Raw genomic sequence first — 134,800 nt, 5'->3', positions numbered from 1 at the left:
AAGAAAAAAACCTATAGCTGCTACCCATGACTTTAAAAAATAAACAGATACTGATTATTTATGGTTTTTGAGCAGTGTTCTGCGTACAAAGGCAGAATAGCTGTGGCTAAATAAGGGTACGTGGTTGTGGCTTCCCACTTCTAGTTATTACATAAAATATAAATCTGACATAATCATTATCAAACAGCATAATTGAGTAACTGTTAAGTCAGACTAAGTAAAAGCTAAGACAACACACTATTTCATTTTAGGGAAAACATAAAGGTATTTTATTTTTGCCCTAGAAGATGCAAACTGTAAGATAAAGAGTTTTTGTTTTTTGTTTTGAGACAGGGTTTCACTCTGTTGCCAGTGGTTCAATCATGGCTCACTGCATTCTTGACCTTCCTGGGCTCAAGTGATCCTCCCACCTCAGTTTCCCGAGTAGTTGGGACCACAGGTGCACACCACCACATCCAGCTAATTTTTGTATTTTTTGTAGAGACGAGGTTTCACCATGTTGCCTGAGCTGGTCTTGAACTCCTGGGTTCAAGCAATCCTGCCGCTTCACCATCCCAGAGTGTTGGGATTACAGGCATGAGCCACCATGCCCAGCCTAGACAGTAATTTTGGATGGAAAAGGAATACTTTAGTCCAAATAGTTTTTGTTAGAATCAGAATATCAGTTAAAAAGAAATTAAAGCTTTTCTGAAGCATTAGAAGAGGAGTATTAAGTAATATGAGCTGTTGGATATTTTGTAGCAAAGCACACACAGGGTAAAGCTACCAATTAAAAAGTGTTAGAAACAGGCTGGGTGTGGTGGCTCACACATGTAATTTCAGCACTTTGGGAGGCCAAGGCAGGTGGATCACTTGAGGCCAGGAGTTTGAGACCAGCCTGGGCAACATGGCGAAACTCCATCTCCACTAAAAATATTAATATAAAAATTAGCTGGGCAAGGTGGTGCATGCCTGTAATCCCAGCTACTCTGGAGGCTGAGGTGGGAGGATCACTTGTGCCTGGGCAGTGGAGGTTGCAGTGAGCTGCGATGATACCACTGCACTCCAGCCTGGGGGACAGAGTGAGACCCACTTTCAAAAAAAAAAAGAGTATTGGAAACAAGTTCAGTTAGGCTGCAGAACACAAAATCAAGATGCAAAAATCGCTTGTACCTTTATACACTAGTGGTACACAATCTGAATGATATTAAGAAAACAATTTACAGTCGCTTCAGAAAGAATAAAATAGGGATAAATTTAACAAAATAAGTGCCAAACTTGTATACTGAAAAGCTACAAAACATCATTGGAAAAAATTTTAAACAACCCAAATAATGGAAAGACATCCCATGATAATGGAGTGGAAGACTTAATATTGTTAAGATGGCAGTATTCCCCGAATTGACTTATAGATTCAATGCAATTTTTATCAAAATCTCAGCTGGCTTCTTTGCAGAAATTGGCAAGATGATCCTAAAATTTATATGGAAATACAAGGAACTCAGCCAACAGAAATAAACTCTTACATTTATTATCAATTGACATTTATCAAGAGTGCCAGGACAATTCAATGGAGAAAGAATAGTCTTTTCAACAAATGGTACTGGGACAACAAGATATTCATATCCTGAAGAATGAAGTTGGATTCCTACCTCAACCTCAAAAAATAACTCAAAATGGATCATTGTTCTAAGAGCTAAAACTATAAAACACTTAGACACAGGAAGGTCTTCATCTTGGATCAGGCAAGGTTTCTTCAATATGACACCAAACGCTTTAGTGTCAAAAAAAACGTAGATCAATTGGATTTCAACAAAATGAAACTTTTGTGCTTCAAAGAACACCATGAAAAATGAAAAAAAACCACAGAATGGAAGAAAATACTTACATATTGTATACCTCGTAAGAGACTGATGCCGGAGTATATAGAACTTAAGACTCAACAATAAGAACAAAAAGCCCCATTAGAAACAGGCAAAAGATCTGAGTATGTGTGCTCCAAGGAAGATATGCAAATGGCCAATACACACAAGAAAAGATGCTCAACACTATTAATCACTAGGGATATGTAAATCAAGTTGCAATGAGATGCCACTTCACTAGGATGGCTAAAATGAAAAAGACGGTAACCAATGTTGAGGATGTGGAGAGAGTTGAAACCCTCAAACATTGCTGGTAGGAATATGAAGTGGCACACTTTGGAAAACGCATTGGCAGTTCCTTAACAAGTTAATCATAGAGTTATTATAGGACCCAGCAATTCTTCTCATGGGTACATACTCAAAAGAATTAAAAATACGTCTACACAAAAAGTTGTACTCAAATGCTTATAGGAACGTTATTTATAATAGTTAAAAAGTGGAAATAACCCAAATGTCCATCAATTGAATGAATAAACAAAATGCATATCCAAACAATGGAATATTATTCAGCCATTAAAAAGGAATGAAGTATTAATACGTACTACAACATGAATGAACCTTCAAATTTTATGGTAAGTAAAAGAAGCCAGACAAAAAGCCATGCATTGTATGATTCCATTTACATAAAAAGTCCAGAATAGTTAAAATACTATGTAGGCAATTTTAGAGAGTGCTGCTCAGTGCATGATTTACATAATGAAGGAACCAAATATAGGATGATATAATCACTTCTAAATTTATTATACATTCATACAATATATTTGTCAAGAGCTTGATGTGCCTGGCATTGTTATAATACAGCCAATGGCTTGGCAACTATTTGAAGAAAAATGACAAAAGAGCTGTTAATTACGAGAAAATCCCAAGCTTCACTGGGCAACTTGTTCCCCCATATAAACCTGTATTCAGAAAGGTGAATCAGGTTGGGTGTGGTGACTCATGCCTATAATCCCAGTGAGGCTGGGCTAGGAGGATTGCTTGAGGCCAGGAGTTTGAGATTATCCTGGACAACACAGTGAGACTCAATCTCTTAAAAAAAATTTTTAAAGCAGAATCATATAAAATGAGAAAAATATGTGCCAGTGAATCCGTGTCTCTATTAGATGAAGCCATCTATTAGATGTGGCCATCTCTTGGTTCTGATTCAGTCCTAATGCTCCGTAGAGATATGGTCTCAGTGCCTGTAATCATTGGTCCTAATGTTTAAGAAACATGCCTGCATTTTATCTGTAAATTAAAAAAGATATAAAATTGATGTGAAAGAAGAGAAATACGCTTGTAGCCTTAAAAAGCTGTGGTAGAATAAAATACATCTAAAGTAGAATATCTTAGTGCTTGTACTTACCAGTTGTATATTTTTCACAAATTGGGTTAAACCATGGTTTTGAAATACAGCTTTAAGGTAAACATTCATTGTCATTTCACAAACATTTTATAGACCAAATTGATGCAAATTTTTTTTACAAAAATAAAAATGCATTGAGGCATGAGAATGCTTAAGAACATTCTCGTTTAAGAATGTTTAACATAATAAAAATGAAATACAGGCTGGGAGCGGTGGCTCACGCCTATAATCCCAGCACTTTGTGAGGCTGAGGTGGACAGATCAATTGAGGCTACGAGTTCAAAACCAGCCTGGTCAACATAGCGAGGTCCCTGTCTCTACAAAAAAAAAGGAAAAAAAAAAAAAAAGAGCCAGACATGGTGGCACACACCTGTAGATCCATTTACTCTGGAGGCTGAAGTGGGAGGATCACTTGAGCCCAGGAGTTTGAGGTTGCAGTAGCGCATGATCGCGGCACTGCACTTCAGCCTGGGCAACAGAGAGAGACTGCCCCAAAAAAAAAAGGAGGAAGAGGAAGAAAGAGAAGAAATATAGTTATGCACCACATGGTGACATTTTATTCAGTGACAGACTGTACATATGACAGTGGTCCCATAAGATTCTGATACTGTACTTTTACTGTACTTTGTTGAGATACATAAATACCACTGTTAGAGTTCCCTACACTGTTCAGCACAGTCACAGGCGGTACAGCAGAGATGTCCAATCCTTTGGCTTCTTTGAGCCACATCGGAAGAATTGTCTTGGACCACACATAAAATACACTAATGAGGTCGGGCGCGGTGGTTTACGCTTGTAATCCCAGCACTTTGGGAGGCTGAGGCGGGCGGATCACGAGGTCAGGAGATCCAGACCACGGTGAAACCCCGTCTCTACTAAAAATACAAAAAAATTAGCCGGGCGTGGTGGTGGACGCCTGTAGTCCCAGCTACTCGGAGAGGCTGAGGCAGGAGAATGGCATGAGCCCGGGAGGCGGAGGTTGCAGTGAGCCGAGATCGTGCCACTGCACTCCCTCCAGCCTGGGTGACAGAGTAAGACTCCGTCTCAAAAAAAAAAAAAAAAAAAAAAATACACTAATGATAGCTGATGAGCTAAAAAAAAAAAAAAAAAAACTCATAGAGTTTTAAGAAAGTTTACAAATTTGTGTTGGGCCGCATTCAAAGCCGTCATTCAAAGCCCCGTGGGCCACGGGGGAGAAGCTTGCTGTACAGGTTTGCAGCCTAGGAGCAATACGCTGTACATAGAGTCTGGGTATGCAGTAGGCGATACCATCCAGGTTTGCGTCAGTGCTCCCTGTGATATTTGTACAACTACAGAATCACCTAATGACACATTTCTCAGAACCTGTCGTCATCATTGAGCAACGCACGACTAATGAAGAGTAGGCTGTGTGACTGAATAGAAGCAGGAGTACCAACAAATGTAACTGGAGATACAGGCTTTTTTTTAAACCCAGGGTTTGCTTCCAGACAAAATAAGGGCTTAAATAGTGACTTTTCACTCTCCACCAGATGCTGGGGAGAAACGCAGGCCCTGCCAAGAGATGAGGAAAGGGGTATAAACGTGTATTCTAGTTTTTTTTTTGTACCGGTGACAATGATTCTTTCTCCTTCCTAGCAACACAGAAGCATTTTCAATTCAATATAAAAATATAATAATTCTATTTGATTTGGCTTAAGTTGAGTTTTCTATTAATATTTTGTGCTAAATAATTACCCATTCACTCTCTGGTGTATATTTGGATAGACTTTGTGTGTTTATGTGTTTTGAGACAGGGTCTTGCTATATTGCTCAGGCTGGAGTGCAGTGACATGATCATAGCTCACTGCAGCCTTGAACTCCTGGGCTTAAGTGATCTTCTCACCTCAGCCCCGAAGAGCTGGGACTGTGTGCCATCATGCCTGGTTAATTTTTTTGCTTTTAATAGAGACAAGGTCTCACTGTGTTACCCAGGCTGGTTTCAACCTCCTGTCCTCAAGTGATCTTCCTGCCCTGGCCTCCTGAAGTACTGGGATTACAGGTATGAGCCACTACACCCAGTGGATGGACCTTTTTTTGCAGAAGTATGTCTATGATAGCTTTAAAATAGGTAAAGATTGGGGCTTTTCCTGATCCTTTCACATTTCTCTTTAAGGATACATAATGAGGAAAATCCTCATGAATCTATGGGGAACTACAAACATTTGTTTAATGAAGAATTTTTAATACTGGTGAAAAGTATAAAGGATGCCATTTCTTTCAAGTATCAGTAATTGAGAAGTTATCAGTGTTTATCAAGTTTGATTATGATCTGCCTTGGTGTGGTTTTATCTAAATTTCTTCTACTGGGGCTTGTTGAACTCTTGGATCTGTGAGTTTATATTTTTCATCATATTTGGGAAATTTTTCAGTCACTATTTCTTCAGATATAATTTCTGTCTTCCTTCTTCCTCTTTTTCTGGCACTCAAATTACATGTTGTGGAAGGCAGAATAATGACTCACCAAAGATGTCCACACATGTTAATCCCCAGAATTTGTGAGTATGTTAGATTGCAGGGCAGGAAGGATCTTACAGGAAGATTATCTTGGATCATCTGGGAGGGCCCAAAGTAATCACAAGGGTCTTAAAAAGAGTAGGTTTGAGTGATGCAGTGTGAGGACCCCATGCTGGGTTTGAAGATGGAGGAAGGAAGCCACAAGCCACAGAATACTGGAGTCTCTAAAAGCTGGAGAAGACAAGGAAGTTGGTTCTTTCTTAGAGCCTCCTGCAATAAATGCAGCCCTGTTGACACCAGTGAGGCCCTAGTTGGACTTCTCACCTACAGAAGTATAAAATAAATTTGTGTTATTTTAAGGGGCTAAATTTGTTGTAATTTTTTACAGTGGCCATAGCGAACTAGTACGCACACATATTAGACTGATTGATGTTTTCCCATAGATCACATGGACTCTTTCTTTCTTTTCTGTCTTTGCTTTATTTTGGATAATGTGTATTTGCTTCAAGTTCACTGATCTTGTCTTTTGCTGTGCCTAATCTGCTAGTAATTCTATCCAGTGTATGACAGAGAGAGTGTCACATCTGTCCTTATTATATCTTCATTTACATTCTTGAGCAAATTTATATTTATATGGCTTTGTTAAGGTCATCGTGTATTCTATCAGAAAAAAGTTTTCTCATCTTCAATAGTTGTTTCGTTGGTGTTATAAATTATGTCTCTTCATAAGATGAGCAAGAGCTCTGCTCCTCAGATTTTAACCTGCTTATAAATCACCTGCAAATCTTGTTAAATGCAGATTTTCTGATTCAATAGGTGTGGAGTGGAGTCTGAGATCCTATGTTTCTGGCAAATTCACTGAGTGTTAAGAACTAAGATTATTTTCAAATGTGTGGATATCCAGCCTGCTGGCTCAAGAAAAGCTCATCTTTTATAATAGATGCATCTCTAAAGATGTAGGGATAGTTATTGTGGTTGTAAAATGGAAACAACTTTTTAAAGAAAGATCACTATGAATTATCTTGTAAAAGAATACATTCTTACCTACTTTATTTTTTGGGTAAATCTGTAATTGTATCCAAAGTATGATCATAAAATAACATCAGTAGTATTTTTAACAAACATTGAAGAGCAACTAAGTATTCCTTTAAAAATAATCTCTTACGAGACTATCATCTTTTTCTAACAATATCATCATCTTTAGGATATGTTTGAAATACTGCTTGCGAGTTACCTGAGGTATGTGGGACCAATTTTTAAAATAGGCTTGATGGAATAATGGATATCTTTATCTTTTGAAGATAAATTTGATTTTTTGGAAGCAGTTAAAACTAGTTGGATTGACAACTGATGAATACGGTAGATTGATAAACTGGCTATTATTATTTTGGGTTAAAAATAAGGAACACTGTAATAAAATTTATTTTTTGTTTGTGACTCACCAGTACATTTTGTAGAAGCCCTAACCATTCTATGAACATTTTTAAGATAATGTTCTTACTTCATGTTCTTCAAAATATACTATAAAGCTACTATAGTAGCCAAAACAGCACGGTACTTGCATAAAAACAAAGTACAGAAATAAATCCACATATCTACAGCCAATTGATTTTCAGCAAAGGTGCCAAGAACACACCTTGGGGAAAGGATAGTTTCTTCGATAAATGGTGCTGGGAAAATTAGATACCCACATGCAGAAGGATGAAACTAGACCCCTATCTCTCACCATATAACATAGTCCCCCCCCTTATCCCAGTTTTCCTTCCTTTTTTTTGAGACAGTCTCACTCTGTCGCCCAGGCTGGAGTACAGTGGTGTGATCTTGGCTCACTGCAACCTCCGCCTCTCGGGTTCAAGCAATTATCTGCCTCAGCCTCCCGAGTAGCTGAGATTACAGGCGCCACCACCATGCCCAGCTAATTTTTGTATTTTTAGTAGAGATGGGGTTTTACCATGTTGGCCAGGCTGGTCTTGAACTCCTGGCCTCATGATCCACCCGCGTTGGCCTTCCAAAGTGCTGGAACTACAGGCAGGAGCCACCACGCCCAGCCTCCAGTTTTCCTTTCTGAGCTTTCAGTTACTCACGGTCAACCACAGTCTGAAAATATTACATGGAAAATTTCAGAAATAAGTAATTCATAAATTTTAAATTGCACACCCTTTTTTAAAATTATACTTTAAGTTCTGGGATACATGTGCAGAACGTGTGGGTTTGTTACATAAGTATACATGTGCCATGGTGGTTTGCTGCACCCATCAACCTGTCATCTAGGCTTTAAGCCCCGCACACATTAGGTATTTATCCTAATGCTATCCCTCCCCTTGCCCCCCACCCCCCGATAGGCTTTGTGTGATGTTCCCCTCCCTGTGTCCATGTGTTCTCACTGTTCAACTCCCACTTATGAGTGAGAATATGCGGTGTTTGGTTTTCTGTTCCTTTGTTAGTTTGCTGAGAATGATGCTTTCCAGCTTCATCCATGTCCCTGAAGGACGTGAAATCATTGTTTTTTATGGCTGCATAGTATTCCATGGTGTATATATATGTGCCACATTTTCTTCATCTAGTCTATCATTGATGGGCATTTGGGTTGGTTCCAAGTCTTTGCTATGGTAAACAGTGCTGCAATAAAAATAGTATGCATGCATCTTTATAGTAGAATGATTTATAATCCTTTGGGTATATACTCAGTAATGGGATTGCTGGATGAAATGGTATTTCCGGTTCTAGATCCTTGAGGAATCGCCACACTGTCTTCCACAATGGTTGAACTAATTTACACTCCCACCAACAGTGTAAAAGCATTCCTGTTTTTCCATATCCTCTCCAGCATCTTGTTTCCTGACTCTGTAATGATTGCCATTCTAACTGGTGTGAGATGGTATCTCATTGTGGTTTTGATTTAATTGCTCACCCTTCTGAGTAGTGTGATGAAATCTCATGCCATCCATCAGGAACATGAATCATCCCTTTGTCCAGTGTATCTGTATGGTATATGCTACCTGCCTATTTGTCATCAAAATCATCGTGGCTCAATGATCCAGGATCAGTGAAGCAGATGATCTTCCTTCTGACCTATCATCGAGAGTCGGTAGTAGCCTAATACTACGGCACAATGCCTATGTCATTTACTTCACTTCATCTCATCATGTAGGCCCTTTATCATTGCACATCGTCTCAAGAAGGGTGAGTACAGCACAGTAAGATATTTTGAAGGAGTCCACATTCACATAACTTTTATTACAGTATATTTTCATAATTGGTTGATTTTATTATAGTTAATCTCTTACTGTGCCTCATTTATAAATTAAATGTTAATTATAGGCATGTAAATATAGGAAAAAGCTTAGTATAAATAGGATTTAGTACTATCCATGGTTTAAGCATCCACTGGGAGTCTTGGAATGTATCCCGTATGGAAAAGGGGATTACTGTGTAAAAACTAACTCGAAATGGATTAAAGACTTAACTGTAAGACCTGAAACTATGAAACTAATAGAAGAAAACAGGAGAAATGTTTCATGACATTGGTCTGGGCAAGGAGTTTTTTTTTGCCTCAAAAGTACAGGCAACAAAAGCAAACTAAAAAGCTTCTGCATAGCAAAGGAAACAATCAACAGAGTGAAGAGACAACCTACAGAATGGAAGAAAACATTTGTAAACATTTGTGACAAGAGGTTAATATCTAGAATATATAAGGAACTCAAACTATTGAGTTCGATAGCAAAAAAAAAAAAAAAAAATCCAATTAAAAATGGGCAAAAAACCTGAATAGACATTTCTTGAAACAAGACTTACAAATAGCCAACAAGTATATGAAAAAATACTCAACATCACTAGTCATCAGGGAACTGCAAGTCAAAATCACAATATCACCTAACTCCAGTAAGAATGGCTATTATCAAAAAGACAAAAAATAACAAGTGTTCGTGAGGATGTGGAGAATAAAAAAACCCTTACACACTGTTGGTGGGAATGTAAATTATTATAGTAATTATGGAAAACAGTTTGGAGGTTTATCAAAAAAATAGAAATATAACTACCACCTGACCCAGCAATCCCAACACTAGCTGTTTATCCAAAGGAATTGGAATCGGTATGTGAAACAGACATCTGCATGCTTCTGTTTATTGCACCACTATTTACAATAGCCAAGGTAAGGAATCAGCTTAAGTACTCATCATCAGATTAATAGATAAAATGTCGTATATATGCACAATAGAGTACTATTTCACCATAACAAAACAGGAAATGCTGTCATTTGCAACAACATGGATGAAACTAGAGGACATTATGTTAAGCGTAATAAGCCAGATAGAGAAAGACAAATACCACATGATGTCATTCATATGTGGAATCTAAAAAAGTTGATTTCATAGCAGTAGAGAGTAGAACCATGGTTATCAGAGGCTGGGGGGAGAAGGGCGGAAGGTAGAGGAGAGGAGGAGATGGGGAGAAATTGGCCAACAGATGCAAAGTTACAGTTAGATAGGAGGAATAAGTTCTGGTGTCCTATTGCAAGTAGGGTAACTATAGTTAGCTATGTATATTTCAAAATCGCTAGAAGAGGATTTTGAATGTTCTCACCACCAAGAAACAATAAATGTTTGAGGTGATGGGTAAGGTAATTACCCTGATTTGATCATTACACAATGTATACATGTATTGAAACATCATATAGTACCCCATAAATGTGTACAATTATGAGTTGATTAAAAATAAAAATTTAAAAAATAGTGAAGCTTATTTTATTAAGGAAAAATTAATTCCGGAATTAAGTGTTTAGGAATGTAAATCTTCAAAAATATTGTAGCTAAGTTTATTTGGATTGGAGATAGGTATCAAGAAATTAAGTAAAGAAAATTGAACTCTAATCTGAAAACACTGCCAAGCCTCGATAGGAGGTCCTGTTGCAACATTGGGCCTGTCTTCTGTACACAGAAAGTCCTCAGAGGAGTGGAGGTAGCTGGAGATCCCTGGAGGAATCTTGCAGGGCTGGGGCCGTAAGAGAGTCCCATGGAACAAATAAGATGGAAACAGCTGCAACATATATTTTTTCCTTTTAGAGATCCAACCTTTTCCCACTTTATAATAAACTGAGAAGTTCTATATCAAATATAACTGCCTGTAAAATTTTAAATTGCTTCAGTCTGAGTTTAACATCCACCTTTCCTTTCATCTCTTACCAAATAATCTTAAAGCTGTATCTAAAATTCAGTAAGAAAAATTACAATAAAAATGGGTTTTGGAGTTTTCTCAGATTTATTTAATATTTCTACAGAGAATGGATAAATCACAATTTACAATTCCAGCATGAAACAATATGTTGAAGTCACACTTATGAGGAAACAAGTTAAATATACTGAACCCCCAGAGAGTCTATACCATTTTGAAATAGGCATGAGACTCATCCATTGTGATTCTTCAGATTTGGCAGGAATGTAGCAAAAGGGAATTTATTTCATATCGATGGCTAGAGATAATTTGTTTCAACACCAGGGAAAGGGTCCTCAGGAATGAATGCACTCTGATACTCTTACTAGAATAAGATGGTATTCACCTAATTAGACATAGTTATCAACTGAAAATCAGTAGCCATCTATTTGTACATGTCCTCTACCTACTACCTAGCACACTCTTTACCCTCCTTTTTCTCTGTGCCTGGCCTTACAAAGGGTACTTCCCCAAGGAGGATTCCCTACCCCGACTGCCTAGGTTGTTACGAGATAGTACAGTGCCCAGTGACACAGACACTCAAAAAGTATTTGTCATGTGAATGCAATAATGGAAGTCTGTTTTTAAATTTTTTCAGTTTTCCAATTTAATAGGACAATTGTCCTACTCTTCTCTGACAAATAGGTTGTTTTTATGATGCTCCACAGTGAGATTTAAGATCATTTCAGATTATATCAACAAAAAGTTACGCAAACGACCACGTTGAGTTCCAACAGCATATGCCATATTACTAGGGTTGGAAATTTAGAGTCTAGTGGTATTAAACCCAAGTTCTATAATTCAAAGAAACATGCTCATCTTCAGTCTTTTCCCTTTAAAACTTTTGGTTCTTACCTCCTCTTGAAAGTAGGTATTAAAATTAAAATTCTAATTCAAAAATTCTCACACCTTAGTTTTATGACACTCCAATCAATGTCTTCAGTTATCCCAAGATTGAAGAATTGCTTGTCTTTTTTTTTTCTTTTCTTTTCTTTTGATATAGAGTCTCGCTGTGTCGTCCAGGCTGGAGTGCAGTGGTGTGAGCTCACTGCAATCTCCACCTCCTGGGTTCAAGTGATTCTCCTGCCTCAGCCTCCTGAGTAGTTGGGATTACGGGTGTCCACCACCATGCCCGGCTAATTTTTGTATTTTTAGTAGAGACGGGGTTTCACCGTGTTGGCCAGGCTGGTCTTGAACTCCTCACCACAGGTGATCCACCCACCTCAGCTTCCCAAAGGTCTGGGATTACAGGTGTGTGCCACTGTGCCCAGCCTGAATTGCTTGTCCTTTTAAATTAACTTTTTATTATAAAAGACAAACTCATTGTAGAAAATCTGTAAATGACAGAAAAAGAGAGAAGATAAAAATTATCCACGTATGAAATTAATATTTAGTGTATTTGCTTTCAATCCTTTTTCTATGTACACAACATTGAAATTATTCTGAATATAGTTATGTATCCTGTTTTTTCACTAGAAAATGAATCTTAAGCACTTTTTAAAATTTAAAAAACTAATACCTGTTCATAAAAATGTTTTTTATGTCCCACTCCAATTTCAAACCTTAGCAGTAACAACTTGAACTGCAAGATGTACATTCTTTTCTTTTCTTTTTTCTTTTTTCAGACAGGGTCTTCCTCTGTCGTTCAGGATGGAGTGCAATGGTGTCATCTTGGCTCACTGCAACCTCCACCTCCTCCCACCTCAAGCGATCCTCCCACCCCAGCCTCCCAAATAGCTGGGGGACTACAGGTGTGTGCCACCATGCCCGGCTGATTTTTGTATTTCTTTGTCTTAGAGGCCGGGTTTCACCATGTTGGCCAGGCTGGTCTCGAAGTCCCAGGCTCAAGCAATCCTCCTGCCTTGGCCTCCCAAACTTCTGGGATGACAGGTGTGAGCCACCACGCCCAGCACCAAGATGTATATTTTTACATTTTTCTCTATCATAAGCATTTTACCGTATTAAATATCCTGCAAAAAATGCCTCCAAAGACTGTATTATTAGGCTGTATTTCTAGAAGTGGAATAAATAGGTCAAAGGACATGGCTATTTTCCAGACTCTTTTTTTTGAGAAAAAGCATTGCTATATTGACCAGGCTGGTAACTTCTGGCCTCAAGCAAACAATCCACCCACCTCCACCTCCCAAAGTGCTAGAACTGCCGGCATGGGTCACCACTCCCAGACATATTTTTCCAGACTCTTAGTATCTTCAGCTATAGTACCCCCTACATAGCTGGGCCTACTTCACACTCCCATCAGCAGCATATTGGAATGCCTATCTCACAAACCTGGAGATGTCAAGTAGGCAACTAGACATTTGAGTCTGGGATTCAAAGTAGAGAATCAAGGTTTCAATAAATTTTTTTTTTTTTTTGAAAGCCATGGGACTGAATCACTCAGTGAATGAATATAGACAAAGAAAAGACATAGTCCTGGGATATGCCAATGTTTGGAGGTAATGGAAATGAGGAGAAGCCTACAAAAAGAGACTGAAGGCCAGGCATGGTGGCTCACACCTGTAATCTGAGCACTTTGGGAGGCCGAGGCAGATAGATCACTTGAGGCCAGGAGTTCAAGACCAGTCTGGTCAACATGGTGAAACCCCGTCTCTACTAAAAATACAAAAATTAAGTGATGCACACCTGTAGTCCCAGCTACCAGGGAGGCTAAGGTGGAAGAATCGCTTGAACTCGGGAGGTGGAGGTTGCAGTGAGCCAAGATTATGCCACTGCATTGTAGCCAGCCTGGCAACAGAGCGAGATTCTCTCTCTCAAAAAAAAAAAAAAAAAAGACTGAAAAGGAGTGGCTACAGAGGTTGGTGGAGAACCCAGAAAGTAGAATTCTGGAAGCCAGATTCACTGTGTCAAATGCTGCTGACAGATCAAGTAAGATGACAACCTAAGATTGACAATTGTATTTAGTGGTGTGGAAGTCAAGGGCAGGGTTAGTGGAGAGAGTGACAAAAGCCTGATTGGAATGGGTTTCAGAGAAAAGGAAAGAGAGGCAGCAAATACAGACAACTCCTTTGAGTTTTGCTGTGAAGGGAAGTAAAGAAATAAGGAAGTAAGTGAAGGATTTTTTTGTTTTTACGCATTTTATGTGTGGGGGTGTGGTTGTGATGTTTTAGTCTGTTTTTCTAAGATGGGAGAAATAACAACATGTTTACAAAAATTTAGGAATTCCGTAAATATCTTATACATTATGAAACTTAGGAAGCTTAAGGAAACCTGGAAAAGTAAACACAAATTAATTATGGACATTTCCCAGGATACCTCCCATTAAGTGGACTCAGATTAGGGTCCCAGCATCTTCTATACTTGAAATCACTGGCCCATGATGGGTAAACAATTGCTTGGTTCTGATCAAGGCAGGCCTTATTGACCCCAAGAAGGACAAGATGCCACAACCATGAGTAATTCTGTCCTGGTTATTGGATGAGGGGATTATCCGGATGGGACATCCCCCACCTTGATCATCAGGAATGATTATCTGGTTGACAACACTGCCATCATCTTCCTTCTTCTAAGAAGGGCCTCACGGGCATCTAGTATATCATAGCTTGTATATAGTAAGTATTCAATAATTGACATGGGCTGTCAATCCATATAGAAAATGTCATAAGGAAATTGGATCAATTTGAGTAATTCCTTGGAACTTCAAGCAGTGATGATATTAGACCATCTATCACCCAATCCCTTAATGCTCTTTTAACCTCAACATGATCTGCCATAGTTCCAGGAGTAATCTAGAAGTCATTTTATAAAATCTCTTTTGAATAGGATTTAACATAATTTAAATAATCATACATTACGGGAGGAGTTCTTTAAATTGTGAACTCTTCTAGTGCATCTAAAAATAGATTTAGAAATATTTAATTTATAGATTTAGAAATATTTAATTTACACAATGTCCAGGAACTTATTTTTCTTTCTTTTTTTTTTTTTTTGAGACGGAGCCTTGCCTTGTCACCCAGGCTGGAGTGCAGTGGCGCAATCTCGGCTCACTGCAACCTCCGCCTCCTAGGTTCAAGCGATTCTCCTGCCTCAGCCTCCTGAGTAGCTGGGACTGCAGGCACGTGCCACCACGCCCGGCTAATTTTTTGTGTTTTTACCAGAGATGGGGTTTCACCATGTTAGCCAGGACGGTCTTCATCTCCTGACCTCGTGATTCACCCTCCTCGGCCTCTCAAAGTGCTGGGATTACAGGTGTGAACCACCGCGCCTGGCCCAGGAACTTATTTCTTGTATAAAGTGTGACAAACCCGCAACTCCTTCCTTTCTCACCACCTGGGCCCACCGAATCCCATATTTTGATCTCTGAGACCTTTATGTGATGAATGGTATCATACTTATTTAGCCCTTTGCTGGGCCACAAGATAAACTGACATGAACATTCAGAAACATAATTTATCAACTTAGGTAAGAATTTTTGATGGCTCAAGAACACTTTTGTATGGTTCAATTGTTCCCTAATGTTCAGAATGTATATTATGCATTTGAATGACAGGAAGTCAAATTCAAACTCTTCATTTTGAACATGAGAAATTTATCTGCTGAAAGTAACACTTACCAGTTGGTAGCCTTAAGTTATAGCCCAAGAGCTATTTGTATTGATACATTTCTAAGAGCTAAGCCAGAATTTTATCCTCCTGCCTCCAACAACAGAAACCAGGCACTCTTATGCTGTACACTGTAAAGACACTCTCAAATATTAAAGAGAGACTAGGATTACTTTAATCCACCACATTAGGACTGTCCAAAACAACTTTCTGTGATAATGAAAATGTTCTATATCTGAATTGTACAACACAGTCACTGGCAACATGTGGCTACTGAGCACATGAAAATGTGGCGAATGCAACTGAGGAACTGAATTTATTTTATGTAATTAATTCAAATTTAAATATCCCCATGTCCCTAGTGGCTACCATATGGTAAAGCACATTATGTGTTATGTCCTGTTGATGTAGTAATTTTCAGTAAACACAACTCTGGAAAATGGCTGTGTACTTACATTATCAGAAGGTTCATTAATATATATACTATTTTATCATCTTTGTAGAACAGGGGAAATACATATAATAAACGTGTGTATATGTGAATATATACATCAAATATCTCTATAAGGATATATCACAAGCTTATAACATTAGTTGCCTCTGGGAAAAGAAAATGGATAGCTGGGAGCAAGGTTGAGAGAGAGAATGTTTCCTATAAATCTGTTTGAACATTCTGAATTTAGAATCATGTGAATGTTTTATCTATTCAAGCACAATTTTAAAATATAGTCAGCTTTTCGTATCCATGGGTTCGCATCTCTGATTCAACCAACGTATCGAAAATAATAAATAAAAAATTGTGTCTGTACTAAACGTGAACAGGCTTTTTTCCTTGTCATTGTTTCCTAAACAATACAGTATGACAACTACTTACATAACATTTACATTGTGTTAGGTATTATAATAGAGATTATTTAAAGTATATTTGAGGATGTGTGTAGGTTATATGCAAATATGCCATTTTATATAGGACACTTCAACATCCTTGAATTTTGGTATCCCAGGGATATCCCCACAGGGTATTCCCACAGATACCAAGAGATGACTATATATATAAATTTTCTTTTCTTTTTTTTTTTTTTTTTTTTTGAGACAGAGTCTTGCCCTGTCGCCCAGGCTGGAGTGCAGTGGCAGGATCTCGGCTCACTGCAACCTCCGCCTCCCAGGTTCAAGCAATTCTCCTGCCTCAGTCTCCCGAGTAGCTGGGATTACAGGTGCCCGCCAACATGCCCAGCTAATTTTTGTATTTTCAATAGAGACAGGGTTTCACCATGTTGGCCAGGCTGGTCTTGAACTCCTGACCGCATCATCCACCTGCCTCAGCCTCCCAAAGTGCTGGGATTACAAGTGTGAGCCACCGCGCCTGGCTGGGATAACTATATTTTTAAAACTTCTGACTAATTCTAATTTTCACACCGCTCCCTGAATTTCTTTCCTGCGTGGTTCAAATCAATGACTGACATTTGAACAAAATATTGTCTTCTGGATATGTTTATCCAGTGGTAGTAATAGTTAAAAATAAATATCATTTAAAAAATAGGCCGGCTCGGTGGCTCACGTCTGTAATCCCAGCACTTTGGGAGGCCGGGGTGGGCAGATCACAAGGTCAGGAGTTCGTGACCAGCCTGGCCAATAAGTTGAAACCCCGTCTCCCCGTCTCTACTAAAAATACAAAAATTACCTGGTCAAGGTGGCAGGTGCCTGTTAGTCTCAGCTACTTGGGGAGCTGAGGCAAGAGAATCGCTTGAACCTGGGAGGCGAAGGTTGCAGTGAGCCAAGATCACGCCATTGCAATCCAGCCTGGGAGACAGCGAGACTCTATCTCAAAAAAAAAAAAAAAAAAGAAAAATAGCCTAATGTAACAGACAAGACCTCAGCGTCCATAAAAACCTTAATGAGGGCCAGGCATGGTGGCTCACGCCTGTAATCCCAACACTTTGGGAGGCCGAGGGGGCGGATCATGAAGTCAAGAGATCGAGATCATCCTGGCCAACATGGTGAAACGCTGTTTCTACTAAAAATACAAAAATTAGCTGGGTGTGGTGGCGCACACCTGTAGTCTCAGCTACTCAGGAGGCTGAGGCAGGAGAATGGCTTGAACCCAGGAGGCGGAGGTTGCAGTGAGCCGAGATCGTGCCACTGCACTCCAGCCTGGCAACAGAGTGAGACTCCGTCTCAAAAGAAAACAAACAAACAAAAAAAACCCAAACACCACCCCCCCCTCAAAAAAAAACTCATTGATCCATGCCCTACCCTATCCGTCATCCCCCTGTCCCAAGCAGTCTGAGTTAGATTTAGCTAATTGTTCTGACTACTGAATATAAATTAGGTTACTGTATAACAATATAATGAATATTTCCTTTCTACTTTTTATACAGTGTTACTTCTCTTGGGCTTTTCTGTTCAGCAGAATGCTTCCTTGAGAGTTCAAATCCTGACTCTGCCTTTTATTGGATGAGTAGTCTCAGACACTAATATTAACTACTGTATCTGTTTCCTTATCTGCAAAAATGTGAATTACAGACCACATTTCACTGGCTGTTTGTGGGGATTAAATGTGTACATGTAGGCCGGGCATGGTGGCTCATGCCTGTAATCCCAGCACTTTGGGAGGCCGAGGCTGGCAGATGACGAGGTCAGGAGATGGACACCATCCTGGCTAATACGGTGAAACCCCGTCTCTACTAAAAATACAAAAAAAAAAAGCAGCCGGGCGTGGTGGCGGGCGCCTGTAGTCATAGGTAGGAGGCTGAGGCAGGAGAATGGCGTGAACCCGGGAGGCGGAGCTTGCACTGAGCCGAGATCGCGCCACTGCACTCCAGCCTGGGCGACAGAGCAAGACTCCATCTCAAAAACAACAACAAAAAAGTGTACTTGTAAAACAGTACCTGGCAAACAGACCTCAAAATATTCTGTTAATAGCTATTATAATACTAACAAGTATATATTTCAGTCTATTTAAAAACTTTTTTTTTTTTTTTTTTGAGACGGAGTCTTGCTGTCTCCCAGGCTGGAGTTCAGTGGCACAATCTCGGCTCACTGCAAGCTCTGCCTCCCAGGTTCTCGCCATTCTCCTGCCTCAGCCTCCCCAGTAGCTGGGAATACAGGCGCCCGCCACCACGCCCGGCTAATTTTTTTTATTTTTAGTGGAGACGGGGTTTCACTGTGTTAGCCAGGATGGTCTCGATCTCCTGACCTCGTGATCTGCCCACCTCGGCCTCCCAAAATGTTGGGATTACAGGCGTGAGCCACCGCGCCCGGCCGTTTAAAAACCTTTTAAAAGGGTTTTATTTTGGGCCCTAATGACACATACAATTCTTTATTTTCCTGTGCAAATCATGAACTGTAGTGGTTCTACTTTCAATAGGTTTTGAATTTTGGGAGGGAATTTTACCCTCTCAAAATACCAAATTACTTTGGTTTAGTTTCTCATGAAAAAGAAAATACAGTTGGAATTCCTACAGGATTAGTATAGAGTTCAATTTAGATCACAGTGCAGGCTGGCCTTAGGTTGAGGGTTTTGATGTTTCCATGCTTTGTATTTTTTTCTCTAAATATACTCTTGTAGACACATCTGAAACAAAACAGCCTAATTAAAATGTTTAATAATCTAGTTATGTCAAAATGTACTGATAATATATATCACTAAGGAATATAACTTTCCAGATTTTGTTTTACCAAACATATTAATAATAGTTAATGTTAATAAACAGTATATTAATAGTTCTTTTTAAACTGAAACCGATTATAAAATGATTAAGTTATTATAGGTTGGTTTTATGAAACCAAAAAATTAATATTTCTCTTTAAAGTGAAACAGATTATAAAATGATTAAGAGTTATTATAGTTAGGTTTTGTACGACCAAAAAAAAACTAACAGGCGGCCGGGTGCGGTGGCTCACACCTGTAATCCCAACACTTTGGGAGGCAGAGGTGGGTGGATCACGAGGTCAGGAGTTGAGACCATCCTGGCTAACATGGTGAAACCCCGTCTCTACTAAAAATACAAAAAATTAGCCGGGTATGGTGGCGGGAGCCTGTAGTCCCAGCTACTTGGGAGGCTGAGGCAGGAGAATGGCGTGAACCTGGGAGGCGGAGCTTGCAGTGAGCCGATCTCCAGCCTGGGCGACAGATCGAGACTCCGTCTCAAAAAAAAAAAAAAAAAAAAAAAAACTTAACAGGCACACTGAATGAGTAACAAATTCTGTTCAAAAACATAGGCATAAAAAATATATCAGATTATACAGTTTAGTTCTTAGCACATGAGGTAAAGAAGAATTTATGTTCAACGAACATTTATTTCTCAAGGGAAAAAAAATCCCAAACTAATAAATGAGTTGCCTTTATTTACATATGACACTTATTAAGAGAAAAAGTATCCTGAGGGACCAGGACCATCTTAATGTGCCAGGGAAATCAGACAGATGAAATACAATATAACGAATAAAAATTTTCTTTTTGCATAAAGCCAAGTCTAAGGATGCAAGTAAACTTACATGCAAACATAAAGGCTGTCAGACTAATCTTCTATACAAATGCCTTCCAAAATTCCATTTCAGAGACAGGAATGAAGGATTTAGGGGAGACAATCTTTGAATCAACATTTTACCTTCGATTCTTTGCTTCACTGACTTCTGACAGTTTGGCAAATTGGGGGTCATCACATTTAAAAGAAATGCTGCCAAAGCTTGACAAATGCAATCTAAGAAGATAATACAAATTCTAAATGCCTGTGCAGTTTTCTGTAGTTCCCAGCATTCTTCCTCAAAAAGTTATGAGATTTAAAACGTAGGCACTCTTTAGATGGTATCATTTTAGCAAAAATCATTACCTAAATTATGAGATAAGGTAACACTGAAAGCCATATACCAAAAACTCAAGCCTTATGACATTTTATTATTCACTTTGCAGTATGTGTGTGTGTGTAGGAGGATGTATGCAGGGATTACCTTTGCTTTTGAAAAAATTTGAAAATTTTTCCATCTGATCTTCTCTCACAGGTTCTTTAGTATATGTTCAGGAACCTACCTCTTTGGAGTTGGATACTCCAGGCCCCCAGGATACTCCACTTAAAAACAGATCACCGGAGCAGTGGCTCACACCTGTAATCCCAGCACTTTGGGAAGCCAAGGAGGGCGGATCACCTGAGGTCGGCAGTTCAAGACCAGCCTGACCAACATGGAGAAACCCTGTCTAAACTAAAAATACAAAATTAGCCAGGTGTGGTGGCGCATGCCTGTAATCCCAGCTATTCAGGAGGCAGGAGAATCACTTGAATCGGGAGGCGAAGGTTGCGGTGAGCTGCGATTGTGCCAGTGCACTCCAGCCTAGGCAACAAGAACGAAACTCCGTCTCAAAAAAAAAAAAAAAATCTCCACCCCTCATCCTCCCACTGCCATGATGAAAACTGTGCCCCCTTATATAGTTTGGGGCCTGCTACTCACAGTGAATTAGAGATCCAGTCTCACCCAAAGCTAAAAGTAGGTACAGATGCTTTTTACTTATTGTGGGGTTATGTGCCAATAAACATATCATAAAAATTCTTAAGTGCAACCATTGTAAGTCAGGCACCACTGTATACCTCACCTTTGATAAATCCTAGATTTTAGTTTTGGTCAAGAAGGAATCAATCATAGACCCTTGACTGCCCCTCCTCTGTCCAGTATTATTTTTGTGATTATTCTCCTGCAGAGAATATTTTCCTTAAAAATGATTTATATGCTTTAATACTCAAGTGCTATATGCCAAAGTAGATAAAAGTAAGAAACATTAATTTGGTAAAATAACAAGATACCTGAAAAACTAAATATAGCCTTATTTTTGGAGAAAGAGATCCAAATTCTGACTTTTTGAGACAGGATCTCACTCTGTCATTCAGGCTGGAGTGGCATGATCATAGCTCATTGCAGCCTCCACCTCTGGGGCTCAAGTGATCCTCCCACCTCAGCCTCCCAAGTAGCTGGGACTACAGGTGCTGATATGCTTTGGATCTGTGTCCCCACCAAATCTCATGTCAAATTGTAATCCCATGTTGGAGGTAGGGCCTGGTGGGGGGTGACTGGATCACAGGTGCGGAGTTCTCATGAATACTTTAGCACCTTTCCCTCTTGGTACTGTATAGTCAGTTCTCATGAGATCTGGTTGTTTACAAGAGTGTGGCACCTACCCCCCACCCCACCCCACCCCCCGCCTCTTGCTCTTCCTCTGGCTATGACCGCTTCCCCTTTGTATTCTGCCATGAATGAAGTTTCCCGAGGCCTCCCCAGAAGCAGAAGCTGCTATGTTTCCTGTTCAGTCTGCAGAACCATGAGCCAATTAAAGCTCTTCTTGATTACTCAGTCTCAGGTATTTCTTTATAGCAGTGTGAGAATGGACTAACACAAGCGAGCACCACCACACATGGCTAACTTTTTTTTACTAGAGATGAGGTCTCGCTGTGTTGCCCAGGCTGGTCCTGACCTCCTGAGCTCAAGCAATCCTCCTGCCTCGGCCTCCCAAAGTGCCGGGATTACAGGCATAAGCCACCACATCCAGCCCAAATTCTCTGATTTTAAAATTCAATGACTCTAGAAAAATTTCCTGATTCCACATAAATACTCAAATTCCTTGATATGTTGTACTCCTTTATGTCTTATTTTACATAAACAAACTTTATGTAAGTTTATCAGTGCAAGACAGAATTAGAAAAGATGCCAACATAAACCTTCAATTATTATTTAAGAATGGTATGACCTCAACCAAAATCAGATTTAAAAAGAAATATCAGAAATTGGCTTTTTTTAGGGAATCCTAAAAAAAAAATTACCATTTGGAATACCCGCTGCACATTAACTTTGAGGGTCGTCTTGGGAAAAAAAAATGAGTTAATTATTCTTGTCTGGCTTTGTGAAATTTTTCAGAGTAATATCACTAGGAGGAAACTGGATATAATTTGGTACTTTCTCATATGGCAATGACATGAAGTAACAAATGGCAAGTGGGAAAGGGGAAGGAAGAAGAAAAAAGTATAGAGTGAATCATAACAGGTAAAAAAACAAAGTTTTTTTTGTAAAGAAGGGGTAAGGAATTTGAAACTGTAAGAATAGAGTATCAAATTATATATATATAAAACAATTTTCTATCTTAAAAATAAAACTGGAATGTTACTTCACTTAAAATGTACAGCATGCAAAATACTCTGTAATAGTAAAAAAAAAAAAAAAAAAAAAAACAGAAAAAAGAAAAATACACCAACGTAAAGTCTCACAATTTTCCAGTAAATGAGATTTCTGGATCAGAAATCACCATTACAAACCCTTTAACCAAGGATTTATTTTTTGTTTCCAGCATTACAATTTGCAATAATTCATAAATTTCCATTTCAGTAAGTTTTAAGACAGATCTCACGCACGCAGTTGGGTCCACATGTTAACAACTCATTTATTCAGCAAAGAGATCACCCAGCCGCCATTCTCATATGAACAATGCTCACTGCTACCTGAACATTTTAAAGTACGTTATGAGTTGTTTTGATGATGACAGCTGCAGCTTTTCACCACATTTTCAATTACTGAATTGCATGTTTTTTTCACCTTGATAACTTAGGGTCAGTAGAAAGCTATTTACTTACATGTTATAGTCAATATAACTATGCTAAATGCCCATTTGTAACTGGAAGAAACTCACAGACACAGTATGAACTATATTATACAAAATCACGACCATGAGTTTCAGTAAGAGATTCTGTCTCTCTCTTAAAGCCAGAAATATCCCACAGCTCAGATTTACATAAGTAGTGCCGCCTTTTAAATAAAAGTCAAATGCTGTCCTGCCTGTAAAATTATAAATATTTCTAACCCATTTTACAGAATTTTAAAATGCTTATAAATGCATTATCTCCCAGTAAATAAACATTATGGTACTGAACCTCATTTAAAAAAAAGTCATCACACTGGCCCATGGAAATATCTAGGACTATATCTCCTAACATTAGAAAAATTAAACCAAATAAGGGGAAAAGAGCAAAGAAGAAAAAATAAATTTTACAAAATGGCAACTACTATGACCTAAAAGAGTATACTGAGATGTCTTCATTCAATTCAGTAACTAAACATTTCTGGAATGAACATTTGTAGATAACTAGGTAAGGAGAGTGATTCTCTTAGCACTCAGGTCAAAATCACAAGGTATGGAGAAATAATTTCCACACTGTATAAGGAAAGACAGACTTTGAAACGGAGTGACTTTAAAAACCACATACCAAGATTTAGCCAGAATATTCAAGATTGGCAGATCTTGATGGAGTGAAATCTTCAGAGGCAACAAATTAAAAATCATGATCCTATGGATGCCACTTATTTTTACCAATGTGAAAAAAGGAAAGATGATTGCAAAGTACAGTATACACTGAACAGGTGAAATATGGGATATTATGAACAATTTAAATAACCAAAATGTTCCCTATGGAAGCATAAAAACATGATTTTCAAATTGATTCAACTTGTAGTGTGTCTCTTAGATGTAAGTAGTAGTTTTAGTTCTGTGTCCTACTGAGTTGCTCTTTACATAAAATATTTCCTTCATCTTAAAAAAAAGGCTTCTGCACGGCACTGAGTCCTTCAGTGTAGGAGAGGAGGAAACTTTGTAGAGTGGACGGACAAACTTGTTTCCAAGGTCCCCACCCAGGTGATTCATTCCATCAAACTCACAGTATCTCCAAATCTACATGTCGAACTTCAGGATTTCGTTTCTGGAAAGAAAAATCACCACCACATTATTTGTAGCAAAATAAAATCTTGTTTCTTTTTATTCCTTTTGATCATTAGAGCCAATGAAAACATGTGCAAACTATTTCACTATAGCATACTAATGAGAGAAATAGTTGCATAAGAAAAAAAATAAGATCAATAGGTAAATAGACATACTATAAACAGTACAATAAGTAGTCCCACATTCCTAAGTTTGTTCATGTGTTTGTTAATACAAAAGTGCATTAAGGATCTAGTACATGCCAAGCATTGCAAAGCACTGGAAATACACATTTTTGTGTGGTGAAAAGAAAATCACTGCAAAACAATAATAATCAAAAAGAGTAAATTGACAACCACTCATTTTATATACTTTAGCAACAATCCATATATTCGTGGGCTGGGCCCTATGCTAGAAAACAGAGCTATGATTATTAAATAAGACTCTGTTCCTGACCCTGAGTGACTCAGTTTAGCTAGGGAGACAAGCATAGCAGTAACCATCTACAAGTTAAAGTATTAGAGCTAATAATAAAAAGTTAACATTTATTGCTTACTCACTCATTTATCAAGTACTGTGTTACATGTGCACATGTATGTGCGTTTTAAAAGCCTCATAACCTAATTACTATTTCCATCTTATACATGGGAAAACTGAAGTATGAAGAAATTAACTAACCTGTCTGAAGTCACACTGCTAGTAAGTGATGGAGCCAGGATTGATTCCAGGCCTGACTCCAGGCCTGATTCCAGACCCCAAGCTCCTATTACACTGTACTAAATAATAACACTGGGAGCAAAAATGAGACAGCCATTTTGCTCATGAGATCTAGAAAATTTCACTGAGGATATAATATCTAAGCTAAGTCTGCATATGGTGAGCCTTCCAGGTAGATAATGAAGAGTGTCTAGACAGAAAACACAACATCAGCAAAGTCAGACAGCCTGCAAAGTGTGCACTGGCACTATGGTATAGCTAGCACAGAAGCTGCAAAAAGGGTAGGGTTGGTAATGAGGCTGGAAAGACAGGCAGAAATCAGGTTGTTAAAAATCTTATATGCTAGCTTAGGGAACTTCAATTCAATAACAACCAATACTGTCTACTATTACATGCCTACTCTGTGCCAGGCATTGAAGTGTATATGACAATGAGCTGGGAACAAACAGTATTTGCCTTCAGTGGACTTACATTTGGTAGTGAGGTGATATAGGTAAATTAAGTAGGCAATTACAACACTCGGCTACCACAGAGCAAAGTAAAGATTTTGGATTTCTTTTTCCTGTGAGTGCACAAAGGAAGGGCACCTAAATCAACTTGAGGGGAATTACAAATATAATAAAATGTAATATATTAATACTGTGAGAAGGGAGGACAGAAAGTAGTGTATAAAAGAACTAAATCTACACCTATCATAGAGGAAATACTGTTAAATCAAGAGAAGTAGTATAAGACTTTTATGCAGAAATATGGCAGTAAATAAAGACATACTAAAAGTATTAAAAATGGTTATCTCTTAAAATATAAGTACTGAGGCAGGTGAGGCAGTGATAGTTATTTCTGTTACAATCTTTTCAGTTCTATTTGACTTTATAAACTTTGTGCATTATTGATAAAAATTGCAAAAATAAATCAAAAGGGGAGAAAAGTTCCTGTAAATGATTCAGTTAGGATTCCTAGCTTAAAAATATCCTAGGACCATATGCATATTACTCGTATTAAAGGCATCCAGTTATAAAAACAAAATCTGGCAGAATATTGGAGTTTTGCTCCAGCAAGAACACTCTACTGAGTGCACACAGGGATTTTTCTTATAACTAGTGTCGCTCAGGTGTGCCTGGGGGTACTTTCCTCTTAGATCCTAATGTGGGAATGACCAGGGACCTTTTAACAAGGAGGGCACACTTTTGTTCCCAACTTTTTCCTTATTTAAAACTATCCCGTCTCTAGAACTCCTTAAACTCAATATGGAATTAAAAAAAAATTCTCCAAACAGAAATGAAACTAAATTGTATCTTCCTACTCCAATCAACCCTTACCTATCCTAATATGACTTGAAAAATTTACCTGTTCATTAAAAGTTTGACATTATTCTGTCTAAAAAGCATGATATAAACAAATGTGTACTAATAAAAGCTTTATCTAAAAAAAAAGCCTAAAAATTTGCTCTGCTTTTTAAAATCAAGTTTTGAGAGTGAACTAATCAAATTTGTAAAAGTATATGTGCACAATACAAAGCACACAATATATGCTGAATGAATGAGTATATATGATTAATATCCTTAAAATTCAATGTTTACCGCCTAACAAGATATCATGTGTATAGTAGAAACTAATATTTATTGAACAGAACTGAAAATCAGTAGTTGGTATGCAACTTAAAATTTTCATCCACTTATTCAACAAGTACTTTAAAATCTATATTCCTTGCATTGCTCAATACCGATTAGGCTATTTTACACACCATGAGGATTTTATTCCAATACGTGCAGAGAGTTAAAGCCCAAATTACATAATTTATTTTACAATGCTGCAGATTCATTAAAAACAATGCTTTAAGAGAAACTGGAGAAACCAAGGCAAAGTAAAGAACAGAGCATTTAATTCAGATATTATTTATAAGGAATTTATGAATGCTACAGCAGCCTCCCAATGAACTAATTCTATTGATCATCATAAACAAAAAACTTAATGAAGGGATGGGAGAAAGGTTTATCTATACTCTGAAATACAGAGATAAGACAAAAAAATGTTTAACAGGTCAAAGATATATTTTATATTAATTTTGTAGTTCCTATCTTGTAATATGGGAATCTATGAATTAGTCTCTATTATTTTTAACACCTTTACAAATAACTATACAAAAGTTCTAGATTTTTTTTTTTGAGATGGAGTCTTGCTCTGTCGCCCAGGCTGAAGTGCAGTGGCACAATCTCGGCTCACTGCAACCTCCACCTCCCAGGTTCAAGCAATTCTCCTGTCTCAGCCTCCTAAGTAGCTGGGACTAGAAGGACCCGCCACCACGCCCAGCTAATTTTTCTATTTTTAGTAGAGATAGGGTTTCACCATATTGGTCAGGCTGGTCTTGAACTCCTGACCTCAGGTGATCCACCCGCCTTGGCCTCCCAAAGTGCTGGGATTACAGGCGTGAGCCACTGCGCCCAGCCACAAGTTCTGGAATTTTAAGCCAAAAATATAATCTATTTCAACACTCAATGGCATTACTCATCAGAGATGACTCCACTGGTACAGAATTATATAAATGAGTGTGACCTTCCAAAATAATCCAATAATAATTACAATTTAAACTGAGATACTAAAAATGAAGGAATATGCCAGTGAACAAAGTTTTAGTTTTCAAAAGAAAATCAGCTTATTTTCATGACTAAGAAAAACAATTACATTCATGCATTCCCTTTTGGTTTGGCACCTCAACTATGAACATGTCCTTTGACTTAAGATTAATTATGCTTTATTATCTTTATTTTATTTTTTTATTTTTATTTTTATTTTTTTTTGAGACGGAGTCTCACTTTGTTGCCCAGGCTGGAGTGCAGTGGCTTGATCTCGGCTCACTGTAAGCTCCGCCTCCTGGGTTCATGCCATTCTCCTGCCTCAGCTTCTGGAGTAGCTGAGACTACAGGCGCCCGCCACCACGCCTGGCTAATATTTTGTATTTTTAGTAGAGACGGGGTTTCGCCATTTTAGCCAGGATGGTCTCGATCTCCTGACCTCATGATCCACCCGCCTCGGCCTCCCAAAGTGCTGGGATTACAGGCGTGAGCCACCGCGTGCGCCCGGCCATGCTTTATTATCTTAGCCAAAGATGTTTCCACCTGAATGTATGGATTATACTTAGCTTCCTGGTTTGAAAGACTTACATAATTCAAAAACATTATTAATGATTTAATAGCCTCTAGTTAAAATTCAAAGTTAGCTAAACAAAAACAATAAGGTCTGATTGTTGTAAGAGTAAATGTAGGTGACAATGACCAATTTGTTGATTATTCTTAAATCTGGCTTCTGATTTCTTGTATCTACTAAAATGTAAAGCAAATATTTAGTCCATTATTTTCCTTGCCAGCAAAATAAAAACAAATAGAATAAAGAGCAAAGTTTATTCACTCTTGTGCTACCTTGCACAAAAATAACCATCATCTCACATTTTATATAGATTAGTTGTTTGCAAAGTGCGGTTCAAGGACTGCTGGGGTCCTGAGACCTTTTTAGGGGGACTCTAAGGTCAGAACTATTTTCATAGTAACTGTAAGACACATTCTTTGTTTTTTTCACTATGCTGACATTTCCTGATGGCATAAAAACAATGGTGGGTAAAACTGCTTGCACCTTTGCACAATTCAACGCAAATGGCATCAAACAATACCAGTAGTCGTTGTCTCTACTGTCCCACACTTGACATAAAAAAAAAAAGCCAGTTTCATTTTAAAAAGTCTTTCATGAAATAGCAAATGTATCCATTTTATTAAACCTCAACCCTTGAGTTCACTTTTAAAAATACTGTGACAAAATGGAAAGTATGTAAAAGTACTTCTTTGATTGCTTAAGTTGTGAGCTGAATAAACTGCTTTTTAATCTAGAGTACATTTTTATTTGAAAGATTAACAAACTCGGTTTATTCAAATTTGGGTATTTGGCAGGCATCTCCTAAAAAATGAACAAAATGAGTCTTATTTCAAGGAAAACAACAGTATTTGTTGCTAATGATAAAATGCAAGCTTTTAAGTGGAAATTTAAGTTGAAAAACATATCCACCCCATCAGCCTGAGAGTGTACCCATATTTAGAAATGTATCAACATCTGAAAGATCTATATACTTCTGTGAACCAGTATTTTCCAAAATACTAATTCATAATGTTATAGAATCATGCATGGGTAAAAGATTCATTCAGAGTATAAAGACAGACCAACAGATTTTAAATATAACAGTGTATAGTAGAGAATTAATCTTACCCAAAGGGAGGTTTGGCTTTTGTTCTCCATAACTGGGAGGGAATTTCTAGGCCCTTGACATGTCCTGCCTAAGAGTGTCTTTGTTTATCTGGGGGCATTAACTTTAGAATGTGATATATGATGGGGGCCTTTGGCCACACAGTATCTGCTCTACCTCTAGAAGGGCTAGAGACAAAAGGTCAGCCACTTAGGCAGTCAACTATGGAGCCTCAATAAAATCTCTGGTCACCAAGTCTCAGATGAGCTTCCTGGTTGGCAACATGTCATGCTACTGTCACACTTCATTGCCAGGAGAGTAATACTGTACATAGACTCCCTTGAACCTGGAAGGCAGAGGCTGCGGTGAGCTGAGATCACGCCACTGCACTCCAGCACGGGCGACAGTGCGAGACTCTGTCTCAATTAAAAAAAAAAATGTGACTGGGTGGGGTGGCTCACTCCTGTAATCCCAGCACTTTGGAAGGCCAAGGCAGGCAGATCACTTGAGGTCAGGAGTTTGAGACCAGCCTGGCCAACATGGTGAAACCTCATCTCTGCTAAAAATACAAGAATTAGCCAGGCATGGTGGCAGGCGCCTGTAGTCCCAGCTACTCAGGAGGCTGAAGCAGGAGAATTGCTTGAATCCAGGAGACGGAGGTTACAGTGAGTCCAGATCGTGCCACTGCACTCCAGCCTAGGCAACAGAGTGAGACTCTATCTTAGTTAAAAAAAAAAAAAAAAAGTTATTTATATTAAATAGGTGTATGTTTTTGAAAGTAAATGATAAATATTTTAAAATTTACCTACTTTCATGCATGATTTGGTAAATATCAATAACTATAACTCAAATAAATAAAATCTCTTTGGGGTCTGCAATAATTTTTAAGAATGAAAGAGTCTTAAGACCAAAATATTTGAGAAATGCTCATCTAGAAAATTCAAAAATTACGTCAGATAAAGCTCATGAACTATAATATTAACAAAATCTTATTTGAAGTACTTGCATTAATCTAATCAGATATCCAGATTCTCAAAGGAAAACTTGTAAAGTAGAGATGGACCTTTTTTCTTCAATTTTTTACAAAATTAAAGAATGGTCAATATCAACTGAAGAAAAAGCACTGCCTTCAACAAATTATATACATTAAAGAACATTTACAAGTTTTTATTCATTGCAAACAGAATTCAAATGCCAATAAATGGCAATTTGAGAACACTGAGACATTTTAAAAGACAACCTGATCAGGATCAGGTAATATTTCAGTAACATAATCAATAAATTACAGTAACCTCCAACTGAATAGAAACAAACAAAAACAGAAAATAATTTCAAATAGACTAAAAGCAAGATACACATTCTATTTTTTCTAACTTTTGACCAGAGTCTAAAGTTTCCTTTTCATCTTTCTCTAGGAACTTTGAAAATGCTTATTTATTAACAAACAAAAAAACCCCCTTTGACTATTTTAGAAACTAAGCAGGCTGCATAAAGTAGTGTTTAAAAGTAAAGAATCTGGTTCAAATCACAATTTCCCTATTTCCTTGGGTAAATTATTCAACTTATCTAACCCAGTCATTTTCTTGCTTATAAATACCTACACATTGTGGAGTTATGAGTGGGTTAAAGCATGCATGTGATGGATGCACTTAGTGTCTGCTGTAGAGTAAGTACTCAAAAAAATAGCTGCCATTATCATTATGTTATTTTTATGAATACATCTTACTTTCAGTTCCTTCTCAAGTCTATCTACTTCAGCTCCTAAAGTATCAATAATATTTTCTCCATGTTTAAGCATAAAGGTCTCTAGTTCTTCAGGAGTTTTCACTTCTTGAATTTCCTATAAAGAAAATGAAAACAGGAAAATAAATTTTTAAAAAACCATAGTGGTACACTTATGACTCCTTAAAAAAAAAAAACCTATAACAGACACCATTAAGTTTAATGAACATTTTTAAAACTTTAAGCCACAGGCAATGGATTACCTATTTCCAAAATAATTCAGATCAAGAAAACTGAGTATAATACTACACAGAGGTAGCACTACAAAATTACTGGGGAAATAATATAGTCAATAAATAGTGTTAGAATATTTTCCCTTAAGAAAAAAAATTGAATCCCTATGTCAGACCATTAAAATAATTCGAAGTAGATGAAAGACATAAGGGTAAAAAACAAAACACAAAACTAGTAGACGAGAAGAGAATATTTTTATGATAATGGGATATGGAAGGATTTTTCATGCAAAAGAATAAAAAGCACAGAGGAAAAGATTACAAATCTGACATTAAAATTAAAAATCATATTAAATATTTTGTATAACAACAAAAAGAAAAGGAAGTTATAAACTAGAAAAAAATAATTGCATATATGCAAGTAAGAATTAGCATCCAAGATATTAAAAATAAAGACCTTTCCAGGAGTTCAAGACCAGCCTGGCCAAGATGGTGAAACCCCATCACTACTAAAAATAGAAAAATTAACCGGGTGTGGTCACAGGCACCTGTAATCCCAGCTACTTGGGAGGCTGAGGTAGATAATTGCTTGAACCTGAGAGGCGGAGGTTGCAGTGAGCCAAGATCACGCCACTGCACTCCAGCCTGGGTAACAGAGCGAGACTCTGTCTCAAAAAATAACAATACAATACAATAAAATAAAGACCTTTCAAATCTGTAAGTGTAATACAAATGAACTTAAAACATGAAAAATCAGGGAGCAATGTAGAGGAAATCCCACTGGTCAATGAACTTCAATGTTTATTAACCTCAATACTCCAAGAAATAAAATTACAACAAGATACTATTTCACACCTATCAAACTGGCAAAAATTTAATAACTCTATTAATACAATCATGTAAGAATATGAAGCAAGAACCTTGATATACAATGATGGAAGTTAAATTGACACACTTTGGAAAATAACTTGGTAAGACCTAGGCAAGCTGAAGGTAAGTACACCCAATGGCCCACCTATTTAAAATCTAGCTATCTATATATACACCATACTAAAGAAATTTTCATATATGTGAACAAGGAAACATGTAAGAATGCAATCATGGTATTGTTTCTTTCAATTTTTTTTTTTTTTTTTTGAGATGGAGTCTCGCTCTGTTGCCCAGACTGGAGTGCAGTGGCACGATCTAGGCTCACTGCAACCTCCACCTCCCAGGTTCAAGCGATTCTACTGCCTCAGCCTGCCGAGTAGCTGGGACTACAGGCGCGCGCCACCACGCCCAGCTAATTTTTGTATTTTTAGTAGATACGGGGTTTCACCATGTGGGCCAGGATGGTATCGATCTCTTGACCTCGTGATCCGCCCACCTCAGCCTCCCAAAGTGCTGGGATTACAGATGTGAGCCACTGCGCCCGGCCATGGCATTGTTTCTAACAGTAATATAAATGTCCATCAACTGGAGACAAAATAAATAAATTACAGCATATTCATAGGATGAAATGCTCTAAAACAATGAAAGTAAACTGACTAGAGATATATAAATTAACATGGAAGAATCTAAAAAATATGTTGTTATGTCAGTTGTAGAGATGCACACAGTAGGATACCATTTATACCAATTTTTAAACATTCAAAATGTTACATATTATACTAAAAAATGCTGAAAAGTATAAAAATCTGAATGGAAAAGACAGGTACCAAATTCAGCATAATGTTTAATTCTAGGGATGGAAGAAGAAGAATGAAATATAGAAAGAGAAAATGGGGGCTTGAACTGTTTTTGTAATTATTTCTTTTATTAAGATCTTAAGCAAACACACTACAGCAAAATGTTAAGATTTGACAGGGGCAAGTGGTAACATCTGTGCTGTTCATTATATTCTGTTTTATAAATTATCTTTTAAACTATTCTTAATAAAAAAATGGATTCTGGAGTCAGGCAGATCTCGATTCATATATGACTCCATCTCTATGGCACTACAACTTAAGGCAAGTTACTTAATCTCTCTGTGTTTCAATTTCTATATATGTTAAAATAAAAATGTTATTTCATTGTTGAAATAACAGGGTTGTTGAGGGTAAATTAGATAAAAAAAGATTAAATGCACATAGCAAGCATGTAATAGCAGAAGTTTGTTCTTCCGCTGTCTCCTCTGAACCCTTCCATAGTAAATATAAAGGTCTCTGTTAAATTTTGGAACCTAAGAAGTTGGAGAGCTAAAGTGCCTTTAAGATCTATAAAAAAAAAATTCATTTTGTTTACCTTAAAAGCATTTTTCTAACCCTCAGTTATGTAAGAAAACAATAAATAAACTTACTTGTAACATTTGGTCAAAATCTTGTTTTTCCAAATATGATCTTGTAACAACTCGCCCATCAAAATCTACTTCTGCCTTAAATCTTACTTTACCTAATCCCAGATCTGTGGCTTTAACATCATGAATTGCCCTGCAATCAATAACAATGCATACAAATTTATTTATACATACATACACATATATATACTTTAATAGCACAAAGGCTTGAATTATTGTTTATTCCCCACTAGTTACGAGAATGGACTAAGATGGCTTCAGAGTATTCACCATTAAGTACCACCTATCATTTTCCAAGGCCCGTCCATTTAGCTTTTTTTTGGCATGATATCATACAAAGGTGCAAACTTAACGAATATTATTTTATGGTAATTTATATATATGAATTATAAAGCTCGTGTATTAAAAATTCATTAACTCTGCTGGGCGCAGTGGCTCATGCCTGTAATCCCAGCACTTTGGGAGGCCGAGGGGGGAGGATCACCTGAGGTCAGGAGTTTGAGACCAGCCTGGCCAATATGGTGAAACCCTGTCTCTACTAAAACTACAAAAATTAGCCAGGCATGGTGGTGCGTGCCTGTAATCCCAGCTACTCGGGAGGCTGAGGCAGGAGAATCGCTTGAACCTGGGAGGCAGAGGTTGTAGTGAACCCAGATTGTGCCACTGCACTCCAGCCTGGGCAACAGAGTAAGACTCTGTCTCAAAAAAAAAAAAAATATATATATATATATATTTTTTTTTTCATTAACTCTAAATCAATTTTCTAAAATGTCATGTTATCTCATAAGCCTTTGTCCCCATATATCCACTTATCAATTTCCTAAATGCCATATAAAAATTTGTTTTAATTTATAATGGTGTTTTAGAGTATATTAACCAATTGTATGTTCACTAGCTTCTTTAAAAGTTTTCATACAATGCTGTGAAGTTCTCTATTAGAATGAGGTTAATAATAACTGCCACATGGGACTTGATGTGAGGAATAATGAGCTAATACATATATAAAATGTTTAATATAGTAAGAACTATAAGGCAGGCATTTAATGGATGGCTTTCATAAGTGGATAGGGTGACATCTTTATTTTACACATGATAAAACCATCCTAGAGGGGCATAAGTGACTTGCTCAAGGTAATTCAGCTAGTAAACAGCAGACTAGGACTCCCCAGCCCAGCTCTTCAGATATCCAAGCCCAGTGGTCTTTGCATCATACCCTTTTGCCTCCCAGACAGGAAAGCAGATACTCAAGCATAACTACTTTTCACCCCTCCTGCTCTAACCCTCAGTAATCAATCTTCCCTAGAAACTGTTGAGAAATTCTCTTCTTTCTACAGTGATCAGTGTAAGATCTTTTCTGTACAGCATATATAAGAAATAACAAAACACTCTGAATTCTGAGGACATGGAGATTTACTAGAAAAACAAGCCTACATAAAGACTCCAAGTATTCTTAAAACATTAGACCCTAATTTCTGAGGGATCCTGAGCAGGTTACTAAACACTGAGTCCAAAATTTTTTATCCATGTAAGGAAGCTATATTTTAATCAACCATCAAGGGTGAAATAAGAATTAATGTTTTAATATTTATAGTTACATGTGCTCAAGTTAAAACTTTTTCAGATTGGCAAGAGGCTATATCATTTATTCTTTTTTTTTCCTCTCCTGGTAACTCACAGAACATATTTATTCATTTTTAAAAATCATTTCTACTTTAGTCTTCACAGAGTATTAACACATTTCATTATTTGGCTGGTATGTAAGTAGCAACTAATAAATATATTCAGATATACTTTTTCTTTATGTTCTTACATATAACTAACTACAGACAGAAAACTGTTTGGAGGGCTCCCAATGATCAATCCCTGCCACCTATACGCAAGCCCTTGTGTGATCTCCTCTCCCTGAATGTGGGCTATACCTACCAAATATGGCAAAGTGATGAGATGTCATTTCCAAGACCAGGTGACTAATCTGTGACTTTTGTCTTGTTCACACTACTGCCCTATCAACTTGCATGCTTTGATTAAGCAAGCTGCCATGTTGAAGAGGCCCATTTGGCAAGGAGCTAAATCTTGCCAACAATCCTGTGAGTAAGGTTAGAAGCAGCTCCTTCCCCAGGAGATGACTATAATCCCAGTCAACACCTTGATTACAGTCTATGAGAAACCCTGAAGTCAAAGACCCAGATAAGCTGTGCCCTGATTCCTGACTCAAAGAAACTGTAAGATGGTAATATGTTGTTTAAACCACTAAGTTTTGGGCCAATTTGTCACACAGCAGTAGGTAACTAATATACTGTTTAAAAAATTGTATGAATTTTCTGGATTACTAACGTATTTTTTCCAATAATTGAATCCACAGATTTTCACTCTTCCAGAAAATTTCGAATTTGCCAGTCTTTCAGTTTATAGCTCTTTTTTAGACATTACTTATTAAACAATATATACAAAATTATAAACACGTATGTACCAACAGAGCACCAAAATATATGATGCCAAAACCGAGAAGAAATGAAGGGAGAAACAGATAATACAACAACAATAACTAGAGACTTCGATACTTTCAATAACAGATACAGAGGCCGGGTGCAGTGCTCACACCTAGCACTTTGGGAGGCCGAGGCGGGTGGATCACCTGAGGTCAGGAGTTTGAGACCAGCCTGGCCAACATGGCCAGTGATGAAACCTCGTCTCTTAGGAGTTTGAGACTAGCCTGGCCAACGTGGCCAGTGGTGAAACCTTGTCTCTACTAAAAATACAAAAATTAGCTGGTCATGGTGGTGAGCACCTGTAATCCCAGCTACTTGGGAGGGTAAGGCAGGAGAATCACTTGAATCTGGGAGGCGGAGGTTGCAGTGAGCCAAGATTGTGCCACTGCACTCCAGCTTGGGCAACAAGAACAAAACTCCATCTAAAAAAAAAAAAAAAAAAAAAGGATAGAACAATAGAGCAAGAAGATAATTAGGGAAATTGAAGTCACTATAAACCAATTAAACCTAACAAACATCTACAGAACACTCTACAACAACAGCAGAATATATATTCTCCTCAAGTGCACATGAATATTATCCAAGACTATATGTAAGGCCATAAAACAAACCTTGGTAAATTTAAAAGGACAGAACTAATATAAAATATATTCTTTGACCACAATAGAACAAAACAATAAATCAATAATGGAAAGAAATCTGTGCAACTCACAAATACGTAAAAATTAAGTAACATACTCCCCTAAATAACTGAAAAGAATAAAAAAAGAAATTAGAAAATACTATAAGATGAATGAAAATGGCACAGTATATGGAAATGTGTGGAATGCAGAGAAAGCAATACTTAAAGAAAAATTTGTAGCTGTAATTGTCTATTTTAAAAAAGAAGAAACATCAAATTAAAAGCTTAACCTTAAGACAGTGGAAAAAGAGCAAACTAAACTGAAAGCAAGCAGAAGGAAAAAAATAATGAAGATTAAAGCAGAAATTCATGAAAAAGAAAATAGAAAAACAACAGAAAGTCAATTAAACCAAAAGCCGGTTCTTTAGAAAGACCAAGAAAATGAACAAACCTTTAGCTACACTGACCAAGAAAAGAGAAGATTCAAATTACAGAAATGAAAGATGAGACATTTGTACCAACACTAAAGAAATAAAATGGATTACAAAGGAATATTATAAAGAGCTGTATACCAACAAATTAGGTAAATTAGAAGTAAAAGACAAATTCCTAGAATACAAGCTACTTAAACTAAGTCAAGAAAAAACAGACAATCTGAACAGATCCATAACAAGAGATATAATTACTAATCAAAAAACTACCCACACAGCAAAGCTCGTATCCAGATACTTGAATTCTACCATTTAAAGAAGCTAACATCAATTATTCACAAACTCTTCCAAAAAAATAGGAGAGAACATTTCCCAACTCATTCTCTGAAGCCAGTATTATCTTAATAGCAAAACCAGACAAGAACATCACAAGGAAAGGATATTAATTTGGATTATCTCACATTATGTTAATAACTCTAATACCGATTTTCATAATGCTCAACTTCTAATCTTTTTTTTTTTTTTTTTTTGAGACAGGGTTTTGCTATGCTGCCCAGACTATAGTGCAGTGAATGGCTATTCACAGACATGATCATTGCACACTAGCCTCAAACTCCTGGCCTCAAGTGATCCTCCTGCTTCAGCCTCCCAAGTAGCTGGAACTATAGGCATGTGCCACTGTGCCCATCTCTCAATTTCTAATCTTGTTCCAATGAGATAGTTACTTTTCAAGATTAAACATATAGGGCATAGAATATAAATCTAGTAATCATTAATATATTTTACTAATTCAGATATACAGGTCATTTTAAAAAGATTTAACTTAAAGACTTCAAGTACAATACACAAAAAAATCTTATTTTAAAGTTTGAAAAAATACAGAGCGAGTTAGTAAAAAACTGGGTTTTTAAAGGTTTGTTCTTTTATTTCATTATAAAACCACAATGCTGCTGGAATTTCACTGAAAAGCACTATTAGAATTCTGTATCTCTTCTGCTTATTATCTCCTAAGTCTCCAGTTCTTTAGTTTTACATAATTTAAAAGATAAAGATTATAAGAAAAATACTTAAAATGAGCTAAAACAAAGTCTATTTTCAAAATAAATATAAATTATATTTAATTTGGTAATCATTGCCCAATGAACAAAAATCTTTTTAAATTTAATATATTCAATTTGTAATTGCAATGCGAATATAAGGCAACTCTACAGGTTCCATATTAAGTATTTTCACTAAGAAGACAACTACTTTGCAAACTTCTATTCTCATTATATCAACTGACTGTTCCTTACTCTAAAAATTAGAAGTATCGAAAATTTAAAAGGAAACTTAGAAGGAGTTTCCTAAGTGTATTCTTTCTTCCTTCCAGGATTATAATTCTGAAAAGTTACAGACTAAAACGTTCTGAAGACCAGGAATCCAAAACTTCCTCTGGAAGTATTTACAAACCAGGCATTTCTGTTTTTTAATATGTTTTTGTAAGCCTTAACAGGATTACTGGAATAAGGCTGACCTTACTGATGGGTCATTCTCCAGGAGTTCAGTGAGCCGTTGTACTTGTTCTGGCTGGATGGACCGCCCTAAGAGTGCTTCTGTGTTAGTGTAGATGAGGAATGCTGAGACCATGCCTAATAAGGTGCCCACACCCAAAGAACCTAGGCTGTCATACAGTGGATTGCCTAAATAAAGCACATAAAAAAATCAATAAATTAACAGTTTATATTATTTCAGTGAACTTTATAGAGAGCAAAGAACCAGAACCAGTAAATCAAGGCACTTGAAATTTATTCCTAATTTCTTTAATTACTTCCTTTAATGACTCCTAATAGTTTTAATATACTACAAAATGAGGATGCTACAACTTGCTTTCATAAGAGTATTATGTGACATAATTAACATCTCTTACTTGTACCTGTCATTACATACGTGAAGTTTCTGAGCACATTTAGGTTAGAGACACCAATACAAAAAAATGACATAATGAAGAGTCCGTTTCTTTTAGATATATCCATAGCAATTTTCCTACACCAGACAGACAAAATAACAGTGAAATCAAAAGCTGAAAGAAACCTTTTCCTGTATCTTCTTCCCACTAATGTTCTGTAAGAGAATTAAGCCCTACAGAAAATAATATGGGTGACTCTCTTCTCATCCAACCAAGGATGATATATAGCTAGTATCATTCTAGATAAAAAGGAGAGAACTTAATTCATTACATGCCATAGGTGCCTCAAGGTGGTGCTTCTCAAAGTGTGGTTCCTGGACCAGCAGCCATCACTTGAAAACTTGGTAGAAAAGCAAATTCTCAGACCTCATTTCAGACCCCTGAATAAAAAATTCTGGATGTGGGTTTCAGCATTCTGTGTTTCCCCAAGCCCTTCAGGTGATTCTGATTCTAATATTTGCCTTAGGTTGTCAGGGCTTCTCTCCCAGAACCAATGAGAAAGGCTGATTTATCATCCATGAATGTATAGGTAATATTTATATAATAGACAACAATAAATACATTTTAAATCTTTATAATAAATTTTACACATGGCTTTTATGACTACAAGTCTTTTTATCCCAAAGATGAAATGTCATCAATATATTTAACTCTTTTAATGCTTGATAAAACATATATTTTGCTAAGCTATAACACTAAAAAGCAAACTCATTTATCTATACTAAGTGTTAAAAATGATCTGCTTGTAAAACATTATCCATTAGAAGTTTTGTAATTATAGAGCTCAAAATCAAATACTGCTCTTTAGAAATCCAAATGTAAAGAGTTATTTTTATTTAAATATATACATTCATGTACTCTTAAAGAAATCACAGGAATATTAGCTGAAAGAAAATACCTTTTTTAAGAAAACTTTTATTTCTTGGCATGTTATTTAATTTAATTTGAATAAATTAGCTAATTAAGAAAAATTTAATTCATGTAAAATACATTACATATTTTTGTAAGTTTGATTTGATTGGTTTCTATTATTATGTAAAAGAAAATAAATTATTCAAAGTTGACGTCTGCATCAAGTCACACTTTTCTTAAGCCTAAAATTTTGCTAGTAATTTATGTTCAAAAACAGTCTAAAACTATATGGTCAACCAGAAAAACAATCAACACTTTTACAAATATTTTGGATCACAATAAACATCAGAGAATGCTGGTTTGGTATTAAAATGCACACTCAGAATGAGAAGTATTCATATTTCAGACTATTTGAAGAAACACTGCAGAACTGTGGAAGCTTGTCACCTAAAATTATTTTAAATATGTAAGGACAAATAGAGAAGAATGGAAGAAGTTCCTTTCCAAGAGAATTCCAACTTCATAAATTGAGTCTTTTCATGCTAAATGGTTCTTTTGTTTTCGAAAATAAAAATAAAATAGAATTTCTGTCTTTTCATTTACCTGTATTTTATTAGCCCTCAAAACACTTAATTAGCTACCAAAATGAGGACAGAAACAACTTAGAATTAAAGAAATAGGAAGGCAACAGTAGTTATTATTGGCATTAAGGGTGGAAAAAGACAAATGAACAAGAGTCACAATATATGGTTAAGTCCTCATTCATGTTGTCAATAGGTTCTTAGAAACTGCGACTTTATAGGGAACAACATATAAGAAAACCAATTTTACCATAAGCTAACTGATATAAACAAGAGTTAAGTTCCGGCCGGGCGTGGTGGCTCACGCCTGTAATCCCAGCACTTTGGGAGGCCAAGGTGGGAGGATCACCCCTGAGGTCGGGAGTTTGAGATCAGCCTGACCAATATGGAGAAACCCCGTCTCTACTGAAAATACAAAACTAGCCGGGCGTGGTGGCACATGCCTGTAATCCCAGCTACTCGGGAGGCTGAGGCAGGAGAATCGCTTGAGCCCGGGAGGTGGAGGTTGCAGTGAGCCGAGATGGCACCATTGCATTCCAGCCTGGGCAACAAGAGCGAAACTCTGTCTCAAAAAAAAAAAAAAGAGTTAAGTTCCTATGGCATATTTCTGGTCACAAAAACATCACTGAACTTCTAAGACCCAAAACATGTCTAATATTGAACACTGAAATAAATGTGGGCTACATATACATTTTTAAAAACTAATAAAACCTATGTAAAATAATTATTTACCCAATTTTTGGTGAATCAGTGAGTATCAGCAATAGTAGGGTGGTGGGTTAAATCAAAGAATAAATGTTTGCAAAGTGAAAACTGTAAGGAACACCTATTATCACCACATAATTCAAAAATAAACAACCACAAATATGTAGGCTTGCTGAGCGCTTTCATACATCAGTTATTGTCCTGCATTTGTCTGGATTATCACCTACTTGAGCCTATCCTAGCAGCTCAGGGCACAAGAAGGAACCAGACCTGGCCAGGATGCCATCCCATGGCAGGGCACACTTACACACACCCCCACACTCACTCAGATTGGGACTATTTATAGACACCCCAATTCACTGACCATGCACGGCATTGTGATGTGGGAGGAAGTTGGAGTGCCCAAAGAAAACCTACGCAAATAAAGGGAGAATGAGCAAACTCCACAGAGATGGTAGCTCCAGTTAGGAATTGATATTTTTCGCAACAATATTATAACAAAATCAAGTTGAACACAACAATGTTATTTGAGGACCTATGTATATATGTTTGGAACTTTAGAGTTTATTAAAACTCTCATATTTTCTTAATAAACCTAACAGGTTACCAAGGTAAATATTATCCACACTTTTATAGGTAAATAAAAAGTTCAGAGTGATTGCACAATTTTTTAAGTCACAGCTAGAAAGACTTACAGCATTACAGAAATCCTCTACAAATAGCCTTCCTTATTTCTAATTTAGAGACATTTTTAATTCAAATAAACCTGAATACTTCTGCTGACCAAATGTCTTACATAAGTCAATGATTAGGATGGAATTAATATTTAACAATTTGTTGGTTTAATATTATTCAATGATATGAGAGAAAATTACCACATATTAGAGAATTATTTAAGTAGGACAAATAAATCATCTGTAATTTAAGAAATATTTACCTGTTATAGAAGTAAGGCCCATGCAAGTGGCTGCTATTATAACTCCCAAGACTGCAGCAGTATCCTCCAATAATATCACATTTGTACTAGGATCACGACTTTCCATTACTAGTCATTGGGGAAGAGACAAGAAAAGAAAATTTCTAAAATCTTAACTTGATACTATCAGGTAACATTTTAATAAGTATCCATTTAAAATCAAGATATAAATTAAGATAAAAAAGTATATGAGAGATTATGATTTTAAAAACCTTGTTCAATGCAAACATAATTTCTTGGCTTAAATGTCAACAATAACTGATAAAGTCAAATTACTTTCTCAAGTTATATAACCATATAAAGAAATACCTTAGTTCACTTAAGTCAAATCCAAATATAAAGTATCCATGTTCAAATTTCTATACTACATTTCTTTTTAATAAGGGCTGAAGGATATGTAAGAGCCACACAGGGATGATATTCAGATATATTTTGTACATTTCTATTAGGAACAAAGCAACAACAGTACTAAGTAATTTTAAGCAAATAAGGGAGGTGAAACAAACACTTGGTTTCTAAAATACATACCATACTTGTAAAATGACATTCCTTTAGCCCGAGCATTCCTGCGAAGTTCATTTACAGCAACAAGAAGTGTTGCTAAAAGAAAAGCATTCATATCAGCAAGACAGAAACTTCATGCCTCCAAACTTTAAAGATGGCATCTCAAAAGATAAACGAATAAGCACAACATTTTAAAACTAGGGTTGGCAATAAGGACAAGTTCTATGTTAATTAGTTATTATCAATTAATCATTATAATAAAATGAACCCCATAATTCTAAACCATAATAATTAAATATAATTACTAATAACAACAGCTTTAGCTTATTGAGGAGCTGCTATTTGGCAGCACCACACTAACCACATTCATTTCTGAGCCTCCCAATCTTTTGAAGCAGGTTGTGTTATAACCATTTCATAGACTTTCAAAGATGAGGGGCCCCATAAACATATATAATTAGGATCTGTCAATAAAAAATGTTAATTTTAAAAATAGATGAAGGGAACATTATACATAGAAAGTTACAATGTTTCAGAAGTAAACATGAGCACAGCAGTGAATCAGGCAGTTTTATACTGATATTAGCAGTTCTCTGTCATCATACTGCTATAGCTATGTATTTCAAAAACTTCGAAATATTTGTATCACAAGAGCCAGGCTTCTTCTGGTGAATATTATTAAACTCTAATTTTAAAAGTTCAGTTTAATTATGTTTTTTATACTCCATTTCAAATGTTTTGAGTATTGTGATATGATACTCAAAAACGAAACATACTTTCCCTTTTAAATAAGTAAAATAATTATTTATCCAATTTTTAGTGAATCAGCAAGTAACAGCGATAGTAGTGGTAGTGGGTTCAAAAAAGGAATAACGTTTGCAAAGTGAAAATTGTAAGGAACACCTCTTACCACCACATAGTTTAAAAATAACCACAAATATGGTGGGCTTGCTAAGCGCTTTCATGCCACATCAGTTATTGTCCTGCATCTATCTGATAGTCACCTACTTGAGCCTATCCTAGCAGCTCAGGACACAAAGAGAAATGAGGCCTAGCCAGGATGCCATCCCATGGCAGGGCACACTTACACAACCCCCCACAGCTATCCATTACAGGAACAACCACAGTACATTATACAAAGACTTTACTCCCTAAAAGTAGAGAAAGCTTAGATGCCTATTCCCACACTTGCTTTTCTTTAATCAACAGAACTTAGCAAACTATAATAATGGACAGCTGAATATATATTACTAAATTAAGAATAGAGACATACTTTGTGACAGTACATACCTCCTTCAGATACTAATGATCCTGCTAAAATACAATATGCCTAAAAAAGAAATATTAAAATAAAGCATAAATTAAGTACTTCCAATCACAATTGTTCATATATAAAGTCCGTAATGTCTAAAACAAAAACACGAATTCAAATTTAAGCCAGACAGTAAGGTTACTAATGGGAAACAACTCAAATGAGGAGGACAATGAGATATGAATACAATATTTGATATCAGGAGTTGTAGACACCAGATACAGTAAGATCCACACCCAAACTCAAGTAACTTCTGGATTTTGCTTCCATGCCTAATACCAAGAAAATCCTGATTCAGAAAGATAAGTAGTTATAAACAGTAACCAATTTTTGTTTTTCGGTAATACCACATTCCCTGCAATCCCAGGACACTCTTCAATTAAAGATGGTAAGAAAAGCTTTAGACAGGGGTGTACAAAAAAAAAGAGTTAACCTAGCAACACATTTTTTTATTTTAATGAAATTCAAACCAAACATCTACAGAATTTTCAACAATGTTTAGAACCCTAGGCTTTCCTAAAATAGAGGTCTGAAAACTTTGAACCTAGTCCAACACTATTTTAAAAAGGGCCATAGTCTCATGGAAACCCATTTAGTTACTGAAAGACACAAGAGCTTTTAGAAGTTTTAAAACTTATACTCAACTGAAAATTTAACTAATTACCTAATCTCTAACTCCAGAGAGTGCTTTGCCTCTATAAAGTGATGCTATACAAATTAGAAGAATGCTAGAACAATGAAGTACCCATAAAGTGGCCAAATCTTTTCAGAATGGAGGAAATACATTTGTTTGTTTTAATTATATGAGACGTATTATGGTAAGAAACTAGTCAATCAAAACTATAGAAAACTAGAGAATAACAAATAAGCCTAGTTTAATGCACTTGTTATTAAGTAGATTTGCATGATATAACAGGATATTAAAAAAGTAGACAGATTGATTCTGTCTAGTTCTGACTACAATCCAAAATAGAGAAGAAAATAGGTACAAGTATCCCCACATTCCAAAAGGAGGTGTTATACCATCTATTCAGGCCTTGCACAGAAGGTAGCCCAAACCTGGGGCCTCTACCCACTAGACTACATGCTAGCTCCACATCCTCTAGACCACATAAGAAGACCTGAAATTGAGGAGGCCAAAAATGAAGATTTCTTTGGTGAAAGCTGTTGAGCTACCAAGATTGTTCAGTAGCCTTGATGTGTGTCCCCCCGGGATATATGCATCACAGCAAACTGTCTGATGCATACCTGAGTGATACATCCATATGCAAGCCTACTAACTGATATTGGCTGTATCAGCAGAGTAGATCATTGGGCTTGAGAAAAAAACCTGCACTCCCACAGAAAGTGTGTTAAAGATGTCTGTTTTAACACACAGGTCCCTAGGAGTCTTTTATAAGGAGATCAACTGCTCAAAGGGCATTCTTTCCAAATGCAAGACAACTTCAGCACTGTCTGGAAACCACACCATGAGATGCAGAAGCTGAGAGGGTAGGCTACGTGATCAATTTGGGCAGCCATAGCCAGAGCAGCCAAGCAGGGTAATCTCCAAGAAGTGCCCATGAGAAAAAAAAAGACAGCTTTAAACATCTACAAAGGCCAGAGGAAACCAATGCAAAATAACACTGTAGTCAGTAAAGTGGTATGTTTTTATCCCCTATCCAAACCTTCAACACTTCCCAGGGAATAGGAGAGAGGGGCAGAAGCCCTAGAGGGGATCATACGGGTGATCATCCTGCTATCCTCCCATTCCCCCAGTGCAGGCTTCCTACCTGAAGGAAGCCCAGGATGCGGGAAAAGAGAAGCTTTAACTTCAAATATAGATCCAACTTATGACTATTACATGGGTCTGAATATTTTAATTACTGAAATGAGACTATTCTTGGGACCAAAAGTGAACAGAGGTTTTCTTGTTCTTCAACAGTAACTGGAGAAATTAGTGGAACTGCCCAAGATTTTAACCAAGGAGCAGGGCTTGATAATTGGTACCTACAGAGATCTTGTTCAACATCATTGAATCTTATGGATTTAGAGGTTATGTCCAGTCACGTTCTAAAAATTAAACTATAGATATATAACCCTACAATACACAGTCAAGAAGGTGTATGTCATTCCCCTTCTTTAACACCAATATGACAAAGGCCTTCTAGTGTACACAATCACTATGTCATAAGACATCAAAACTGAGGAGAAAAAAAGATTACCCATAGAAGGGATTCTATTGGTTGAGGATGAAGCAATCCCATGACTCCATGGTACCAAGATAGTCCTGCACCCATCATGAAAATACCAACACCACTAATTAGCGAAGAAATATAGCGCATATTTGAAAATCCGTACCTGAAAAATAGAAAAGAATATAGTTTGCAAGAAATACAAATGGTTTCTTTTAAAATATATGTGCTTAATAGGTCAATGAAAAAGACTAAGAATATCAAGATGTTATAATTTTATATTTAAGTAAGATGTTAAGTGCCAAACTTGAAAAGCAATATGTAAAGTGGAAGAAACTGTAAGAAGTTTGAAAATACATAAAAATAAAGTGAATACCATTTAATTCAGGTATTTTCTGATCTCTTTTCCAAACAGCCTATTTTGATTTAGAGAGCTACTTTACTATTATGTACCACAGATCCTGGTAAAATTAATCTTTTAAAAAATGCATTCAGATGTTTAATGAACAGGATAACATTTAAATTTCTTTGTAATGCAGCTTCTAATTGAATATTTTCATCTTTGTGTGCAGCCAGTCTATTATTTATAATACCTATAATTTGATGCTGCATACAGAAGTTTACAACACATAATTTATTGCTGGTTCTGAATAGGTTAGCACACAGCCACTTTCAACTATTACTAGAACTAACACCTTCAGTTTTCTGGGTGTTTTCATGGTGCTAAAATCTCAATTATTTTTCAAGCATGCTTTGTCAATATGTACATTATTTTGTATTATTGTAAGTACTGACACAATACTTAGTATTAAAGGTGCTCAAAAATATATTAATAACATACTAGAGGAGGAAAAGAATCACTCATTAATAAAAATATTTCCTGGAAAATTTAGTCCCAAACCCAAACTCAGTGGCACTCTTCTGAGAAATACAAATTTAAACAAGAATTCTTTTTTTTTTTTTTGAGATGGAGTTTTGCTCTTGTTGCCCAGGCTAGAGTGCAATGGCAGGATCTTGGCTCACTGCAACCTCCACCTCCCGAATTCAAGCGATGCTCCTGCCTCAGCCTCCCAAGTAGCTAGGATTATAGGCATGCAACCACCACACCCAGCTAATTTTGTATTTTCAGTAGAGACGGGGCTTCTCCACGTTCGTCAGGCTGGTCTCGAACTCCCAACCTCAGGTGATCTGTCTGCCTTGGCCTCCCAAAATGCTGGATTACAGGCGTGGGCCACCGCGCCCGACTTTTTTTTTTTTAAACCGAGTTTCGCTCTTGTTGAACAGGCTGGAGTGCAATGGCGCGATCTTGGCTCACCACAACCTCCGCCTCCTGAGTTCAAGCGACTCTCCTGCCTCAGCCTCCTGAGTAGCTGGGATTACAGGCATGCGCCACCACACCTGACTAATTTTTTTGTTTTGTCAGTAGAGACGGGGTTTCTCCATGTTGGTCAGGCTGGGCTCAAACTCCCGACCTTAGGTGATCCACCTGCCTCAGCCTCCCAAAGTGCTGGGATTACAGGCATGAGTCACTGCACCCGGCTTTCAACAAGAATTCTTAATCAAACTGCTCTTGGAATTCCTTTTTGCAAAGAGTAATCCTGCCATGGGGAATTCCCACCAGTTTATAGATGTGACAATGTGACAATCAGCTCACTCAGAAAAATTTACTTTCTTCTAAAGTAACATGAATATATATTCACGTTAAAGTAAATTAAGATCTAAAATAAATGGTATTACTTACACTTCAGGTGATTTCAAGGAATTATTAACTTCTTATTGAAAATTTTGATCATGTAGGTCTAAACTGTCCAATATGATGAGCCACTAGCCACATGTGGCAATTTAAATTTAAATAAATTAAAACTAAATATAGTTTAAAATCTAGTTCTTCAGTTGCACTGGCCACATTTCAAGTGCTCAATAGCTACATGCAGTTAGCTACTACCATACTGGACAGATATAAAATATTTCCATCACTGCAGAAAATTCTGTTGGGCAGCACTAAAGTAGACTATAAAAATACCTTGAAAAGAAATCTTCACAACCTAAAATTTAAAATTTGTACCTTCTGTTTTAAAATCTTTTGTACATAAAACTGGCCAAGAAAAAAATTTTTTTTCTTAAGATGGTAAAACACTGTAATGATGTGTAATTAACACACTAGAGAGCTATTCTCTATACTAGCTTGACAGTTATACAACATTCAAATATGTTATTTTTGGGAAAACAGTAGTATTGCTTTCAAGTAAAGAAAGGCATTTCTAAAGAATAGAGGTAGACTCCTTCACAGAAATAAAAGTGCAATTTTTCTGGTCTTAAGATTTATCAAATTATATTACTGAAGCTAGTCTTAAAATGATGCTTGTGGAATTCAAAAGTGTTAGATGGTTATGTTAATAGAAGCAATAGAAAAAATCTCTATCAAATAATGGCTATGATTCAAAATAATACATTCTAAAAAGTATACTCATTTTACAAATAAATAATTCTGAAATATTAACAAAATACTATTTCCAAATCACAACAGGAGGATTAAAATAAGTGTGTATCTAATACAAGTTATCATCAGAATTTTAGATTGGGCAGCCTATGAGTCTAAATCTAGAATATATGTTTCCTTGGACCAAAATAAAACAGACCTCTAAGATCAAAATATGTGCTTTATTATTATCAAATATGGAGAAAACAAGATCTCCGTGCTGTGCTACAAAGCATAAAAATAACTTGAACTCCATTTTCAAATTATACCTCGAATTTACTTTGACACAGTGGGAAGTTCTGCATTTTAGATACTACAGTGGAAGAAATGACCAAATCTTTAACGAACTGCAGGTACATAAATTGCAGGAGATTTCTGAAATTTAGTTATTTCAATGACTTATTGCCAAAACAAACAAAAACAAAATAAGGGAATGTCCTTACGGATGAGAAGGATCTGGTGTTTGAACAGACTTACTGATGCCCAATGCTAGTAAACCCTATGAAGAAGAAGAAAAAAAGGTGAATAATCATTAGCAAGATGGAGAGTATAATACGGTAAAGCCAATGTGGAGGGTGCAGGCTAACAATGACAAAGAAACATTCAACATATGCATGTCCAATGACCCAGCAATTCTGGTTTCTAGTACTTACCTTAAAAAATAAAGATGAACTCAAAGGGGTTCAAAACACCATTGTTTATAAAGATGAGAAACATGAAAGCAACCTAAAAAAAATCCAGCAATTGGGAATGACAAAATAAATGATAAACCATAAATTACTTCTACAGTAGGTTAAAAAAATAGAGTTAGAGTAGAGCTTTCTATACTGACATGGATAAAGCTCCTAGACATACCATTAAGTGGAAGAAGAGAAAAAAGCAAGTTAGGAACAGTATGTACAGTACAGAACTTACGCTTTGTAGTTTTTATAAACTACATATAATGTAAAGCACAGAAAAGGTTAAAAAGAACATGCATGTAACTACGTTTATATCTCTGAAGAGAGGCAGAATTAAGGTAGTCTGTAATATTTGACTTTTTACAGGAAGAATAACTTGTATAGCTGTACAAGTAAAAGATAATAAAAACTTTAAACAATATATATATTGTGTATGGGCACATACATTTCTATTAAAACTGCAAAACCATGCACAGGAATTATATATCACATTCTTTTTTTTCCTTTCTTTCTTACTCCCTCTCCTCTGTCTCACTTGCCTTCACCATTTCTTCCTTTTTTCTTTCATTTCCACTTAGGTGGTTTTTAAAGTTTTGTCCTTTGTTAAAGAGTTATCCACTGGAACTTCTCAATAGTAGTATGCTTGTCCCTAGTAAGTCCTTTCCATCCTAATTTGATGTGAATCTAGAAATCATATCATAAGACTACCTTATTAGAACTATTTCATAAAAATATAAAGCCTCTGAGTGAATTCCCTATGTAATTTTAGTTGATTAATCTGAGGCTTTTCCTTTTTTCAGCATCACACAAATAATCAGATAAGTAAAGTTTCTAGATAATGACTTCTTCATAGATGAGGTTTCCCTTAGGTTACAAGAAATTTAATAGACACATTTTTTTTCTAATAAAAAATAGAGATTAAACAAACTTGAAAATATTTAATACAAATATATTTTTAGGTCTTAATATTGGAAACCCTACCCTAAATACACAGAATATTACAAGCTTTTACCACTGGATTCCATGGGAAAAGGGAGCAAACCACCTAAAATATACATGATTTTTCAGGGAATTAAACTAAGAGAATGAGAAGAAATTCAAAGGAAGATATAACTCTCTTACACCCTGATATGGTTTGGCTGTGTCCCCACCCAAATCTCATCTTGAATTCCCAAGTGTTGTGGGATCTGGTGGGAGGTAACTGAATCAGAGGGGCAGGTCTTTCCCATGCTGTTCTTCTGCTAGTGAATACGTCTTATGAGATCTGATTGTTTTAAAAAGGCGAGTTTCCCTGCACAAGCTCTCTTCTCTTGTCTTGCCACCATGTGAGACGTGCCTTTCACCTTCTGCCATGATTGTGAGGCTTCCCTAGCCATGTGAAATTGTAAGTCCATTAAACCTCCTTCTTCTGTAAATTGCCCAGTCTTGGGTATGTCTTTATCAGCAGCATGAAAACAGAATAATACAGTAAATTGGTACCAGTAGAGTGGGGTGCTGCTCTAGATACCCGAAAATGTGGAAGCAACTTTGGAACTGGGTAACAGGCAGGGGTTGGAACAGTTTGGAGGGCTCAGAAAAAGATAGGAAAATGTAAGAAAGTTTGGAATTTCCTAGAGACTTGTTGAATGGCTTTGCCCAAAATGCTGACAGTGATACGGACAATAAAGTCCAGGCTGAGGTGGTCTCAGATGGAAATAAGGAACTTGTTGGAAACTGGGGCAAAGGTGACTCTTGTTATGTTTTAATCAAAAAGACTGGTAGCATTTTGCCCCTGCCCTAGAGATTTGTGAACTTTGAACTTGACAGAGATGATTTAGAGTGTCTGGCAGGAGAAATTTCTAAGCAGCAAAGCATTCAAGAGGTGATTTGGGTGCTATTAAAGGAATTCAGTTTTTTTTTTTTTTTGAGACAAAGTCTCACTCTGTCGCCAGGCTGGAATGCAGTGGCATGATCTCGGCTTACTGTAACCTCTGCCTCCCAGGTTCAAGCGATTATCCTGCCTCAGCCTCCCGAGTAGCTGCGACTACAGGCAAGCACCACCACACCCATCTAATTTTTGTATTTTTAGTAGAGATGGGGTTTCACCATGTTGGCCAGGATGATCTCGATTTCTTCACCTCGTGATCTGCCCGCCTCAGCCTCCCAAAGTGCTGGGATTACAGGCATGAGCCACTGTGCCCAGCCCCGGCATTCAGTTTTAAAAGGGAAACAGAGCATAAAATTTTAAAAAATTTGCAGCCTTACAATGCAATAGAAAAGAAAATTCCATTTTCTGAGGAGAAACTCAAGCCAGCTGCAGAAATTTGCATAAGTAATGAGGAACTGAATGTTAATCACCAAGAAAAGGGGGGAAATATCTCTAGGGCATGTCAGAGAACTTTGTGGCAGCCCCTTGAATCACAGGCCTGGAGGTTTAGGAAGAAAAGTGGTTTTGTGTGCTGGGCCTAGGGTCCCTCTGCTGTGTGCAGTCTGGGAGCTTAGTGCCTTGCATCCCAGCTGCTCCAGCTGTGACTAAAAGGAGCCAAGGTACAGCTCCAGCTACTGCTTCAGCAGGTGGAAGCTCCAAGCCTTGGCAGCTTCCACGTGGTGTTGGGCCTGTGGGTGCACAGAAGTCAAGAACTGAGGTTTGGAAATCTCTGCCTAGATTTCAGAGGATGTATGGGAAACACCTGGATGCCCAAGTAGAAGTTTGCTGCAGGGGAGGGGCTCTCATGGACAACCTCTGCTATGGCAGTGCTTAAGGGAAATGTGGGGTGGGAGCCCCCACACAGAAAACCTACTGGGGCATCACCTAGTGGAGCTGTGAGCAGAGGGCCATTGCCTTCCATACCCCAGAATGATAGATCCACTGACAGCTTGCACAGTGCACCTGGAGAAGCCACAGACACTCAATGCCAGCCCCTGAAAGCAGCCAAAAGTGGGCTATAGCCTGCAGAGCTAAAGAGGTGGAGCTGCCCATTGCTGTGGGAGCCCACTTTTTGCATCAGCATGACCTGAAGGTGAGACATGGAGTGAAAGGAGATCATTTTGGAGCTTTAAGAATTGACTGCCCCACTGGATTCTGGACTTGCATGGGGCCTGTAGCCCCTTTGTTTTGGCCAATGTCTCCCTTTTGGAATGGCTGTATTTACCCAATGCCTGTACCCTCATTGTATCCAGGAAATAACTAACCTGCTTTTGATTTTACAGGTTCATAGGCAGAAGGGACTTGCCTTGTCTTGGATGACACCTTGGATGGACTTTTGAGTTAATGCTGAAATGAGTTAAGACTTTGGGGGACTGTTGGGAAGGCATGACTGGTTTTGAAAGGTGAGGACATGAGATTCGGGAGGGGCTAGGGGCGGAAAGATATGGTTTGGCTGTGTCCCCACCCAAAGCTCATCTTGAATTCCCACATGTTGTGGGAGGGACCTAGTGGGAGGTAACTGAATCATGGGGGCAAGTCTTTCCTGTGCTGTTCTTGTGATAGTGAATAAGTCTCACAAGATCTGATGGTTTTAAAAAGGGGAGTTTCCCTGCACAAGCACTCTTCTCTTGTCTGCTGCCATGTGAGACATGCCTTTCACCTTCCACCATGATTGTGAGCCTGCCCTAGTCACAATTAAACCTCTTTTTTTTGTAAATTGCCCAGTCTTGGGTATGTTTTTATCAGCAGCATGAAAATGGACTAATACACACCTGTACATTAAAAGTGACAGTCATTATTACTTCATATTATGTGTATATATGTATACATAGATATGTATTTATATTATTTTAAAAATATTCAATAAACATTCAACTATTTAAAAAATCCTTAATATTCAGTTGGCTGTGCAATTAAGTGCAAGATACCATCAACTATTTTATAAACTGAATATGGACCACATTTATTAATTCTAACAAAAATGAGACCACCCCAACCAGTTCTCCTCAGAGGTAAGACAGAATCACAGTTGTATTTGATATGTATCCTTCCAGACCTTTTTCTACACATTTACAACATAAATCTCTATCAGTTACGTATATATAACCTACAGAGCATTTGTTTAGTTTGCAGCATAACGAACATTAACATCTAGTGGCTAAGAAGTACTGTAAATGCTCTCTACTCCATGATCACCCTTCACGTTTCTGGTGTTCCTTAAGTATCATACTATCTAGCACCTGCATAAATGGTACCTTAGAAGATCTTTCTAGTTGTTTTATGTGCATATAACCTGTTTAAAGAAGACAGAGAAAGAACCATGTCTTCTTCTAAACACTTGCTACATTGCAAACTCAGGTGCTCAACAAATTCATCTGAGTTGATATTAAATGATATGAAGTGCATTATTTAACAGAAAAGTTTTCCAAAATGAACTGTAACAGAAATTGTAAGGCTAACACGGTGAAACCCTGTCTCTACTGCAAATACAAAAAACTAGCCGGGCGTGGTGGCGAGCGCCTGTAGTCCCAGCTATTCGGGAAGCTGAGGCAGGAGAATGGCGTGAACCTGGGAGGTGGAGCTTGCAGTAAGCCGAGATCGTGCCACTGCATTCCAGCCTGGGCAATACAGTGAGACTCTGTCTCAAAAAATAAGTAAATAAATAAATAAAAAACTACATTATAATTAGAGACACAGGTCTAATTTAAAAGTTGGAGGTACTTAAGTCTCTCAAGAAGTGAGGGAAAACATATGGCACAAAAATATTACAATGAATTAAAATTTTTAAAATATTATAGGTCTCGAAAGAAACAACTTTCTGAAATACAATTTCCATCTATTCAGAAAGGTCCAGTTGAAATATTTTTCATTGAAGCCTTTTTGAAAACTCTAAGAGACGGGGTTTTGCCATGTTGGTCAGGCTGGTCTTGAACTCCTGACCTCAGGTGATCTGCCTGCTTCGGCCTCCCAAAGTGCTGGGATTACAGGCATGAGCCACCATGCCCGGCACTGATAGAACATTTTGAAAAACTCAAATCATCCATCATTAAGCTTTAACAATTATAAATAGGTAACCAAATATGTTTTATTTCATCCATATCTACTCCCTCATGAATATTTTGAAGTAAATTCCAAGCATTGTACCATTTCATCTTTAAATATTTTGGATGAATCTCTTTAAAAACTAGGCTTTTTAGAAAACACAGCCACAAGACTATTATCAGACTTTTAAAAATCAATACTAATTCCTGGCTGGGTGCGGTGGCTCATGTCTGTAATCCCAGCCCTTTGGGAGGCCGAGGCAGGCGGATCACAAGGTCAGGAGATCAAGACCATATCAAGACCATCCTGGCTAACACAGTGAAACCCCGTCTCTACTAAAAATACAAAAAATTAGCTGGGCGTGATGGCGGGCACCTGTAGTCCCAGCTACTCAGGAGACAGAGACAGGAGAATCACTTGAACCGGGGAGGCGGAGCTTGCAGTGAGCTGAGATCATGCCATTGCACTCCAGCCTGGGCGACAGAGTGAGACTCCATCTCAAAAAAAAAAAAAAAAAATCAATACTAATTCCTTACTATTATCAAATATCTACTAAGTAATCATATTTCCACATAGGGAGAATTTTTTTGAGGTAAAATTCACATACAATGAAATGCACAAATCCTGAATGTAGTTTTGTTTTTGTTTTTGTTTTGAGATGTCTAGTTCTGTCGCCCAGGCTGGAGTACAGTGGTGCCATCTTGACTCACTGCAACCTCTGCCTCCCCGGTTCAAGTGATTCTCCTGTCTCTGTCTCCTGAGTAGCTGGGATTACAGGCATGTGCCACCATGCTCAGCTAATTTTTTTGTATTTGTAGTAGAGACGGGGGTTTCACCGTATTGGCCGGGCTGGCCTCGAACTCCTGACCTCCAGTGATCTGCCCGCCTCGGCCTCCCAATGTGCTGGAATTACAGGCATAAGCCACCGTACCTGGCCCAGAATGTACAGTTCTGGTTGTTAACAAATACACATACCCTTGAAACATATACTCCTATGAAGACACAGAACCTTTCCATCATTCCCAAAAAGCTCCCTGTGCCTCTTTCCTCCCCGACATCAGACGCAACCATTTTTCCCAGTTTTTTAAACTATTAAAAATTAAAGTTCCTTGCTGGAGATACATCTATGTTGCCAGTCAGAAAAGCAGTTCATTCCATTTTATTGCCAGATAATATTCCATTGTATGAGTATACTACAATTTGTTTATCTGCTGTACTGCTGATAAACATTTGGGTTGATTCCAATTTTTTCAGCCATTATAAGTAAAGCTGCTATAAACATTCCTTTTTTTTTTTTTGGAGACCGAGTCACTCTTGTCGTCCAGGCTGGAGTGCAGTGGTGCAACCTCGGCTCACTGCAACCCCCGCCTCCCGGGTTCAAGCGATTCTCCTGCCTTAGCCTCCCGAGTAGCTGGGATTACAGGGACCCATCACCACGCCCAGCTATTTTGTACTTTTAGCAGAGATGGGGTTTCACCATCTCGGCCAGGGTGGTCTCGAATTCCTGACCTCAGATGATCTGCCCGCCTTGGCCTCCCAAAGTGCTGGGATTACAGACGTGAGACACCGCACCCAGCCAACATTCTTATACAAATCTTTTGGGACCATTCATTCCCACTTCCCTTGGGTAAATACTTAGAAGTGGAATTGGTGGGTCACAGGGTAAGTATATGTTTATAGGAAGCTGCCAAATATTTTCCAGAGTGGTTGTACCATTTTATTAATACACAAGCAATGACTGGGAGATCTGGCTGCTCTACATCTTCACCAACATTTGGCTGTCAGGTTTTTACTTGTAGCCATTATAGTGGATATACAGAGATGTCTTGTGGTATTAATATACATTTCCTGATCATTAATGGTGTTAGCACTTTTTCAGGTGTCCACTGGCCACCATTCATGTTTCCTTATTTGTGAAGTACCTGCCCAAATCTTTATCCTTGGGGGGAAAAAAACTGGGTTCTCATTTTATTACTGAATCGTGGAAGTTCTTAATCCTGGATACCAGTCCCTTGTCAGAATGCTTGTGACTATTTTCTCCCAATCTATGCCTATTTATTTCCTTAAGGATGTCTTTCAATGAGCTAAAGTTTTTAATTTTGATGAAGTTGAATTTGTAAATCTTCTTATTTTATGATATTGTTTCTATGTCCTATTTACGAAATCTTTGCCTACCAGGTCTAAAAGATATTCACCTAGGTTTTCTTCCAGAATCTTCATAGTTTTAACTTTTATATTTGGACTATGATCCATTTCAAACTTGTATACAGTGTGTGAAGTAGGAGTCAAGGTCCTTTTTCTCCCCATATGGATCCAATTTTTCCAACATTATTTGTTTTAAAGTTTCATTTCTTCACTCAATTGCTTTGATGCCTTTGCCAAAAGTCACGGGCCATGTAAATGTGGCTCTGTTGTTGGACCCTCAACTCTGTTCCATTGATTTGTCAATCCTTATGCCAGTAACTCACTGTCGTAATTTCTATAGGTTTATAATGTCTTGAAGTTCTCCAAATTTCTTGTTTCAAGATTGCTTTGAATATTCCAGGTTCTTTGCATGTCCATATAAATTTTGGAATTTATTCCGTTCGTCAATAGTACAGAAAAGTCTGTTCATATTATGAATGGGATTCCATTATATCTGTAAATCAATTTAGGGAGATTTGACAGATCTATGACATCCAATCTATGAATGCGGTATTGTATCTCTCCATTTCTTTAGGTCTTCTTTGATTTCTCTCAGCAACATTTTATGATTTTCAGTGTAAAGGTCTTGTGTGTCTTTTGCTAGATTTATCTCTAAGTATTTAATATTTTGTGATAATACTTTATATGGAATTTATTAAAATTTCCTTCTCCATTTATTTGCTGATAGTAGAAATGCAATTAATTTCTTCATATTAACCTTTTATACTTACTGATTTTGAATGTTAAACCAACTTTACACTCCTGAAATCTTACTCACTTAATTATGATATAATATCATTTTTATATATCATATTCATATATTTATAATTCAATCTGATTATATTTTAAGGAGTTTTATATCTGTGTTCATGAGGAATAACTGGTCTGTAGGGTTTTTTCCCTCTCATAATGACTTTGTAAAATTTTGGGATCAGGGTTATACTCGTCTCATTAAAGCAGTAGAAAACACTTCATTCTCTATTTCTGAAAGTCTGTGTACTCAGTATTGTTTCTTCCCTAAATGCTTGACAGAATACTCTTGATATTGTTCCATAGGTTACTGAGGCTTCCTCCATTTTTTTCAATCTTTTTTGTCTGTGGCTTTAGTAAGGATATGTTCTGCTGTTACATATTCAAGTTCACTGACTGTTTTACCTGCAGTGTCTAATCTGCTGTTAATTCTATATAGTGAATTTTTCACATCAGATATATTTTTTTAGCTCTAAAAGTTTCATTTGGTTTATTTTTTATACCTTTGATTTCTCTTATGTTCATATTTTCCTTTCAATACATGACTGTACTTGAAATAGCTGTTTAATATCCTTGTCAGCTAATTCTATCATCTGTTTAGTCTGCTTCCAACTGATTTTTCTCCTGGTTATGAGTCAAATTTTCCTGCTTCTTACACTGGCGATTAGTCTTTTTTATTGGATGCTAAACACTGTGAATGTTATACTGAGTATTTGGATTTTGCTGCCTTTATTAAAGAATGTGAGGCTTTGTTCTGGCAAGTGATTAAATTATTTGAAGATCAGCTTGATCCCTTAGAATTTTTAGGAAGACTTGTTAGGGAGGGTTTTAGAACAGCCTTTACGTTAAGAATAATTTATCCCTACTCCTAAGGCGAGCCTTCTATTGGCCTCGATAATCAATGAGAACTCTCTTACCTCAGCTAGTCAGAACCTGAATGTATCCTAGCTTTGTGTGAGCAGTGGGAATTAGTCAGTTATTGCTCCTTGCCGGTTCTCTGCCCAGATTGATGCTCACATCTTACACATGTGTAACTTAACATTCAGCAAACATTCAATTCAAGGAAATCCCCATGTAGACTTCTATAGCTTTTTGTCTTTGTAGCTCCTTCCTCTGTGGAACTCTGCCTTGTAAGTTCTAGCCACCTCAGATGCCCTGAACACTGATTTCTGTCTTCTCAACTTTATGAGACTGTTATTTCCCATCCTGCTCCACTATCCCAAATATGCGTTCAAGCAAAAAGCCAGAGAGATCATAGAGTTCAAATGATTTGTTTCTTATCTGTCAGAGATCATGGTCTTATGCCGCTATTGTCCAATATACTGTCTAGTTTTTTAGTTGTTTATGGCAAAAGATTAAATTCAATCCCTGTTAGTCTGTCATGGGTGAAAGCAGAAGTTCTGAACATAATATTTTGCAACTTGATTTTTTACTCAATTTATCCTGGTTATCATTCCAGGTCAGTACACAGGTATCTACTACATTCTTTTTAAATGCCTGAATAGCATAGAGTATGAACACTTAAACATTGTCTTCAATGATTGAAATAAAAATATTGAAACTAATAACATCATACATATCTCCTTGCCATATGGACAAATATTTCTGTATTTCAACTTTCCTTGATAAGCTTACAAGAAAATAGAGATTGTAAGTTACATATCTCTCCCTATCCCCTCTCCTCCCACTGCATGCCACAGTTGAATGGTAAAATTTTATAGAGACAGTATTTATTAAGTATATATTGAGTATAAAGAGTAAGCTCAAGGTAAATACTTAGTACTAATGGCAAACGCTTGTCTTCTTTCCTTACTTTTATGAAGGGTTTTAATCCATCTGATTTGACAGTGAGTGAGACAAGTTCTCAGGCTTAATTTTTAATTAATATTGCTCTCCTTGCTCCTTATCTTCATGTTATTTCTATCCTTGTCTTAAATATTCTTATTTTACCTATGTCTTTCACTGAAGTTCTCCCAAATCAGTTTTTACATAACAGGACTAAAAATAAGTATATATTGAAAAGGTATCCTCTTAATATACCACACTCTTTAAAATGTAATAGGATGCACACACAGAAATTCTTATTATATTCTTACAAAAGGTTTGGGTTTCTAGTTTTCACAATTTGGGCCACAGGGGGTTTAAAAGGTATTTTAATTTTATTAATACAAAAATTTTTCTCCATTTGCAAAGCCAAGGAAAGTAATTCAAATTATGAATCTAATGTGAAAGCATTTTAACCAATTACATATGATTTTACATATTCCAAAAGTTTAAATTCATTGACTATTACAGTCATTAAGAATTCATATTCAGAGACCAGATTTCTGCTCAGTGACTGACAATGTTATACTTCACATTCCATTGTCAGAGGTTCTTAAAGCATAACAATCTGCTTTAAAATACTATGATTAAATTTCTATGCACTTCATTGCTGAAAAGCAAACTTTTATTTTCTCCCACAAGCCAACTACTGGAATCATTCAGTTTTAAAATAGATCAACTTTTAGATTAAAGCCTACAACTATTACTTTAAAATTGATTTATAAAAAAGCTTTAGTCCTCACCTGATTACAAGTATCAGATAATGAGTGTATAGCTTCTGAGAACATACTTGCTGAACCGGTATAAATCCAGGCAAGAAATTTAAAGAAGCAGTTTAATCCATTGCTAGAAGAGAAAGAGAAAACAATTTAGCATAGGTTTGGATAAAAATTTAAGCCAAAAGCATACTCAATCAGCTGTTTACCTCTATACTAGATTCTGTTGAAAGTAAAATTAGGCTAAGCACAGTGGCTCACACCTACAATGCCAACATTTTGGGAGGCTGAGGTGGGAGGATGGCTTGAGGACAGGAGTTGAAGACCAGGCTGGGCAACAAAGTAAGACCCCATCTCTACAAAAAATTTTTTAAAAACTTAGTCTGGTGTGGCAGTACACGCCTGTAGTCCCAGCTACTGGGAGGCTGAGGTGGGAAGATCATCTGAGCCCAGGAGTTTGAGGCTGAAGTGAGCTATGATTGTGCCACTGCACTCCAGCCTAGGCAAGAGAGTGAGACCCCATCGCTAAAACAACAACAACAACAACAACAAAAAACAAGTACAATTAAAAGAATTCCCAGCCTTAAAAAACTTTGTTTAGGTAACAAGAGTAAAAATCTGAAAAAATATAGATTATGTACTGTTAAGAGGCATGCTATGTGTAAGCAAATTACTTAAATATATTTTGAAAACTGGTGAGAAAAGAGGGTCTTCTATATGTGGACAAGATAAAATTTAAAAGAAAATTATGTGTTTTAGGCAGATAAAAGCAGATCTGCACATGATACTGTCCATTGGGCCAATGTCAAAGGCAAGACTTCAGTGAAAGTCTGTTTACTTAAGGAGGCAGATGCCAGAGGTGACTCTAAGCAGTCTCAGAGTCATACTAGAAGCAGCTAGATGCCCAAATAAACACAGTTAACTCTGAGGAAACTAGCTGCTCAGATACCAACAGTAATGACTAACATGATTTATCTCAGACGTTATGCTGGTGAGTTACCATGTTGTATTACAAGTCTGTTATACAAATATTAACACCCCCATTTTATAAATGAGAGAACTGTATGTCCCCTTTTAGCTACCCTTTTCCCATCTCCTCCACCTCAGATAACTTCTTAAAAACATCACATTTATTCTGGCTGTCACCGTTTTCATCTTATCAATACCACCTACCATTCCATACTACTAAATTCCTAGAAATATTTTAGTATTTCTCTTAACCTCCTGGGAGCATCTGACATTATTTTCTTCTTTTTTTAAACAATGTTTATTTATTTTTTAAATTTATAATTTAAGTTTTGGGATACATGTGCAGAATGTGCAGGTTTGTTACATAGGTATACATGTTCCATGGTGGTTTGCTGCACCCATCAACCTGTCATCTACATTAGGTATTTCTCCTAATGCTATTCCTCCCCTAGCCACCCACCCCACAATAGGCCCCAGTGTGTGATATTCCCCGCTCTGTGTCCATGTGTTCTCATTGTTCAACTCTCACTTACGAGTGAGAACATGTGGTATTTGATTTTCTGTTCTTGTGCTAGTCTGCTGAGAATGATGGTATCCAGCTTTATCCATGTCCCTGCAAAGGACATGAACTCATCCTTTTTTTTGGCTGCATATTATCCCATGGTGTATATGTGCCACATTTTCTTTATCCAGTCTATCACTGATGGGCATCTGGGTTGGCTCCAAGTCTGCTAATGTGAATAGTGCTACAATAAACATACATGTGCATGTGTCTTTATAGTAGAATGATTTATAATCTGTTGGGTATATACCCAGTAATGGGACTGCTGGATCAAATGGCAAATCCAGTTCTAGATCCTGGAGGAATCGCCACACTGTCTTCCACAATGGTTGAACTAATTTACACTCTCACCAACAGTGTAAAAGTGTTCCTATTTCTCCACATCCTCTCCAGCATCTGCTGTTTCCTGACTTTTTAATGATCACCAATCTAACTGGTGTGAGATAGAATCTCATTGTGGTTTCGATTTGCATTTCTCTAATGACCAGTGATGATGACCTTTTTTCCGTACGTTTGTTGGCTGCATAAATATCTTCTTTTGAGAAATGTCTGTTCATATCCTTCACCCACTTTTTGATGCAGTTGTTTGTTTTTCTTGTAAATTTGTTTAAGTTCCTTGTAGATTCTGGATATTAGCCCTTTGTCAGATGGATAGATTGCAAAAATTTTCTCCCATTCTATAGGTTACCTGATAATAGTTTATTTTGTTGTGCAGAAACTCTTTAGTTTAATTAGATCCCATTTGTCAATTCTGGCTTTTGTTCCCATTGCTTTTGGTGTGAAAGTCATGAAGTCTTTACCCATGCCTATGTCCTGAATGGTATTGCCTAGGTTTTCTTCTAGGGTTTTTATGGTTTTAGGTCTTATGTTTAAGTCTTTAATCCATCTTGAGTTAATTTTTGTATAAGGTATAAGGACAGGGTCCAGTTTCAGTTTTCTGCATATGGCTTGCCAGTTTTCCCAGCACCATTTATTAAATAGGGAATCCTTTCCCCATTGCTTTTGTCAGGTTTGTCAAAGATCAGATGGTTGTAATGTTTGGTGTTATTTCTGAGGCCTCAGTTCTGTTATATTGGTCTATATATCTGTTTTGGTACCAGTACCATGCTGTTTTGGTTACTGCAGCCTTGTAGTATAGTTTGAAGTCAGGCAGCATGATGCCTCCAGCTTTGTTCTTTTTGCTTAGGATTATCTTGGCTATACAGGCTCTTTTTTGGTTCCATATGAAATTTAAAGAAGTTTCTTTCTAATTCTGTGAAGAAAGTCAATGGTAGCTTGATGGGGATAGCACTGATTCCATTAATTACTTTGGGCAGTATGGCCATTTTCGTGATATTGATTATTCCTATCCATGAGCATGGAATGTTTTTCCATTTCTTTGTGTCCTCTCTTATTTCCTTGAGCAGTGGTTTGTAGTTCTCCTTGAAGAGGTCCTTCACATCCCTTGTAAGTTGTATTCCTAGGTATTTTATTCTCTTTGCAGCAACTGTGAATGGGAGTTCACTCATGATTTGGCTATATATTTGTCTATTATTGGTATATAAGAATGCTTGTGATTTTTGCACATTGATTTTGTATCCAGAGACTTTGCTCAAGTTGCTTATCAGCTTAAGGAGATTTTGGGCTGAGATGATGGGGTTTTCTAAATATACAATCATGTCATCTGCAAACAGAGACAACTTGACTTCCTCTCTTGCTATTTGAATACCTTTCTTTCTTTCTCTTGCCTGATTGCCCTGGCCAGAGCTTCCAATACTATGTTGAATAGGAGTGGTGAGAGACGGCATCCTTGTCTTGTGCCGGTTTTCAAAGGGAATGCTTCCAGCTACTGTCCATTCAGTATGATATTGGCTGTGGGTTTGTCATAAATAGCTCTTATTATTTTGAGATACATTCCACCAATACCTAGTTTAAGGTGAAAGTTTTTAGCATGAGGCGGTGTTGAATTTTACTGAAGGCCTTTTCTGCATCTACTGAGATAATCGTGTGGTTTTTGTAATTGGTTCTGTTTATGTAATGGATTACATTTATTATTTTGCATATGTTGATGCATATGTTGAACCAGCCTTGCATCCCAGGGATGAAACCAACTTGATGGTAGTGATAAGCTTTTTGACATGCTGCTGGATTTGCTTTGCCAGTATTTTATTGAGGATTTTTGCATCGATGTTCATCAAGGATTTTGGTCTGAAATTCTTTTTTTTGTGTGTCTCTGCCAGGTTTTGGTATCAGGATGATGCTGGCCTCATAAAACGAGTTGAGGAGGAGTCCTTCTTTTCCTATTGTCTGAATAGTTTCAGAAGAAATGGTACCAGCTCCTCTTTGTACCTCTGGTAGAATTTGGCTGTGAATCCGTCTAGTCCTGGGCTTTTTTTTTTTCAGTTGATAGGCTATTAATTACTGCCTCAATTTCAGAACTTGTTATTGGTCTACTCAGGGATTCAACTTCTTCCTGGTTTAGTCTTGGGAGGGTGTGTGTGTCCAGGAATTTATCCATGTCTTCTAGATCTTCTAGTTTATTTGCATAGAGGTGTTTATATTATTCTCTATGGTCGTTTGTATTTCTGTGGGATCAGTGGTGACATCCCCTTTATCATTTTTCATTGTTGTCTATTTGATTCTCCTCTCTTTTCTTTTTTGTTAGTCTGGCTAGTGGTCTATGTATTTTGTGAATCTTTTCAAAAAATCAGCTCCTGGATTCACTGGTTTTTTGAAGGGTTTTTTGTGTCTCTGTCTCCTTCAGTTCTGCTCTGATCTTAAGTTATTTCTTGTCTTCTGCTAGCTTTTGAATTTGTTTACTCTTGTTTCTCTAGTTCTTTTCATTGTGATGTTAGGGTGTCAATTTTAGATCTTTCCCACTTTCTCCTGTGGGTATTTAGTGCTATAAATTTCCCTCTAAACACTGCTTTAGCTATGTTCCAGAGATTCTGGTACACTGTGTCTTTGTTCTCATTGGTGTCAAGGAACTTATTTATTTCTGCCTTAATTTATTTACCCAGTAGTCACTCAGGAGCAGGTTGTTCAGTTTCCATGTAGTTGTGCAGTTTTGAGTGAGTTTCTTAATCCTGAGTTCTCATTTGATTGCACTGTGGTCTGAGAGACTGTTTGTTTTGATTTCTGTTCTTCTGCATTTGCTGAGGAGTGTTTTACATCCAATTATGTGGTCAGTATTAGAATAAGAGTGACATGGTGCTGAGAAGAATGTAAACTCTGTTGACTTGGGGTGGAGAGTTCTGTAGATGTCTATTAGTCCACTTGGTCCAGAGGTGGAGTTCAAGTCCTGAATATCCTTAGTAATTTTCTGTCTTATTGATCCATCTAATATTGACAATGGGGGGGTTAAAGTCTCCCACTATTACTGTGTGGGAGTCTATGTCTCTTTGTAGGTCTCTAAGAACTTGCTTTATGAATCTGGGTGCTCCTCTATTGGGTGCATATATATTTAGGATAGTTAGCTCTTCTTGTTGCATTGATCCCTTTACCACTATGTAATGACCTTGGTCTTTTTTGATCTTTGTCTGTTTAAAATCTTTTTTATTAGAGACTAGGATTGCAACCCTGCTTTTTTTTTTTTTTTCCCTTTCCATTTACTTGGTAAATATTCCTCCATCCCTTTACTTTGAGCCTATGTGTGTCTTTGCACATGAGATGGGTCTCCTGCATACAGCACACCAATGGGTCTTGACTCTTTATTCAATTTGCCAGTCTGTGTCTTTTAACAGGGGCATTTAGCCCGTTTCTATTTAAGGTTAATATTGTTATGTGTGAATCTGATCCTGTCATTATGATGCTAGTTGGTTATTTTGCTCATTAGTTGATGCAGTTTCTTTATAGTGTCAATGGTCTTTACAATTTGATATGTTTTTGCAGTGGCTGGTACCAGTTTTTCCTTTCCATATTTAGTACTTCCTTCAGGCGCTCTTGTAAGGCAGGACTGGTGGTTATAAAATCTCTCAACATTTGCTTGTCTTTTCTTCTCCTTCGCTTATGAAGCTTAGTTTGGCTGGATATGAAATTCTGGGTTAAAAATTCTTTTCTTTAAGAATGTTGAATATTGGCCCCCACTCTCTTCTGGGTTGTAGGGTTTCTGCAGAAAGATCCACTGTTAGTCTGGTGGGCTTCCCTTTGTGGGTAAACTGACCTTTCTCTCTGGCTGCCCTTAACATTATTTTTTTATTTTTTATTTTTTTTGGAGATGGAGTCTTGCTCTGTCGCCCAGGCTGGAGTGCAGTGGCGCGATTTCAGCTCACTGCAAGCTCTGCCTCCTGGGTTCACGCCATTCTCCTGACTCAGCCTCCTGAGTAGCTGGGACTACAGGCGTCCACCACCACACCCAGCTAATCTTTTTGTATTTTTAGTAAAGACGGGGTTTCACCATGTTAGCCAGGCTGGTCTCGATCTCCTGACCTTGTGATCTGCCCACCTCGGCCTCCCAAAGTGCTGAGATTACAGGCGTGAGCCACTGTGCCCAGCCGGCTGCCCTTAACATTTTTTCCTTCATTTCAACCTTGGTGAATCTGATGATTATGTGACTTGAGATTGCTCTTCTTGAGGCCTGTCTTTGTGGTGTTCTCTGTATTTCCTGAATTTGAATGTTGGCCTGTCTTGCTAGGTTGGGGAAGTTCTCCTGGATAATCTCCTGAAGAGTGTTTTCCAACCTGGTTCCATTCTCCCAGTCACTTTCAGGTACACCAAACCAAATGTGGGTTTGGTCTTTTCACATAGTCCCATATTTCTTGCAGGCTTTGTTTATTCTTTTTCATTTTTTTCTCTAATCTTATCTTCATGCTTTATTTCATTAAGCTGATCTTCAATCTCTTATATCCTTTCTTCAGCTTGATTGATTTGGCTACTGATACTTGTGTATGCTTCACAAAGTTCTCATGCTGTGTTTTTCGGCTCCATCAGGTCATTTATGTTTTTCTCTAAACTGGTTATTCTAGTTAGCAATTTCTCTTACCTTTTTTCAAGGTTCTTAGCTTTCTTGTTTTGGGTTGGAACATGCTCCTTTAGCTTGAAGGAGTTTGTTATTACCCACTTTCTGAAGCCTACTTCGTCAAACTCATTCTCCGCCCAGTTTTGTTCCCTTGCTGGCGAGGAGTTGTGATCCTTTGGAGGAGAAGAGGTGTTCTGGTTTTTGGAATTTTCAGCCTTTTTGCACTGGTTTTTCCTCATCTTCATGGATTTATCTACCTTTGGTCTTTGATGTTGGTGACCTTTGGATGGCGTTTTTGTGTGGACATCCTTTTTGTTGATGTTGATGCTATTCCTTTCTGTTTGTTAGTTTTCTTTCTAACAGTCAGGCCCCTCTGCTGCAGGTCTGCTGGAGTTTGCTGGAGGTCCACTCCAGACTCTGTTTGCCTGGATATTAACAGCAGGGGCTGCAGAACAGCAAAGACTGCTGTCTGTCCCTTCCTCTGGAAACTTCATCCCAGAGGAGCACCTGCCAGATGTCAGCTGGAGCTCTCCTGTATGAGGTGTCTGTTGATCCCTGCTGGGAGGTATCTCTCCATCAGGAGGCATGGGGTCAAGGACCCACTTGAGGAGGCAGTCTGTCCCTTAGCAGACCTCGAGCGCTGTGTTGGGAGATCCGCTGCTCTCTTCAGAGCCAGCAGGCAGGAACATTTAAGTCTGCTGAAGCTGCGCCCACAGCCGCCCCTACCCCCAAGTTTTCTGTCCCAGAGAGATGGGAATTTTATCTATAAACCCCTGACCGAGCCTGCTGGGCCTTTCTTCCAGAGATGCCCTTCCCAGAGAGAAGGAATCTAGAGAGGCAGTCTGGCTACAGTGGCTTTGCTGAGCTATGGTGGGCTCTGTCCAGTTCGAATTTCCTGATGGCTTTGTTTACACTGTGAGGGGAAAACTGCCTACTCAAGCCTCAGTAATGGTGGCCCCCAACCCCCACCCCACACACACACCGAACTCAAGCATCCCGTGTCAACTTCAGACTGCTGTGCTGGCAGCCAGAATTTCAAGCCAGTGGATCTTAGCTTTCTGGGCTCCCTGGAGGTGGGATCTGCTGAGCTAGACCACTTAGCTGCCTGGTTTCAGCCCCCTTTCCAAGGGAGTAAAAGGTTCTGTTGCACTGGCATTCCAGGCACCACTGGAAAAAGACTAGTCTAGCTAGCTTGGTGTCTGCCCAAATGGCCGCACAGTTTTGTGCTTGAAACCCAAGGCCCTGGTGGTGTAGGCACCTGAGGGAATCTCCTGGTCTGCGGGTTGTGAAGACCATGGGAAAAGTGTACTACCTGGGCTGGAATGCACCGTTCCTCACGGCACAGTCCCTCATGGCTTCCCTTGGCTAGGGGAGGGAGTTCCCCAACCCCTTGCACTTCCCCGGTGAGGCAATGCCCCACCCTGCTTCGGGTCACCCTCCGTGGGCTGCACCCACTGTCTGACCAGTCCCAATGAGATAAGCCGGGTACCTCAGTTGGAAATGCAGAAGTTACCCACCTTCTGCATGGATTTCGCTGGGAGCTGCAGACAGGATCTGTTCCAATCCAGCCATCTTGCCCACCACCCCCCCAGCTGGCTATTTAGTTTTTAAAGACAGGGTCTTGTTCTTGCCCACGTTGGAGTGCAGTGATGTAATCACAGCTTACTGCAGCCTTAAACTCCTGGGCCCAAATGATTCTCCTGCCTCAGCTTCTTGAGTAGGTCTACAGGCGCACATCACCCACCATGCCCAGCTAATTAAAAAAAATTTTTTGTAGGTACAAGGTCTCATTATGTTACCCAAGGTGGTCTGAAATTCCTGAGCTCAAGTAATCCTCCTGCCTCAGCCTCCCAAAGTGCTGGGATTCCAGGTGTGAGCCTGTAGCAGGCCTGCTATTTTCTTAAAACATGTGTGCCTGTAGTCTCAGCTACTCAGGAGGCTGAGGCAGGAGAATCGCTTGAACCTGGGAGGCAGAAGTTGCAGTGAGCCGAGATTGCGCCACTGCACTCCAGCCTGGTGACAGAGCAAGATTCCGTCTCACAAAAAAAACAAACGCTTCTTCCCTTGGCTTTCTTGACACTCCTTGATATGGTTTGGCTCTGTGTCCCCCACAAAATCTCATCTTGTACCTCCTATAATTCCCACATGTTTTGGGAGGGACCCAGTGGGAGATGACTGAAGCATGAGGGTGGGTCTTTCCCATGCTGTTCTCGTGATAGTGAATGAGCTCACGAGATCTGATGGTTTTTAAAAATGGGAGTTACCCTGCACAAGCTCTATTTGCCTGCTGCCATCCGTGTAAGACATGACTTGCTCCTCCTTGCCTTCCACCATGATTGTGAGGCTTCCCCAGCCATGGGAACTGTACATCCAATTAAATCTCTTTCTTTTGTAAATTGCCCAGTCTCGGGTATGTCTTTATCAGCAGTGTGAAAATGGACTAATACACCCCTGGTTTTCTTTCTACTTTTCTCCTTACTCCTCCTCAATCTCCTCTGCAGGCACTTTTTTTTTTTTTTGAGACGGAGTCTGGCTCTGTTGCCCAGACTGGAGTGCAGTGGCGCAATCTTGGCTCACTGCAAGCTCCGCCTCCCGGGTTCACACCATTCTCCTGCCTCAGCCTCCTGAGTAGCTGGGACTACAGGCACCCACCACTACACCCAGCTAATTTTTTGTATTTTTAGTAGAGACAGGGTTTCACCATGTTAGCCGGAATGGTCTCGATCTCCTGACCTCGTGATCTGCCCACCTCGGCCTCCCAAAGCCTCCACCTTTTTCTTAATGTTAACATTCTTCAAGGAATTTTTCCTGAGGACTTTTTATTCCTGATACTATATATACATACATTCCTCAGGTGATCTTTACTTTTATGGCTTTAGTTATCATCTATATACTAAAAACTATCAACTCCAAACCTCTAACTCAGATTTCTCTCCTGAGCTTCAGACCAATATATATTAACAATAATACTTCTTAAGTACATATCTTAGAGCAGGTACTATGTTAAGCACTTTTCACATATACATCCCTCCAATAAGAAAAGCTATAATCACTATCCCTGTATTATTGGTGAAAAGAACCCTGTTGACTATCTCCACCTGGGTGCCCTAAACATACCACCAGCTCAAAAATGAACTCATCATTTTCTCTGCTCCCACCCTGCTCCTCCTTCCAGTGCTCTCCTCAGTGAATGGTACATTATTTACACAACTGTACAAGCCAGAAACCTGGTCACTATCCTTGAACATACCTTCTAAGAAGTTGAAACTATGTCTATCTGTACCACCACTATGATAGTTATGACATCATTATTCCTTGTCTGTATTATAAATGCCTTCCTCTAGTTTAGTGTCCCTCCAGTCCTTAAAGAATTATGTATTATATCTTTATATTTTCAGATCATATCACACTATCTGATACATATTTTACATATATATTTAAGAATAAAAGAACTAATGAATTATTGAATGATTTCATACATCCTAAAATAGACTAGTCAGAAAAACAGATAAAAGGTGAACAAAACAATAGGAATCAAGAAGATAGAGGGAAAAAGGGGGAGGCAAGGCTGGGCTCAGTGGCTCACACCTGTAATCCCAGCACTTTGGGAGGCCGAGGCGGGCAGATCACGAGGTCAGGAGATTGAGACCATCCTGGCCAACATAGTGAAACCCCATCTCTATTAAAAATACAAAAATTAGCTGGGCGTGATGGCGTGCGCCTGTAATCCTAGCTACTTGGGAGGATGATGCAGTTAATTGCTTGAACCCGGCAGGCAGAGATTGCAGTGAGTTGAGATTGCGCCACTGCACTCCAGCCTGGCAACAGAGCAAGACTCTGCCTCAAAAAAAAAAAAAAAAAAAAGAGGCGGCAAAAATAACAATTATGTTCTTCCAAGATAAGTGGAATAAAGATAATAAGCACAAAGATATTCTTCAGTAGCTGTAACCCAGGTTGGTTTAGCTAACTTCTTTAAAAAAGACTTCTATCAACTCCAATAAAAATAAGAAAGGATTTTCAGATAGCAACTATTCTTAGATCTAACTACATCAAAAATATACAGAGAATGAGCATGGGTGTCTATATGAATTCATGCTCTTTCCCCACCACTTTACTGACAATAATAAAGACTTCTTCAATTTCCTCCTAAAACAAAATAAACCTCAAACTCTATAGCTAGCTACCATGTAATAAATTTATATATTTAAGGATATACATATTTAAAAGAATATATTCTATTTCGCAAAGCTTATTTTTCAGTACTCACATGCAAATTGCAACCATCACCACTTTTCCTGGTCCCTTAAAAAACACTGATGCCGTTCTGGAGCGTGGCTGTAAAAAAACAAAAACTTTTTTTAATACCTCCAAAATTTTGCAGAGAAGCACTATAACTGGTGGCTTTGACAGACCAGAACATTTTCCTCTATCAAAACTTCTGAATTAGGTTTACTTATTTTTCTCTAGAAGTTCTTGTTTAGAAAGTGGAAAGATTAAAACCGAAAGCATATCTGGCTCTCTTTCCAGAAACTTGTTTGTTTTGTTTCCTTGTAATTCATGTCCTGCCTACTTCCAGAAAGGATCTGAGTTGGCTATATAAAAACTAGTAATAAAGTAGAAAAGTGCACTGAGCTGAAATTCATATGCTCTAAGAATGTGTGAAATCAGACACCCCAAATTCTGTATTGACCTGCCTTCAGAGCTAAGAGAAGGAACTACACAGGGATAAACCTTGTCCATGTGATCTCAACTTTTACTTCAATTTGTAAGCCATAAACTCTGACTATGGGTCTAGATTTCTGAATTATACTGTTTATTGATAACAAACAGAATGTATGTTTTATTAAAATAAGAATATATTGTATTATTTGGTTGAATAGAGAAAAAATTCAATGAAATTATTATGGGAACAATAGAATGCTGCTTACGGTGAAAAATAAGATTTCTTTAGAAGAAAGGTTTGGGAACTCATGGGAGGGGCAAAACAGGGAAAGGAAATGAGATCTTTAAGATCAGAATAAGAAATAATAAGAAAAATAAGGAAAAAGATTCACTGGGCTCAAACCACTCTAATAAAGAAGGCTGTAGAAAATGGGAAGATGTGTTGGTAGAAACTAGAAATAATGATAAGGCCCAAGGAACTCTAACAAGAGAATAAAAATCTGGAAAAATAAGAGATCACAAGGAGCCAGGATTCACAACCCACTTGGGAAGCTTCCTGTAAAAGCTACTCAAAAATTCCATAATCAGGCTGGGCGCAGTGGCTCACGCTTGTAATCCTAGCACTTTGGGAGGCCAAGATGGGCAGACTGCTTGAGCTCAGGAGTTTGAGACCAGTGTGGGCAACATGGTAAAACCCCGTCTCTACTAAAATACAAAAAAATCAGCCAGGTGTGGTAGTGGGTGCCCGTAATCCCAGCTACTCAGGAGGCTGAGGCATGAGAATCTCTTGAACCCACGAGGCAGAGGTTGCAGTGAGCTGAGATCGTGGGCAACACAGCAAGACTCTGTCTCAAACATAAAATAAAATAACATAAAATAACATCACATCACATCACATCACATAAAATAACATAAAATAAAAATAACATAACATAACATAAAATAAAATATAAAAAAATTCCATAATCAGAGCAATCGGAGAACTGCCCCTTTTTGAAGACCAGGACAGCAAAATGTTAGAAATTAATGAAACTAGATAGCCAATATCTATTTTTTCTATTTTTATATATCTTTGAGAACATTCACAATAAACAAGGTTCTTTAATATTGGGACAAGTACAGAAAATTTGGATAGATTTCAGAGACAACTACCAGGAAAAGGAGCATAAATTGTTCAAAGCATTATTGGTGCATTTCAAGGTGATACTATTGTGGAGTTAAATATATTAAGCAGAGATAAAGGTACTTCCAATTCTCTGAAGTACTATATCAAGAAACCCATGAATTAGAAATAGAAGGGAAGGCATGGGAAAGTAGAAATGTATTAAAGGGGAAATTATTATATAAGAAATTAAATACCAGAGGAGCAGACCCAGAACACTGTGATTTCATATATCTCATTACTGGAGTTCTCATGAGATAAGAATATATTGGAAAAACAAGTGTCTGGGTCAGAAATAACAACAACAACAAAAAAAGGCATTAATTTTTGCAAACAGGATTAGTCCTATGTTTTAGAGAAAGAAAGCAACCATTTTCAGTGGGAGAACAACCATTCCTAAAGGGAATAGGGGTACAGTAGAGGGAAATGAAATACTAGTTTTATCCTAATGTCCCAGCAAAAAAAGGTTGTAATAGCAAAAAAAATCAATTCAAAACATGGAATATTCAAAAGCTGACCAGTATTAATCTTCTAAAGTAACAAAGATTTCATTAGTCAACAGCTACTATTAGAAAATCTGGTGAGGATGATTCTCAATGTGAAACAGTTGTGAAGGCGAGGAGTGAATCTTCCCAGGAGGCAGGTCTCACCAGCCTAAGTTATCCCAGCACAAGAGGCAATGGCAATAGCCCTTGAGGCATGAGAGTGAAAATGCTGGCTCAGAAGACATATGAAGGCTCTACCTGAGGAGAGTCCACATCTTCAGGGCAGTACTGGGGTGCCAGAAATGCAGGGATCAAAGGTGAAATGGAAATTAAGAGGTCTTGAAGAATATAAATGGAAAAGGAAAGCATATCAAATAAGATTTGGCTAAAATTATCATCATTGCCAATGTCTAAACTTTGCAAAACGGGTGCAATGTCTCAAATGCCACCAGAGAGAAGAAAATGTGCATAGGTAGCCTTTTATCCAAATATGACATTAACTTCTTGACAGGAGATTCCTCCCAGCCAAGTTTAAATGGAAAGTCAACTTGGCCATAGACTGCTTGGCATCTTAAAGGTGCTGGGGACTTTGGTAAGTCATTTCAGTGGGGTGGTGGGGTTGAAAGCCCAATTGGATTAGGTTCAGGAGAAAATAAGAGGTAGAACAGTAGAGGCCAACTTTCTATATGTGTCCCAATATTAATTTCCTTCTAGTAGGAAGGAAAGCAGAGTATTTTGTCACATGTGTAGATGAGTTAGTAAATTTGGTGATGAAAAGATGAGGTGATGAAAAAGATGAGGTACTTTTATGAAATTACACCTATTTTTTCAATAAAATATGAAGTAAAGTCAACAGCTGAAGGGTAAAGAGTGAGGCTGTTGGGAAGAAAGAAAAAGATACGCAATAGCTATTTCAAAGAGTGGGAAGATGAACATACTCTGGAAGTTTAGTAAGACTGTCAAATAATATTGAGTATCCATTGATTTTGTATAGTCATATAATGAAGAAAGAACAATCACACTGGCTCTGTAATTTTGTTCTCCAAGGGCTAAGCTTCTTGGATACAAGCACAGAGTTGGCAGTCTGAATGCTGAACCAGAGTTAGGAGCAGAAAGAGAGAGGCTAAAGAAAATTACGAATGTGTATGACAGATATAAATCTCACTAAAACCTAAGAAAATAAAGTCTTCCTCATCTATATCTACATGCTTAAGGTTCATAACATGGTTATGACTTTAAAGAAAACTTATGTACAAATGTTTTAAATTTCAAGAAAATCAGGCCACGCACGGTGGCTCACGCCTGTAATCCCGACACTTTGGGAGGCCGAGGCAGGCGGATCACCCGAGGTCAGGAGTTCAAGACCAGCCTAGCCAACATGGTGAAACTCTGTCTCTACTAAAAACACAAAAATTAACTGGGCATGGTGGCGTGCCTGTGGTCCCAGCTGCTCGGGAGGCTGAGGCAGGAGAATCGCTCAAACCCGGGAGGCAGAGATTGCAGTGAGCCGAGATCACACTACTGCACTCCAGCCTGGGCAAGAAGAGTGAAACTCTGTCTCAAAAAAAAAAAAGGAAAATCAGACGGAAATGAATGAATAGACTATAATTCAGTGAACTACAATGTATTCAAGAAAATCTTAGATTGAGATCACAGACATGCTAGAATTTTACAGTGGACTGATATTAGAATTTTGCTGTGCAACGCAAACATACACATTATTACAAAGATATCCTTACCTTGGTATTTCCCAAGAAATCTCTGTATTCTCTTAATATTTTTTGGTTTCTAAATAGCCCTGTAAGAATGACAAAATAAATTTAGGTCATAGATATTCTTATCAGTCACAGTCTAGATTAACATGATATTCTCTTTAGGACTGTGTTAAATATGCGCTACTAGCTAACAGCAAAAATATTAAGTTATAAAAAATTTGGATTTGTAACCTGATTGAAAAATGGGGAGAGGATTTCAATAGACATTTCTCCAAAGATTATATAGAAACCACCAACAAGCATATGGAAAGATGCTCAACATCACTTATCATCAGAGAAATACATATGAAAACCACAATGAGATAGCACCTCACATCCATTAGGATGGCTACTATTAAAAAAACTATAAACAGAAAATAACAAGGATTGGCAATGTGTCAAAACTGGAACCTTTTTGCACTGATGGTAGGAATATAAAATGGTGCAATTGCTATGGAAAAAAATATGAAGGTTCCTAAAAAAAATTTTAACATAGAATTACCAGATAATCCAGCAATCCTACTTCTGAACATACGTCCAAAAGAATATCAAGTGGGGCCTCAAAAAGCTATTTACATGCCCATGTTCATAGCAGCAGTAGTCACAACAGTCAAGAGGTGAAGCAACCCAAATGTCCATGGATGGATGAATGAATGGATAAACAAAATGTGGTATATACATATGATGATAGAGATTATTTCACCTTGAAAAAGGAAATCCTGTCACATGCAACAACATGGATAAACCTTGAGGACACTATGCTAAGTGAAATAAGCCCATCTCAAAAGGACATACACTGTATGACTCCACTTATATGGGGTATCTAAAGTATTCAAATTAATGGAAACAAAAAGCAGAATGGTGGTTGTCAGGGACCGGGGGGGTGGCAGGGAAATGGGGGGTAGTTATTTAATGGGTATAGTGTTTCAGTTTTGCAATACGAAAAACCTCTGAAGATCTGTTTCACAACAATGTGAATATACTTACACACTTATGAACCGTATCTTTAAAAATGGTTAAGATGGTAAATTTTGGGCTATGTGTTTTTTACCACAATAAAAAAGGAGGCAGGAAAATCTGGATTTGCAATGAGATAAAGACAGTTTGGTAAGATTCTTTTCTCAATATTACCTTTATAAAAGTTAACTAAGCCTGATATAAAAACAAGTCCTTCATTTTTGCCTCAAAGTTGAAAAATATGAGAGAGTATTTTTCTATTACTGTGTTTTCTCAAATTTTTGCATTATAAAAAATTCCTTTAACTTTTATTTACAAGGCTTCTCATGGTATCATTTTAATAGCAAAAGCCTAGAAACGTCCTATGGGGGAATGATTGAATAAATTACGGTATATCAAAAAACAGAGTATTATAAAATAAATGAAGAAATGTCTTTATTTACTGCTATGGCATAATCCTCATGACAGAGTTAAGTAAAAAAAGCAAGAGCAGCCGGGCGTGGTGGCTCATGCCTGTAATCCCAGCACTTTGGGAGGCCAAGGCGGGTGGATCACAAGGTCAGATCATCCAGACCATCCTGGCTAACATGGTGAAACCCCGTCTCTACTAAAAATACAAAAAATTAGCCAGGCATGGTGGCATGCGCCTGTAGTCCCAGCTACTTGGGAGGCTGAGGCAGGAGAATTGCTTGAACCCGGGAGACAGAGGTTGCAGTGAGCCAAGATCGTGCCACTGCACTCCAGCCTGGGCCACAGAGTGAGACTCCGCCTCAAAAAAAAGCAAGAGCAGAAAGTATGTATAGTATGCCTTATTTATAAAGGGTATGGTGTTTAATACAAATATGTATGCTTTTTTAAAAATATTATTTTTATTTTTAAATTTTTGGTAAGGAAAAGGGTCTCGCTAATGTTGCCCAGGCTGGTCTCAAACTCCTGGTCTCAAGTGATCCTCCCACCTCAGCCTCCCAAAGTCCTGGGATTATAGGCATGAGCCACGGAGCCTGGCTTTATCTTCTTATATTTTAAGTATTAAAAAAAAACCCCAAAACTTTAAAACAGTTACTTATATAGGAGAGAGGACTTAGAGTGGAAAGGACAGAGATGGAAGCTAGAGTTCTCTGAAATATCTGTTCTGTAGGTTTGACTAAGAAATCATGTAAATTTTTAGGCAATTATAAAATAAAAACAAAATTATTTTTAAAAATCAGAAGCAAAATGAAACAAATGAGCCTAACTGTATATCTACTGATGATATTTCTACATAGAAAAATTTTAAGTGACTTTAACACACAGAAATTGAACTATACATCTCTAGTGGGATATATATACTAAAGATACAAAGAAAAGCAAAGAAATCTTAAATTACATTGTTAGTATTAATACTGTTATTTGAAACTACACGTTATTCTCTATGTGTGTAGAGACATAGAATAAATCAAGTATGTAATTACTTTAACTTGATTTCATTTTCCAGTAAAAGGAAAAGTGGCTCCTTTTAGAAATAGTTGATTACCAACCCAGGACAGGAAATGTATAAGATGAGTCTGAAACATATTATTCCTGAAAGTGAGGACGCCATGATACTACAGTTATGACAAAGGGACTTAGGAGCCAACTGAGGTGCTTCCATTGACCAACATTAGGACAGTTTGAGCACTGCTACTCTGTTCTTTCCTTGCATATCTTCTTCTCCCTCTTCCATCTTCCCTGATCTTCCTATCCCACTGCTCCCCTCCTGGTAATGAACTCCTGTACTCTCAAGAAACTCTCTCCATCCCTTTTCTTCCTGGGTTATTGACCATAACTGTCTCACAGTTTCCACTTTGAAATTTTGCCAACTCACCTGGAGAAGGAAATATTGTCATTTCTAAGCCTTGGTCCTGTGCAGAACTGAGATAGTCAAATAATTTAGAATCCTCCTAAATATTTATACTCCAAGGCTTCTAGTTACATCCTTCCAGTTTCATAACTTCTTTCCAGGTTACTACTAACAAAAATAAATAAAATGGGGTGGAATCCTAACGAAACCATTGAAATAGGGTTGGCAAACTTTTTTCGAAGAGGGCTGGTGACATGGTTTGGAACTGTGTCCCCATCCAAATCTCATGTCAAATTGAAATCCAACTGTTGGAGATGGGGCCTGGTGGGGGGTAACTGGGTCATGGGGGTGAATTCTCATGAATGATTTAGCAATATCCCTCTTGGTACTGTCCTCACGACTGGTGAGTTCGTTCTCATGAGATCTGGTCATTTAAAAGTGTGAGGCGCCTCCCCCATCTCTCTCTTGCTCCTGCTATGTAAGACACCTGTTCCATCTTTGCCTTCCGCCAAGACTGGAAGCTTCTTGAGGCTCCCCAGAAGCTTCTATGCTTTCCGTACAGCCTGCAGAACTGTGAACTAATTAAACCTCTTTTCTTTATAAATCACCCAGTCTCAGGTATTTCTTTATAGCAATGCGAGAACTGACTAAACAGCTAGATAGCAAATATTTTATGCTTTGGAGGCCAAGAGGTAATATAAAGGATATGATGAAAGTATAATAAGAAATAACTACAAATTTCCATGAAATTTTTTGACAAAATTTAAAATATAATAAAAATATGTGAGTGCAACTCTTTGTAATACAGGTCTACTAATGAGAAGAACAGAATTCTTTTTGGGGGAATAGGATAAAATATTTCACTTAATTGGGATTCAGTTAGTATTCCTTATCATCAAAATTAATTGCAAATGTTCATCTATTGATGATGATCTGATATTTTACTATTTCATATTCGAAATCTTATACATAGGTACTGCCAAATGCTGATATAAATCTATAAACGTGATTTTAAATAACTATATTCATTGCTTTGGAAGCATTTATAGAATTCTATGAAATTCTTGTTGATATTTGCCTTTTAGCATCTTCTTACATTGAGGACTAATCACTTCCAATTGAAGTCGGCAGAAAACTGCTCAACTGCACTATTTAACGGATTTTGAAGTATGTAAATTTCCTCTGCACTTGCATGGAAATCTGAAAAACACTTCTGGAACTATAGGTTGGGCTTGGAAAATTATCTGCTGCAGATGTCTTCTGTTTTTTTTTTCATGTATTCATTCTTTTATTGTCCATTGTTTTAACTTGACTGAATACATGATCAACAAGAGCACTGTACTCCTGGCAATTATTAGAACATGGACTTTGCATGGTAGAAAACATTTTACACTAGTCTATGGGGTACTGCATTGCTTTTTATAAAGTTCAAAATAAAGATTTATTTTCAAACAAGTGACTGTGGTTTATTTCATACACTACATTTTTTCTTGCAGAAAAAAATAAAACTGTACAACTGCATAAATAAAAAATTCTTTCACCATGAAAATGGTTAAAACATTCATAAAGACACACCATCAGCATGTGATGCCTCCAGAAAGGAAAAAAGGAAAGTAAAAGAAAATGTACAAAGCAAATTTATTAGGCCTGTCACTAGCTAAAGTGATGGGCAAATCTAGATCTCAGACACAGCTTTAGAACATACTAGAGGACAAGGGAAGAGATGTCAAGACAGCATTGAAAACAAGCACAACACAACCCATCACCTTTTCGTGTTTTTCTGTAGTGTCACTTAAAATTTAAAGGGCAGTTCCCCCATGACAAAACCTCATCCCAGTCCCAGGAGAAAAAATAATAATAACGTAAGACCTAACACCACAGGAAAAGACTATGGAATATGTTAAAGATGCTCATTGATGGGCCATTATCTTTGAAAGAGCCAAAAAAAAAGACCATGCCAGTTTTATTCCCATTGAATATTACACCTTGGACAGCAAAACCTGCTCACATAAAGTACAAAACAGATACGATAAAACATGGCTTGAAAAACGACCAGAGTATGCACCTATAGTACTATACATTAAATAAAATACAGGAGGCAATACTTAGGGGCCAGAAACATTGCTTACAAGTCACTTATAGAATCATAATTTACAGTAAAAATGAACACATCCCAAGGCTCAATTTTTCTTTTGTCACTTACAGTAAAATATTTTGTTGCTATTGCTACACTTTAGTTTACATTAATTACATTCTAACCGATTAAATGCAGAAAGCAAGTGTAAAGCATATAGATTATGCTTTAAGTGTAGGTCCCATACATATGACAGTTTGTTCAAGACTAACAGGCTTTTGTATCTTTCTTAAAATTTATTTAATGGCTAGTGGGAAAGATTTGTGCCTGTGATCAGCTCTTAACTTCAATTTTTACATCAAAGGATCCCTGAAAACCATCTTTCTCACTGTGCCCAATGTTCTCACCATACGCTTTACACTAGGCGAATTTCAGTGTCCATGGTAAGGTTGGTGAACTGTACAGCAAGCAGGGGCTGCAGGTATTTGGGCTGCAGGAGTTTGTCATAGTAGGGATAATTCTACAGAGGAAAACCAAGGTAGGTGTCCAGTCCAAAATACTCCACATTTCCATCTTTATCCTTATCTTCATCTCGCTAGCCAGTGCACTGAACAGGAAAGACAGATGCGTTATGCTTCATCACTGGGTAAGTCTCCAAGGACTCATTCTCGGGAGACTTAGGTTTGAAGCCTAGAACTCACTTGAGCCCTCTTTGTAGCCGTAAGTTTCATCATTTAATCCAGAGCAATTTCCCAGCCACTCAAGCTTGAATCTGCAGATCTTTCGCTCACCTCATTCTTGATTAAAGTCTCCTTGTTTTTTGGGTTCACTAGGCACATTGTCACAATTTTCAAAAATCATGTCATCCTTCTGGGCTGAATCTTTGTACTTTTCCAGGAAGCTAACTACGTTCAGCACATACGCCTCACAGTGCTTGGGATCATTAGGATGAAAGGCAATTTCAGTCTGCTGGATCTGAGAAATCTGTGTTAATCCTGGTGGGGTCCTGATATGTGGGTTTAAATTCACTGATGGTGAGCAGTATCACTTGGATGATTCCAATGAAGATGCCAGTCAGGCAGCCATAAAATATTATGTAGAATAGAAGGATCTTAAACCAACTGCCACCAGTCCTGCCTAAAAACTCCTTCTTCTCTGAGTTCCAGAAGAATTTCTTCCAACTGCCCTCCTCATTGGCTTTCCTGCAGGCCATGGCAACAGCGGGTCAGCAGCTGCCGCAGTCGGAAGGGTGGGCGGTTTCGGGGCACGCCCTGGTGTTCTCTGAGGTGTTGCTCATTGTCTCTGGCCTGGCTCTCCTCAGACAGGACACGCCACTGCCACTGTGGATCTGAGTGCTTCTGTTAAACTTTTAACAGCATGGGAAGTACATAAAGCTGACTGACATTACTTTGATTCAAACAATGAATCTACTGTTGAAATGACTTTACAGCAGAGTAAGTTTTGTATTTAAGCACTGTTTTCCCCTGTAATTTTACACTGAATGCATTAAGAAAAATAATGTCTGCAGCAAAAGCTAATTTTCTAAGCCATTCAGCGTTTGATACTAGTGGTTGACAGGTGGGTCTTCTTGTTCAGAAAAATTTCCATTTTGAATTTTTCAATCCTGAGCTCAAAAAATGGCAGTAAAACTGCTAAACCACTGAAATGCAGTGTAGAAGGACAAGTCAGGATAATCAGCTTCTATTTCTTTCAGCGGTTAAGTCCACAAGTTCAAAGGTGATACTACTGGTTCAATAGCAAATGAGATTTAAGTATTTTCCACAAAGTTCCTACTCATGACAAATATTTTCTGGGAAGTATCTACTGATGAAAAGGCTTTAAACATATTATGTTTTCACAACCTTTATAAATTTGTCCAACTAAGGCTTTTTCTGCTCCACACGTATTTTTACCACCATCATCTATATAAGACATCTTAGCAGATTCCACATCAGGTTTACTGAATTAGTATTTTCACATCTTCTTTGAAAATATTCTCACGTGGCTGGGCGCACTGGCTCATGCCTATAATCCCAGCACTTTGAGAGGACAAGGAGGGAGGATCAGAAGGTCAGGAGATGGAGACCATCCTGGCTAACATGGTGAAACCCCGTCTCTACTAAAAATACAAAAAAAATTAGCCGGGCGTGGTAGCACGCACCTGCAATCCCAGCTACTGGGGAGGCTGAGGCAGGAGAATCACTTGAACCTGGGAGGAGGAGGTTGCAGTGAGCTGAGATCATGCCACTGCACTCCAGCCTGGTGAGAGAGTGAGACTCCGTCTCAAAAAAAAAAAAAAAAAAAAAAAATTCTTGCTTGTGGTTGTTCCACACAGAATATTCACAAAGGGTAATTCTTCAGTCTCTTCAAACTCAGCACTCACGCCTCAAATAGTATTGGTACATAGGTCAACTTAGCAAGAGCCAAGGAATATCATTCAAAATCATTTGCCTTGCTTTTTAATTGACTACTGATGTCTGTCCCCAGTGTCCTCAACTCTTGAAGCAACTAGTCGTGCCTAAAGACTACTAGTCCTGGATACGTTTCTTCAGCTGCTCAAATTAAACAGGACTTAATTTACTCACCATTAGAAAACCACTTTCTTTGCTTGACTAATAAGCCACTCAGAAACCAAACTTTGGTTGCAGCCTCATTTTCATTTTCTATTTTTGTGAACAAATTCCGCTGTAATAGATTCCATCTTAAATTTTCTAGTTTTTCTGATTGTTACACTCCTGTGAGTTGGGAATACTGTGATGATTGATTAATCTAGTAATGTCAACATATATTGTATTCTTTTAACTCAGCTATGGTGTCACTGCATAGTAGACACAGTACTTTGCCATCTAATTCAATAAAAAATAATCCATGCTCAACTGTGACTTAAAAGCACAACACTAGATGTCTACTTTTCTTACTCACCAGATAGGTATGCACTCATACTAAAAAAAAAAGGTCATGTACAAGGATACCTATGACATTTGAAATACTGTTGAATTATAACTGTTACTGAATTGTAACTGAGTAGCAGTGCAAAGTGACAGGAGCACCACACGCGGTCTCTGTCAGAGCTACTCAACTCTGCTGTTGGTAGTGCAAAGGCAGCCACAGACAATATGTAAATAAAAGATCATGGCTATGTCCCAATAAAATTTTATTTGTGGACTCTGAAATTTAAATTTCATTTAATTTTCATCTGTCACAAAATACTGTTACTCTTTTGCTTTTTTGTCAGTCATTAAAAATATGAAAACCACTCTTGGCTTATAAACTATACAAAAACAGGCGGCGGACCAATTTGTTCCACGGGCCATAGTTAGCCAACTCTGGCTACTGAAGATGGATTCCACAACACCGGCAAAAGTTATTTATTAAGAGCCAGGGACACGGGTTGTTGTAAGCTATCCAGGAAGCCATCCTCTATTAAAACTGATTACACTAAGATCCAAAACTATAAACAAAAAAAACCCCACATAATTAATAGGTAATTTTAGAATTAGACTTCTAGAAATAAACAATATGTGGACACTGACCCTGATGTAGAATGCCAAGGGACCCTTTATGCTCTCTTTGGTTAAAGGGCCTTAAATTAAAAATAGGGTGGTAAGAAAGATTAAAATGAACTGGCAGTTAGTTCATGTTGGAAAAACTAAATTGCAATGCATTGTCAAGAAATCAAAAGAGAAGATGAAAAAAAAAAAAAGGAACAAACTTAGGGCTTTTAAAACAGCCATACAAGGCAAAATTTATTAACTTCTCAAACCCTAAGCAAGTGCAGTCCCTTTCTAATACTAATAAAAATTAGTGTCATTGATAAGAAGTATGAACACTAAAAAATAAATTGTTCTATCAAACCAGAAAGGGAATAGCAGCAATGATATTCTTCTGAGAAACCTCACAATGCTCAATAAAATCTGTTAGTTGTTTAACAGATAATAAAGTCAGCCTGATTATCAAAGAAAAATATGTATCCATTTTTCATAAATACTAGCACATCGATCTCTACTTTAATCCTGATACATTACCATATATAAGTGCCCAAGAGTAAAAGAACTATATAACTGCACTGGCAATATCTAATTCCCCAGTGGAATATGCCCTATCTGATTGTATCCTGTATTAGTACCTGTATTACCTATAAAGAAACTCAATGGAAACCATTAACTGAATAGTACACCAGAATTTCCAGGACTATCTGTCCCCAGTATGTAATTTCTTCCATTGAAAGTAAATACTTCACTTCTGTTAATTTAAGTGCAGCCCTTTTTATAATATCTGTGGATAGTCAGCTAGGCACGGTGGCACACACCTGTAGTCCTGGCTACTCAGGAAGCTGAGGCAGGAGGATCACTTGAGCCCAGGAGTTCAAGGCTATAATTCACTATGATTGCACCTGAGAATAGCCACTGTATTCCAGCCTGGGCAACATAGTGAGACCTCATCTCTTAAAAAAAAAAAAGATAATCGCCAGGCGCGGTGGCTCACGCCTGTAATCCCAGCACTTCGGGAGGCTGAGGCGGGCGGATCACGAGGTCAGGAGATCGAGACCATAGTGAAACCGTCTCTACTAAAAATACAAAAAATTAGTTGGCCATGGTGGCGGGCGCCTGTAGTCCTAACTACTTGGGAGGCTGAGGCAAGAGAATGGCATGAACCTGGAAGGCGGAGCTTGCAATGGGCTGAGATTGCGCCGCTGCACTCCAGCCTGGGTGACAGAGTGAGACTCTGTCTCGAAAAAAAAAAATAAAATAAAATAAAAATAAGCAACAACTTTTTCTGAAGCCAAAAATCCTTTGATACTAGGATTCACTGTCTCCTTCAAACTTTTGAAAATGCCAAACCAATGATTTAAAGAACTTGGATTTTACAAGGAAAACTATACTTATTCAACATCTAGATGATTTAATATTATATATTCCAGGTCACAAGAATCTCAAATATACTCCTTATTCCTCCTGACTAGGTTGGCTGAAAAGAGACATACTATTTTCAATTTTGTCAAGAAAAGGAATCATCAACAGGTCAATCACTTTCTTTGTCAGAATTAAAGCTATTTGAGAACATCCTAGACCTTCAACCGAAGGGCAAATGAGAGGATTATTAAGACTGACAGCTTACTACAGGCAATGGATAGTTAACTTTTCTAAAACAGTTCAACCATCACCATCACATGAACTGACTAAAACAAACATCCTGACCTTTTAATATATACTGGAATATTTATAAATAAAATGATACAATGTCTGGACCTGGTTTCAAAGTAATCCAGTAGAGTGAAGGTTAGTGAGAGGGATATACATTAAACAAGGCTGGCCATGTGTTGGTAGCTGTAAAGCCAGATGATGGGCATTAAAAGGTTATTATACTTTTCTCTGCACTTCTGAATATGTTTGAAATTTCCCTACTAAAAAGAGGGGAAACCAAATTTCAAGATAGACTGTTAGAAAATATTTAGAACATATGAAACTGACTTGGTTAGATTTTGGTTAAAATCCACCAAAAACTTATTTAAATCAATTTTAAGAGACACACAATCTAATAGAAAAGTGAACAAAACATATAAAAATTATTACAGAAGAACTAAGAAAAACCAATATACATAGAAGATAACCTCAGTAGTAGTCAGAGATATTCAAAATTAAACAAGGTACCATCTGTTGCCCATCAAATACACAAAAAAGTTAAAATCTTGTTAATATCCAGCATGGGCAAGGGTATGAAAAAATAGTCACCCTCATACACTGTGATTGTAAATGTAAATTGGTATCATATTTCCTTCAGAGAGTAATTCTTTAGGATCTATCAAATTTTTAAATGCCTATGCCATTTGATCCTAAAATTATATTATTAACACTCAATCCTATGTAAATATTCACAATTATCTCACATTAAAAAAAAGTATTTATTGATGTATTCTTTCTAACAGTGAAAAATTGAAGAACATAAATCTTGCTACATCCATACAATGGGGTACTATACAACTGTTAAAAAGAATGAGGTAGATTTGTATATGTAGATATGGAAAACGGTTATGATTATACCACTATCTATAAAGAGCAAGATGTACAACAATATGTATGCTATCATCCCATTTATGTCTATGTTGCCCGGGGTGGTCTCAAACTCCTGGGCTCAAGTGATCCTCCCACCTCAGCCTCCTGAGTAGCTGGGATTACAGGCAAGTAGCTGGGACTATAGACATGTGCCACCACACCTGGCTCCTAAGAGTCTTACTTGCATATACATTTCAAACACCAAGCCCAGCTTCTTGTTCATAGCGGGTATTGGATAAATATCTGCTGAATTAATTAATGTAGCTGAGTTAATAGACCTTTCTGTAAAAAAGCAATTGATATGATTTGGCTCTGTGTCCCGACCCAAATCTCATCTCGAATTATAATAGCCATAATCCCCATGTGCCGAGGACAGGCCATGGTGGGAGGTGACTGGATCATGGGGACGGTTTCCCCCATACTGTTCTCATGATACTGAGTTCTCGAGATCTGATGGTTTTTATAAATGTTTGACAGTTCCTCCTATGCACACGCTGTCTCCCGCCTGACACCATGTTAAGACGCGCCTGCTTCCCCTTGCGCCATGATTGGACGCTTCCTGAGGCCTCTCCAGCCATGCGGAACTGTGAGTCAGTTAAATCTCCTTTGTTTATGAACTACCTAGTCTTGGGTAGTATCTTTATAGCAGTGTGAAAACAGACTAATACAGCAATTACTTCCTATTCTATCACTTTTATAACAAGTATAATCTTTAAATCAGATAAGTTTCGATAGTTATATGTCTTATAAAAATTATAAACTGTAGCTTCTCTTCCTCTCACCATCTTCAAAAAGCTATACAGGAGAAAACAAAAACACAGTTCCTGTTTTTGTGAAATAATTGAATCCCAAAACGGAAACTAGCATTTGTTGGAAGCAACAGAGCCTAGGCCAACAGGTATGCTAGCACTAGAGAGTTCTTACAGATACAGTTCTCACCTACAAGTTATTTTTCAATTAACTTGACTTTAAATTGAATATACTTACTTTCTCTGTATTCTATTTCTGCTTCCTTACGCAATTTTTTCTCTCTGGCAAGAGCTTCAGGGCTTCCCCAAACTTCCAAAGATCTGTGCATACACACATGGTCACCACAATGAACAATTTTAATGACTTTATTGACATCATATTTAAATCTAAATTCTCTAATGAGAATCTTACAACAAAGCCTAAGGTGCTTTCAGAGAAACATAAAGGACTTAAGGAACTTTTCCAAATGAAATCTAAACAATTAGAGTAAATTCAACAGCAAATTTTCTTACACATTATGACATGTATTTAGTTAAGGAGTACATATTAGTAACTCACAAATAAACAAATTTGCAAATACAAAAATAACGTTTTTAAAAAGTCATTTAAAAAATTCTGACTCTGTCTAAAATGTATTTTTATTAATCCAAAATTTGGCTAGAACTTTTATTCTGAAAGAACTATGTTCTTACTTTGCCTCCACATCTGATCTCAAGTATACAGTAAAAGACTCAGTATCTTCATGGGGACTTCGTCGTCTGATTTTTCGAAGTTGTTCTAGATCACTAGAGAAAGAAACATGTTGAATTTATTCAGACAAAGTGCATATAGTTTATATACTTAAAGAGGATTACTAAGGGCAGATAAAAGCAACAACACTGATCCCCATCTTAGAGGAATATAGATGTGAATGGCTTTTAAAGATCAGTTTAAAGATGACATTTTGTATACAAAAAATAGAGACAGTGAAAAAAAATTACTCTTGATGCTCAGTGTAGACACCACAATATAATATGTACAGATTCAATTCCCTCACCAGTGCTTGTATTTTTATCTGCTATGGGCGCACCACTGCCATCTCTAATATATGGGGAAAAAAAGTGAAAAGTTAGGTAATGCGTGGTGGCTCACTCCCAGCACTTTGGGAGGCCGAGGCAGGTGGATCACCTGAGGTCAGGAGTTCGAGACCAGCCTGGTCAACATGGTGAAACCCCATCTCTACTAAAAAAAAATACAAAAATTAGCTGGGTGTGGTGGTGCCTGCCTGTAGTCCCAGCTACTCAGGAGGCTGAGGCAGAAGAATCACTTGAACCTGGGAGGCAGAGGTTACAGTGAGCCAAGATCACGCCACTGTACTTCGGCCTGGGAGATAAAGAAAAAAAAAAAAAAAGTGAAAAATAGACAAGGTGCGGTAGCTCACACCTGTAATCCCAGCACTTTGGGAGGCTGAGGTGGGTGGATCACTTGATGTCAGGAGTTCAAGACTAGCCTGTGCAACCTGCAAAACCCCGTCTCTACAAAAAATACAAAAAATTAGCCAGGCGTGGTGGCGCACAGCCGTAGTCCCAGTTACTCAGGAGGCTTAGGTGGAAGAATCACTGGAGCCTAGGGAGGTAGAGGCTGCAGTAAGCCATGATTGTGCCACTGCACTCCAGCCTGGGCAGCAGAGTGAGACCCTGTCTCAAAAAAAAACAAACAAAAAAAAAATGAAAAGAAGAAAGAACATGGATTAGAATATCATCCCTCTACTTAAGAATTTAAGTTAAAAATTTACAGTCATTATTTGTTTATATGTAGGTTAATACTAAGTGGTAATATCCATTCAAAGGTATGATGTCATAAAGAGCATATGTCAATTACATGTTATTTATTTTCCTTTCTCTTAAATTCTGAAAGGCTTACATATTCATCAAGTCACTGCTAAATAGTCATTCTATATTTAATCATGGATCTTCCTATGGAAATTTTGTTAAAGCAATGAAACAACCTATAAATAAAAAGTCTGTGACTATGTAATGTTATCAAGTTCTAGAAATTAAACCTAGATTTAAAAAACATCAATAGCCATCACATGTTAGTAAAAATGTATGGATCAGCTTTCAAAAGACATATATTCTAGTTCTCCCTGTCACTGACTCACTTAAATTAGCTGGGTCAATCACTAACATCTTATATTATGTTCATCCTGGCCTATTAAAGTGGAGACAGCAATGCCTAATCCACTTAATTCACAAAATTTGTGTGAGAACTAAATCAATATTATAATTGGTTGTTGATGTAATAGTTACAAATGTTAAAAATTATAAGAATACCTATTTCTTGATATATACCAAAGTGGCTGTGACAGTGAGGAAGACTGAAAAATAGATAGATCATCTGATTTCTCTAATTGGTACACAAAGGAGGGAGAAAAGTTTAAATCTGTGACTAACATAATTTCAATAAATATAAATCTGAGAAAAATAATAACAGATATTGGAAAGTAGTAAAAATAATTTATACTCAACAGAAATCACAGTTGAGAGCATGAACATAAATTTAACCCACTAAATTGAGTACTCAACTCTGCTGGCCAAAAAACCAAAAAAGTCAAACATACAAATACGCAAATAATCTTATTGAGAATTCTGTCACATACCAATGACTTAACAATTTAACTCCTAAGATTCTTGTGTGATGGAAAGGTTTTGAAGAATTTACCATTGTGGGTTTAAGAAACTAAGAAAGACTAGAATTGCTAATGCTGGGGCAGGATTCAGTTTAGTTTGCTAACAATTTTTAACATTTTTGACTGAATAAAAATATTTCTTCATTTTAAGGATCCAGTAGCAAATTTTCCATATATGGATGGTAGCAGGTAACACACTCTAAGAAAGGAATAGTTATTTAGATTATTTAGATATGACACACGGCTACATTTTTAAAAAAAATTACCTGGATTTGAGGCAGAACTCATTTATTGCCCTGACTCCAGTGATGAAATTATTCTGAGTGTACTTTGATCCATACTCCCTTTTCTTAAGGACTGCTTTAACTAAACAAAAAACAGGAAAACATAATAAATATGCACATTGAAAGTCACATGAGAAGATGAATATAGGCTGATACTTAAGAGGCTTCACTAATGAATTTCACAGAAAACTGATCTTTTTCACTGAATGACATCAGAGAAAAAATTATCCAAGTGCAGAATAGGATGAAATTGCATTTGTAGCCATCTAGCTTTTGTCTCTATATGTCATCTATAACTGATCCCAAAATGTCAACCTTTGTCTAATGAACACCTTGAATAGGTATTACTGGTCTGTCTAAATCATATTGGTATAATTTAAATTGCTTAGGGTCTAAATGAAAATGAACTGAAGTTTCGATAAAAAATTACAGAGTATTGGGAGGCCAAGGCAGGTGGATCACTTGAGGTCAGGAGTTTGAGACCAGCCTGGCCAACATGGTGAAACCCTGTCTCTACTAAAAAAAAATACAAAAAATTGGCCAGGTGTGGTGGTGGGTGCCTGTAATCCCAGCTTCTCAGGAGGCTGAGGCATGAGAATCACTTGAACTTGGGAGGCAGAGGTTGCAGTGAGCCAGATTATGCCGCTGCACTGGCCTGGGCTACAAAGTCAGACTCTGTCCAAAAAAAAAAAAAAAAAAAAATTACAGAGTAGTTGAGTGCTTTTCAAACTGTGAAGGTGAAATCAGCATTTCATACAAAGTAGAAATATAAAGTAATCAAAGACTACTACATACAATTAAGTATTTTTTTGTGAAAACCTTTGTTTCATTTACATATACTAATCTATATGTATATTAGTTGCTAATTAGTATTTCTTATGTGGGTTACAGTCAAAAAAGTTTAAAGCTACTAGACCATTTCACATAATGTAATAAAACTGAAAAAAAGTACGGAATAATTTCATCAGTTAAAAATTACAAAAAAAATTATTACAGATTATAGGTTAAATATTGCCTTCTAATAAATTGTTTTTCTATTGTCAAGTATCAAACTGCTCATAAAAAGGCCAGCGACACCAATACCAATACTAATTTGGCATCAATTATAGTCTGTGAGTTAAAAATTACAGAACATTGGTCTATGTTAATAAATCATTATAAGGTGAGACTTTTGGTCATATGATAGAGGTAAATAAGCAAATACCTGAAGTGCAAGAGCAAAATAACAAACTCATGTGTTCTATTTCAAATTGTCACCTATTCACTTCATGTTCTATTCTCATATTTATTATTTCACAATTTTCTGTTCTACTTCCAAGTTGAAAGAGCAAATTCAGCCTAAGATTACCTATCACTACAGTGGGTAAAAAGACTTCTAAAATAATACATACTTACATTAAATGCACAAATATTATGTAATAAGAATATTTGAAAAATAAAGTTCAATTAAAAAATCAAAACCTTATCTGAAAAAAACATATAGGGAAATACAGATTTTTTTTTTTTTGCATGAGTTTCAGGTCTCTAAACTGCCTTTTAAATTTTTAAAAAATTTTTAAAAAAATTTCTTCCAAATAGCTAAAAAACCCTGATCCAGCTTATTAATGATGAAGATGAGGATGATAATGATAATGATGGCTGCTATAACATTAATTATTATTAATTGACTGTCTACCATGTGTTAATCAAAGTTACCCTAGAAAAGAAGTCTCATTTTCAGCACCACATTATAGGGAAGAAAACTAAGCCTCAGAGACGTCAAGTAAATTGCCCAAGGTCAGCCAGCTGGTAAGCACTGGGGCCACAAATTTAATCCAGTTTTGTCTGATGCCAAAGCCACAGTGCTGTTAATCATAGAGTTGCTGCCTCCATGAAACAGCTGCTTTGGAGATGGGAACCACAGCCTATTACACAGAAGACAGCTACAAACAGGAATTCCTTCAATTTCTCCTAGAAAAGAAAAGTCAGACAAGAACGGCCAAACTCTACCTGGATTTGAATAAGCAGTAGCTGAAAAGTGTGGGCCTCTTGTTCTTTAATTGCCTTACTCTTCTGAAAATGATAATGCAATTGATGATTCTTATTTGCCATTATTCCTTTCTTTGGGCTTTTGAAAAAATTTGTGACAAAAATGTAAAATAAATTTAACAGAAAATTAGTTTATATGTAAGAGAATAAATCCTTATGGTCAATCTATTTAAATAAAAGCAAAAATAAACCATACTCTTAGAATAATATAACTATAAAGAGCTCTACATAAACCAATGTTATATATTTAATTCAAAACATCTTTATAATAAAAAAAGGATAAAATATATTTACCTCTTACTTGGAGAGGTTCTTGCTTAAGGGGAGCTTTGAGTTCTGCGCCTATACCTTCTGCTGTAAAGTTTATTAAAACAAGTTTACATTAAACAACTGCTTTCATACAAATCTATAAACTTAATTAATATTAGCCAATGTAATATAGCAATGCATAAAATCGACAATGTATCATAGACCACGTTGGATTCATCTTAAGAATGTAAGAGTAGTTAAACATTACAAAAGCTATTTATCTCATTAACAGATTAAAGAAGAGAAACTATACAATCATTTCAGAAGCTAAAGAAAAAGCATTTAATACAATTCAACATCCATGCAAATCTCAAACCGTTTTAGAAAATTAGGACAAATAGGAATTTCTTTAAAGGGTAAAACAAACCTACAACAAACATTGTCTTTAATGGTGAATGCTTAAATGCATTTTTAAATTAAGGAACAAAAGAATGCACAGTTCTTCCATTTAAAACTGTACCAGAGATACCATTCAATGAATAAAGAATGATTATTAAGTGGGACTGGGACAACTGTACAACCCTACACCTACCAAAAAACACATTAAATTAAAAAAATGTGAATCTACCTCCCACCATAAAGAAAAAACAATTACAAGTAGATTAATTAATTGTTTAAATGTTAAGGTATTTGCATGCCTCATGGTAGACAATACAGAATACTTTCATGATACAGAAAGATTTCTTAAACAAGATATAAACAACACAAGAAAAACTGGATAAATTTCTGCCAAATTAAAACTCAGAAAAACTGTTCAAGTAATCCCATAAAAAAAAAAAAAACAGAGAAAAAAGGCCGCAAACTGAGAGAAGATATTTCCAACAAATAGAATCAACAAAAGTAATCAAGAATATTTAAATAAGTCCTCTAGATCAAAAAAATGACAATCCATTAGAAAAAAATAGGAAGGACAATCTTGCAGAGAAAAGGATATACAAATAACCAATAAACATTTGAAAAAATGTCTGCCCCATTATTAATAGAATCCAAATGAAATCACAAGATGCTATTTTATAACCATCAGATCAAGACAAAGGAAAATATGACAATACCTAATGTTGGCAAGGGTATGGAACAATGAAAACGCATACACTGCTGGTGGAAATATAAACGGGCACAATACCTTGGTAAACAAGTTGGCATTATCTACTATAGTTGAACACAAGCATAATTTATGACCCAGCAATTCTTCTAGGTCAATATATTTGGCTTCAAGAAACTCTTGCACGAGGGCACAAGGACAGAGGTACATGAGTGTTCAGAGCAGGACTCTGTTCTGTTGTTGTAAACTGGCAACAACCCAAATGCCCATTAGCAAGAGAACAGATAGATAGACAGATAGATAAACCATGTTATATTCACACAACATTTCATACAGCAGTGAATAGTAACAACATAATAATGGCCATCTTTCTTTGAGCTTTTACTGTGTGCTAAGTACTACTCTAAGCACGTATCAATTCATTTAACTCATACAACATCCCTGAACAGTATGTGCTATAATTGTCTCCAAGAAAATTAATGAACCAGACACACACACCAATCAATAGGATAAATCTTAGCAACTAAATTTAATGAAAAAAGTAAATCACAAAAGAATACATACAATAAGCTATCACAACAAAGTTCACAAACAAGCAAAAGTAAACAATCAGCGCTATATACAAATGTATAAAGCTATTTCCTCTTTTTTTTCACATGGATACACAGGACAAATGGAGATTAGGAGGATGTGATCAAGACAGTGAAGTTCTTAGCCTGAGTAGTAAATTCCAAGGTTTGATTTTATTACGTTTTTTAACTTACATATATATTATAATATCCTTTTGTATGTATCAAATATATTGTAAAAATCTCACCCTTAAAACATTTTCCATTATATTTATATCCTCATTCAATAACATTTCAGAGTTTATGAAGAATGGCTACATTTACTAAGCATTTAACATGTGCCATGTACTGTCCTATGCACTTTACAAATTATTTCATTTAATTGTCACCGAATTGCTCTGAGGAAAATACTATTATCTTCATCTTATGAGGAAACTGAGGCACAGAGATTATTACAACTTCCCCCAAAGTCACAGAGCCAGTTTTCCTTATTATGAGGAAACTGGGGCATAGAAAGATTTTGTAAATTCTCCCAAAGTCACGCAGCTAGTATTTTAAACATGGAGGCACAATTATTTTGATTACTCTATACTCTTAACCACTTTCCTGTATTGCCTGTGTTTAAAACAATATTTAATTTTATGTGTAGGTATTTGTGTAATTTTCTAGGTGGTAAAAAAAGAGTAGATACTGGATTACCAACATGAAGATCACTGGAACCTCCTGAAAACAGCGGTTTCTGGACAAGAATGGGAATGGACACAGTAGTTGAGGAGAAAATAGGAGATTAAATGGAAGCGGTATTTGGACTCTCAGCAGGGCTGAAGAGAATGAATCAAGGAAAGGTTGACTGCATTTTACATAGAGATGGGAATGATGCAATAGCCACAAAGAAAATATAAAGTAGGCTAATAGGATAATCCCAAAAGCAAAGTCCTTGAGCAGATGAGGTAGTAGGGGATTCAGAATATAAGTCTCTGAAAACATGGAATGAAACAGAAATTAACTAATTCCACATATTTAGATTATGAGTTCATTTAAATGATATGGAATACCACTAAGTCTGACTACTTAACTGTGGTACATTTGTACTTCTGCCATCTTATTGTTTTCAGTTTACCATCTTGTTTTCTTTGCTTTTATTTTTATTTCGCTTTTCCTGCCATCTCCATCTCTTAGATTGAAAAAGTTTTCTATATTCTCCTCCCATCCAATCCCCCAATTGCTATTTGGAATTTATAAGACTATATTTCTATTGTTTAACATTATTTAAAAAAAAAACTTTTTATTATTAATTTTTTGGGTTTTTGTTTAAATTTGCTTTTATATTTTAATTTTTTATGGGTACACAGTAGGTTTATACATTTATGGGGTACATGAGGTATTCTGAAACAGGCATACAAAGTGCAATAATCATATCAGGGTAAATGGAGCATCGATCATCTCAAATATTTATCGTTTGTATTATAAACAACCCAATTATACTATTTTAGTTATTTTTAAATGTACAATAAATTATCGCTGACTGTAGTCACCCTGTTGTGCTATCAAATACTAGATCTTATTCATTCTATCTAACTGCCGTTTTGTACTCATTAACCATCCTCACTCTCCACCTCCCACTATTCTTCCCAGCCCCTAGTAACCATCATTCTACTCTCTCTCTCCATGAATTTACTTGTTTTAATTTTAGCTCCACAAATAAGTGAGAACGTGCCGTTTTTCTTTCTGTGCCTGCCTTATTTCACTTAACGTAACAACTTCCAGTTCCATCCATATTGCTGCAAATGACAGGATCTCATTCTTTTTTATGCTTAAATAATACTCCATTGTATATATAGACCATATTTTCTTTATCCATTCATTTGCTGATGGACACTTAGCTTGCTTCCAAATCTTGGCTACTGTGAACAGTGCTGCAATAAACATGGGAATGCAGATAGCTCTTCTGATATACCAATTTCCATTTTTTTTTTTTTTTTTTTGAGACAGAGTCTCACTCTGTCGCCAGGCTGGAGTGCAGCGGCATGATCTCAGCTCACTGCAACCTCCGCCTCCTGGGTTCAAGCGATTCTCCTGCCTCAGCCTCCTGAGTAGCTGGGACTACAGGCGCATGCCACCACACCCAGCTAATTTTTTGTATGTTTTCCTTTCTTTTGGGAATATACCTAGCAGTGGGATTGCTGGTAGTTCTATTTTTGGTTTTTTGAGGGTCCTCCAAATTGTTCTTCATAGTAGCTGTACTAATTTACATTCCTACCAACAATGTACAAGGATTCCCTTTTCTCCACATCTTCACTAGCATTTGTTATTGCCTGTGTTTTGGATAAAAGCCTTTTGAACTGGAGTGAGATGATACCTCATTATAGTTTTGATTTGTACTTCTCTGATGATCAATGATGTTAAGCACTTTTTCATACACCTTTTTGCCACTTGCATGTCTTCTTTTGAAAACGTCTCTTGAGATCTTTTGCCCACATTTTAATCAGATTATTAGATTTTTTCCCCATAGAGTTATTTAAGCTCCTTATATATTCTGGTGAGATCGATAGTTTGCAAATATTTTCTCCCATTTTGTGGGTTGTCTCTTCATTTTGTTGACTGTTTCCTTTGCTGTCCAGAAGCCTTTTAACTTGATGTGATCCCATTTGTCCATTTTTGCTCTGGTTGCCTATGCTTGTGGGATCTAACTCAAGAAATCTTTGCCCAGTCCAATGTCCTGGAGAGTTTCCCCAATGTTTTCTTTAAACAGTTTCATCATTTGAGGTCTTAGATTTCAGTCTTTACTCCATTTTGATTTGATTTTTGTATATGGCGAGAGTAGGGGTCTAGTTTCTGCATATGGATATCCAGTTTTCCCCAGCATCATTTACTGAACAGACAGTCCTTTCCCCAATGTATGTTTTTGGCACATCTGTTGAAAATGAGCTCACTGTTTATCTATGGATTCACTTATGGGCTCTGTATTCTGTTCCATTGGTCTATGTGTCTGTCTTTATGCCAGGAAAACAGCATAAAGGATTTAGGTTTAGTAACCTAAACCTATGCTGTTTAGATTATTAAAGCCCTGTAGAATAATCTGAAGTCTGGTAATATTCCTCCACAGTTTTTTTCTTGTTGCCCAGAAAGCAAAGGTGGGTAGGGGGTGATTTGCAGTAATATGTGGGAAAGAGTAAGAGGAAAAATAAATGTTACTTTAGAATTTCATAGTAATCTAAATGTCTTCCATCATATTATTATTATTTTTTTTTTAAGAGTCAGAATCTTGCGATGTCACCCAGGCTGTAGTGCAGTGGTGAGATCATAGCTCACTGCCACCTCCAATTCCTGGGCTCAAGTGATCCCACCTTAGCTTCTCTAGTAGCTGGGACCAGAGGTGAACACTATCACACCAAAGTTAATTTTTAAATTTTCTGTAGAGATGAGGTCTCACTATGTTGCCCAGACTGGTCTCAAACTCCTGGGCTCAAGGGATCCTCCCACCTCAGCTTCTCAAAGTGCTCAGAGTACAGGTCTGAGTCACTGAGCCTGGTTATAGTATCAGGCCTCAGCCACTGAGCCTGGTTGATTATAGTTTTAGCACTTAATATTAAAAGAAAGTTTACTGCTTTATTATCAATAGTCAGTTTTACCAGGGCATTTTATCCATTTCTTGTTCTTCGTTGTCTCTTGGATATTTCATCCCTTCTGTAACTCCAGGTTTCTTCTGCATCTTGCAGAAGTACGTGCTTTAATAGGTTTTTTTGTTTGTTTGTTTTTTAATGTGGAGGGGTTGATTAGTAAAATGACTCTCATCTTTGAGAGATGAAGACGGTTAATGGATTAAAAAAATAGAGTAAGACCTACTATTTGATAGCACAATAGGGTGACTATAGTCAGTAATAACTTAATTGTATATTTTAAAATAACTTACAGAATGTAATTGGTTTATAAATCAAAGGATAAATGCTTGAGGGGATGGATACCCCATTCTCCATCATGCGCTTATTTCACATTGCATGCCTGTATCAAAACATCTCATGTACTCCATATATACACCTACTATGTACCTCCCAAAATTTTAGAAAATAAGTTTTTTTAAAAATGACATTCATCTTTATATGTATGATAACATTCCTATTTTTACCTTCTATTACCTAGATTACCTAGATAATCTACAATGATTATCTAGATTACTATGGAATTCTAGAGTAGCATTTATTTTTCCTCTTACTCTTTCCTGGATATTACTCCAAATCGCTCCCCCATCTTTGCTTTCTGCATATTTTTGCAGGTAAAAAGTCTACTTCAGTAGAACAACAATTAGGCTGACAGTATTCTGATTTTTCTCTTTGTCAGCTTTTAAGTTGGGTTGTTTCGTGTTTTAGTTTTTAAATCTGTGGTTTCTCTACAAAGTGTCAGGGGTAGATTTCTTTTTATTTATCCTGCTTGGTACTCAAAACATATTTCTGATCTGAGAATTCCTGTTTTTCTAAAATTCTGAAAAATTCTCATCTCTCTTTATATATTGATTCCTCACCATTTCTCTACCTATTAAATGTAGGCTAGAGCTGCATGTTCTTACATGCTTTCAATTTTTGGAAAATCTTTTTGCCTTCCTATGTGCCTTCAGACTGAATCTGAATTTACTAACTCTCCTACTGATGATGACTATTTAGTCTACTACATTTTTACTTTAGTGGCTACACTTTCATTTCTAAGATTTCTAATTGTCTCCTTTTCCTAATTATTTGCTCTGGTTTTATTTCTGTAAGTTTGTGTTTCAAAACTCCCTGTCATTTTTAATGAATATGAGTCCTTCATTTAACCTTTTGAGAACACTAAACTTATTTTAAAGCAATTGAAGCTGTTATTTTAGCTTCAACTGGAATTAATTCACATTTGTTGATTCTGTTGGCTTTCGTAGCATTAGGATTCTTCACGTATTTTGAAATTTTAGAGTTCACCATCTTACCCTGAATAGGGTATATCCTTTCATTCTCCTCTTCACATTCTTGTGCTCAGAGTTCAATCTAATACCTCTATGCAAAACTCATATTGCTAGTTTGATCTCATATTGCCAGTTTGAAATTCCTTCCCTTTCAATCCAGTCTCTAAGCCAGGAAACAGCAAGTTTCAGTTCCTGGTTGATATGGTTTGGCTCTGTGTCCCCATCCAAATCTCACCTTGAATTATAATCCCCATAATCCCCATGTGTCAAGGGCAGGACCAGAAGGAGGTAATCAGATCATGCAGCAGTTTCCCCCATGCTGTTCTCATGACAGTGAGTGAATCTCACCAGATCTCATGGTTTTATAAGTGTCTTGCATTTCCCCTGTTTGCACTTATTCTCTCTCCTGCCACCCTCTGAAGAGGTGCCTTCTGCCATGATTTTAAGTTTCCTGAGGCCTCCCCAGTCATGTGGAACTGTGAGTCAATTAAACCTATTTTCTTCATAAACTACCCAGGCTCAGGTATTTCCTCATAACAGCATGAAAATGGACTAGTACACTGGTCTTTTCCTTGCCTCCCTAGGCCTACAGCTTCCTGTAAGACACAGCCTCAGGTAGCAACTGGAATTAGCTATTTTCAGCCTCCTTCTATGGGGTGGGTGGATAAGTTCAAATAGTGAGTCTGACTCCAGTACCTTGCTATTCAAATAGCACATGTAGCATATTACTCCAAACAAGCCAAACTCCTAGCTGCCATTCCCAGATTACAGACCCAGAGTCCAGATGCTTCTGTTCCATTTCTTTGATATAACATGTCTTTTTTTAGTCCAACTATGTCTTCAATTTTCTCTTTTTATACTTTATCTATTATTCCAATGAGTGGTTAGTAGAACAGGTGCCTCAAAGTATGTATTCACAATACCACTGTGATCAGAAGTTCTGCCTATCCATTGAGTTACCTCTTTCAAGGCTTGTACGAAGCAATTAAATGCCAATATATTCAGCACTAACAAAAGCAAAGCCCTATTTGAAATAAAAGCAAAATATTTTACAGGTAATTTTTAGTATATTTCTTGGCAATTGTTTTTCAGTGAAAACCACTGGGAAAATGACTAAATACTGTGTGTGTGTTTATTTTATTTTATTTTTTTTTGAGACAGGATCTTGCTGTGTTGCCCAGGCTGGAGTGTAGTGGCACAATCAGGGCTCACTGCAGCCTCAACCTGTTGGGCTCAAGTGATCCTCCCGTCTCGGTCTCCTGAGTAGCTGGGACTACAAGCACATGCCACCACACCTGGATAATTCTTTTATTTTTTGTAGAGACAGGGTCTCCCCATGTTACCTAGGCTGGTCTCAAACTCTTGACCTCAAGGGATCCTTCACCTTGGCCTCCCAAAGTGCTAGATTACAGGTGTGAGCCACTGCACTTGACCAAAACACACTATGTTTTGATATCTAAGGCATGTACAGAAAATCTAAAAAGGCTTTAAGTGTTTGCCAAATCCTAAGTAGGTTACGATGTCATACTGGTAAATTGAAGATAAGCTTAAAAACACTTCTATTTAGTAACTACATTTGACCTTAAAAAATTTAATTATTATGATTTTATTTTTGTCTCACTACACAGCAAGCAAATTCTAAAGTATCTTTATCTATAGAACCTACATATCCATTTCTTACAATTTAGCTTTGGGAAACAGAGAGCAGGGCAGAGAAGAGTGAAGGGAAAAAGGTGGAATAATATATTTTCAAAACTTACCTAATGTCCAAACAACTGATATCTACTGTCAAAAGTTTCAGAAACAACCCTAGTTTCTACAATGCTCAAAGTTATTGAACTTAATCATATAAAATGAGTTGCTTTAAGCTGTATATTTCTGGATATTCTTCTCACTACAAACTGTCTAGATGTTACTAAATATATAGTGTTATACAGCACAAACAAGAATGCTAGTAAATGGCTTAAACACATGTATGAATACTTATTTTACATAGCACCAACTTAATAAACTCACACTGCATCACTGGAGTAGAATCTTTATGATTTCAATCAGTAACCAAACATTCTATCCATGAATATCTCCAGACATTTGTTTTAAGCTCAAACCCTGGCTGTTTGCCACACATCTGCTGTCATTAGCAAAATTAAAACTAATTTTACTAAAATTTAACACATCTGAATGCTCCTTAAAAACTTAAGGATTCCTTAGCAAGTCTCTGCTTCTTAATGAGCTGTTCCTGACTTTATCATGGGATTTGAATTATTCAAAACTCAATCTCAAATCCTTAAATATACAAATTTCTTTCAATCAAGCAATTACTTGCACTCTATCTGATGGCTAACAAGGTCTAATGTGGCCTAAGCAAGTACTGAAAAATTGAGCCCAAAATAAAACTGTCAATAAACAATATACTTCTAATATAAGAAAATAAACTAACCTTTTTATTCCAGTCAGCAGAGAAAAAAGAAACTTAATCATGGATTTCAATTTGAAAGATTCTGAATGGTGGAACCGTATTAAATATTTTCCCCTGAGTCTGTGTTCACCTCTGCAGAGCATTATAACATATTTTACCCTTAATTATATTATTTCATCACTATTTCTTTTCCCTTAACTATGTTCTAATAAACATGCTTATTTCTGGAACTTAGGGACTCATTACACTCTGCATTCTTTCATTGCACAAAATCAAACTCTCAATCAATATTTACCCCAGCAGTTCTCCATCACCACAAAAGAAAGAGAAGAAATTGCACAGGTAAACCCAAAGGGAGGATGAGGCTTAGGAAAAAGAATGAAAAAAAGAACCATTAAATGTATACAGGTTTCTCAAGGAATCTGTAAAATCTTCCCCTGTGAAAGACATCTGACTAAAGGAAAAATGGTCCTGAAATGTTTATTATTCTTCCAACACTGTCTCTCCTGACACCAGATAGTCTGGATTTTCTCCAGCCACTCCTTCTCAAGTCTTCTTTGCAGGCTCCTCTTCTACCTGTCCCTCACCCATGTGGGGGATTTTGTACTAGAAGATCTCTCCTCACTCTAAACACTCTCCCTGCACTGTCTCAAACAGACCCATGGCTTCAGTTACCATCTATGTATAGGTAAAAACTCCTAAATCTTTAGTTCCAGGTTAGAACTCTAAGCATTCACTCACTTATAAATATTTATTATGTCCCTGCTATCAGCAAGACACTGAGGTTCATGCTGTCATGGAGCTTGCAAACATGTAGGTGATGAGGAAATAAAATACTGAAAACATCAATCAGGAGTAAGTGCTACCTAGGCCAAAAATTAAATTAGAGTAGTATTAAAGACTTACTGGGTGGCTACCTTAGGTTGAGTGATTTTAAAATGTCTCTATGCAGAGCTGACATTTAAACTGAGATATGAATGACCAGAAGAGGTTGAGCCATGTGAAGCAGGGCACCTTGGAAAGAGAACGCAACTAAAGCAAAGGCCCTATAACAACAAGCTTGCCATTTTCTCAGAACCAAAAGGAGAGTGCTTTGGCTGAAGCATAATGAACAAGCAAGAGAGTAGCAGAAGAAAATAAAGAGGAATATGGAAGCCAGATCAGCTAGAGAGAACTTAGAGAGTCAGAATAGTAAATTTTAATTTTATTCTAGCAGTCTTGGCTTTGTTCTGTGGGTAACTAGAGCCAATGGAGAGTTTTAATTAAAAAAGTGACATGATCTGTTTTTAAAAAGACCACACTTGTTATATGAAAAATGAACTACAGAAGGACAAGAATGGAAGCAGAGATCCCAAGGAGAATACTACCACAGTAAATCAGACAAGAGATAATGATGTCTTGAAGTAGGATAGTAGTTAAGATGTGTGACATCTTTTTTTTTTTTTTTGAGATGGAGTCTTGCTCTGTCGCCCAGGCTGGAGTGCAGTGGCGCGATCTCAGCTCACTGCAACCTCTCCCTCCTGGGTTCAAGCGACTCTCCTGCCTCAGCCTCCCGAGTAGCTGGGACTACAGGTGCGTGCCACCATGCCCGGCTAATTTTTTGTATTTTTAGTAGAGATGCGGTTTCACCGGGTTAGCCAGGATGGTCTTGATCTCATGACCTCATGATCAGCCCGCCTCGGCCTCCCAAAGTGCTGAGATTACAGGCATGAGCCACCGCACCCGACCTGATGTGTGACATTTTAACAGATGATGCAGTGACTAGTAGATTCACTGGATAACCAACTGCCTATTGGTCACTGCATCATCTGTTAAGACCTTCCATAGGTACCTATAATTCGGATGTCCAAACCAAGCCATCATCTCATTAAAATATCCTCCAGCTCTGGTACTCCTAATTTTAGAAATCAATGAAATCATCTAGACAGTAACCAAGCATTGCCCTTGGCTTGACCCTCTTCTTCATCCCTCAAATTCAATTACTAAGTCCTAATTATTCAGCTCCTAGATCTCTTAAGGTCATCTACTCCTTTAAAAAAAAGCATTATCATTACCCTACTCCAGACCTTCATTTGTATTACTACTTTCAATCTCCCTCCTTTGCAATATGTTTGACATTTCGCAACTAGTTATCTTTCTAAAACCTTAAATCTAATCAAGTACCTCCGCTACTTGTATCAATAATACTCTGTTATTCCCACTACCTACAAAACAAGTCCAAACTCCCAAACAAGACCCCGATCTGACTACTGCTTAACTCTTGCCATTTTCTCAGAACATGGCTGAGAAAAAGGGAGACTGCTTTGGCTGAAACATAATGAGCAAGCAAGAGAACAGTAGAAAAAAATTAAAAGGAATATGCAAGCTGGATCACCGTCTCTTGTACTTTCAACACTACCAACCCCACCACCAAATCCTCTATTCACTATTGCAGGAATTTTACCTCCTTTTTCCACCATTCACCACATATCAATACCTACTTTTTTTTTTTTTGAGACACGGTCTCACTCTGTTGCCCAGGCTAGACTGCAGTGGCACTACCATGGCTCACTGCAACCTTGACTTCTCAGGCTAATGTGACCCTCCTACCTCAACCTCTTGAGTAGCTGGGACTATAGGTGCACACCACTATGCCCAGCTGATTTTTGTATCTTTTTTGTAGAGACAGAGTTTCACCACCTTGCTCAGGCTGGTCGCGAACTCCTGGGCTCAAGTGATCCACCCATCTTGGCCTCCCAAAGTGCTAGAATTTCAGGTGTGAGCCACCACACCTGCCCAATACCTACTTTTCTTTCATGTCTCCAAGTAGGTATCATTTCCTTATGGAAATCTTTGCTAACCACTCAAGACTCAGTTAAGTGCCTCTCCTATGTGCCCCTGCAGCACAATGAATTTCCCCTATCACAGTATGGTTATCCCTCAGTATTTGTTGGGGATTGGTTCCGGGACCTCCCTGTAGATACCAAAATCCATGGATGCTCAAGTCCACCTTATAAAATGGTGCAGTATTTGCATATAACCTATGCACATCCTCCCATGTACTTTAAATCATCTCTAGATTACTTATAATACCTAATTCAATGCAAATGCTAAGTAAATCGTTGTTACACTGTATTGTTTAGGAAATAATGACAAGAAAAATGTCTGTATATGTTCAGTACAGATGCAGCCATCCATTTTCCCCCAAAATCTTTTAATCCTTGTTTGGTTGAATCCACAGATGCAGAACACATGAATACAGGGCTAAATGTTACAATACAATATTTGTTTGCTTAATTTTCTGCTTTAGTAATCAACTCTGAGTCATTCTCATTTGCTGCCATATAAAAAATGCTCAATAAATACTTCTTGAGTAAATTAATGAATAAATGAATAAAGGACTTCCTTTAATGCTTCCTTTTATTGTAGCCCAAGCAAAAATTTTTTAAATGTATTGTCAGTCTAGCAAAAAATGATATGAAAAGGGCAAAAATGAAGTGAAAGCAGAACCTCTACAGAATAAATGAACACATCAAAGCCAGCTTTCCCCCGATTTCTACTGAAGCTTGGATTCTTTGAGTTTATTTCTACCTCCAGAGCTACAAGGGGCATGGAAGACCAGAGAATAAGACTAGGTTCTGCCCAAGATAAGGAGTCTAACAGGGGACACTGAGGTAAAAAGCCACAGCCATGGGATCACTATGAACTAGAAATAAATAATACACATAGAAGGGAACAGCAAGTAAACTGGCCTATCTGTATTTTGGTGAAGAAATAAATACTCCTCTGAAAATCCTACAGACAAGTGAACCCTAACACAAGTTACAGTCTGAATTCACAATGTAAATCTAAAGCAGAGAACTGAATTTAATGTGGTCCCAATAATGCTACTGGAGAGTAGCACACAAAAGCAAAAACAAACCCTTCCAGGCAGAAAGTCATTTTCAGTCCAGATAAACATCAAATACTTTCAAGATACAAAAACATCATGGAAAATGAACAACTCACAGTTATAAAACACAGGTATGACATCATGAATAAGAGCAAAAAAGGGAAGAAAAGCCTCATATAGTGAGAAACAAAAAGATTTCATATAGCAGAATTTTCTGTTAAAAATATAAAATAGCTATGTTTAATGTATCTAATGTAATAAAAGTTAAGTCTGAAAATACAACCAAGGAATTAAAGACCAACCAAGCAAGGTAAAAAAACAATTTCTAGAAATGAAAAATATGGCCAGTTTTTGGAAGGCTGAGGCAGGAGGACTGCTTGAGCCCAGGAGTTCAAGACCAGCCTGGGCAACACAGGGAGACCTTGTCTCTACAAAATATAAAAATAAATTAGCTGGGCATGGCAGCACACACCTGTTTTCTCAGCTACTTACGGGGCTGAGGTAGGTCGAGCCCAGGAGGTCAAGGCTGCAGTGAACCATGATCACACCACTGCACTCCAGCCTGGGCAACAGAATGAGACTTGGTCTCAAAAAAAAAGAAAAATATAATCATTTAAGTTAAAAACCCAACACACATAATCAACCAGCATATTAGAGGCAACTAAAGAGGAAATTAGTGATCCTGGTAGACCTGAAGAAATAATACAGAATGCAGGCCAGAAAGGTAAAGAAATAGAAAATATGATAGAGAGGTTTAGAGACATGAAAAACATAAGATGATGTAACATATTTCTCTTTTTTTTTGAGGCGGAGTCTGGCTCTGTCGCCCAGGCTGGAGTGCAGTGGCACTATCTCGGCTCACTGCAAGCTCTGCCTCCCGGGTTCATGCCCTTCTCTTGCCTCAGCCTCCCGAGTAGCTGGGACTACAGGTGCCCGCCACCACACCCGGCTAATTTTTTGTATTTTTAGTAGAGATGGGGTTTCACCATGTTAGCCAGGATGGTCTCAATCTCCTGACCTCGTGATCCACCCACCTCGGCCTCCCAAAGTGCTGGGATTACAGGCGTGAGGCACCATGCCCGGCCGATGTAACGTATTTCTAATTGAAGTTCCAGAAGGAGATAATACAGAAATGGGAAGATGTAATATATGAAGGGATAATAAGAGAACTGTAGAATTCCACAATTGTAGAAAAATATCAATCCTCAGATCCAGGAAGCCCAACAAATCTCAAGTAGAATAAATACAAAGAAATACATACCTAGTTATTTCATAATAAAACTGCCATTTATGCCGAAGAAAAAGACTTTCAAATTAAAGTTAATCAAATTTTAAAATGCTGTCAAATAGAAAAAATATACAAACAAAGGCATAATATCTGACTTCTCAACAATTAGTGGAAGCCAAAAAACAATCAAGTAACATCTTAAATGTGCCTTTCCCATAAAAGATCCTCACCTAAATGAACTTCTATAGGATGCGCATCAGACAGGAAGATCAGACATAAGAAAAGGTGGCTAACAAAGATTCTGAATAAATCTAAGCAAGCAACAATGTATACTTTATAGCAGAGAAAGAGCAGAATAGACAGAAAATATTAGCCAACAAATAGCACATAAGTTGGAGGAGGTGATCAGAATTAAAGCACTCTAAAGCTTTTGTGTTTTTCAGAAGGAAAGTAAATTTATCAATTAACTTTAGGCTTTGAAGTACAGACACAGGTCTAAAACTTTCAAATAAGAGAAAGAGAATAGAGGAGAAAGGATGATGGAATGAGAAAAAAAATTAAAGGCAAAAAAGGAATTTAAGAAAACAGGACAAGGAAACATGATAAAATGGTAGAAATATGTTTAACTATATCAGTGATTACAGTAAATGTAAACTGCCTAAACTTCCAGTTAAAAGACAGAGATGATCATATTATGACAAAATTAAGTTAAAATCAAAGGATGGGAAAATAGTAACCAAAAGAAATGTAGTGGAGAGCTCACTAAAGAAAAACAGTAGCTGCACAATGATAGAGGGTATAATTCATCAGTGTTATGTAATAATTCTAAATATGTATGTATCTAATGACAGCCTCAAATTATAAAAAACAAAAATTTACAGAACCATAAAAAAAGACCATCGAATCTACTATCAGAGTGTGATACTCCAACATCTCCCTTGGTAATAATGAATTTTTAAAACAGGACAAAGATCTGTACTGAACAACTAAAAATAAGAATTGATGTGTATAAACACCACACCAGCAATTAAAAATACACGTTATTTTCAAGCACAGGAAAACCATTCAGAAAAATTGACCAACTGCTAAACCAAAATGTTACACTCAACAAATTTCAAGACTGAATCAATACAGACCACATTTTGTGAAATACATTAAATGCAAAAAGACAAACAAAAATTCCATCTCTCTGTAAATTTAAAATGATACGTTAACAACTAAAAAGTATAGAAGAATCACAATAGAAATAAGAATACATTTAGAATTACAAATAATAAAAATATTATATATCAAAACTGTGGGATGTGTTATCATGGCTTAAATGTCTACTTCAGAAAGGAAGGAAATGTTAATATTAATAAACTAAGTATCTAACTGACAATTAATAACAGAATGACAGAACCAGAAAACAAGAGATGCTAGTGAGGCTGCAGAGAAAAGTCAATACTTAATACACTGCTAGTGGGAATGTAAGTTAGTTCAGCCACTGTGGAAAGCAGTTTGGAGATTTCTCAAAGAACTCCAGCAATCCCATTAGAGAGTGTATATCAAAAAGAAATAAATTATTCTACCAAAAAGACACATGCACTCATATGTTCACTGCAGCACTATTCACAATAGCAAAGACTTAGAATCAACCTAGGTGTCCATCAATGGTGTATTGGATAAAGAAAATATGGTACATATACACCATGGAATACCATGCAGCCACAAAAAGGAATGAATTATGTCCTTTGCAACAACATAGATGTAGCTAGAGGCCATTATCCTAAGCAAATTAACACAGAAAACAAAAAACCAAGTACCACATATTCTCACTTATAACTAGGAGCTAAACACTAGGTACACATGAACATAAAGATAGCAAAAATAGGCACTGGGGACTACTAGATGAGAGAGAGAGAGAGGGCAGCAATGGTTGAAAAACTATTTGGTACTATGCTGACTATCTGGGTGATGAGATCAAGTGTACCCCATACCTCATCATCACACAAAATACCCATGTAACAAACCCTCACATGTACCCTCCTGAATCTAAATAAAAGTTGAAGTTATAAAGCAATAAAACAAAGAAAAAAACAATGACTGAACAAACCCAAAAAAAGGCAGAAAGGAGGCTATAATTAAAAAGCAAAAATTGATGAAATAGGATACAAACATATAATGGTTCAAAGTAAAAAAAATTACTTGGAAAAATAATAAAAGACAAACCTCTGGGAAGACTAGCCAAGAAAATAAGACAAATATTAGGAATGAAAAAAGGACATAACTACACATGCTATTGGGAGTAAACAGGGAATATTATTATACACTTTATACCAATAAATTAAAATTTTAGTTTAAGTAGATAAGTAGATAGTTCTTTGTAGAAAACTGAGTCAAAAAGAAATAGAAAAAATAAAGAAATTAAATAAGTGGTTTAATAGTTTCCACAAAAAAAACATCAGTCCAGACAGTATTATAAGTAAGTTCAATCAAACATCCAGGGAACAAATAATTTTACACAAACTATTCCAATACACAGAAAAAAGTACATTAAAAAAATTACACATACCTGTTTCAAATGATGGTACTTTTTCCACTCTGAGTGTTTGTGATCCCTGTCCTTCTTTCTGAACATCTGTGGAGTACAACTTTACTTGACTCAGTGTACCAATATATGGATGACTACAGGGAACCATGTTTGAAAAGCTTCCAAATGTCACTAAATTCTGCCACTCTAAAAGAAAAAATATATATACTTTAATTTCAAACCAAGTCCTAGCTGCATAATTAATTGCCAAGCCACCCTCTCCAGAGGTGTTTCACTGCTTCTAGGTACACAGGAAATACATTTTGTAAAGAAAAATTAGTGACAACATTCTAATTTTCTCTAACTTGTAAACTTATTTGGAAATTTTAAAAAATATAAAAAATCAAATAAAATATTTATGCTATTCAGGTATTTTGAAAGGTATATAGTACATAATAGATACTCTTTATTTTGCATGCTGGTTGCAAGCTAAAAAAATGTTGGCATAATTACTTTTCAGAATAAAGGACTCTGGGTCAGGAAGACTTCCTACACAAAATTATCCTGTGTCCTTCTTCCACTAGCTAAAGATTTATTCCTCTTTCATTTCACAATCAATAAGTGAATTATATTAATCATTCATTCATACTGTCACCGATTTTTTAATCAGATAATTAGATCAACATTTGGTGAGATGCCTCAGTAAATGGGGAATTTTAATTGAGTGAAGAATAGAAGACTAATTACAAAGCACTTCAGCTGCTTCATCTGGGTTGACTGCGAGCTTTGAAGGGCTCAAATACAGAAGGAAAATATATTCCACAATTTACCCAAGTACTAGAAAACCAAATTTGTCCCTATCTTCCTGTGACCCTCCTTCTCTTTTATTTTTTACTGTCAGTACTGAGAATTTCTCTTTTTGAAAGAACCCAAAAACCCTATCTAGATATCATTCATATATTTTGTAAAGTTTTAGGTGAAATCAAATTACATCATTACAGATAGTCAAGTTTTTCCAAGGATGGAGGGTTGAGCACTTAAGAGTTGAAACTTTTCTAACTGCTTAATAATGATCTTCCAAAAATGTTAATTCATGAATTGTGTGTGCAGATATATGCATTCTGAAAGAAAAGCCATTTCTTAATGGCTGAGATAATTCATCAGGAACATAAATTATTGTGAATGTTGAAGATAATATGAAAAGCACAAAGGGCATAAGGGAACATAAGTATTCACTCAAGTTTCAGGCCTAGAACTTATTTTCTTGAAAAACTTTCTGATGTGAACTGATTCTTTTACTTATTTGGGAAACTGTGGAAGGCCCTATAATGTTTTTGGTCATTTGTGTCTATTTTTTAAAGGGTCAGTAAAGCAAATATAACAGCAGAAGATTCCTACACATTAAAATATGCTGCCTACTAGCAAAAACAGTAAATATGGGCTAAAGCAGATTTTCATAGGAAACACACTCCAGAAAAGCATCTTCTTCATCCTGGCCACTGGTGTTCTGACTGTTCAGCCCTATTCAAAATATCTTCTGTAATTATTACCTGACAAAGACAATATGCCACTAACTTTTTTTTTCACACACTGATGAAATATTTTCATAGAATTTGTGCTAAGATGTTTAAAGAGGGATTACTCCACAGTTTAAAAGTCCTTCCTTGGAAGACGACCCATTTCCATGACTTGATGCTAGATTTTTTTTCAGTGTTCTCTTTTGTTTTTAAAATGTTACAGAAAATCTCAAACGTATGCAAAGGTAGAAAAACCAGCACAATAAACCGCCACGTACCCATTGCCTACTTTCAACAATGATCAACTCATGGACAATTTCATCTCATCTCTACCTGCACCAATATTAATTTGAAGCAAATCTCAGATATAATTTCATCCATAAATATTTCAGTATGTATTTATAAGAGACAAAAACTTTAACACAACCATAACACCATTACCAGAAATTTAAAAAAAACCTTAATATCAAATATTCTCAATTTCAAATTTCCACTTGTTACAAATGTTACAATTTTTTTCCAGTTTCTACGTGAATAGGTCCAGATAAAGTCCACATATTGGGACTAATTGAGATGTCTCTTAAGTCTCTTTTAAGCTACAGAATGCCTTTTTTTCTTTTTTAACTGCAATTTTTATGTTGAAAAAGCCAGGTTGTTTGTCCTGAATTTTTGTCCTGGTAGTTTCCCAGGCTGAATTTTGCTGACTGAATTCCTATGGTATTGTTTAGCCCATTCTTCTGTATGTTCTATAAATCAATGGCTGTAAAGGCTTTATTTAACTTCAGGCTCTTTTTATTAGGCCAACACTACTTTGTTAAGTGGTGATGAGTTCTTTCATCAGGAACCACACAGTAACTGGTTGATTTATTTGTGATAATAGTGTCTACTGTTCTTCAATGCTTAGAATCATTTATTCATTAGGTGGTTACAAAATGATGATACCAATTTTATTACTCCTTCATTTACTACTCAGAATATTTCTACAAAGAGAAAATATCCATCATTTATTGGTTATTCAGAAAAGTAGTTCATATAGGAAAGTCAGACTAAATGCTTCTTTCCCTTTATTTACCAGTTCTCAAAATAATACGTTAATTACCCAAGGTCCTGTAATAGTGACACATTTTTAATTTGTGTGTATATCATTACAACTTCATAAATTTAAACATTACTTGGCATTTTTCAATCTAGTTTAGTCATTATCCTGACTAATGCTCAAACTGTTCTATTTTGGGCCAGTAGAGGCCTCTTAAAATTGACTCCTAAGTGCTTTTGACACTATCTTTATAATCTTTGATAGCTTTCTTGCTGGCTGTTTTGAAAAGTCCTTAATTTTTAACACCAGTAGAAATTCAGGTAACAGCAACTTTAAAAGTACACATTTGGCATTTATACAAGACAGAAAATGGCACATACATTTACCACCTTTAATACTGTATATTATAAAAACTATACTGGAGCACATTTAACTCAATAAAACAAATATAATACCTAACACATAGCAATAGAAACACAACCACTGGTTAAAGAATTACTGAATTCCGCAGGGTGCAGTGGCTCACTCCTGTAATCCCAACACTTTAGGAGGCCAAGGTGGGCAGGTCACGAGGTCAGGAGTTCGAGATCAGCCTGGCCAACATAGTGAAACCCCGTCTCTACTAAAAATACAAAAAAATTAGCCAGACGTGGTCGTGGGCGCCTATAATCCCAGCTATGCGGGAGGCTGAGGCAGGAGAATCACTTGAACCCAGGAGGCAGAGGTTGCAGTGAGCCAAGATCGCACCATTGCATTCCAGCCCGGGTGACAGTGTAAGACTCCATCTCAAAAACAACAAAAAAAGAATTGCTGAATTCATTAATTCCAGTAAGCAAAGAGATAGTGAAAAATATTACCCACCATTAATATTGTTTTTTCAAGGTGACTTCTAAACAAGCTACACATCGAAGTCTTTACTCTGGCACTTACTATTCTACTGGCCTGGACAAGAACTTTCTTATGGCTGTGTATACAAGGGCTGTGTCTTTAAGACTGCAGAGTTACTAGTATCTTATCATCAGTCTACTCAGAACAGCCACACTTCTCCATGTTTATTTTTCTCTCATGGCCTCTGTAGCTAGTGACCTAATGGCCACTGCCAGTGATCACTACTTGTCCTCTCTCTCTCCAATCTGGTTTGTCACCTACCACTTACTCTGGCTTCCAGAGAAAATCTGGCCATCATTTTTAGGCTACGAATAACAACAAAAAGACACTCCTTTTCTCTCATACAAACTGACAACTCAGTCTACTGTATATGTTGCTTCTGCAACAACAACTAAAAATAAACAAAAAGATTTCTTGCAACGTGAGTTTATTTCTGGCTAATTTCAGAGCCAGAGTCAAGCTTGCAGCCTGTCTTCTAGATTTCAGTCTCCTTACTTAAGAGACTATGTCAATAATTCTTTCCCAAAATTTCTAAGGCAGTAATATATGAAAGCTAAATAACTGTTAAAGAGGTTACTAAGAGGTTATATAACCTTTTAAAGAGGTTATTAAGTGTGAATTTAAAATACATAATATAGAATGCAAAGATGATTCCTCATAGTATTATTTATCACAGGAAAAAACAGAAACAACTCAAATGTTCCCTAATAGAAGAATGATTAAGTTACGGCAGATAACTATACTTTTATTATGTATTCATTAAAAACTTTTAATAACAAGGAAAAACACTCATGTTATAATGTTGCGTGAAAAAAAGCAGGAGACTTATACAGTATGATTTCAACTACTAAAAATGTGGTGAAATATCTGAATTATGCATAGTTTTTACTTTATACCTTATACTTTCCCTGTATTAAAAAAATGCTCATAATAATAAAAAAAAACCCTAAGAATGTATCCATGGCTAAATCATCTGGAACTTCATTACGGTCTTATTAACATCATCATCACAATTTGTAATATAGTCTACCATTAACAGATTGACTATCTCTGGTTTACTTTAATCCTTTCAGCTAGCCAAAACTACAGGAAAATCCTTTTTATCCTTAATCATGTAGCAAGCAAAAGTGTGACCTGGATGGAGTAGCTCAGTCTAGAAGACCACTGCTGATGTAACTTTTCTCCAGAGCAGAGTAAGAAACAGAGAATCTTTTTTTTTTTTTTTTTTGAGTTAGGAAACAATAGGAGATGATGACAACTTCCTAGACTGCATCTTGACATACATCTCTACTGCCTTGCTTAATTCTATTTTTTCATATTTATTTATTTATTTATTTATTTATTTATTTATTTATTTATTTGAGATGGACTCCCACTCTGTCATCCAGGCTGGAGTGCAGTGGCGTGATCTCAGCTCACTGCAACCTCCACCTCCCGGGTTCAAGTGATTCTCCTGCCTCAGCCTCCCGAGTAGCTGGGATTACAGGCTTGTGCCACCACGCCTGACTAATTTTTGTATTTTTAGCAGAGATGTAGTTTCACCATGTGGGCCAGACTGGTCTTGAACCCCTAACCTGAGGTAATCCACCCTCCTTGGCCTCCCAAAGTGCTGGGACTACAGGCGTGAGCCACCGCACCCAGATGTGTTTTTCTGAGACAGGGTGTTGCTCTGTCACCGAGGCTGGGGCAGTAGTGCAATCATGGTTCACTGCAGCCTCAACCTCCCCGGCCTCAGGTGGTTTTCCCATCTCAGCCTCCTGAGTAGCTGGGACCACAGGCGTGTGCCACCCTACCTGGCTACATTTTTTAATATTTTTTTTGTAGAGATGGGATTTTGCCATGTTGCCCAGGCTGGTCTCAAACTCCTGGACTCAAGTTATCTACCTACCTTGGCCTCCCAAATTTTGCTGGGATTGCAGGCGTGAGCCACTACGCCTGGGCAAGAGTGATATTTTAAAAACACTCCTCTTTTTCTAAGCCTATGGCATAAAATACTCAAATTTCGGCCAGGTGCAGTGGCTCATGCCTGTAATCTCAGGACTTTGGGAGGCCAAGGCAGGCGGATCACCTGAGGTCAGGAGTTTGAGACCAGCCTGACCAACATGGTAAAACCCTGTCTCTACTAAAAATACAAAAATCAGCCAGGCGTGGTGGCTAACACCTGTAATCCCAGCTACTTGGGAGGCTGAGGCAGGAGAACTGCTTGAACCCAGGAGGTGGAGGGTGCAGTGAGCCGAGATCTGCCATTGTACTTCAGCCTGGGCAACAAGAGCAAAACTCCATCTCAAAAAAAAAACACAAAAAATAAAAAAATTCAAATTTATTTTCATACCACCCCACCATACCCTAGACACAACAGGTTTCTTTCTGCTTCTTAAAACTATTTGTCTGGGCCAGGCGCAGTGGCTCACACCTAAAATCCCAGCACTTTGGGAGGCAGAGATGGGTGGAATGCTTGAGCTCAGGAGTTCGAGACCAGCCTGGGTAACATGGTGAAACCCAGTCTCTAACAAAAATACAAAAATTAGCTGGGCATGGTGGCGCTAGCCTGTGGTCCCAGCTACTCAGAAGGCTGAAGTGGGAGGATCACTGGAGCCCAGGAAGTCAAGGCTGCAGTGAGCTGTGATCTTGTCAGTGCACTCTAGCCTGGGTGACAGAGCAAGACCCTTTCTCAAAAACACATACATATATACATACTAGTCTGATCTTTACAGTTCCTCTTTACTCTTCCCAAATTGCTCTTTCTCCCAGACCTTTACATGGCTTGCTCATTTTCATCTTTCATGCCTAGGCTCAGTCATCACCTCAGAAAAGCTGGAGTCCCAGGCCATCTTATCGAATGAAATAGCCCGTCCTGGCTACTTTCTAGCCCATCATCCTGCCTATCTCTTCTATGGCACTTTAAATATATTTATTTCTGGTGGAAGAAAGATGAAAACCATCCACCTTGTTCAGCACTACACTATCAGCAACTATAATGCCTGGCATCTAATGCTGAATGATTCTCATTCACAAAAACTCTAGGAGGCACATACTACAGTTAGCTTCATTTTATACTTAAGTACAATAAATTCTATCATGAACTTGATCTGCATAGAATCTTCCTGTCGGCCTGCCTAAATGGTCTTTTTTTTGGTGTGAGGGGACGGAGTTTTGCTCTTGTTGCCCAGGCTGGAGTGCAATGGCACGATCTCGGCTCACTGCGGCCTCTGCCTCCTGGGTTCAAGCAATTCTCCTGCCTCAGCCTCCCAAGTAGCTGGGATTACAGGCACCTGCCACCATGCCCAGCTAATTTTTTTGTGTTTTTAGTAGAGACAGGTTTTTGCCATGTTGGCCAGGCTGGTCTAGAACTCCTGGCCTCAGGTGATCCACCCACCTCGGCCTCCCAAAGTGCTGGGATTACAGGTGTGAGCCACCACACCCAGCCCTAAATGGTCTTTTATAACTGTCAATGCTCTTAATCAGACTAAGAATTTAACTTTTATCCCCAGCAGAGGTCCCTCCTCCTCCCCAACCTCTTTAAACAACTAAGAGCATTGACAGTCTAAATGGTCTTTTTTTTTGAGACCGCATCTGACGGGTTCAAGCAATTCTCCTGCCTCAGCCTCCTGAGTAGCTGTCATTACAGGCACCCGCCACCATGCCTAGCTAATTTTTGTATTTTTAGTAGAGACGAGGTTTCACCATGTTGGCGAGGCTGGTCTTTTGTAACTGTCAATACTCTTAGTTATTTAAAGAGGTTGAGGAGGAGGAGGGACCTCCGCTGGGGATAAAAGTTAAATTCTCAGCCTACTTTTCTTATGACAATAAATACTAGCAGATTAGAGACAATAATAACAGAGTATGTTTGATTTCTATTTTCTATTTAAAAATTACACTTTTATTAATTTCAGTGTTCATCTAGTATACTTAAGTGTCTTCCCCTCTCGAATTTTTGCCAAATGAGGCAAGGTATAAATACATGAAAAAAAGAAATATGTGCTCTATCCTAACCCAAAGAACTTTTTATAAAAAAGGATATACTTACTACAGAAACTAAGTAACATTTTTATTCTTTAGAAGTATATGTCTACTGTAGATCATTTGTAAAACACAAATAAAAAAATTTTTAGAGAAACTCACTGTTAATATCACAGTATATATTTTTACTGTATTTTTCTACAGTTTTTACCTAATAACACAAGAGTATTTTCCATGTCACTATTCTTCTAAATTATAACTTCTTTTTTTTTTTCTTTTGAGATGGAGTTTCACTCTTGTCACCCAGGCTGGAGTGCAGTGGCACAATCTCAGCTCACTGCAACCTCCGCCTCCTGGGTTCAAGTGATTCTCCTGCCTCAGTCTCCCAAGTAGCTGGGATTACAGGCGCCTGCCACCATGCCCAGCTAATTTTTGTATTTTTGGTAGAGATGGGGTTTCACCATGTTGGCCAGGCTGGTCTCGAACTCCTGACCTCAGGTGATCCACCCACCTCGGCCTCCCAAAGTGTTAGGATTACAGGCATGAGCCAACACACCCGGCCCTGAATTATAATTTAAAAAAAAAATGGTTGTATACATCACCAGCCCATAATAAATGTATCACAATATATTTCAGTTTCCAACTCTCCATAACTATGAACTACCAATTTATTACTATAATAAACTTATGCAAACATTTTAATATGTATTTTGATTATTTCTTTAAAGTAAATCCTTCTGAGTAAAAACTGTTAGGTCAGAGGGCATAAACCGTTTATGTTTTCAATCAGTAGTTAAGAGAGCTGCTGTTTTCCCACACCCTCAACATCAGGTATCATCATTATGAAAAATTCGGCCAAAATGAAATAGGCAGTGAGAAGTAAAACCCTTTAAAGTCTCTGTTTTTCAGTAAGTATGGAACATTTTTGCATTTTTATTGGCCACTTGAACAACTTTATGAATTTTGTATTCAATTCCTTTGTCCATTTTCCTACTGGTTTGTAAAAATTCTTTATAACTTAGATACTAACTCTAACTACACTATCTAATTGAGTAGTCACTGTTTACTGAGCACTTAAAACGTGGTTAGTCTGAACTGTGATGTGCTGTAAGTGTAAAATACTCACTGGGTTTTAAAGACAGTACAAAAAGATGATGTAAAATACTTCAATAATTTTGATATTGATTACATGTTGAAATATTTTGAATATACCTAATAAAATAGTATAAAATTTTATATATTATTAAAATATATTAATTTCGTTATTAAAATTAATTCTAGAATATATTAAAATTAATTCATCTTTAATTTTGCTTTTTTTAATACGGCTATCAGACAACTCAAAATTACAAACAGGGCTCTCATATTTCTTTTAGACAGTTTCTATTTTGCCTTTAAAGGCATTTCTCATTTTTAAGTATTCAAGCAATCCCTCAAGGTTTCCTCCTCTTCTTATGCTTTACAAGCTTTTCCCAGCCACAGGCATTTTAGAAGCATAAACTAAACCTTACTTCTAGACAAATGAAAACAACTGTTTTTAGATTTTCTTTCTCCAAAAGTTCTTCAAATAGTCTTCTCACATGCATCCAATTTAAATAGTACTCTTTTTCTAAATGATTTTTAAATTTTGCCATAATAATGGTTGCCCTTTTAAGAAATGCTTCATTACTGAAACTAAATTTTCACAGTTATTTTTAAAAACCTACTAAGCATTTTTAAGTGTGAAAAAACATTTTAATTTTTTGCAGTAATAAACATTCCAAACAACTTCGCAAAGTCATTTTGACCACTAAGATAGGTAATAATTATCTGTGTTTCACAGACAGATGAGACAAAGAATATATAATTTTCAACATGATGACAGCTACACAGAAGAGGGATTACAAATTACACTGTTTCTACTCCTTTTTGCCAACACTTAAAGGGCAGTTTAGACTAAATTTAACAGCCACTGTAATTTCAGTGTAAAATGCCAAAATTGCTTGGTTAATAGAAACAATTGTGTTAGAAACTTACTTGGGGATTCTGGAGTACAGTATAAACATATGATTCATTTTTCTTTTTCTTTTCTTTTTTTTTTTTTGTTTTGAGACAGGTCTCACTCTGTCACCCAGGCTGGAGTGCACTGGCATGCTCAAGGCTCACTGCAGCCTCAACTTCCTGGGCTCAAGCGATCCTCCCACCTCAGCCTCCTGAGTACAGGCTAGAATTACAGGCGCGCGTCACCAAACCAGGCTAATTTTTTGTTGAGAGGCAGTTTTGCCATGTTGCCCAGGCTAGTCTGGAACTCCTGGGCTGAAGCGATCCACCCACCTCAGCGTCCTAAGGTTTACAATCTTCCTGAGGATTACAAGCATGAGCCACTGCACCCAGCCGATGATTCATTTTGTCCATAAGAGAACCTGGCAGTATATTGCCAATATGGAAAAACTCAACAGTTAACACTTTTCTATCACTACCAAAAAAGCCCTGGGAATAGTGCTGTTAAAACTTATCCGTTTGATAGTCTAAGAGTCAGCTTTTACATTTATTGCAAATAAAAGATACGAATATATTCTAATTTATATCCACAGCATAGTTACTATAGCTTATATTACATAAAATCTCGAATGACTGCAACTTCCGACTTCTTTCAGGAGGTCACAAACATGTTACAGGTTTTTTCAAACATGATATGTTTTTAGAGACAGCTCACTATATTGCCCAGGCTAGCCTAGAACTATTGGGCTCAAAAGCTCTGCCTGCCTCAGTCTCCCGAGGAGCTGGACTACAGGAGCACACCACCACACCTGGCTTCGAACATGAATGTTTCGGTAAATACTCTCTGCATCCCAAGAATGGAGGGATTAGATTAAGGGTGGACTTAATTCTGTCTTCTCCCTCAGAGTTCCTATCAGTTCTGTGTCAAGCAACGTGTGTCAAGCTACGGCAAAAACGAAGGTAAGCCTGATTATAAGTTCAATGTTATTTTGGAAACTACGGCAAAAACGAAGGTAAGCCTGATTAGAAGTTCAATGTTATTTTGGAAACCATTGAAATTTGAGTCAGAAAAGAAGGTTGAGAGAGACGAAAATTCTCTTCAACCACCTTTTTTTCTGGGTTACAATTACAACTGACACCTTTTCACCAAAAAGACTGCTCAGCCGAACTGAAAAGTTCCTTTGTTTTTCGGCCCCAAACTGGGTTCATTCAATGATTGTCGGATACTTTCGTACTTCTTCCGAAAGATCCGTATTGAGTAGCACCCCTCCTTCCTTTTAGAAAATTTAAGAAAACAAGTTGGGAGAATAAGAAAAAGAAGGCCAAGAAAATCTCAACCAAGCGCTAAATGAAGGTGCGCTGGAAAGCTCCAAAGACCCTGGAACTTTGCGGAGTCCGCAATTTCCAACCGCGGAACACCGCGGAGGTGAGTAACCGCGGGACACCGCGATGCGCACGTAACATTTTGTTTGGTACAAAGCAGTGGGCTTCAGAGGTGCAATCCGGCCCGCGAGGTGCCCATAAGTTCCCGCGGGGGCCATGCTAGGGCTGCAGAAGGCATCAGAGTCAGAGACTTGTCAGGACCCCCGCGGGCTGCGCAGGGTGAACTGGAAAGGCGGAGGCCAGAAAGGAAGGTTCTGAGGTTGGCGAAAGGCAAGTGGGCGAACTGCCCCAGGCGAGGCGCCGAACCCAGCCTGGCCCTCCAGTTCGGCTTCTACGGAGCCAGCGGCCAGCGCGGGACACTCACCCTGGCAGTCGCTGGGGTTACAGGCCGCCGCCCTGCATCGCAGACGGAGCCGGCACAGGGAGGACCAGCTACATCTGTGGGCCGCGGCGGCGGCGGCCAAGCCCGGTAACATCCTGGTGGGGCAGAGGCCCCTACTCGGACACCGCCTTCTGCCTCCGCGCCGCCACCGGTACCAACTGACTCCATAGACTGGACATCAGCGAACACCGATGCTTTCGCCTCCACAGGCTGCCTCGGTGACCCGGAAACGGCAACGTCATTTAGCGACGCCTGCCGTGGAGGTAGCGGAAGTGACGTAACACGTTGAACACCAACAGGGAGGCCTTCCCTCCCGGGAACCCAGACTCCCAAAGTGGGGAGGGCGTGGCTGCAGGGGAAGTTTAGTGTCTGCCGTCTTCTTTTGCACTTGTACTTTTGCGCTTGGTTGGAAGTCATCACGTAAACTGTTTACATCTTGGTCAGCCAGGAAAGCTGTGCTTTGGGAGTTCTGTCTACTTATTCCTTTTTTCTGGACTCGAAACCGGGGCCATGGTTTCGGAAATGGGAGGAAACATGGGCAGGATGGACGCAGGTTTTCTGAGCCTCTCTACCTAGAGCCTGCCAGGATAAACCCAAGTTGGAACCAACATGTCCAGTACTCTCCGAACCTCTGCCACGTACATCGTTCTCCTTAACACCAGTGTGTATCCAGTATCATAAAGGCAAGTACACACTTCGGAATCAGTTACTTGCCCTACTACTCTGTGAACCTCAGATTTTTGCCTGTAACATAAGAAGAGGTTTTATGTTCATGACAAGTTAGGGTAAACGGAGATATGGAGACTTCGAAACATTTTGGTCCCAGGGAGAAAGAAACCTGAACAGTATCCACGTTAACTGTTTCTCTCTGCCATGCTCATTCAGCTCTTAAACTCAAGAGAGGCCTGCCTTGACCACCCTAGCTATGGTACGCCTGGTCATTCTCTACCCCGCTGTCCTATATACTTTTCTTCAAAACGCTTACCACTATTTGAGATTTTTTTTTTCTATTTTGTGTCCTAGAATAGAAAATAAGCATCATGATGCTGGAATCTTGTCTATTTTGTACATGGCTGTATAAAGACGCTAAAACAATGCCTGGCAAAAATAAATTGAATGGAATGTATGGTGGTTTGTTTTAAAGTTAATCTGAGTCGCTTATCTATATTACTGCAAAATAACTATCTCGGGGAAATTTAGTATGTCCTTAATTTTTAAAAAAATCAACAAGTCTCTTATACTAATTGAGATAAGCATAATCAAATGAGGAAAGAGAATTATCGTTAAGAATGGTAAGCAAATTTAATTTCCTATGACAAACATAACAAAATATGCAGTGAACAAACATTAAAAAATGATGTCCCATAAATATAGGCTCAATATTACTAAAAAATCTAAATATTACTGGAAAGTTACTTTCCCTTTCTTGTAATAGATTTTAATAGAAATTCAACTTTATGAAGTAAAAATACATAAAGGCTTACCTCTTATTTTATGGTAACTATGCAAACATCTATTAACTTTTATGGACAATTCTTTTTGAACAAAACTAATCTCATATTTTGGATTCTTAAAATGGCTCTGGTTTCAACTCATTTTAGGCAAGCCTGATCAAAACTTCCCAAGTTTTATTTTTAATTTGTGTGATAGGATTATTATTTTTATTTTGTTTAGCTGTACTAATTTTTAGAAGAAAATGTTCCTTTTCTAACTTTTAAAAAAAAATACATTTTGTGCAGAGTTCTTAATTTCCATAACAGCCCACCTGATGTGTAAAATATAATGTTGGTGCACAGTAAAATTTCACAGTGTGTTCTTTCCTGTCCTTTTTCCTGGTATAGTTGGGGTGTAACTTGACTTAGACACTACTGATTGTCATAAACCTCCAGTACCCTTGATTTGCCAAATAAGTTTGAAGAACAAAGTGTATCATTTTCTGTTACCTTAACTCACAATGCTGTATCACATAATAAAGCCTCAACAGACTTGGATTAAAATAACTCTGCAGTTGTCTTGGTATTTATACCTACATATCATGATACACTTATCCTTTTGGAAAGTCTTTGAAACTTCCCAAGTGCTAAAACTTAAGATAATGTCAGTTTTAGAGTTCCTCAGGGGAATTTCCTTTGACCCTAAATCCCATCCTTACCAAGAGACTTTGCTTTTATGCTCCATTTGAGACACATTCAGCGTTGCCTACCTATACAAAACAGGTAAGATTCTAGTACCATAGGGCTTAATTTCTATTGGAAGAGGCAGCAAATTTATAAACAAACATATTGATAATTTAAAACTAATAGCAGCAGTAGTAATATTAATCATTTACTAATTGCCAGGCCCTCTGTGTACACTGTCTCATTCATAATACCTTAAATAAGTTATAGGTAGATGAAGAAACCAAGGCACAAGGATCTTGCTCTTAAACACCACTCTTTCTAAGTCAGTGGGTACTTGCCTTTGGAAGAAAATGTGAGGTCTTCTCAAAAGACTCGAATGATAATGTGGTGTTTCTATTTTTTTTTTCCTGGAATGTAGGTTAAGAGAGAATTTCCCCAGATATTTTTTACTCATTTTATGTGATCAACATGGTATAAAATTGTCCAAGTTTCATGAGGATTCATGATATAAATAGATGCCTAAATATAGGGAACTATTAAGTCAGATAGAAGTGGGAAAGGAGTGAAGTGTCATTTGATTATTACCATACACCATAATTCCTGTAAGGTTTTCCATTAACTCTGAAGAAGTTCCAACATCTTTCAGAAATTTGCTTGTGCAATTGAGCTAACTACTATTGCTTAGTTTCATCCTGTCTATAGCTTTGGGAAAATAATTCTGATCTTGAGACAAACTTGTCTGGTTATCTGGAAAACTGACTTCAATAATCCATTACAAAATAAAGTAAGTGGCTCTATCATGAGGCTTACCAAGAACACAAATTTAATTTTGAACACAGACATATTTGTTGTCATTACGTTTTGGCGATTGTTTTTCTTTGCCTCTAGGAGTGGGGGAGGAAGGAGCTTGCCCACCTGAACACTTCAGTAAAAAAATGGCCCAGCCTGGCCAACATGGCAAAACTTTTTCTCTACTAAAAATACAAAAATTAACTGAGCGTGGTGGTGCACACCGTAATCCCAGCTACTCTGGAGGCTGAGGAATAAGAATCACTTGAACCCAGAAGGTGGGGGTTGCAGCAAGCCGAGATTATACCACTGCACTACAACCTGGGCAACAAAGTGAGACTCTGTCTTGAAAAAAAAAGAAGCAAGAAAGAAAATGGCTTATAGCCAGGTGCTAGTGGCTCATGCCTGTAATGCCAGCACTTTGGGAGGCTAAGGCAAGAGGCCAGAAGTTCAAGACCAGCCTGGGCAACACGATAAGATCCCATCTATACCAAAAAAACAAACAGAAAACAAAAGTGGCTTATACATGGGTAAAAAGAATTATCTGGTCACACCCCGTCTCCTGTACAACAATGGTCAGAAGCAATAAGGGTCTGCACAGACACATTTGGCCTGTAAAGGCAAACACGCAAAAGAAATGAAACAAGCATCTGCTGTGGTTTCTGACCAGGTTGCTAATCCTCATCTCCATTTTTCAGAGAGGTGAAAGGTTTTTTCTACAGTTCACTTAGCAAGAATGTCACAGAAGATGGAATCAGACTCAGGTCCTCTAACTCCAAATCAATTTACATGGTTGAGTGAGCACTGCAGAGGAGGAGAGAAGGAAGGAGTGGCTTGTTCTTACAGGTTTTCCCTGACATTATCCTATGAAATTACTTGTGGGATTTTTTTTTGTCACAATTATCTTGTCAAATAGCCATTTAGTATTCCACTACCATTAAACTTAGGTTCACTCTTTGCCAATTCCATCCAAGAAAAGGAGAATGATTTCTCCAATGATAACTGTATTCCTGGATCATAGCTCTCTTATTCAACACTTCTTAGCTTCTCCAATAAAAGCTCCTTCTGCAACTTACCTGGTATGGTGGAGAAAAAATTACACATACACACACACCTTTTCCTTAGAGGGCAGTGAACAAGATTCATATTACAGCTGGAATAATTGAGTTATTAAATACTCCTGGAGGCAAGAGACTGTTTGATAACCTTTATCCTTGAGAAGAATTAAGCTGAGACAGAGCATGGAGATGTAATATTTTTAGAGAGGGTAGCATTTGTGAAGAGTCAGTTCCTTCCCCGAAGCCATAGGTGGGGGCATCAAGAGAAAGTCTTACTAGGTTTTTTAAAATTTAACTTTTTATTGAAGTATAATACACACAAGACACATATACTAAGGGCATAGCTCTAAGAATTATCACTAGTGAACAAAAACTGTGTAGTCAGTACCCCGCTATACAGCGGATGCACCTGACAGCAATAACAACCATACTCTGAAAATGACCCTGTGATCTAAAACGAATGTGTGCTCAGAATCCCAAACTAAGGAATCAGGAGCGACTAACCCTGAGTTTCACTCCTTATCTATGAAGGACGTCTGAACCTCCAGCCCATCCCTTACAACACAGGCAATATAGGGGATCAAGGTCCTTTGCTTTGGGTTAAATGGAGGTTGCTAGGTGGAGTGTGCTAAATGAAAATGCTATATAAACTGCATGCTTTTTACAAACAGTAGTGGTTCTTCTGTCCAGCCTACTACCACTGGACCATCCCTATATATAAGTTCCCCCAATAAACCCAAGTCTTGTTTGCTGTCTACGCATCTTCTTTGGACTCTCGGACACAGTGCCATTACTATCGGAGTCACTAGGGGTCTGGCATGACACCGGCATTGCTAGCTTCCTAGAATCTTCTTCTGGTCACTACTCTTCTGTCCTACAACTATACCATTAATCCTGCTTCTAAGAACATAGATTAATTTTGCCTGTTTAGGGACTTTATGTGCATTAGTTGTACAATATGTGCTCTTTTGTGTTTGGCATCTTTATTTCAACATTATGTTTGCAGGATTTGTCCATACTGCTATGTTCATTCTCATTGCAAAAGGGATTCCATTGTGTTAATATCCCACAATTTATCCACTCTACTATTAATGAACATTTGGGTAGTTTCCAGTTGGAGCTATTAACAAATTACGGTGGACACAGGTATGCATTTCTGATTAATATATTCCTAGGACTGAAATTACTGGGTCATAGAGTATGCAAACTTCTAGCTTTAGCAATTACTAACTTTTCCAAGTGCTTGTACCAGTATACACTCTCAACAGTATATGAAAGTTCTACTTGCTCACAACTGCACCAACATTTGCTTCTCTTTTTTTAATTCCCATCACTCCACCTGATCTATTTTATTTTAACCATTATAGTGAAAGTGGTGTGGCACTGTGGTTTTAATTTGCATTTCCTTGACAATAAATGAAGTTGGATGCCTTTTTCAAATGTATATTAGCCATTTGGATCTCCTCTTTTTCTCCCATTCAAGACTATTGCCTACCTTTCTTTTAGGTGTGTTTTTCTTACTGATTTTTTTTTTTTGCATTTGTTTTCTTTGCAAATGAGGATAAACAGTTTATCAAGTTATGTAGTCATTTTTTGTCAATTGCCAAATAAATGACATATCAGTATCAGACATATATATATATATGTCTGCAGCTAGTTCTTACTGAATGATTACAATGTCTTTTCTTCATTAATTGTTTTATTTTGAATGCTTACAATGTAAAAGGGACAAGGTACATATCCTTTAACCCTGTATCTACTTTATCATTTAGTTTTATTATCTAAGACATTTTACACTGAAGAAACAAGATTAAGTAAAGCTTACACAATTTCTCATGTCACATATCAAGTTAGTATCAAAAACTGACTGAAAGGATTCCAAAAATTTGTGCCTAACCACACTCCCATATCTTCTCTATTGATCTACTCATCTATCAATATGTAATTACATTAACCTCATCTATGTCATATAAGACACATCTATCCCATCTATTTTAATTCTATGTATTGAAGTCACCAAATTTGTATTACCAGCCGTGACATGAACCCTGATCTACAGAATACCTTGTATCTCCAATTGGAGGTTTAGTAGATGTCTAAAACTCAGCATCATTCCCTTCACCTGAAGTTTTTCTCCTCATCCTCCCCAGGTTAGTAAACGACACCATCATCTACCAGTTCTAAAGTTAACAAAAAAGCTGCCATCCTCAGAGCTTGCAGTGAGCCGAGATCGCGCCACTGCACTCCAGCCTGGGCGACAGAACGAGACTCTGTCTCAAAAAAAAAAAAAAAGCTGCCATCTTTTTTCTTTCACTTTCTAGTTTACTCTCATCAGCAAGCCTTATCAATAATACTACCTTCGAATGATCTTCCAATGCAATCATTTCTGATCATTCTACTTCTCACATGCAGGTCCAAGGCATCATTGTCCCTTGCCTGACTAACTACAATAGTGTCCTAATTGCTTATTTTTATTTTTTGAGGAATAACATATACACAGTAAACTATAAAAAGTGAAGCATATAGATATATGAATTACGTCTGTAACAAGTGTCAAGATAAAGAAAACTCAGCATTCCTAAAGCTTCCCCATGTCACTTCTCAAACATCCTAAAAAGAAAAAGAAAAAAAAATCCTTTCTTTCTAGAGGTATCTACTATTCTACCTTTAATCACCATAGACAAGTTTTTACTGCTTTTGAACTTTAGAATTGAATCATACAGTTTGTACTCACTTCTACCTAATTTCAATCAACATGTTGAGATTGGTCCATACTGTTTCACGTAACAAGTGTGCCTTATTTTCTATTATTATGCAGTATCCAATTTTATGATTATAGCACGAATTTTAGCATTTTGGAAATTCAGATTATTTCCAGGCTTTGGCTATTAAGAAGTAGCAACTAACATTATTACACTTTTTTTTCTTCCTTGTTAGTAGAAAAACAGGCTCTTTAACATTTTTAATAAATCTCTCACAAACTGCTGCTCCTAGATTACAAAAAGTCAAAGCCAATTCCTTGAATCTGAACTTCAAGTCACCATAATAGAAACCAGAGCTGCTGTACCTTACATTCTGAAAGGTACCTCAACAAAAGCACATTAAGGACTGTTTAGAAGTATTTAAAAAGATCCATTTTTCCTTCCAATGCCTATGGATGATAACAATAAAAGGAGAATCTTAAGAGATCTGCTATTGAGTTTGAGTAGGCCTAATTTAATGATTCCAAACTCCAGCCTTAAATATTTCTGTAGAGACTCCGAGAAATTACCTCTCCCTTGTCTCCACTCCCACTGGCTTCCTCAAGCGCAGATGCCTGGGACCCTCTATGACTAGTCAAACAGTCTTACCGGTACCACCATTATGCTTCTCTAAAGGGCTACTAGTGAAAGAAGCTGCTTTAATTTATTTTAGTTTTTGCCAATCTTCAGTCCTTAGAAAAGTCTTAATTATTAAAAAAAAAAAAAAGGGGTTGGGGAGGTGGTTAACTGTTCTAAGACATTCAACAAGAGGAAACAGGTACCTTTTATGAAAAAGACTTTCAAGTTAAGTCCACAGTTTAACTGAAATAACTTTACAAAAATGTCTCCACATAAAACTCTTAACACCTTACCCCTGGCAGCCGGATGGATGGGATCTATATACAACCCGTCTCTTAAAATGCTCTCACAGAAACGGTAATAAGATACTCTTAACTTCCTTAAGTCAAATCCACATTCGGCCGCACTGCAACCTGCAGAATTAGCTGAAGGGGAAACAATAAAGGTCCTGCCGGACAGCCATGAGCAGCCCTGGTGCTGCTCCCCGGATGCCCCCGAGCCGAGAAGCGAAGGCCACGCTGGGAATGTCGTCCTCGGAGACAGAGTACGGGGAAGGGATGGTTCTGAGCAGGTGGGCATCATGGAGGCTCCAGATTCTCGTGTAGCAGTCCTGGCCCACTGCCACCACAATTCCCTCTTCCTCATGCACATGCAGGGGCAGATAGGCGGACTCATTTACGTGACCTTCGTACTGCCTTACACATTTAGTGGCCCTCAGATCCCACAGCTTGATCTTTCCAGTCATGTCTGACGCCATCAGGCATTGCTCTTCTTGGAGGATTTGCACAGAGGTCACTGCTGAGTCATGGAACAGGCGAGTGGCCCTCCACCCCTTGCCACGATTTCTACAACGCAGATCAATGGCAAAGATCTCCCCGGAGCGACAGCCATTAAACAGCAAAGGAGCCGTACTAGCGAACTGCTGGGCCAAGACATCACTGCTGGTACCAAATGACTGCTGGTGTCCCGTCGCCACGTTGGTCAACAGGACCTGCTGAGACAAGCCTGCACTAAAGCAGTGATATGCCCGGGTGTTGAGGGACCAGGCACAGGACCAGGCCTCTGGGATCTGGAAACTGCAGAGCATGCCAGGCTGGTTTACTCTTGTGTGAACACTTAAGAACCGCGACGCTGGGAGCAGCACTGCACAGCTTGGAGCATCTGTGATTCCCTCGAAGCACAGCAGAACGTGAGAGTCCAGCTGGTTCAGCGAGGCCCAGCACAGGGACTTCACCTTCCGGTTGGGGACGTAGAGGTTTCTGAGCACGTACACATGGAACGAGGGGATCTTCAGAGTTCGCAGGCTGATGATGCCGTACTTGGAGCCTTCGACTTCGACCTGGTTCACTACGAAGAGCTGGTCGCTGTTGGTACTCGCCAGAATGAAGTTAAATCGGTCGCTCGCCAAAGAGGAGGGATCCAAGCTCCGAATTTGGACATTTTTCCGCTCCATGCAGCTCACACGCAGCTCGTTGGCTAAACGGGAGTAACTGGTGACGTTGAGGAAACCTAGCTGGCTTTTTCGGAGCATGGAAGATGCATTAAATCCCATTCTGGCTACCTTTTTCTGCTTGGCCTCTTCCTCGAGGAGTCGCAGCCTTTCAGCCTCCATTTCCTCCTGCAGAATGTTCCTCGTGACAGGAAATTCTGCAGGATGTTCTTCTCCGTGACAGGATGTTCTTTTCCGTGACAGGAAGTTCCGTCCGGGTGCAAGCGGAAGTGTTGCTACTTTTTATCCTCTGTATTCTGGGAGGAAGTTCATTGTTGCAGATGTGTATTACAAATCTCTTTTCCTACTCCTTGGGTTGTCGTATTCTCTCAGTGGTGTCTTGATGAAAGGAAGTTCTTCATGTTAAATTTTTTCCTTTCTCTTTTTGAGACGGGGTCTTGCTCTTTCACCCAGGCTGGAATCCAGTGGCACGACCACGGCTCACTGCAGCCTGGAACTCCTGGGCTCAAGTGATTCTCCTACCTCTGCCCTACTTAGCTGGGACTATGGGCTCACAACACCACGCCAGGCTAATTTTTTTGTAAAGATGGGGTCTCCCTGCTTTGCCGATGCTGGTCTGGAACTCTTGAGCTCAAGCAACCTGTCCGCCTCAGCCTCCCAAAGTGCTGGGATTACAAGCATGAGCCCACGCACCCTGCCTGTATTTCTTATTTTTTTATTTTTCATTTTGAGACGGAGTCTCGCTCTGTCTGCCAGGCTGGAATACAGTGGCGCGATCTCGGTCCACTGCAAGCTCTGCCTCCCACGTTCACGCCATTCTCCTGCCTCAGCCTCCCAAGTGGCTGGGACTACAGGCACCCGCCACCACGCTTAGATAATTTTTTTTGTATTTTTAGTAGAGACGGGGTTTCACCGTGTTAGCCAGGATGGTCTCGATCTGCTGACCTCATGATCGGCCCGCCTCAGCCTCCTAAAGCGCTGGGATTACAAGCGTGAGCCACTGCGCCCGGCCGCCTGTATTTTTAAAATACAGTTAGAGACCAGCCTGGGCGGCATGGTGAAACTTTGTCTCTAAAAAAATACAAAGATTAGGCCGGGCGCAGTGGCTCACGCCTGTAATCCCAGCACTTTGGGAGGCCGAGGCGGGCGGATCGCGTCCCGAGGTCAAGAGATTGAGACCATCCCGGCTAACACGGTGAAACCCCGTCTCTACTAAAAATAAAAAAAATTAGCCGGGCGGGCGCCTGTAGACCCAGCTACTCAGGAGGCTGAGGCAGGAGAATGGCGTGAACCCGGGAGGCGGAGCTTGCAGTGAGCCCAGATCGCGCCACTGCATTCTAGCCTAGGCAACAGAGCGAGACTCTGTCTCAATAAATAAATAAATAAATAAATAAATAAAACACAAAAATTAGCGGGGCATGGTGCACACCTGTAGACCCAGCTACTCAGGAGACTGGGAGGGAAAATCACTTGAGCCTAGAGTCTTGGAGGGAAAATCACCCGAGCCCTGAAAGTTGAGGCTGCAGTGATCACCCCATTGCATTCCCGCCCAGCCGGGAGACAGAATAAGACCCTGTCTCAAAAAGAAAGAAAAATAAGTAAATAAATTATGAATTTGTCCAAATTGTCCATTTGTTTCATTAATGGTTAGTGTCTTTCGTGTTCTGTTCAGGACATTTGTACCTATTACATGATACTAGTAAAGTTTTGCGGTGTCTTCAAGAGGAGACTGATATCTCCAGTCCCCATCTGGATGTTTCCTCTGCCACAAAGCTTGCTGACTCCCCCTACGCTATGAATTTCCAGGAATTTTGGAGGACTGGGGAGAGTTGGTAGGGACTACAGAGAAATCCGGTGATATCTGGACTATGGATCTTGTCGGAATCTACAGGCCCCAGAGCTGGGATCACAGAGAGCACAGGAGATTGAGGCCCACACACTTGCCATGGAACATAACATGGGACAAGGGATTTCTATGTATCAGAAGAATGTGTTTCACCACTGCCAAATGGAAGTCAGCTGACAGATGCAGAAGTCTTGCAAAGGGCCATCAAAGCATAGAGGACTGCTTGATACTGAGTTATCAGTGGGGCTGTTAGGAACCCCATGCATTCTCACTAACAATGACCTACAGAAAGCAGATAGCAACATGGCGGCAGTCAGACATTTAAGGCATTGTCTGTTTTCCTTCTTAAACCTCCTGACCCCACCATCGGAAGAGCAGGCACATGGAAAAAAGAGGGGTGTGTGTAAAGAAAGTTGGAACTACAGGTCTAGTCTGCTCTGGAAGGCATGGAGGAAGTTTTTGAAATAAATATGAGACCAATATTTTAAATCAGTAGAACCTAATCTCAATACCTAGAATGAAAATTTTAATAACTAAGGAGGCTGATACTTTGAAGCAATGAAATCTGACAAAATACCAAGTGTAGAAATGATGAGACTTTCAAGCTTATGCCTCTTGAGGTAAGATTCTCAATCAAACTGATTACACATCTTTGTCTACCCTAGTATACTGTGGACATCTTTAGACAGGGATTGTTTCTTATCCATCTTTCTATCCTTACTGTCTAGTGTATAATATAGTACATGGGACATAGGATATAGGTAAGTGAATGAAGGAATGAAAATTATAAGAACTACATGTTTAATTCTCCTTTATTTCATAGGCTCCTTCACTGAGAGGAATAAGGGATTAAGGTTATTTCTGCAAAATCTATCCAACTTCTACTCTACAGAGAGAGCTTTCAATCTATTTCCACTTTTTTTCAATTTTTAATTTCTGTGGATATATAGTAGGTATATATATTTATGGGGTACACGAGATGTTTTGATACAGGCATGTAATGTGAAATAAGCACATCAGGGTAAATGGGGTATCCATTCCCTTAACCATTTATCCTTTGAGTTACAAACAATCCAATTACACTCTTTTAAGTTATTTTAAAACATACAATTAAGTTACTATTGACCATAATCACCCCGTTGTGCTATCAAATAGTAGGTCCTATTCGTTTTTTGTGTGTGTTTTTTTTTTTTTTTTTGAGTCTTGCTCTGTTGCTCACGCTGGAGTGCAGTGGCGCGATCTCGGCTCATTGCAACCTCTGCTTCCTGGGTTCAAGCGATTCTCCTGCCTCAGCCTCCCGAGTAGCTGGGACTACAGGCTCCCGCTACCATGCCAGGCTAATTTTTGTATTTTTAATAGAGATGGGGTTTCACCATATTGGCCACACTGGTCTCGAACTCCTGACCTTGTGATCCGCCTGCCTTGGCCTCCCAAAGTGCTGGGATTACAGGCATGAGCCACCGCGCCTGGCCAGTCCTATTCATTATTTAACTTTTTTTTTTTTTTTTTTTTTTACTCATTTACCATCCTCACCTCCCCCTTCTTTTTCTGATTAACTAACTTTCCTTCCCTCTCAATAAACATGTAAATCAACCTTCTAGAAAAAATAAGTCTCCTTAAATGCTACATGACTTTTTATCTACTGTCTTAAAAAATTATTTCAGCCTTTAGGATTCTTTCCTTCTCTTTTAGGAATTTACATACTCCATTCCTACCATGCCACTCCATTTCCTTCATCCACCATCTCTTTCCGTTTCTCCATAGGAGAAATTGGAAACGTTCGCCACAACTCTCACAACTCTGCCCCTCAGGTCTTACCCCAGCTCAAGGTCCCATACTCACCCTGCCCAACCACATCGTGTGACCTTTGCAGCAGTGGTTCTCATCCTGGGACAACTGTTGGCAATATCTGGAGACATTTTTAGCTGTCACAACTGGATACTACTGGCATCGAGTGGGTTGAGGCTGGAGATGCTGCTAAACATCCTACAACACACAGGGCAGCCTCTTACGACAAAGAATTATACCCCAAAAAACATCAATAGTGCCACTATTGAGAAACCTTCCTTCTCTCAGAGTTAAAATTCAGAAATGTGTATAAAAGTCAAGGCTTACCAGCTTCCACCGTGTGTGTGTGTTTTAAATTCCTAAATCTTCACACATGCCACATGCCTCTTAATACTGACCATTTTTCCCATTCCCCACCTCTGTTCATGTCTGAAGCCATTTCCTCACGTTAGCATTACTGTTGTGAGTCACAGAGAGAGGAACAAGGGGCAACATTCCTCATCTTTTTACTCCAATATCTATACAAGACGGATAGGGAGGTAAAAAGATAAACAGGGATAGATTCCTACTCTATTCTATTCTGAGCCTCTTGCAGTCATATTCCAAATGCTTCAGACAGGCTTCACTGCAGCTTATTTATTCTTACCAATTTCACTATACTTTTTCCCAATATCTCCAACATCCCTTTTCTTGTCTTTGAGAAGCTTGCTGGAAATAACTTTTGTCTGACATTAATCTAAATGTATTATATTTCTGTGACATTTTACACTAATTATTGCTCTTTCTAAAAATACCCAGGCCTTTACTTTTTAGCCAATTTTTTTTGTTGTTGTTGTTTCTAAACAGAAGGTGAACTGGGTCAATTCAGGTATTAATTTTAGCTATGCCATATCAACTTCTGGACACAAGCACTAAAGAGAAACTGGAATGGGAAGAAAATTCCATTCCTGCCATGTTTCCTGGTTAGGAAGGAGCAGACTTTAGACAAGGAAGGCCAAGCATGGTTTGTAACAGGCTGAAAACATGCCCTTGAAAGCTGAGGCCTCAAGTGTGCCTGTGAAATGGTAAACAAACCCGGTAATGGTAAATGAGCCATGGCTTTGGCTTATTTGCAATAAGGAACAAATCAATTGAAGTATTTCATATTCCTCTTCAGAAGCGAACCATAAAGAGCCGTGAGACTTCCCAAACAATTGGGATAAATGGGAGAATTTAATAAATAGAATGAAACAAACAGAAGGAAATAAAAAATGAGCAAAATGCTTTTTAAAAAGCTAAAAACATTTTAGAAAGTGTGAGAATAATAATTACTAAGCCCACATGTATGTAACAAATGAATTGCAATGAAAGGCCAGAGTACAAATAAGAATTATTCATTAACTTGCACTGTAGCATCTGCTACTTGTTATTTCAGCAAATGAATTGTGCAGTAATGACAGTGAATTCTAAACTTGAATATCTAATAATTGAACAGTCATTCCTGCTTCCTACTTGCAAGAAAAAAAAAAGGAACTAAAAGAAAGGAAGAAAAAATAAAATAAAAGTTATTTAAAAATATGGTAAACTGATGCCAAGACTGGTCATATAATTCAATATACCATTTGTACTGTGCAGCAGGCTTCCCACTGACCTAGCTGCTGAGTACAGAGGTTTTTATGGTAACAGGTGAGCTCTAACATGGCAGCCCAATATTTTACACACTTGCTGCATTTTCTGATAATGGACTCACACTCTTACTCCTTTTCCATAAATAAAGCATTCTGTTGCCTGTTCATCCCACTTTCCAGCTAAGGAGTACCACTTCACAATGGAAACCATTCTCCAGGCAGTGGGTTCCAGCTATTAATTACTGGGATGTCAAATGAGAAAATATGTGATTGGTTAAGCTTAGAAACAAGGTCAGGAATGAAGAATAATAAATTTGAAAGCAGACAGATTGTTTAACAATTGCTATGGGAAATGGATTCTGGATTACACATAAAGTTTTAAAATAACTTCAGGTCTCCTGAGCTAGATTTTTTTTTTTTTTTTAATGATAGCACTCCGTGTCAGTGAAGAGCATTTATATTTTGTGACTGCACAGCATATTTTGAACATACTTCCAATATCTGGGGAATGTCCTACCTTGTGAGCCTACCTCCCCAAAGTAGAAGGCTGGAACTTGCTCTCCTGGGCTCCTTTGGAGCAAGGGCCCACGCATATGACAAACCACCAACCAACCATCAGAATATCTATGAGAGGCTACAATTTGAAATAAAGTAATGGGAAAAGTAAGGCATCTCAAGGAACATATTCTGCAAGGGAAGAGGCGTAAGGCAAAATGCAACCAGTGGAGGTGGTAAGGACACATGTCCAGGGGAGTGTCCCAGTAATAGTGGTGACTGTTCCCAATGGAAACTGCATTATTCCTGGTTAGATAGCTTCCAAGCCTGATTCCCTACTCTGTCCAGACTTTTAAATACCTAATATCCTTTTAAAAAAAATTCCTCTTCTGTTTAACTAAGGTAAGTTTTGTTTCAAGCATTCAATGTGTATGTATTGAGTGCCTACTACATTCCAGGAACTGGTTTTTAACAATGAACAAAACAAAAAATGATTCTTGTCCTAATGAAGCTTACACTCTGGTTGGGACACAAATGAGAAACAAAATAAACAAATGTGTGATAATGCTATGTGCATTATGATAGGCAATATACGGCAGTAAGTACTATAGAGAAAAATTAAGCAGGAAAAAAGAAATGTCAGTGTGGAAGTGGGTGTAGTGTATTTAAATAGGGAGGTGAGGAGAGGACTCACCAAGGTGACATTTGAATAAAGATCTGAAGGAGGTAAAGGAATGAGTCAAATTGATATCTAAGACAACATTCTAGGTAGGAGGAGTACTTTTGTACTTGGCAAATTCAAAAAAGAGCAAAAAGCCAGTGTGGCTGGAACACAGCAAATGAGGGAATAAGTAGTAGGAGATGAGGAACAAGAAGTGTGATCAAGAAGCGTTTGTTGGTCACTGCAAGAGCTCTGAGAGTAGAAGCCACAGAAGGGTTTTGTGCAAAGGAGACATATTCTGATGTATGATTTAACAGAATTATTGTGGTTGCTGTGTCAAGACAAATTGGGGAGAGGCAGGCAAAAGCAGAAAAGTCAGGAAGCTACTGGAATAATCGAGGTAAGACATGAAGGTTGTTTATTCACAGTGATAATTGAGCTGGGGGAAGAGAGAATCTGATTGTGGATATATGTTAGATTTGTGTTTGTTTGTTCTTTGTTTCTGTTTTTTTGAGATGGGGTCTCACCATGTTGCCCTACCTGGTCTTGAACTCCTGGGTTCAAGCAGTCCTCCTTCCTTAGCCTCCTAAGTAACTGGGATTACATGTGTGCAAACTGTGCCTGGGTATTTCTGAATATATTTTGAAGGTATAACTGACACAGTTTGTTCATGGATTGTTTTGGGGACATTCTGATGACCTAATGCTTCTGACAACTAGAATTAGCATATATGATTTAATGTGGTTTCTAAGAATCAAAAGCCAGAAATATGTACTAAAACATTATTAGTGGTGCTATAAACCCCCAACATTGATATATTGATATAGAACTTTAGAGTCAACACTATCTGATGCATGTAATAAAATATATCA

At 37.7% G+C, this 134,800-nt stretch overlaps 2 protein-coding genes and 1 pseudogene across 2 annotated transcripts; all 3 read right to left on the bottom strand.

Moving 5' to 3' along the window:
* Nucleotides 1–22,783: 22,783 nt before the first annotated feature.
* Nucleotides 22,784–123,042, bottom strand: SLC30A9 (solute carrier family 30 member 9). Its single transcript, XM_054484393.2, has 18 exons — nucleotides 118,777–123,042; nucleotides 107,691–107,855; nucleotides 91,063–91,122; nucleotides 88,723–88,822; nucleotides 86,481–86,573; nucleotides 86,026–86,108; nucleotides 74,121–74,179; nucleotides 70,340–70,407; nucleotides 59,633–59,735; nucleotides 48,947–49,002; nucleotides 46,055–46,190; nucleotides 43,829–43,868; nucleotides 42,563–42,634; nucleotides 41,996–42,103; nucleotides 38,489–38,654; nucleotides 33,437–33,566; nucleotides 30,891–31,004; nucleotides 22,784–24,220 (listed from the first exon to the last, which is right to left on the bottom strand). The coding sequence occupies exons 1-18, from the start codon at nucleotides 118,886–118,888 to the stop codon at nucleotides 24,176–24,178; spliced, it is 1,710 nt and encodes a 569-aa protein (XP_054340368.1). The 5' UTR covers nucleotides 118,889–123,042; the 3' UTR covers nucleotides 22,784–24,175.
* LOC129034764 (sodium/potassium-transporting ATPase subunit beta-1-like) lies at nucleotides 77,646–85,123 on the bottom strand (annotated as a pseudogene).
* DCAF4L1 (DDB1 and CUL4 associated factor 4 like 1) lies at nucleotides 123,042–128,114 on the bottom strand. The gene has a single exon (XM_054484395.2). It carries the CDS (start codon nucleotides 127,691–127,693, stop codon nucleotides 126,503–126,505), a length of 1,191 nt encoding a protein of 396 aa, XP_054340370.1. The 5' UTR covers nucleotides 127,694–128,114; the 3' UTR covers nucleotides 123,042–126,502.
* Between the last annotated feature and the right edge of the window lie 6,686 nt (nucleotides 128,115–134,800).

Source organism: Pongo pygmaeus, chromosome 3 (genome assembly GCF_028885625.2).
Source record: "Pongo pygmaeus isolate AG05252 chromosome 3, NHGRI_mPonPyg2-v2.0_pri, whole genome shotgun sequence".
NCBI classification, from domain to species: domain Eukaryota; kingdom Metazoa; phylum Chordata; class Mammalia; order Primates; family Hominidae; genus Pongo; species Pongo pygmaeus.
This window is presented reverse-complemented; position numbering and strand designations above follow the sequence as displayed.

Coding starts and splice junctions, on each gene's coding strand:
- DCAF4L1 (XM_054484395.2), bottom strand. CDS start 127,693: ATGGAGGCTGAAAGGCTGCGACTCCTCGAGGAAGAGGCCAAGCAGAAA.
- SLC30A9 (XM_054484393.2), bottom strand. CDS start 118,888: ATGTTACCGGGCTTGGCCGCCGCCGCCGCGGCCCACAGATGTAGCTGG. Junction 74,180..86,025: donor AGAAATAGAATACAGAGAAA/GTAAGTATATTC, acceptor TCATTCTTACAG/GGCTATTTAGAAACCAAAAA. Junction 43,869..46,054: donor CAATAGAATCCCTTCTATGG/GTAATCTTTTTT, acceptor TTTCTTTTTTAG/GCATATTGTATTTTAGCAGG.